Source organism: Lycium barbarum, chromosome 3, assembly GCF_019175385.1.
Source record: "Lycium barbarum isolate Lr01 chromosome 3, ASM1917538v2, whole genome shotgun sequence".
In the NCBI taxonomy this organism is placed as follows: Eukaryota; Viridiplantae; Streptophyta; class Magnoliopsida; order Solanales; family Solanaceae; genus Lycium; species Lycium barbarum.
The window spans coordinates 42,133,408-42,277,586 of NC_083339.1; positions in this window are offsets into that span (position 1 = coordinate 42,133,408).

A 144,179-nucleotide genomic window follows, 5' to 3' on the forward strand; every position below is an offset into this window, starting at 1 on the left:
TAGGACGGATAAGTTCTTAAATTTGAAGCAAGGGAGTATGAGTGCCCGGGAATATAGTCTTCAATTTAACTCATTGTCCAGATATGCCCCGACTATGGTAGTCGATATGGGAGATATGGTGCACAAGTTTGTGAGTGGCTTGGGGCCGCATTTGTTCAAGGATTGTTTGACGGCTTCGTTACAAGAAGGGATGGATATTTCCCGAATACAAGCCCATGCCCAGAATTTAGAAGGACAACGACATCCGCAAAGGGGAGATCGCAACATAGATAGAAGGCAGAGCAAGACAGCCAGATCTATGGGGGCAGGTAGCGATTATATAGGGGGATCGAGGCAGACTTATTCCAGACATTCAGGCCAGTCGGTGACTAGCGCGCCTCCACGATTTGCATATAGGAGATTTGATTTCTCCTTTCCTTCAGGACAGGGTCAGAGTTCGAGAGCTTCGGGTTCTCAGTTTGTGAGTGATTATAGTCAGAAGAGACCACCAGTTCCACGATGTAGCCAGTGTAGAAAATTACACTCGGGGCCATGTCACTAGGGCACGGATTCTTGCTATGTTTGTGGACAGACTGGACATTTAATGCGAGATTGCCCCTCGAGGTATGGTAGAGGTGGGGTTCAGCCCACAGGATCAGCAGTTGGTTCCTTTTTCAGTGCGCCCGGTAGGGCAGACTTCGCAGATGTCAGCAGGTCGACGTAGAGGCAGAGGGGGAGCATCTACTTCAGGTGCCACTCAGCCCCGTGTGTATGCTTTAACCGGACGACAGGATCTTGAGTCCTCCCCAGATGTGGTTACAGGTACATTATCTGTGTTTTCCCATAATGTGTATGCATTGATAGATCCGGGTTCTACCTTCTCTTATATTACTCCGTATGTTGCTGGTTGTATTGAGGTGAAACCCGAGCCAATTAATCCTTTTGAGGTATCTACTCCGGTTGGTGATCCCGTGATAGCTAGACGAATGTATAAAAATTGTGTACTTGTGTTATGCAATCGCCAGACCAAAGCTGATTTAATTGAGCTAGAAATGCTAGATTTTGATGTGATTATGGGTATGGATTGGTTGGCTTCATGCTATGCTAATGTTGACTATCGGATGAAAATAGTTCGATTTCAATTTCCGGGAGAGCCCGTGCTTGAATGGAAGGGTAATACAGCATCTCCGAAAGGCAGGTTTATTTCCTACCTTAAGGCGAGAAAGATGATAGCTAAATGCTATATTTATCATCTAGTCGGAGTACATGACACCGAAGCAACGTCGCCAACTTTCCAATCTGTTCCGGTAGTGAATGAATTTCCGGATGTATTTCCAGATGAACTTCCAGGCCTTCCTCCAGAAAGAGAAGTTGACTTCGCTATTGATGTGTTTCTGGACACCAAGCCTATTTCCATTCCGGCTTATCGAATGGCTCCGGCAGAATTGAAAGAGCTAAAGGCACAGTTGAAATATTTTCTTGAGAAGGGGTTTATTAGACCCAGTTCATCACCGTCGGGAGCACCAGTCTTGTTCGTGAGAAAGAAAGATGGTTCCCTACGAATGTGCATCGATTATAGGCAGTTGAACAAGGTGACGATAAAGAACAACTATCCTCTCCCAAGGATTGATGATTTGTTTGATCAACTACAGGGTGCCAAGTGGTTTTCTAAAATAGACTTGACGTTGGGTTATCATCAAGTGAGAGTTAGAGAAGAAGATATTCCCAAAACAGCTTTCAGAACAAGATATGGCCATTATGAATTCCGGGTGATGTCGTTCGGGTTGACTAACGCTCCGGCAGTGTTCATGAATTTGATGAATAATGTATTCAGGCCACTCTTGGATTTATTCGTGATAGTATTCATTGATGATATTCTGGTATACTCTCGCACAAAATCAGAGCATGCAGATCATTTACATATCTTTCTTGGGATTCTTCGAGCCCGAGAATTATATGCAAAATTTTCAAATTGCAAGTTTTGGCTGAATTCTGTAACATTTCTGGGCCATGTTATTTCAGATGATGGTATTCGAGTTGATACTCAGAAAATTGAAGCTGTGAAGACTTGGCCAAGGCCTACGACGGCTATAGAAGTTCGTAGTTTTCTGGGATTGGCAGGGTACTATAGAAGATTCGTAGAAGGGTTTTCGTCTATTTCGGCCCCATTGACAAAGCTAACCCAGAAGTCAGCTAAATTTCAATGGAATGATGCTTGTGAACGTTGCTTCCAAGAGTTGAAGGACAGATTAACCTCAGCTTCAGTCTTTACACTTCCAGAAGGGCCAAATGGCTATGTTGTGTACTGTGATGCTTTCAGCATCAGGTTAGGATGTGTGTTAATGCAGCATGGTAGATTCATTGCTTATGCTTCGAGACAGCTGCGAAAATATGAAAAGAACTATCCAACTCATGACCTCGAATTAGCTGCAGTTATTCATGCATTGAAGATGTGGAGACATTACTTGTATGGAGTGCATGTCGATATCTATACAGATCACAAGTGTCATGACCCAGCTAGGGGCCATGACGGGTACCCGGGGCTAGCCACCGAGCACCACTCGTGCTGCTACTTATCTTGCTCATTTAATGGTCTGTTATCAGCTATATACTCAAATTGTAAATACATTTGCCTCTCGGCCATCAAAATAATATATACATATAATAGCATCTTTTGAGACCATCTAACCCACACTGCGCATCTACGAGCCTCTATTGGAGTACTAAACATAAGGACGGGACAAGACCCCGCCATGCCCAAAAATACATATACATGAATATACACAGAAGAATCGTCATAAGCACCTCCGAACAAAGGAGTGCTTTCGATCGGCTGACAGCTACTGTTGGTCTGGGTCGAGCTCTCCTCCCTATCTACCTGTGGGCATGAACATAGCGTCCAAGGAAAACGGACGTCAGTACGAACATTGTAGTAAGTATGAGAGGCATAAACAAAGAAATAGAACAATGACATAATGGAAATATCAATATGGAACATCTATATCTGACGGTCATGCATAAAGAATTAAGTCATGCTGTCTTACTCATACTCATCATCATATCATGTATGCACAATGTATAAGCTACCCATCCATATCGGATCGGTGTGATAACCATATCATTAGCCTGCGTCTAGGCCTCCCGCGTCTGGGGTATCATCTCATGCCGCCCACTAGTGGTGTCTGCCCATGCCATTTGGCCATGGTGTATCGTATAGTTGCCCGCCTTAGCAGTGACTGCCCGGCCAACTAGGCGCGGTGTTATATCATCATCATACATACTCATCATAATAGGCTTATCGTAACATACTTATCATAATACATGCTTAGGGTTTATAACCAACTTTACTCTATCGGGGTGACGTAAGGTCGTGATCCCCCGATTTCATTATGGAGCAATTATCAACATCCTGCCTCACCTTGAAGGAACTAACATATAAGGTGAGTGTGAGCAATAAATAACATCATGCCATTTTAAGATCATCATATCATATCTCTTATCTTATATTACCATTCATGGATATAGGTTTTTAGATTTCCGGAATATAGGGACTCATGAGGATAAGGAAAATTATGCTATGAGATTCATGCCATTAGAAAGAAGGGACTAGCCTCACATACCTTTGACGTTTAACTAAGCTATCGTTCGCTTGCTCTCCTTCGATATCGCGTTTCTACCTTCAAAAGAGAATTCGCCTTTACGTTAGTTAATCGACTATAAGAACGCGTTACTAATTCTAGGGAACATTTGGGCAGTACTTCCTTTGGTTATACTACTTTTCCCATATTCTATATTAACTCCCAAACGCTCACAACAACGTTCACAATATTGTATTCAACAATCATCATTATCTACATTTACCACATTCCACCATTTTTCTCCAATTTCTCCACATTTATGGGTTTTAGCTCATCATCACATTTTCTCATACATCACACCTATTTCATGGTATACACGTCATTTATAACATATTTATACTCCCAACTCATCAACATTCATAATGCAATCCAACTATCATTCAACTATGGCACTATTAACATTTTATGACTCATTTTACTACACTCTTCTATAATCCAAGTGTTTCAATGTATTAATGCTTCAATAATCATGAGAAGGTCATCAAACTTACCTTGGGTGGTGTTGGAACAAGCCTTGAGCAACAACAATCTTTTATGCCAAAAACCTTATTTCACTTCCTTTGCAATTTCTTGGTGTAGATGAACTTTGATGAGCTTCACACCCTTGGTTCCATGGATTTCCTGTAGTTGACCACTAATTTCCCTTAAATTCTTGAGGATGAAATGTTTGGAATGTTCTAAAGTTCTCGAGTTGTGTAGATGAGAAATGAATTGAAAATGAATGAAAAGGGTCCCTTATATTAATCACAGAAATCTAATTTTTATGAACAGTAGTCGGGATGCACAGTGGTCGTAAACCCAGTTTACGGGCCGTATTCTAGTTTACGGTCCTTCCTTCACGACCGTATTTAAGCATATCAGAAACAGAAAGGTTTGCTGGAGTCATGGTGGTTTACGGTCACAGTTTACGGGCCGTATTTCACTTTACGATCTGTATTCTGAGTCGTATTTAACCATTTCGTCATTTGGCAGAAAGTTGAAGTTTTTGGAATGTTGAAGGATGATGGCAGTTTACGGTCTGTAAACTACTTTACGGGCCGTATTCTATTTGACGACCAACTGGGTCGAAGTGCAGATCTGTAACTTTCTCATTTCCAAAATTCATAAATAGTCATTCCCTATTTAGTAAAACATCACACACTCATACATTTCGTTGGTCTACTCGTTGTACGTTCACGGAGAAATTTCCGAGGTGTAACAACAAGAGTCTGCAGTACATCTTCAAACAGAAGGAGTTAAATCTGCGGCAGAGGCGGTGGTTAGAGTTATTGAAATATTACGATGTGAATATTTTATACCACCCCGGAAAAGAAAATGTAGTAGCCGATGCGCTTAGCCGCCGATCAATGGGCAGTTTATGTGAAGTTCCTCCGGAAAAGAAAGAATTAGTTCATGAGCTCCACCAATTAGCAAATCTTGGAGTACGTGTAATTGATTTGGGTAGTGTAGGGATTAGAATTAATGATCCCACAGTTTCGTCCCTAAATGTAGAAGTGAAGGAGCATCAGTATGAAGATGCTCACTTGTGCCATTACAGAGACATATCTCATGAAAAAGAGAAGTCCCCATTTGATGTTTCGATGGATGGAATTCTTAGATACTGAGGCAGGCTATATGTTCCGAATGTTGCAGAACTACGTCGTAGAATTCTAGAAGAAGCCTATTATTCTCGGTATTCTATTCACCCAGGTGCAACAAAGATGTATCACGATCTCAAGTTGATATATTGGTGGGATGGCATGAAGAGAAACATAACAGAATTTGTAGCCCAATGTCCAAATTGCCAACAAGTAAAGATCGAGCATCAAAAGCCAGGAGGGCTATTGCAAGCAATGGAAATCCCTACTTGGAAATGGCAAGTGATCAATATGGATTTTATTGTGGGGTTACCTCGTTCCCGAGACAAGTATGATTCTATATGGGTGATCGTGGACAGACTCACGAAAGCAACTCATTTTCTTCCAGTCAAAACAACATACTCGGCTGAAGACTATTGTCACGACCCAACCCCGTAGGCCGTGACTAGTACCCGATCTGGGCACCCAAACACATCTATCCAATGCTATCTCAAAGGTTATCGAACGCATTCAAGTATAAAGCAGAAGCCGTCAAGGCTATATTTCAAATTTGGATAATTTCCAGAAAATTTTTGGCAGAGTTTCCTTTGTTTTACAGACTATCCAAAATAACCCTGCGCACAGAAAATACCAATAAAGGCCACACCGACCAACAAAGCAACATATAAACATATGCGGACCGGCCGCCGCGGCGAATGGGATCGCCCCAAACACAACCTATACACACATCTGTACAGAAAGACCCTAACCCACAAATATGTCCACAGACCTCTAAACAGACATACAGAATCATATGACGGGACAGGGCCCCGCCATACCCAGAATTACCATACGTACAGAATGTACAGATGTCAGAAGATATATACCAAAATTACACGCTCCGGATCAAAGGAGCTCTCCAAAATAGCAGAATCTGAGCCCTAGACTGGCGGCGTGTCTCCAGGTGCGTCCGTACCTGCGGGCATGTAACGCAGCCCCCGAAGAACCGGGGGTCAGTACGAAATATGTACTAAGCATGTAAAGCGGAAACATAACAAACATAATCATGGTCTGAATCAGAAGCACAGAAGTATAGCAAACGGAATCGTAATCCAACGAACAGACAGAGATATACCGGACAGAGTCGTAGTTCAGACAGACAGACGGAAGGATACCAGACAGAATCATAATAGGGCACAAGAACGTGGTCGCCACTCCTGCCTTTGGCGCCACAACATATCATATTTCAGAAGATTTCATATCTTCGAACATCTCCGTCACATAACACATCATATCATAACCACGGTAACCCCGAGGACAGATCACACGCCGGGAAACCGGACATATCATACTTCGTAACATATACACGGTAACCGGGAACGACATGTACCACAGTACCCCGGAACCGAACACATCATACTTCGGAATTCATACATGGGACCCGGCCCCCGACAAGGGACTCGGCGGCCCATCCGCACGATATCAACCAGCCCGGGATCCGGTGAAAGGAATCATAGCACATGCACGAACTGATTAATGAGAGACCACATACATACAGATCATTATACAGACCCAATCAAATTGAGGAAGGCCATATGGCGAGTCAAATCAGAGTATTCGGATAGTGTTCATAATACGCGCCTCTATCCTACTTGGGAAGGCACGACAGATTATCACCGAAATCAGATTTCCAGATACCAAAACCATTTCGTAGGATTTATATAAAAATAGTCATATCATGATCAGGATAATAGTCCAGATGTTACTTTTGAAAAACGGACAGGAATAAGGCAATTTAGGTCATACAAGAGGTATCGGGGTTCCGTGGCCCACCTCGGACCAACCCGAGGCGACATACGTAAATTACTGATAATAGACCTTATGAGGTCATCCATACTCATTTGGACGTACTCTGACTCCGTTTAGGAAGGTTTCGTACAAAAGTTCACTTTAAATGCATTTTATAAGGAAATGGTTTCAATCGTACTGAAAGAATTGGAGCGGATTTCCATCTCGAATTCCGAGGAACAGAGTCGTATCTAAGGCTCGCGGCCAAGCCTATTATGTTCAGAACATGCCTAAGAATGAAGGGGTAAGCTTTACATACCTCGATTGTGCCTTACGCTCGCTTGGCTTCGATTCCAATCTCGTCCAGAATCTACAAATGGTCATGTTTGCCAAATGTCAAATTCAAGCTTTTCAATAATCCAAACTTATTACATACTTGCCTACCGAAATTTCGGCAGCATTTCCCCTATACATATAACATCCCCGAGACTTAGCTCGGCTTAATATATCAACACAGCAACCCAACAACAACATCAATAACAACAACAAGTATCACAAAACACATAGTATGGCCTACTAGCCATCTTTCCGACATAACATAACATCCTTCATTCCGACCTTGCATTTCCAAACCAATCTTACCATTTTCATATTCATTACTTATCAAGGTCATTACAACATACTTCGGGGGCATATCATACCATTTTCACAAAATATTCATAAGGTATACACAATATACAAGCTTACTACCAAAGTCATGTTTCACCCACAACTTCCAATCTTTAGCATATATGTTCATGATATATTTCTATCTTTCGACTTCATCAATGATAATCATAATTTGCATCTTCCTACGTTCATTTACACATTTACATACACCACAATAAAGTTACATAATTTCCAACAACATCTTAACAACGATTCTTCGATAACAACAAAACCCATTATTCTTCCATTCCCTTCACAATAACACAATTAACATACTAAATAAAATTTAATTCACTTTCCATAATCCACATCACACCACACGGCCACACACTATGTTTTCCAACTTCCACAATTTCATTCAACTTTCATTTCTAATGCAAATTCCACCATAACCACAACTAGATTACCATATAAAATTCAATTCATATTATTTATATTTCAACACATACTCACGGCCAACATGCACATACCCTTAATACACAAAATTTTCATGCTTTTTAATCATTTCCACACACTACAACATGCATACAACTCCCACAACATAACAAAGGCATAAAATTCCTACCTTTCCTCCATGTTCTTCACTTGCCACTAGGGTTGTCCTCTTGCCAAGATAATTATACCAAGTTGTAGAGAATCTTGCACTTAGTAATAATCCCACAAGAAAGGAATTTTGAACCAAAGGATTTGGCTCCAAGATTTTTCTTTTCTTTTTCTCTTTCTCTTTCTCTCTAGCCGTGACCTTCTTTCCTTTTTTGTTCTTGCTTTTACTTTGTTTTTTCTTGAATGTTCTTAGGATATGGATGAATATATCATCACATGGAAATTAATCCCATGGGCTTGGGCTAAGTGTACATGGCCAGTTGGTCCTTCCCTTGTTGGGCCTTATTCCTCTTTTTGTTTTTAGTCCAATTTGGTTAGAATTCTTGTTTTTTAATTCCCGAAACTAATTTCCAAAATTCCAATTTTTTTCCCCTTGGCCTCCTTCCATATTTCACACCAATAATTTCATAGTCAACACATTCATACTAAGCAAGGTCCAAATTTGGCCTCATTCCATACGAATCAAAATTATTTCGCATTTTCCGAATATGCAAAAATGTCGGATGTAACAACTATGGAAGGTTGTATCTCAAAGAAATTGTGCGACTCCATGGTATTCCACTATCCATTATCACAGATAGAGGACCGCAGTTTACAGCCAAGTTCCGGAAGTCTTTTCAAGAAGGTCTAGGTACCCAAGTGAAGCTTAGCACGGCATTTCATCTGCAGACTGATGGATAAGCCGAGCGTACTATTCAGACCTTGGAAGATATGCTACAAGCATATGTTCTTGACTTTGGTGGTAGCTGGGATAATCATTTACCTCTGATTGAGTTCGCATATAACAATAACTACCATTCCAGTATCCAAATGGCTCCATATGAAGCTTTATATGGGAGGAAGTGTAGGTCCTCAATTGGATGGTTTGAAATAGGAGAAGTGCAGCTAATAGGCCCTGAATTGATTCAGCAAGTAGTAGAAAAAGTCAAGGTGATCTGAGATCGATTGTTGACAGCCCAAAGTCGCCAAAAATCTTATGCGGACAATCGCCAGCGAGACTTGGAATTTCAAGCTAATTATTGGGTATTTTTGATGGTGTCGCCAATGAAAGGGGTGATGAGATTTGGCAAGAAAGGGAAATTAAGTCCACGATACATTGGACCTTATAAAATTATCCGTAAGGTGGGTCATGTAGCCTACAAATTGGACTTACCTTCAAAGCTTGAATCAGTCCACCCAGTTTTTCATGTCTCAATGCTTCGCAAGTGTGTTGGAGATCCCACGAAAATTGTTCCAATAGATGATTTTCAAGTGACAGAAAAGCTAACCTATGAAGAAGTGCCCATTGCTATATTAGACAGACAAGTACGGAGACGTCGAAATAAGGAGGTAACTTCAGTCAAAGTATTATGGCGAAACAACAACCACGAAGAAATGACTTGGGAAGCGGAAGAGAAAATGAAATCCACGTACCCGCACCTATTCCAACCCCCAGAAGAGATTCAAGATGAAACACTAACAATATGAGGTACGTATTATTTCTTATCATGCTTTTGGTCGTATGTAGCAAATTTACATTTCTATTTGTGTTGTGGCCCTGTGAGGCACTATTATTGGGGGTTGTTGTGAAAGGCTGGTAGTGCCATATTACATGGGAAACTCTGGCGAAATTTTCGTAGGATTCCCGAGTGTTTAACATTCGAGGACGAATGTTCCAAAAGGGGGAAGAGTGTTACACCTTGGAAATTTCATGTCGTCGCATAGTGAATGAACCAACGCGAGCTTAAGGATAAAAGGAAGTTCTTAAGACTGTAAGACAAATGTTTAGTGGTCTTAGAATATGGACGTTAAGATCTTGGAGCTATATGAATTGATGGAATAAGGATTGATAAGAATAAGTGGAGTATGAGTGAGGTTTAGGAGAGGTTTCGTAAACTATTGCGTTAAGAATTATTTGGTTAGGTATTGAGGATGAGTTATAGGGATGTTTAGATCATTAATGAAGTATTAAACAAGTGTTAAGAGGGTTGTATAAGGATTGGAGATCAAATGAAACGACGAGAACAACTTCGGAAAAAGCTGTGAGTTCCACGACCATGTTGCACGGACCGTATACTGGTCCGTAGAATACCCAGCAGAGGTGATGGTCTCCTGGTCGTGAATCACGACTGATTGTACGAGCCGTACAATATTCCATGGACCGTGCAAGTGTCCGTGGAAATCTCGACGGGCTGAGTAAGTTCAATTATATATATGTGATCCCACTTTATTTATTTCATTTCACACACACTTCTTCATCTCTCAAGACCCCTAGAAGGTTCCACAAACTTCATATACAATAAATCAAAGGAAATCCATGATTAACTACACCAAATCCATGAAATCCAGTGTATGAAATCTAACAAAAGTTCATCTACACCAAGGAAACTCATGGGAAGTGAGCTAGGGTTTTTGTGCAAGAAGAGAAGTTCCACTCAAGGGTTTTTCATCCATCATTTAAGGTGAGTTTTATGACCATTCCATGTTGTTTAAGGTATTGGAAGTCTAAGACACTTGAATTGTAGAAAGATATAAAAGAATGGGTCAAGAATGAGTGAATAGTGTCATTGTTGAATAATAGTTTGGATTGAATTATGAATATTGGTATGTTGTTGTAAATATGTTATGAGTGACATTTATAGCATGGAATAAGTATTATATGTGAGAGAACACAAGATGGAATGACGACCATGATTATGGAGAAATTGGAGTGAAATGGCGAAATGCGAATAATGTAGATGGATGATGATTGTTGTCTATTATATTGTGAATGTTGTTATAAATGTTTGGGAGTTGATATAGAATATGGCAAAAGTTGTATAAACAAATGAAATTCTTCCCAATCTTCTTTAGCTTTAGTAAGTACGTCTAAGTAATCGATTAGATAATGTTCATACGACTTCTCTTGAAGGTAGAAACGTGGGCGTTGAAGGAGAACAAGCACACGATAGATTATCTAAACGTGAAAGGTATGTAAGACCAATCCTTTCTTTCTAAGGCATGAATCTTTCAATTTTTTCATGATCTTCCTATACGATGGAGACTATGAGTCCATGGATATACAAGCTACATACGCATATGATTAAGAAAGGGAATACGATACGAGCATGATAATGATGATGGTGAATATAAGTATGAGGAATCCTAGTGTATTATAAGATATCCATGAAGCTAATAATTCTAAGCATGTTTTCATCGATGCTTCTCTTTGCGTACACTCACCTTAAATCGTTAGTTCCTTCAAGGTGAGATATGATGTTGATGATCGGGGGCTCACGACCTTATGTCACCCCGACATAGCCACAGTTGCCTTTAAATCCTAATGTATGTCTTTAATGTTAAATGTATAATGATGCTAAGTCATGATATGTCTATGAAATGATCAATAATGTTAAGTTATGAATAATTATATAACAATATGATTACACCGCGCCTAGATGGCCGGACATGTCACCACTAATGCGGGCTGCTTATGATTACACCGCGCCTAGATTGCCAGACATGTCACCGCTAATGCGGGTTGCTTATGATTACACCGTGCCTAGAGGGACGGACATGACACCCCTAGTGGGCGGCATATAATGGTTACTCGGACGCGGGTTAACAATGATGATGATGATACATGTTCCATGATTATATAAATATACGATATATGTATGAAATGTACTCATCTATAGAACTCGTGCAGGTTATATCCTTCTCCTATGGTTTATGATTCTTCTACTATGCTTATTTCGTTCATGTCTTACATACTCAATACAATGTTCGTACTGACGTCCGTTTCCTTTGGACGCTGTGTTCATGCTCACAGGTAGACAGGGAGGTGAGCTTGATCCAGACTCGTAGGAGCTGTCAGCTAATTTGAGAGCACTCCATTGTTCCGGAGGTGCTACTTGGTTTATTTTTTTATATATATATATATATATGTATGTATATGTATTTTGGGCACGAAGGGGTATTGTCCCGTCCATATGTCTAGTAGTCTAATAGAGGCTCGTAGATACGCATGTGTGGGCAGTATGGTCTCACGATGCTATGGTTGTACATATTATTATTTTGATAGCCGAAGGGCTTATGTATATAAAATAAATTATGTTTTCAAATGAAAAATGGTTGTCTTATGATTATGAGTATATGAATGGTAAAGAAGTGTAGAATGACCATGACGAGTAAGGAAACGAGTGGTGCTCAGTGGTTAGCCCCGGGTACCCGTCACGGTCCCTAGTCGGGTCGTGACATCTATAATAGTCGAATTAATATTTGCGGTACTTTATCTTTCAACTAGTTTAACACCGAAATTTCTCGCTTGATTCCTCTTTCCTTTAATTGGACTTCTCATGCTCGGCTAGCTAACGGAGATATATCCGTATCAAGAATATCTTGAATCTCTTCTTTAATGGTTCCTTTCCTTCAATTTACTCTTAAAGTTCCTCATCCTTAGTTCGGCTAATAAATTAGGGGTAAATTCAGAAGTTTGCCAAAAAATACCTAAGGTTCCTTATGTCACGACCCGACTAGGGGCCATGACGGGTACCCGGGGCTAACCACCGAGCACCGCTCATACCATTACCCATCGTACTTATCAAGCGTTCATTCTTTAATCTTATACTCAAATTATAGGAAAACCATTTTTCACTTAGAAAGATAATTACCTTTATATACATAAGCTCTTCGGCTATCAAAATAATGTACATACAATAAGGACATTGTGAGACCATACTACCCACACATACGCATCTACGAGCCTCTACTAGAGTACTAGACATATGGACGGGACAGGACCCCCTCATGCCCAAAACATATATATACACAAAAGAATAAATCAATAGCACCTCCGGAATAATGGGGTGCTCTCAAAGTCTGGTAGTAGCTCCTACGAGTCTGGATCGCCTCCCTGCCTACCTGTGGGCATGAACATAGCATCCAAAGAAAACAAACGTCAGTACAAACATTGTACTAAGTATGTAAGGCATCAACAATAATAATACATCAATAAAATAAGGAAGCATCAAATGAGGAGCAACCTGTAACTGACTGTCAATTATAAAAGAAATAATGCATGCTGGCTTACTCCATAATAATAATCATATCATGTATGCATATATGTATAAGCTGCCCGACCATATAGGTACGGTGTGATAATCGTTAGCCCGCGTCCAGGCCTCCCGCGTCTGGGGTAACCATCTCATGCCGCCCACTAGTGGTGCATGCCCACGCCATCTAGACATGGTGTATACGTTTCCCGCCTTAGCGGTTTCTGCCCGACCATATAGGCGCGATGTAATATAATCATGTACTCGACATAATGCATGCACAGAACTCAAAGACAGCTATACTTTATCGGGGTGCCATAAGGTCGTGAACCCCCGATTCCATTATGGAGCATTCATAAGCATTCTGTCTCACCTTGAAAGAATTAGCATATTAGGTGAGTGTATACAATAAAAAACATCAATGGATCGTAGTTAACATCATTAGTTTTGTAGAAACATCATATCGTGAACTCTAGAATCTTTGGACTTAAGCTCATCATCATCATGTTCATAATATCTCTTATCTTTAACTCATATGGCAATTCATGAACATAGACTCTTAGTTTTCCAGAATGTAGGAAATTCATGGAGAAGGAGGGAAGATCATGTCATAAAATTCATGCCTTAGAAAGAAGGGACTAGCCTCACATACCTTTTCCTTTAGCTATTCTACTGCTCGATTGTTATCCTTCAATGCTCACATCTTTACCTTAAAGGGAGTTCGTATTAACATTAGCTAAATGATTATAAGAACGTGCTTACTAAAGCTAGAGAAAATTGGGCAGCATTTCCTTGTTTTAGATTTAAGAACCTATCCGCTCTAGCTCGGCGGACCTCGGGTGGCAAATAGTGGCGGATGAAGGCATCTACAAATTCTCGCCAAACGGGAGGAGGCACATTCTCTTTTCTTGATGATATCCAATTATTGTACTATAATACCGCCACATCTCGGAGTCTATACAATGCCAACTCCACAGATTCAGTTTCGAAGGCATGAATAATCTTCAATGTTCTCAATATTTCATCAATAAAACTTTGCGGGTCTTCATTCGGCTTTGACCCGAAAAACTCCGGAGGATTCAAACTCATGAAATCACGGGCTCTGGTACTAGCTGCCCGATCACTTGGACCAGCATTCTGCCGCTGTGCCTGGGCGGCAACTAGCTGCGTCAATAGATGAATAGCCTTGGTCACTTGTTGACCCGAAGTAGCCGGTGGAGGAACTGGAGGCACATGAGCTGGAGCTGAAGCCCCTTCTTGTTCTTCTATAATAGGCGGAGTGGGAGAAGTATTAGATGGAGCCTCATTATGTGATTCGCCCTCTTCTACATTCATTGGCGGCTGTCTTTCTACCCGCCTTTTCATCGTAGTCTTGCCCTTCTGGGCGGCTGTAGCTTTTCCCTTTGGCGGCATTTCTAAAATAATAGCACACTATTAAGGAGGAAATAATCTTATAACACAGCTCTATTGCACGGTCTCTTAAGATGAAAGATGGTCATTTTTCCTAAATGTCGTGTAGCCTCCTGTTTATTAGTGTGGCGCGCAACACACCCATAACTAAGACTCTACTGGACACGGCTCGTAGACACACCCTAGGACAGAACTGCTGAGATACCACTTTTGTGACGACCCAACCGGAGGGCCGTGACGGGAGTGCTAACCCACTCGGGCACCTCTTATCCTACTTTCACGTTTACATCTAGGTGAGCCACATAGCTAAATCATACTTTCCATCCATCATTCATACTAATTTCATTCGGCAATAATACATTCATATCATCATCAATAACAATGCCTATATAGATGTACATATGTCGACGAGGCTAACAAAATGATATCCAAAATATAGGCCGACAAGGCCAAATACATCTAACCATATACACATGTCTACGAGCCTCTAAGGAGAGTATGTCATATCATATAGGCGGAGCATAGCGGGGTCCTGTCCCTCCTATATGATATGACAAACTATCCTTTGAGGCTCGTAGATATGTGTATATGGTTAGATGTGTTTGGCCTTGTCGGCCTATATTTTGGATATCATTTTGTTAGCCTCGTCGGCTTATGTACATCTATATGGGCATTATTATTGATGATGATATATATGTATTATTGACCAATGAAATTAGTATGAATAATAGATGGAAAGTATGATTTAGCTATGTGGCTCACCTAGATGTAAACGTGAAAGTATGATAAGAGGTGCCTGGGTGGGTTAGCATTGGGTGCCCGTCGCGGCCCTCCGGTTGGGTCGTGACACCTTATCATGCAGTGACATCAAATTGTTTCATTCTTTCCTTTGTCTGTAGCCTTCATTTATCCCTTTCCAATAAGAGCCATTATTTTTTGTTGCTTGTTCCATGAGGTTCCATTGTCACTAGCTAGTCCTAATCGATAACCTTTGATCATTTCCTTAGGGTCCTCTCTTTTGCTTTTGGACATCCGCCCGATTCTTATCTAATAAGTCTCTCCACTAGTCAGACGCACTTATTGGTTGTTTCGGCTTATCGGTCAAGTGGATCTCTCAATTCCTCTATTTATATCCTTGGACCCTTTTCTTGCGATCTTATCTCCAACTACTTCCATGACTTCCCCTTCTGTTGACTTAGCCCAACCTGTTTCATAGCTCTTTATTCCTATGCTAGTGGACAACTTTCTTATTCAGCTGTGGCACTTTTCCTTGCTTGCTTCTCTGGTGCTATTTTAGATTTTTCCTCTCAGTACTAATTGACCTTACATATATATCATATCATCTCCTTTTTAATTCTTTGGTCGGATTCCTTAATTCCTTACAATGCCATCATAGCTCCACCTATGGTAGCGCCCAAATGATTTACAATAGCATTTTCTTGCTAATGTCTTATTATTCTCATTGATTATCTTACTTCAGATTGCTTACCCCACATGTCCAAAATACCATAGCCAAGAGATTTATATTCAAATGGGACTTAAATCAATCCATACAACTGTTATAGCCCATGTTTTGAACGCTTGGAAATTTCAAAGCCGTCGTGGAAAGTTAGGGGCGAGATCATTTTCAAAAATTATTTTAACATACGAGTTGTTGAAAATATTATTTATGGTTATTACTAGTATGGAAAGATTGAGAGAGGTTAAGGGCGAAAGGAGAAATTCGCAAAATGATCAATGGAAATAATGTGGGAACTTAGGGGCAAAATGGTAATTTCACAAGGCATTAAAAAAAAAACGCCATATTGGCCGAAAATAGAAGGGGAAAATATGCATGTGGACAAGCTTGCATGGCAAGAATAACTAAGTCATCTTTTTAAATTTTCAAGAAAAGTCTAGAAAAAGAAAGGTGAAAAAGGAAAAGAAAAATCTAGAGAGGGGCATGTGCCCCTCACATGCCACTATAACTATATATATATATATATATATATATATATATATATATATATATATATATATATATATATATATATATATGTATGTATAAGTCTTGAAAGAACAAGACAATTCATCATTTTAAGGTCTAGAAAATTCAAGAGAGAGGGATAGAGAAGGGAGAAGAAGGGCACGGCCATAGGGGTTGGCCGAACCAGCCCCATGAGTTGATCATGGAAAAAAAATCTTTCTTCATGCTTCCATACTAATTGGAAGGTCCTCGTCGACGTGGAGTAGTTGTTGAAACAAAAAGATCGTTCGTTGTTGCCATATGTACTTCTAGCCGAGAAGAGGAAGTGGAGAAGATGAATGGAAAGGTATGGTTCAATCCTCTCTTGCATGTTTTATAGATGTGTTGGATGTATTATGGTACATGAAAATGGATGAAAACCATGAAAGGGTGTGTGTTGTAGTTGAGCCGTGTGTATGGGCTGTTTTGAGTAGAAAGAATGAACAAATTTTACTTAGTCTTATGATTGTTATTGTTATGGATGATTCATGCACGTTGTAGTATGTGGAATTGGAAGAAATTCATGAAATATGGACTTGTTGGTGTTGGCCGTGTACATATAGTGTTGGCCGTAGGTCCCCTTTTGTGTAGTTGGGAATGAATAAATCGTCGTTACTATTTTGGGTAGTCGTCGTTGTGAGTTCTATGATGGAAAATGAAGTTTTAATAATCCAGGTTAAGATTATAATTGTGTGGGCTGATTTGGAGGCTAATATGACTGTAATGTAGTCTTGATGTGGTTTATTGAATTTATGAAATGATGTTGTAAATGTATGTATTGTGGCATAATGTGTGAATTTGGAAGGAAAGAATGTGTTTAGTGTTGTTCTCGGGTTTGGAGGCAATTTCGGGTGACATGGAACCTTGCTTGGGTTGTTTGAATATTTTGTGATTTGCCCGAAGCGTTCTTGAATCTTGTTTAAATAGTTTGGATTAGTACTTGAATGCATGAAGACGGATGTTGGTTTGATTGCATGCGGTTGATTTGAATGAAAGTGGAATATCGTCGAATTGTATAGAAAAGAGTCACTAATACAGGGGAGGTGCTGCCGAAATTCCGGAAGGATACAAGTGAATGTGTTTGAAAGGTTAAGGCGGGTTTATGATAATGAAACTAACGAATGGATGGATTCTCCTGCATGTAGATAAACAAATTGGATGCATAAGCGTAGCTGGAGGTCGCGGCACAGGTATGTAAGGCTTACCCTCCCTTTCTTTTGGCATGTCCTAGTTGTAATAGGCTATGATACGAGCCTCGAGGGAAACTCTATTCCTAGAAATCCGAGCTTGATTTGGACCCATATTCATTCAGTGAAATTGAACTAAGAACCTTATGCTTTGATGGAAACATAGTTTGAACGTCCGTAACTTCTACAAATGAAACCGGATTGCCCTGAAACCTTCATGGATGACTCTATAAGGCTAAATGTTCATAGTTTATATACGCCACCTCGACTTAATCCGAGGTGGGCCCATAATTCCCGAACCCCATTTGTATTGCTCTATTGGACTCATTTCCGCATAGTAATTAAGAGAAACTTGAGCTATTGTTCTGGATTTGTTATGAACTCTATGTACTCTCTGATATAAGTATCTGGAAATTCTGATATGAGTATTCCTATATAGGCATTTGGATACAAGTATTTTCGATATGGATATTGTGACAAAATTATTTTGACGTAAGTACTCCGATACAAGAAATTTGACGTAAACATTTTGATAGAAGTATTCGGATATAAGTATTTTGGATATGAGAATCCTGACATACGTATTCTGTTATAACTACTCTGATATAAGTATTTTGATATAAGTATTCTGACCTAAGCATTCTGACATAAGTATTCTGATATGAGTACCCCGACATAAGTATTTTAATATAAGCATTCTGATATGGGTAACCTGCTATGATTATTCTGATGGCACGTTCGATCATTCTATCGAGTCTCGATTTATGTGCATTTAGTTGCTCACTACTCTGCTCGTGCATGTGCTATGATCCCTTTCACCGGATCTCGGGCCGGTATATATATCGTGCGGATGGTTCACCGAGTCCTCTGTTAAGGGCCGGGCTCCATATATGAATTCCGGAGTATGATGTGTCCGGTTCCGGGGTACTGTGTTATATGTCCGTCCCCGGTTACCGAGGATATATTATGAAGTATGATGTGTCCGGGCTCGGGGTGCCGTGTTATCTGTCCGCCCCCGGGTACCGTGGTTATGTTATGATGTGTGACGGAGATCGGAGCAAATTTTCTGAAATATGATGTGTTGTGGCGCCAAAGGTAGGAGTGGCGACCACGTTCCTACGTTATCGTGCGCATCCCTTGGCATTGTTCACCGGTTCCTCGGCGTGTTATCTGTCCCCAAGGTTATCATGTATATGATAGGATGTGACCGGTCCCTCGGCGTGATATTTGTCCCCGAGGTTACCGTATGTATGATATGGTATTTGTCCCGGCGTGGTACATGTCCCCGGGGTTACCGCGTATGTGATATGATATCCGATTCCGATATGCATGACTTGTGTTGGAGAGTAAGCATTCTGACCTTCCGTATATTCTGTATCCCATTTGCTATATGACATCATTTGAGTAATTTGTACGTTCTGTAATCCGTCTGGCATACGAGATTGTTATAGCCCGTACTTCATACGTACAAATGATTTGGAGAAGCCGTGGAGTGTTGAGGGCAAGATCGTTTCCAAAAATATTTTAGTGCGCAACTGGGTTATGAAAGTTAATTAGGAATAACGTTGATATGGAATATTGAGGAAGACTAAGGGCGAAGAGGAAAATTCACAAAATGGCCCATGGTATTATCATGGAAGTCTAAGGGTAAAATGGTAATTTCACGAGTATTCAAGAAAATGGAAGAATTCTCTAGGAAATATAGAAAGGAGCATGTGGCCATTTCATTAAGTGAAGGGGGCAAAGTGTAAATATGGATGGACTAAAGTGTAAAAAAAAAAAGGGAAGACACTTGGTCTTCTTTGACCAAGTGAGAAAAGTCAAGAAAAGAAAAGAAAAATCAAGAAAAAAGAAGAAAATTCTAGAGAGGGACCTAAGTGCAAATATAAAGGTGGTGGAGGATATATATATATGAGAGTTTATCTTCTAATTGAAGACAAAATGAAGAACAAAACAAAAAATGTGGAGAGTGGAGAAAAAAAAGAGAGGGTTCGGCCATGGCTAGGGGGTTTTGACCCCTTGAAATCTTGTTCCAAAAATTAGTTTATTCAAGTATTCCTACTAATTTGAAGGCTCTCTTTAACATGGAAGAGTTGTTGGAGCAAGAAACCCCCTCTTTGTTGCAAGTTCATGATCATAATTAAAGGAGACGTTGAAGGAAAAAGGTAAGAATCCAATCTTCTTCTATGTATTATGGATGGTTATGCATGTTGTGATGTACAGGAATGAATGAAAAGTATGAAAATGTTATGTGTTGTGTTGGCCGAATGATGTGTTGTTATGTATAAAAGATGAAATGATTTTATTTACTAGTTTGATGGTTGTGTTGTGAATTCCATAATGAAAAATGGATGAGGAACATGAGATCATGCATGTTGAAGTGTGGCTATATGTGTGGTGTGGTGGCCGAATGGCATAGTGTTGTGTAGAGATGGTGAGTTAATTTTTATTTAGTAATTTAATTGTTGTGTTATGGATTTCATGATGAAAACTGAGAATTTAAGGGGTTAAAAATGAAGTTGTGCTTGTTTGTGGATTATGGAAGGAGTTAGTGTGACTTTGGTGTAGTCCCTTATAATTGCATGAATAATATTGTTAATGTGTGGTGGTTATATTTCATGAATATGGAAGACAGGAAATGTCGTTGGATTATGTAAAAAGAGCTACTAATATTGGAATGTATGTTGAATGGAATGTTAATGTTGTTGATAAGAATTGTTGGTATTGTTGATAGTTTGGCCGGGTTGAATTCCCGGGATTGTTGTTGATTAGAATTGGCCAAGTTGAACTTGGTGGGATGGAGTATTTACAGGGGAAATGCTGCCGAAATTTCGGTAGACAAATGTCATCTTAAGATTCAACTTCGAAATGCTCTAATTAAATTTTGGTAAACATGACCAATTTGTAGATTTTGGCGGATTTGGAACGTGAATTTGGAGTCGCATAAGAAGAAGAAAAGATATGTAAGGCTTACCCTTCTTTCTTTGGCATGTCTTAGATGTAATAGGATTGGATACGGGCCTCGGGGACGATCCTATCCCTAGAAATCCAAAACTGAGTTTGGCCCTTTTTCATTCAGTAAGATTGAATTCAAAATGTTATCACCTAAACAGCTAGAAATTGCACCAATGAGATCCGACTACCCTAAAACCCTCACAAGTGACGTCATGAAGTGTAATGTACGTAAATTTGGTACGCCGCCTCATTTGACCCGAGGTGGGCCCATTGTCCCCAGATTTTCCTTATTGTTCCGTCTGATCTATTTTGAAGCAGAATCCAAAGAAAACTCTTGATCCTTATTCCGTTCACCGAATGACAAGTACTGTAACTATGCTAACGAGGATACTCCTATGATGACAATGATAATGATGATGTTGAGAAAGAGAATATGACTATGATAAGTACGACAAGAATGATTCCATGACTAAGAGTCTTAAGCTAAGAATCTAATGTGAATGTGAAAGTGTTATACTAGTTCTTGGACCTCAATTCTATTCCTTAGCTATGACACTAGTTTCTAAAAGACTTCAAAACATATGAATTGGCGGTTATAATGTCCATGATTTCATTCAACGCTCTCTCTTAAGGCTATTTTCCGTTGGTAGTCTCGCCTTAAAATACTCGTTCCTTCAAGGTGAGACAAAGTGACCATGATTATTCCATAATGTAATCGGAGGTCGCCGACCTTACGTCACTCCGATGGACACATGACTTTCTTTGGGCTCTCATGCATGCCAATTGTATGACATATGTATGTGAATGTGAATATGTATATGTATCTGTATATGGGGAAAGGGGAAGGGCCACTGTTATACCACCACCTGATTCAGCTGGATTTCGTCCCGGACGCGGGATATGGGAGAGCCGGATACGACGTCTGTATATGTGATATATATATAATATGTTGGGACACTGTTGGGGAGGGGTGTCGGAGAGCCGATGCACTCGGCGTCTGTGAATGTAAATAAAGGACACCGTTTTCTGAAATGTTTTGTTTTCTGTATATGTAAATAAGAAGTACCGTTTTCTAGAAAGAAACTAAGCATGCATGGCATCCGCCTGAAAGGCATTCACATGTACAAGTTACATCTATCCCAGATAAGCTCCATGTGTTTGTTCCGTTATTATTCATACTGTATATGCCTTTATTATGTTACTATTCATGCCTTACATACTCAGTACATTACTCGTACTGACCCCTCTTCTTCGGGGGCTGCGTTCATGCCGCGCAGGTACACCAGATGAGCCACAGCTATCATAGAAGATGTTCCAGCGGGGTTGGCAGGCTCCACTTGTTCTGGAGTGCTGCCGAGTCAGAGTATCTGAGCCATGATGTTTGTTTGATGTTAGAGACTTTGCAGACAGAGTCGTAGGTATTGGGTTGTCAGTCTGTAAGCGGCTCCAGCAGCCGATATGTTATTATGTTTCATGTCACGAGTCTTATATGATGTCAGATTTTACTTATGAAAAAAATGTATGGGAGAGCTTACTATGTATTTCTTTCTTAATCGATTCAAGAGTTTCTATATGTAACAAGAGTCAGCGGGTTCGCTCGGCTCCAGAGATGGGGTCGGGTGCCCATCACACCCTAGTAAAGTCGGGGTGTGACAAAGTGGTATCAGAGCGAGGTCTGTCCGTGGGTTGTCTGCAAAGTCGTGTCCAGTAGAGTCTTGTTTATGGTGTGAAGCCGGCCACATTTATAAACAGGAGGCTACAGGGCATTTAGGGGTTGTTGACCTTCTTTCTGTCTTAGATCGTGCGATAGAGCCAAGTCATAAGGAATAGGATTTCCCTATATGAGCTATATGTATGACGAAAGAAAACGAGCAAGGCTGCGGAAGCTTATAAAGGTAAGTCCCGACATAATTGTTCTGTTACCTGAACTGGAAGTATTGGATGGCGGGGATGTGCCATATAGTCGTACGTTCTGTGAGGCCTTGATGACATTGGCCGCATACAGGTTTTGAATAATAGGAACAGTAAAGAAGGTTCTGCCAGAACGGGTACGCCCCACAGGAAGAAGTATGGGAAAGAAATACTGTGAATAGGTAATAAGTGAAATGCGTTGGTTCGGAAAGGTTATGGATTTGGGCGTGGCAACAAAGGTAAGATCGCTACCATCGGGAATCTGGGAGCCCAAGACAGGAGGTAGTCATACACACAGGCGGAAGGTGAACATCGGGAGCCAAAAGGGTAAAACGGTAATTACAAAAGAAGGGACGTGTTACGAAAATGTTTTGGGAACTGTAAGACTTTGACTTGCTCCAGAGCATGCAATAAAGGTCATGTGAGGAAGCTGACACGAAAATATCGACAGTAAGGCACCGAATTTCAGTGAAGCTTTTGGGTTAAGCTTGCTCAGGTGGGAGCAATTCCATGATGGGTGACCCCCTGGGAAGTTTATAAGGAATTTTACATATTCTGACATAAAAGACAAATGGAAAACTAGAATAGCCTAAGTGAAACTACGGTATATGAGATGACGGGAGACCATAAGAAGACGCATAGGACAAGATAGATTAGTCGGTGAAGGGACAAATGGTGTATCACAGCTCGAGAATTTGGATAGGCTTGAATAACGTTTGGAATCATTTTGTGGGATAGTTGATGATAATTATGTATATGTATATGAATATGTATGATGGCTTATTTGTGATGGTATCAGCGAGCACGTGTGCCCCAATAACCTATGCTACGGTAAAGGCGGCCTCAATTGAGTAAAGGATACCGAGACCTGGGCGGTAGTGAGAAAACAAATGGTGTAAATGTTATAAGATAAGACGCTATTTTCACTATAGGTCAAGGACAAAAGGTCTTAACAGTTCGGTATTTGAAAAAAAGAAGTGAGTGAGTAAATGAGGAGTAAGGAAATCAAGATATCGGATAAAGGTAAGAGACAAGAAAACCTCGGTGGATGGAACCCCTGAGAGGAAATTTCCGGCGAGGTACGAGATTATCAGATAAAGGTTTAAATACAGGCATGGGGCGAGAATAAAGTACGATAATATGGAACAAAGGAGGAGTGTGTAAGATTCGAGGATTAGTTTCCATAAGCAGAGATGAAAGGGAATGAAGAGGAGTGAGCTAATGGAAAATAAGGAGACCAAAGGGCACGGAAGGGTCAACGATAAGAAATCGCAGTAAGAGAAAAGTAAGCAAAGGTAGTGAGGGAAACCCCGAGAGAAGCTATTGACAAGACACGAGACTACTTGGGTTAAAATCCAAAAAGATAGGTGTGAGGAGGGGTAGAGTGTGGCAATATAGATCAAAAGGGAAAAATGTGAAGTCTGAGGACTGATCCCAATAAGTAGGGCCAAAGGAATAGTTCACGAGCTTTAGAACTCATGTGAAGAAATAACAAGAGAAGGAAGATACTCGAAGGCGGTCAGTATATAAGGAGCCCCCTAAAGGGGGGGGGGGGGGGGGGGGGGGGAGACCGTATTATATTAGACCCAAAAAGGAATTGCAACACAATCAAGTGTCAGAAAAGGAAATCTACTAGCTGGAATCAGAGTTCAAAATAGGTCGGCGTGTCGCAAGAATACTTAGGAGAAGAGTAGAAACGAAATAACTATGAGTATACTAAAAGATAGACATGAGGATAAAGAAATAGCCTCCAGCTACATTAAATCATCAAGTAAGGATTGCGTGCTAAGACATGGCTACCGTTAAGGTGCGGTGACGAGACAATAATAGAAAAGAAAGGACCCGGAAGGAACAAGGATAATGAGGTGACACAGTAAATTAGCAAAACCTATAACATGGAGCAATGACTCATGAAAGGTCAAGGAGTTCGATTATGAGGAAAATAAGGTAAAGGATAAGGAACGAGCATGATGAAGAGAGCAGCTATAAACGAAACCCATGACATGGAATGAGGACTCATGTAAAGATCCTGAAGTTTGATAGTAAGGAAAATAGGATAACTGATATAGAATGGACATGGAGAAAAAAGGGCAACTATAAAGGAACCCCCTCCCGAAATGCTACAAGACCCCACAAGGTCAGTTGAACATTCGAGGACGAATGTTCTAAAGGGGGGGGGGGGGGGAGGATGTTATAGCCCGTACTTCATACGTACAAATGATTTGGAGAAGCCGTGGAGTGTTGAGGGCAAGATCGTTTCCAAAACTATTTTAGTGCGCAACTGGGTTATGAAAGTTAATTAGGAATAACGTTGATATGGAATATTGAGGAAGACTAAGGGCGAAGAGGAAAATTCACAAAATGGCCCATGGTATTATCATGGAAGTCTAAGGGTAAAATGGTAATTTCACGAGTATTCAAGAAAATGGAAGAATTCTCTAGGAAATATAGAAAGGAGCATGTGGCCATTTCATTAAGTGAAGGGGGCAAAGTGTAAATATGGATGGACTAAAGTGTAAAAAAAAAAGGGAAGACACTTGGTCTTCTTTGACCAAGTGAGAAAAGTCAAGAAAAGAAAAGAAAAATCAAGAAAAAAGAAGAAAATTCTAGAGAGGGACCTAAGTGCAAATATAAAGGTGGTGGAGGATATATATATATGAGAGTTTATCTTCTAATTGAAGACAAAATGAAGAACAAAACAAAAAATGTGGAGAGTGGAGAAAAAAAAAAGAGGGTTCGGCCATGGCTAGGGGGTTTTGACCCCTTGAAATCTTGTTCCAAAAATTAGTTTATTCAAGTATTCCTACTAATTTGAAGGCTCTCTTTAACATGGAAGAGTTGTTGGAGCAAGAAACCCCCTCTTTGTTGCAAGTTCATGATCATAATTAAAGGAGAAGTTGAAGGAAAAAGGTAAGAATCCAATCTTCTTCTATGTATTATGGATGGTTATGCATGTTGTGATGTACAGGAATGAATGAAAAGTATGAAAATGTTATGTGTTGTGTTGGCCGAATGATGTGTTGTTATGTATAAAAGATGAAATGATTTTATTTACTAGTTTGATGGTTGTGTTGTGAATTCCATAATGAAAAATGGATGAGGAACATGAGATCATGCATGTTGAAGTGTGGCTATATGTGTGGTATGGTGGCCGAATGGCATAGTGTTGTGTAGAGATGGTGAGTTAATTTTTATTTAGTAATTTAATTGTTGTGTTATGGATTTCATGATGAAAACTGAGAATTTAAGGGGTTAAAAATGAAGTTGTGCTTGTTTGTGGATTATGGAAGGAGTTAGTGTGACTTTGGTGTAGTCCCTTATAATTGCATGAATAATATTGTTAATGTGTGGTGGTTATATTTCATGAATATGGAAGACAGGAAATGTCGTTGGATTATGTAAAAAGAGCTACTAATGTTGGAATGTATGTTGAATGGAATGTTAATGTTGTTGATAAGAATTGTTGGTACTGTTGATAGTTTGGCCGGGTTGAATTCCCGGGATTGTTGTTGATTAGAATTAGCCAAGTTGAACTTGGTGGGATGGAGTATTTACAGGGGAAATGCTGCCGAAATTTCGGTAGACAAATGTCATCTTAAGATTCAACTTCGAAATGCTCTAATTAAGTTTTGGTAAACATGACCAATTTGTAGATTTTGGCGGATTTGGAACGTGAATTTGGAGTCGCATAAGAAGAAGAAAAGATATGTAAGGCTTACCCTTCTTTCTTTGGCATGTCTTAGATGTAATAGGATTGGATACGGGCCTCGGGGACGATCCTATCCCTAGAAATCCAAAACTGAGTTTGGCCCTTTTTCATTCAGTAAGATTGAATTCAAAATGTTATCACCTAAACAGCTAGAAATTGCACCAATGAGATCCGACTACCCTAAAACCCTCACAAGTGATGTCATGAAGTGTAATGTACGTAAATTTGGTACGCCGCCTCATTTGACCCGAGGTGGGCCCATTGTCCCCAGATTTTCCTTATTGTTCCGTCTGATCTATTTTGAAGCAGAATCCATAGAAAACTCTTGATCCTTATTCCGTTCACCGAATGACAAGTACTGTAACTATGCTAACGAGGATACTCCTATGATGACAATGATAATGATGATGTTGAGAAAGAGAATATGACTATGATAAGTACGACAAGAATGATTCCATGACTAAGAGTCTTAAGCTAAGAATCTAATGTGAATGTGAAAGTGTTATACTAGTTCTTGGACCTCAATTCTATTCCTTAGCTATGACACTAGTTTCTAAAAGACTTCAAAACATATGAATTGGCGGTTATAATGTCGATGATTTCATTCTACGCTCTCTCTTAAGGCTATTTTCCGTTGGTAGTCTCGCCTTAAAATACTCGTTCCTTCAAGGTGAGACAAAGTGACCATGATTATTCCATAATGTAATCGGAGGTCGCCGACCTTACGTCACTCCGATGGACACATGACTTTCTTTGGGCTCTCATGCATGCCAATTGTATGACATATGTATGTGAATGTGAATGTGAATATGTATATGTATCTGTATATGGGGAAAGGGGAAGGGCCACTGTTATACCACCACCTGATTCAGCTGGATTTCGTCCCGGACGCGGGATATGGGAGAGCCGGATACGGCGTCTGTATATGTGATATATATATAATATGTTGGGACACTGTTGGGGAGGGGGGTCGGAGAGCCGATGCACTCGGCGTCTGTGAATGTAAATAAAGGACACCGTTTTCTGAAATGTTTTGTTTTCTGTATATGTAAATAAGAAGTACCGTTTTCTAGAAAGAAACTAAGCATGCATGGCATCCGCCTGAAAGGCATTCACATGTACAAGTTACATCTATCCCAGATAAGCTCCATGTGTTTGTTCCGTTATTATTCATACTGTATATGCCTTTATTATGTTACTATTCATGCCTTACATACTCAGTACATTACTCGTACTGACCCCTCTTCTTCGGGGGCTGCGTTCATGCCGCGCAGGTACACCAGATGAGCCACAGCTATCATAGAAGATGTTCCAGCGGGGTTGGCAGGCTCCACTTGTTCTAGAGTGCTGCCGAGTCAGAGTATCTGAGCCATGATGTTTGTTTGATGTTAGAGACTTTGCAGACAGAGTCGTAGGTATTGGGTTGTCAGTCTGTAAGCGGCTCCAGCAGCCGATATGTTATTATGTTTCATGTCACGAGTCTTATATGATGTCAGATTTTACTTATGAAAAAAATGTATGGGAGAGCTTACTATGTATTTCTTTCTTAATCGATTCAAGAGTTTCTATATGTAACAAGAGTCAGCGGGTTCGCTCGGCTCCAGAGATGGGGTCGGGTGCCCATCACACCCTAGTAAAGTCGGGGTGTGACAGAGATGAGTAAGTATGATTCGTGTCTGGAAAAGAAAAAAAAATAATAAGTGTTTGGTATTCTGGATAGGCTATTTGTATGTTGTTCTATCTGTCTCAGTCATGGTTTCGTTTTCTGTACTCATGCCTTACATACTCAGTACATATTCCGTACTGACCTCCTCTTCTTCGGGGGCTGCGTTTCATGCCACGCAGGTACCCACAGATGGATAGACGAGATTAGCTGAAGATGATCTAGTGGATTGGCGGGCTCCATTTCCTCCAGGAGTGCTGCCGAGTCAGAGTATGTATGCTGTGATGTCTGATCAGTATTAGAGACTTTCCAGACAGCGTCGTGGGTAATGGTTGTCAGTCTGTAAGCGGCTCCATCAGCCGATATGTTATTTTGTGTTATGTAGTAAACTTCATATGATTACAAATTTTGTTTAATCTTGAACGGTAAGAGGAAAATTTTGACAGCTTAATATGTATATTACTTGTATTTGATTTTCTGGATCCCAAGGAATTAGGTGTGTAATCAAAGCCTGCGGGTTCGCTCGGCTCCGTATGTGGGGTCGGGTGCCCATCACACCCTAATCAGTTAGGGTGTGACAAAGTGGTATCAGAGCAGGTCTGTCCTAGGGGTTGTCTGCAAAGTCGTGTCCGGTAGAGTCCTGTTTATGGTGTGTAGCGCGCCACATTTATAAACAGGAGGCTACGGGGCATTTAGGGATTGTTGACCTTCTTTCTATCTCAGATCGTGCCATAGAGCCAAGTCATAGGGGGTAAGATTCCTTATATGCAAAGTCTCACATACGATGGAGGAAGACGGGTAAGTACTGGTGTATTTGATCTGTTCCCAAGAATTGGCAGCCCCGGATGGCCGGAATGTGGTGTAGCTGTATGTTCTATAAGGTGTTATTGATATTTGCAGTGTACAGGAGGATGGCATAAGAAAAATAAGGTTAGATGGAGGATTCAGAAAGTTGACAATTAGTTTTGCTGCAGGTTACTACGTAAAAGCGGTGAGTAAGAAGTTCGAACGGACTGATATCAGGGCATCTATAAAATAATGGCAACGAAGGTGTATCTATCAGCAGGGGTCTGGGAACCCAGAATGAAAGGTAGTTACATAAGAAAGTGAAAGGTGAGCACTGAGGGCTGAAAAGGGGTAAAATGGAAATTGTGAAAGAAAAGATGTGTCACGAGGGTGTTCCGGGATCTGTAAGACCTCGATTAGTCCCGAATCATGTAGCAAAGGTCATGCGATAAAGTGGACCCGAAAATACCAGCATTACGGCATCGGATTCCACTAAAGATTCAAGGTTAAGCGTGCTCAGGTAGGAGCAATTTCAGGATGGGTGACCCCCTGGGAAGTAATTGGGAAAATTTTGCAAAATTAAAATTTAAGGGAACAAATGGAAAACTAGGGTAACCTGAGTGAGACTATGGTGTATGGGGTGGTTGGAGACCATAAGAAGGCGCATAAAACGAGGTAGACTAGCTCGGTGAAGAGGCAAAAGAGTATGTCACAGCTCGGGAACTAGGATAGGCTTGAATAAAGTTTGGAAGTATTTTGTGGGTTAGTTGATAATAATTATATATATAGATGTGGGTGCACACGTTATCCCATATGTGATGGTATCAGTAGACACGTGTGTCCTAACAACCTATGCTATGGTAAAGGAGGCCTCAATCGAGTAAAGGACACCGAAACCTGAATAGTAGAGAGAAAACAAATGATGTAAATGTTATAAGGTAAGACGCTACTTCCACTATAGATTAAGGATGAGAAGGCCTTAATAGTACGGTATCTGAAAAAGAAGTAAGTGAGTAAATAAGGAGTAAGAAAATCAAGATAGCGGAAAAAGGGGAGAGACAAGGAAACCTTGGTGGATGGAATCCCGAGAGGGAATTCCCGGCGAGGTACGAGGTTATTGGATGAAGGCTTAAATACAGACATGGGGCGAGGATAGAGTACGATAATATGGAACAAAAGAGGAGTGTGTGTGAGATTCGAGGATTAATTTCAATAAGCAGGGATGAAAGGGAATGAAAAGGTGAGCAAAACGACGACTTAAGTTAAAAGGGTTCGATATGTTAGAGTTAGAGAGAGATGAGGGATGAAAAATAATTAAAGGTAAGGGCACTCGAAGATCGTGACGTACAAGGAACCCCTAAAGGGGGGGGGGGGAGGCCATATTAGGCTCACAAGGAATAATGATGAACGAAATGAGCACCAACACATGAAGTCAAAAACAAGTATATCTGTATCGAAGGATATGAGAGAAGGGACTAAAGAAGAGTTGTAGTAAGAATCTAAGAGTGTGACTTTTGTTAAGATATGGTCACAAAACAGTAACAGAAAGGAGATGACCTGATAAAGACAAGGATAATATGTCGGCCCAGCAGATTAGAAAACCCATGACACAGGATAAGGACCCATATGAGGACGAAAAGGCTCGACTATGTGGAATGGGCATGGAGAAACAGGAAACTATGAAAGAAACCCCCTCCCGAAGTGCTACGAGTCCCCATAAGGTCAGTTGAACATTCGAGGACGAATGTTCTAAAGGGGGGGAGGATGTTATAGCCCGTGTTTTGAACGCTTGGAAATTTCAAAGCCGTCGTGGAAAGTTAGGGGCGAGATCATTTTCAAAATTATTTTAACATACGAGTTGTTGAAAATATTATTTATGGTTATTACTAGTATGGAAAGATTGAGAGAGGTTAAGGGCGAAAGGAGAAATTTGCAAAATGATCAATGGAAATAATGTGGGAACTTAGGGCAAAATGGTAATTTCACAAGGCATTCAAAAGAAAAGCCATATTGGCCGAAAATAGAAGGGGAAAATATGCATGTGGACAAGCTTGCATGGCAAGAATAATTAAGTCATCTTTTAAAATTTTCAAGAAAAGTCTAGAAAAAGAAAGGTGAAAAAGGAAAAGAAAAATCTAGAGAGGGGCATGTGCCCCTCACATGCCACTATAACTATATATATATATATATATATATATATATATATATATATATATATATATATATATATATATATATATATGTATGTATAAGTCTTGAAAGAACAAGACAATTCATCATTTTAAGGTCTAGAAAATTCAAGAGAGGGGGAGAGAAAAGGGAGAAGAAGGGCACGGCCATAGGGGCTGGCCGAGCCAGCCCTATGAGTTGATCATGGAAAAAAACAATCTTTCTTCATGCTTCCATACTAATTGGAAGGTCCTCGTCGACGTGGAGTAGTTGTTGAAACAAAAAGATCGTTCGTTGTTGCCATATGTACTTCTAGCCGAGAAGAGGAAGTGGAGAAGATGAATGGAAAGGTATGGTTCAATCCTCTCTTGCATGTTTTATAGATGTGTTGGATGTATTATGGTACATGAAAATGGATGAAAACCATGAAAGGGTGTGTGTTGTAGTTGAGCCGTGTGTATGGGCTGTTTTGAGTAGAAAGAATGAACAAATTTTACTTAGTCTTATGATTGTTATTGTTATGGATGATTCATGCACGTTGTAGTATGTGGAATTGGAAGAAATTCATGAAATATGGACTTGTTGGTGTTGGCCGTGTACATGTAGTGTTGGCCGTATGGTCCCCTTTTGTGTAGTTGGGAATGAATAAATCGTCGTTACTATTTTGGGTAGTCGTCGTTGTGAGTTCTATGATGGAAAATGAAGTTTTAATAATCCAAGTTAAGATTATAATTTTGTGGGCCGATTTGGAGGCTAATATGACTGTAATGTAGTCTTGATGTGGTTTCTTGAATTTATGAAATGAAGTTGTAAATGTATGTATTGTGACATAATGTGTGAATTTGGAAGGAAAGAATGTGTTTAGTGTTGTTCTCGGGTTTGGAGGCAATTTCGGGTGAGATGGAACCTTGCTTGGGTTGTTTGAATATTTTGTGATTTGTCCGAAGCGTTCTTGAATCTTGTTTAAATAGTTTGGATTAGTACTTGAATGCATGAAGACGGATGTTGGTTTGATTGCATGCGGTTGATTTGAATGAAAGTGGAATATCGTCGAATTGTATAGAAAAGAGTCACTAATGTTAGAATGTGTTTTGAACCTCTTATTGATGTTGTAGCTTGGTTGTTGGTTGGGTTGTCGTTGAATTGGGCCGAGCCATATTCTCGGGGTTGGTATATTTACAGGGGAGGTGCTGCCGAAATTCCGGCAGGATACAAGTGAATGTGTTTGAAAGGTTAAGGCAGGTTTATGATAATGAAACTAACGAATGGATGGATTCTCCTGCATGTAGACAAACAAATTGGATGCATAAGCGTAGCTGGAGGTCGCGACACAGGTATGTAAGGCTTACCCTCCCTTTCTTTTGGCATGTCCTAGTTGTAATAGGCTATGATACGAGCCTCGAGGGAAACTCTATTCCTAGAAATCCGAGCTTGATTTGGACCCATATTCATTCAGTGAAATTGAACTAAGAACCTTATGCTTTGATGGAAACATAGTTTGAACGTCCGTAACTTCTACAAATGAAACCGGATTGCCCTGAAACCTTCATGCATGACTCTATAAGGCTAAATGTTCATAGTTTATATACGCCACCTCGACTTAATCCGAGGTGGGCCCATAATTCCCGAACCCCATTTGTATTGCTCTATTGGACTCATTTCCGCATAGTAATTAAGAGAAACTTGAGCTATTGTTCTGGATTTGTTATGAACTGTATGTACTCTCTGATATAAGTATCTGGAAATTCTGATATGAGTATTCCTATATAGGCATTTGGATACAAGTATTTTCGATATGGATATTTTGACAAAAGTATTTTGACGTAAGTACTCCGATACAAGATATTTGACGTAAACATTTTGATAGAAGTATTCGGATATAAGTATTTTGGATATGAGAATCCTGACATACGTATTCTGTTATAACTACTCTGATATAAGTATTTTGATATAAGTATTCTGACCTAAGCATTCTGACATAAGTATTCTGATATGAGTACCCCGACATAAGTATTTTAATATAAGCATTCTGATATGGGTAACCTGCTATGATTATTCTGATGGCACATTCGATCATTCTATCGAGTCTCGATTTATGTGCATTTAGTTGCTCACTACTCTGCTCGTGCATGTGCTATGATCCCTTTCACCGGATCCCGGGCCGGTATATATATCGTGCGGATGGTTCGCCGAGTCCTCTGTTAAGGGCCGGGCTCCATATATGAATTCCGGAGTATGATGTGTCCGGTTTCGGGGTACTGTGTTATATGTCCATCCCCGGTTACCGAGGATATATTATGAAGTATGATGTGTCCGGGCTCGGGGTGTCGTGTTATCTGTCCGCCCCCAGGTACGGTGGTTATGTTATGATGTGTGACGGAGATCAGAGCAAATTTTCTGAAATATGATGTGTTGTGGCGCCAAAGGTAGGAGTGGCGACCACGTTCCTACGTTATCGTGCGCATCCCTTGGCATTGTTCACCGGTTCCTCGGCGTGTTATCTGTCCCCAAGGTTATCATGTATATGATAGGATGTGACCGGTCCCTCGGCGTGATATTTGTCCCCGAGGTTACCGTATGTATGATATGGTATTTGTCCTGGCGTGGTACATGTCCCCGGGGTTACCGCGTATGTGATATGATATCCGATTCCGATATGCATGACTTGTGTTGGAGAGTAAGCATTCTGACCTTCCGTATATTCTATATCCCATTTGCTATATGACATCATTTGAGTAATTTGTACGTTCTGTAATCCGTCTGGCATACGAGATGAGTAAGTATGATTCGTGTCTGGAAAAGAAAAAAAAATAATAAGTGTTTGGTATTCTGGATAGGCTATTTGTATGTTGTTCTATCTGTCTCAGTCATGGTTTCGTTTTCTGTACTCATGCCTTACATACTCAGTACATATTCCGTACTGACCCCCTCTTCTTCGGGGGCTGCGTTTCATGCCGCGCAGGTACCCACAGATGGATAGACGAGATTAGCTGAAGATGATCTAGTGGATTGGCGGGCTCCATTTCCTCCAGGAGTGCTGCCGAGTCAGAGTATGTATGTTGTGATGTCTGATCAGTATTAGAGACTTTGCAGACAGCGTCGTGGGTAATAGTTGTCAGTCTGTAAGCGGCTCCATCAGCCGATATGTTATTTTGTGGTATGTAGTAAACTTCATATGATTACAGATTTTGTTTAATCTTGAACGGTAAGAGGAAAATTTTGACAGCTTAATATGTATATTACTTGTATTTGATTTTCTGGATCCCAAGGAACTAGGTGTGTATTCAGAGTATGCGGGTTCGCTCGGCTCCGTATGTGGGGTCGGGTGCCCATCACACCCTAATAAGTTTGGGTGTGACCCTCAGCGCAACCTCTTCTAACAAGATTGTACTTACATCATACTAATGATCATACCTCAAGCTAATTTACTACTCAAAATAGCTTCAAAGTCATGTTTGAATTTCTCATCCAATTTCCTCTCCTCAATTCTTAATATAATTACAAAATAACTGATAAGCATGAAACTAAGATAAAATCTTACTTAACCGGTGATTCATGATTTCACGTCATGGTTCTACGACATATACTCTCATAATTGACATACCTAGCGACTTGTGACCTCACAATTTGGTATAACCGGTGATTCATGATTTCACGTCTTACGAGGTATTTACTAGTCTCAGGCAGTGCTACTGTCGTACTATTAATAGGCATGCTGCTTTCCTTTCTTTTGACAATCATTGAAATTCCTATAATTATTCCTCCTCTAAAACTCTCATCTCTTCCAGCTTCTATATAGTATACTCCTAATTCAATCACTTGTTTGCGTCGTCTTCGGCCCCTTGGGTGTTAGACCATCATTCTATATTTAACATCCCATTAGTTCCCCTTTTTCTTGCGAGTACATACTTTCAGCGAATCCACAACAAATCTTGGTTATGACTATTCATCATCTGCATTTACCTAGTCAATTGCACATATTTGTAACGAATCATATATTCTCATAGACGTACTGGCCCTGGATGGCCTAATCATTCATCAAAAGGGTCTTCATCGTTTCTTTACTGTTCTCCCAAAATCTCCTTTGTCATGCTACCGAGTGCAATCTTTATTCTCAAAATCTGCCCTAGTTGATAGTATTCCTCTTTTTCGCTAATAAGCACTCGGTCTTTAGACAAGCCTCCTTGCAAATTTATTGTTATAGCCCGCATTTTGTACGTTCGGATATTTTGAGATCGTCATGACAAGTTAAGGCAGGACCATTTTTTTTAAAAACATTTTTAGGTACAAGTTGTTAGGAATATTATTTATGAACATTGGTAGTATGGAAATATTTGGAAAGGCCATGAGTTAAAAGAGAAATTTGCAAAATGACCAATGGAAATAATGTGGAAGGCTAGGGGCAAAATGGTAATATTGAGAAAAGTGGAGGGGCAAAATGGTAATTTTACACAAGGTTCATGAAAGTTCCAAAAGAGGCCATATTGGCCATGTGACAAAAAAAAAAAAAGAAAGATGACCAAAATAAGTCATCTTTTCCTAGAAATTTAAGAAATTTCTAGAGAGAGGGCATGTGCCCCTCACATGACTTGGAAGATACATATATATATATATATATATATATATATATATATATATATATATATATATATAAGTGAGAAGTCTTCATTTTAGTTAAAGAGAGTTGGAGAAGGAGAAAACAAAAGAAAGAAGAGCAAGAAAAGCATAGGCCATTTGGCCATGCTCCATGATTTTTGTCCCCATGAAATCTTGCTCCAAAAATTATTTTCTTCATGTATTCCTACTAATTTAAGGGCCCTCTACAACGTGGTGTAGTTATTTCGGAAGATGAGAGACTTGTTTCATCAATTTAGCAACCTTAGCCAAGAGGGAAGTTGAAGGAAAAAGGTGAGAATTCAACCTTCCTTTCTATGTTATGGATGCTTGTGAATGTTGTGGTGTGTAGAAATGAATGAAAATCATGAAGATAATGTGTGTGGGGTGTGTGGCCGTGTGGTATGTTGTGGCCGTGTGCATGTGTGGTTGTAAGAACCATGATTCAATTATTTTATTTAGTGTTTTGGTTGTTGTTGTTGTAAATTCTATGTTGCTAATAAGAGTTTAATGATTCAAGTTGAAATTGTAAGTATTGGGGAGTCGTTTTAGAAGTTGAGGTGAATTGTATATAGTGTTCTTGTGATTACGGAAGATAATGTTGTTAGTGTGAATTGTTGGTGTAATTCATGAAGTTGAAAGAAAGAAATGTGTTGTCTTTGTTCTTGTTGAGTTTGGAAGATTTTAGGTAGTATGTTGGTTTGGCCGTTGGAAATGTTGTGCGGGTTGTTGGAGTGTTCTTGAATATTGTTAAATGGTTTCGGATTCGTATTTGAATATGTGAACAATCATGAATTGAGTATAAAGGAAACGTTATTAAATTATGTAACGTAGCTATTAAGGTTGTAATGTATTTTGAATAAATTGTGGAAGTCGGAAGATATGATTGTTGGTGTTGTTGTTGGTAATGTTGTCAATACTTTGGCCGAGTTCCATTCTCGGGTTTATTGTTGTGTTTTTGGCCGAGTTGAAATCTCGGGGATGGTATATTTACAGGGGAGATGCTGCCGAAAATTCGGCAGAATATAAGTGGATTTACTTGAGAAATCAAGACAAGTGTTGATTCAAGATTAAATCCCTAAAGGCTTATAATCATGTTTGGTATTTGTGACCAATTGTAGATTTTGAAGAATTTGAAACTTGAATTTGGAGAAGCTTAAGAAGCGGAAAAGGTATGTAAGGCTTCACTTTTCCTTCTTTTGGCATGTCTTAGACATATTAGGTTTGGATACGAGCCTCGAGGACGATTCTATTCCTAGAAATCCGAGTTTGAATTTGACCCTTTTTAATTCAATAGAATTGAACTAAGTTCTACGTGCCTTGTTGAAACAATTGCATAAGCATCCATAACTTACCCAAGTGGAACCGAATGACACTAAGACATTCATAAATGACTTCATAAGGCTAAGTGTTCATAATTTATGTACACCACCTCAACTTGATCCGAGGTGGGCTCACAATCCCCGAGACTTATTTGTATTGCCCTATTTGACTCATTGCCATACAATAAGTAAGGGAAACTTTTGGCTATTGTTCCGAGTTTGTTGTGATTCGTATGTATTCTCTGAAATAAGCATCTAGGAACTCTGATTTAAGTATTCTGATTTGACTATCCTGATATGAACATTCTGATATGAGTATTTCGATATGAGCATTTGAATGTAAGTATTCTGATATGAATAATTTGAAATAAGTATTTTGAAATAAGTGCTCTGAAATGAATATTCGGATATGGGTATGTAATCTGATATAAATAATCTGTTATGAGTAAGCTACTTCGGACATTCCGATAGGAGTATTCTCTGTACACTTTGATGTCTTGATTTTTGGATAATAGCATGTTCGATTATTCCATTGAGTCTTGATTTATGTGCATTTAGTTTCTCACTACTCTGCTCGTGCATATGTCATGACCTCCTTCGCCGAGTCCCGGGCCGGTATGTATCGTGCGGATGGTTCGCCGGTTTCCCCGTTTGAGAGCCGGGTGCCATATATGTATTCCGAAGTTAGATGTGTTCGGCTCCGGGGTACTGTGGTATATGTCCGTCCCCGGTTACCGTGTATACGAAGTATGATGTGTCCGGTTCCAGAGTACTGTGGTATATGTCCGTCTCCGGTTACCGTGTGACTGGTTCCCGGGTTCTCATGGTATCTGTCCGGTTCCCGGGATAACGTGTACATGTTATGATGCATGATGGAGATGTTCGGAGATATGAAATCATCTCGAGTATGATGTGTTATGGCGCCAGAGACGGGAGTGGCGACCATATTCGTGTGCCCTTTGCATGACTTTGATATGCATCATTTGGACTGAAAATTAAGTATTCTGATATTCTGGGTAAGCTACTTACCTTCTGTATTTTTCCTGATATATGATTCTGGCACACATGATTTGTGTTCTGAAAGTAAGCATTTATGATGTCTCGGATAAGGTACTTTCCTTCTGTGCTTCTGATTCTGATTATGGTTCTGTCTGTTATACTTCTGTGCTCCTGACTCCGATTATGATTCTGTCTATTGTACTTCTTGACTTACATACTCAGTACATATTCTGTACTGACCCCCTTTCTTCGGGGGTTGCGGTTCATGCCGCGCAGGTACTCCCAGATGAGTTGAAGACATTATAGAAGACGCTCCAGCGAAGATGGCAAGCTCCATTTGCTCCTGGAGAACTGTCGAGTCAGAGTATATGTGTTAAAGGTTCTGTTAATGTTAGAGACTTTGCAGACAGAGTCGTGGGTATGGTATGTCGATTTAGTAAGCGGCTCCATCAGCCGATGTGTCGTTTTGTATTATGCTATAAAGTCTGTATGATTACAGATTTGTTTGACTTGAAAGCTACAAAATATATATATGTTTCAGTAAGTTTTACTATGTACTACATTCTATTTGATTAAAAGTCCGTAAAGATTATGTACGAAATGAAAGTCTGTGGGTTCGCTCGGCTCCGGATATGGGGTCGGGTGCCCATCACACCCTAACGGGATTAGGGTGTGACAAAGTGGTATCAGAGCAGGTCTGTCCTAGGGGTTGTCTGCAAAGTCGTGTCTGGTAGAGTCCTGTTTATGGTGTGAAGCGCGCCACATCTATAAACAGGAGGCTACGGGGCATCTAGGGATTGTTGACCTTCTTTCTGTCATAGATCGTGCGATAGAGCCAAGTCATAGGACAAATGAAATTCCATATACAAGCCTTAGATACGATGGAAGTAGGTAAGTATGGATGTATTTGTTCTGTCACCTGAAATTTGCAGTTCCGGATGGCTAGAATGTGGTAAATAGCCATACGATCTGTAAGGCATTGTTGATATTTGTTGTGTACAGATTTTGAAAGGAAATAATGGCATAAGAAGAACCAGGTCTGTTGAAGGATTCAGAGAAAGTTGACAAGCAGTTTGCTGTAAATTATTATGTATGAATGGTGAGTGGAAATCCAAACAGACTGGTAACCGTGTATGTATAAGTAATGGCAACGAAGTTACATTTGTTACCATTGGGACCCTGGGAATCCAGGACGAAAGATAACTATACATAAAAGTGAAAGGTGACTATTGAAGATCAAGAAGGGTAAAATGGTAATTGTAAAAGAAAGGATGTGTTACGAGAGTGTCTCGGAATCTGTAAGACCTCGACTAGCCCCAAATCATGTAATAAGGGCCATATGAGAAAGCGGACGCGATTATATCAGCATTAAGGCACCAAATTTCACCGAAGTTTTGAGGTTAAGCGTGCTAAGGTGGGAGGATGGGTGACCCCCCTGGGAAGTATGCAAGAATTCTATATATACCGATATAAGAGACGAATGGAAAGCTAGAATAGCCTGAGTGAAATTAGAACATACGGGATGGTTGGAGACCATAAAAGGCCACATAGCACGCGATAGGTTAGACTAGAGAAGAGACAGAAGGTATGTCACAGCTCTAGAATAAGGATAGGCTTGAATAGCGTCTGGAAGTATTTTATGGATTAGTTGGTAATAATTATATGTATATATGTATATGAATATGTATGACATCTCATCTGTGAGGGTATCGGTGGACACGTGTGTCCCGACAACCTGCGCTACAATAAAGAAGGACTGTTGGCATATAAGGAGCTCCTAAAAGGGGGGGAGACCATATTATACTAGGCCAAAAAGGGATCACCATACTTTCAAGTATCAGGAAAATAAACCTATGACATGAAATGATGATTCATGAAAAGGCCAAGGAGTTTGATTATAGAAAATGGAGGGAAAGGCAAAGAACGGGCTCGAAGAAAAGAACAATTACAAAAGGAACCCCCCTCCGAACGGTTATAACACCCCGTGGGGTTAGTTGAACATTCGAGGATGAATGTTCTAAAGGGGGAGAGGATGTTATAGCCCGCATTTTGTACGTTCGGATATTTCGAGATCGTCGTGACAAGTTAAGGCAAGACCATTTTTTTTAATTTTTTTTTAGGTACAAGTTGTTAGGAATATTATTTATGAACATTGGTAGTATGGAAATATTTGGAAAGGCCATGGGTTAAAAGAGAAATTTGCAAAATGACCAATGGAAATAATGTGGAAGGCTAGGGGAAAAATGGTAATATTGAGAAAAGTCGAGGGGCAAAACGGTAATTTTACACAAGGTTCATGAAAGTTCCAAAAGAGGCCATATTAGCTATGTGACAAAAAAAAAAAAAAAGAGAAGAAAGATGACCAAAATAAGTCATCTTTTCCTAGAAATTTAAGAAATTTCTAGAGAGAGGGCATGTGCCCCTCACATGACTTGGAAGATACATATATATATATATATATATATAAGTGAGAAGTCTTCATTTTAGTTAAATAGAGTTGGAGAAGGAGAAAACAAAAGAAAGAAGAGCAAGAAAAGCATAGGCCACTCGGCCATGCTCCATGATTTTTGTCCCCATGAAATCTTGCTCCAAAAATTATTTTCTTCATGTATTCCTACTAATTTAAGGGCCCTCTACAACGTGGTGTAGTTATTTCGGAAGATGAGACGCTTGTTTCATCAATTTAGCAACCTTAGCCAAGAGGGAAGTTGAAGGAAAAAGGCAAGAATTCAACCTTCCTTTCTATGTTATGGATGCTTGTGAATGTTGTGGTGTGTAGAAATGAATGAAAATCATGAAGTTAATGTGTGTGGGGTGTGTGGCCGTGTGGTTTGTTGTGGCCGTGTGCATGTGTGGTTGTAAGAACCATGATTCAATTAGTTTATTTAGTGTTTTGGTTGTTGTTGTTGTAAATTCTATGTTGCTAATAAGAGTTTAATGATTCAAGTTGAAATTGTAAGTATTGGGGAGTCGTTTTAGATGTTGAGGTGAATTGTATATAGTGTTCTTGTGATTACGGAAGATAATGTTGTTAGTGTGAATTGTTGGTGTAATTCATGAAGTTGAAAGAAAGAAATGTGTTGTCTTTGTTCTTGTTGAGTTTGGAAGATTTTAGGTAGTATGTTGGTTTGGCCGTTGGAAATGTTGTGCGGGTTGTTGGAGTGTTCTTGAATATTGTTAAATGGTTTCGGATTCGTATTTGAATATGTGAACAATCATGAATTGAGTATAAAGGAAATGTTATTAAATTATGTAACATAGCTATTACGGTTGTAATGTATTTTGAATAAATTGTGGAAGTCGGAAGATATGATTGTTGGTGTTGTTGTTGGTAATGTTGTCAATACTTTGGCCGAGTTCCATTCTCGGGTTTATTGTTGTGTTTTTGGCCGGGTTGAAATCTTGGGGATGGTATATTTACAGGGGAGATGCTGCCGAAATTTTGGCAGAATATAAGTGGATTTACTTGATAAATCAAGACAAGTGTTGATTCAAGATTAAATCCCTAAAGGCTTATAATCATGTTTGGTATTTGTGACCAATTGTAGATTTTGAAGAATATGGAACTTGAATTTGGAGAAGCTTAAGAAGCGGAAAAGGTATGTAAGGCTTCACTTTTCCTTCTTTTGGCATGTCTTAGACATATTAGGTTTGGATACGAGCCTCGGGGACGATTCTATTCCTAGAAATCCGAGTTTGAATTTGACCCTTTTTAATTCAATAGAATTGAACTAAGTTCTACGTGCCTTGTTGAAACAATTGCATAAGCATCCATAACATGCCCAAGTGGAACCGAATGACACTAAGACATTCATAAATGACTTCATATGGCTAAGTGTTCATAATTTATGAACACTACCTCAACTTGATCCGAGGTGGGCCCACAATCCCCGAGACTTATTTGTATTGCCCTATTTGACTCATTTCCGTACAATAAGTAAGGGAAACTTTTGGCTATTGTTCCGAGTTTGTTGTGATTCGTATGTATTCTCTGAAATAAGCATCTAGGAACTCCGATATAAGTATTCTGATTTGACTATCCTGATATGAACATTCTGATATGAGTATTTCGATACGAGCATTTGAATGTAAGTATTCTGATATGAATAATTTGAAATAAGTATTTTGAAATAAGTGCTCTGAAATGAATATTCGGATATGGGTATGTAATCTGATATAAATAATCTGTTATGACTAAGCTGCTTCGGACATTCCGATAGGAGTATTCTCTGTACACTTTGATGTCTTGATTTATGGATAATAGCATGTTCGATTATTCCATTGAGTCTTGATTTATGTGCATTTAGTTTCTCACTACTCTGCTCGTGCATATGTCATGACCTCCTTCGCCAAGTCCCGGGCCGGTATGTATCGTGCGGATGGTTCGCCGGTTTCCCCGTTTGAGAGCCGGGTGCCATATATGTATTCCGAAGTTAGATATGTTCGGCTCCGGGGTACTGTGGTTTATGTCCGTCCCCGATTACCGTGTATACAGAGTATGATGTGTCCGGTTCCGGAGTACTGTGGTATATGTCCGTCTCCGGTTACCGTGTGACTGGTTCCCGGGTTCTCGTGGTATCTGTCCGGTTCCCGGGATACCGTGTACATGTTATGATGCATGATGGAGATGTTCGGATATATGAAATCATCTGGAGTATGATGTGTTATGGCGCCAGAGACAGGAGTGGCGACCATATTCGTGTGCCCTTTGCATGACTTTGATATGCATCATTTGTGACTGAAAAGTAAGTATTCTGATATTCTGGGTAAGATACTTACCTTCTGTATTTTTCCTGATATATGATTCTGGCACACATGATTTGTGTTCTGAAAGTAAGCATTTATGATGTCTCGGATAAGGTATTTTCCTTCTGTGCTTCTGATTCTGATTATGGTTCTGTCTGTTATACTTCTGTGCTCCTGACTCCGATTATGATTCTATCTATTGTACTTCTTGCCTTACATACTCAGTACATATTCCGTACTGACCCCCTTTCTTCGGGGGCTGCGTTTCATGCCGCGCTAGTACTCCCAGATGAGTTGAAAACATTATAGAAGACGCTCCAGCGAAGATGGCAAGCTCCATTTGCTCCTGGAGAACTGCCGAGTCAGAGTATATGTGTTAAAGGTTCTGTTAATGTTAGAGACTTTGCAGACAGAGTCGTGGGTATGGTATGTCAGTTTAGTAAGCGGCTCCATCAGCTGATGTGTCGTTTTGTATTATGCTATAAAGTCCGTATGATTACAGATTTGTTTGACTTGAAAGCTACAAAATATATATATATATATGTTTCAGTAAGTTTTACTATGTACTACATTCTATTTGATTAAAAGTCCGGAAAGATTATGTACGAAATGAAAGTCTGTGGGTTCGCTCGGCTCCGGATATGGGGTCGGGTGCCCATCACACCCTAGCGGGATTAGGGTGTGACATTTATCTCATTAAGGAAGAGCACATTATATATCAACTCGCGACTTCAAACTCATTCATCTACCCTTATACAACTATTCCTTTCAAAGCATCTTTCACATTCTTTATTAGCTATTCAGCCTTGTATTAGTAACTCAGTAATCTTTTGACAAGAGAACTTTTGAAAGAGAATTTGTCTGTACCTTAGTTCTACCTTTGTCTTATATTTGTGTATCCTTATACTCGTACCTCCATATAACATCCTTGCAACTATATTTTATATGTTGGAAGGCCCTTGTCGATATCTGGCTCTTTCAGTAACGTACATCGTTCTATTACCTCGGCTACCCCTTTGTACTCATAAATCATTAGCATATTTATACTCTAGGGTCGTATTTAAACATATACTTGTCGCTTCCACTTCTTACTTTGAGAAAAGATTACAACTCCAATCTAATCATACTGACACCTCACTAATGAAACACTTTGAAAGGTTCAATCGACTCAAGTTTCGCCTTGATCTGACCAACAATATAAGGATTAACAGGTAGTAATGTAAAAATCGGATCAATCAATACATACACATCGTGCGGAAATATTGACAATTTACCTGCAACCGCATCGGGTGAAGATTCGGGACCCCGTAGCCCAACTAGTGCATAGGTATGGTGGTGAGGATCGCTCGACCTGGACACTTCTCTTTGATATCAACCTTGGTCTGCTGATGTCTGAGAGCTCTGCCGTGAAAGGCGTACGAGTGGTGGAAAATCGGCTATTAGTCTTGTGGGCGGGGCCCTGCCTTTACGACGCATGCATGGACAGTCACGCCTAATATGGCCTGGTCGAACACAGGCATGGCAAACATCTAACCCTAATCGGCACGGTCCAGAATGCAGTTTACCACACTGGGTACATCGCAGTATAAGTGGCCTCGTCTGACTGGCACCAATCCTAATCTTAGAACTGGAAATTCTGGAACTCTGAACTGGCCCAGAGTAGCTGGGTTTATCAAACCTGGGTCCAGGAGACTATGAAGGCGCACTAGTTGTTGAACGAGCTGAGTGCCTAAAGAAAGGCTGCCTCGGGCCACCTCTGAAGTCACTGTCAATCCTTGAAGACCTGAACCTCGTCCTCTGACCCCTATTACCGTGGTTCGCACCTTGTCCCTGATCTTGAGCTGCTACTAACTGGGTCAGAAAAAGGATAACGTGTTGCATCTCCTGGCCCATGGCACCTGGTGGAGGAAATGGAGGTGCTGGAGCCGGAGTTGATGCCCCTTCATGTTCCTCTAAAATAGGTGAAGTATGAGAGGTCCGACGTGGAGCCTCATTGGGGAACTCACCTTTCTCTACGTCTGCCAGCGGTCCCTGTGTCACGACCCGACTAGGGGCCATTGTCACGACCCAACCCCGTAGGCCGTGACTAGGGCCCAATCTGGGCACCCAAACACATCTATCAAATGCTATCTCAAAATTTTATCAAACGCATTCAAGTATATAACAGAAGCCATCAAGGCTATATTTCAAATTTAGACAATTTCCAGAAAAATTTCGGCAGAGTTTCCTTTGTTTTTCGCACTATCCAAAATAACCCTGTACACAACAGATACCAAAAAGGCCACACAGGGCCAACAGAACAACATATTCATGTGCGAGCCGACAAGGCTGCCATAAACATATACAAAATGCATGCCGACAAGGCTGCCATAACGAAGGAGATCACATGGACACAACTGTACAGAAGTAGGCACACACACCCACAAATAAGTCTACAGACCTCTAAGCAGACCAAACGAATCATATGGCGGAACAGGGCCCCGCTGTACCCATAAACGAATATATACAACATAGCGAACAAAAGTGTATACCAAAAGACGTGCTCTGAAGGGAAGGGAGCACTCCAACAGCCAAAGGGGTATCCTACACTGGGGGATCACCGAACTGTGCGTCTGTACCTGCGGGCATGAAACGCAGCCCCCGAAGAAAGGGGGTCAGTACGAAATATGTACTGAGTATGCAAAGCAAAATGTACAGAAAGCAAATCTGAGACATAACGAAATGGGAGTATCAAACATAAGTGCAAATTCAATCTTATCAAATTATTTAGTTTCAAATATGTAAGTCATGCATAGGGTACAAAAGAATATGGTCGCCCGCCTGTCGATAGCGCCATAACACAGCATAACACCAGAAAGATTTCAAATCTCCGTATCCCCGTCACATATCACATCACAATACGCCATGCACAGCATAACACCAAATATAGATGGAACCCGACCCTCTTTTGCGAGTAGCTCGGTGAACCATACACACAGCATAACTACGGAGTATATCAAAATGCGCACGATAATATAACCGGCCCGGGAACCGGCGAAAGATATAACAGAACGCACGAGTAGAGTTGTGAGCAGTCATATGCATAAAATCATTATCATAAATTCAAACATAAGTAAAATGATCATATTTGAAAATCGAAATAATAATCTTAACGAATTCTTTCAAAAGTTTCCAAATTTCATAAAGGAGAGTCGCGGGACCCAGGGGTGGGTATTTGCCCGGGTCGGGACCGCCTATGGAAAACATACATATCATATGTCATATAGACTTCTACAAAAATATTGGAGTAACCCGAGCATACTTGTGCAAGATATAGCATTCGAAAAATTACGAACTTCTTTTAAAGTGAATCCCTTTTTATGCAAAATTCGAAAAACGATTATTTCCAAAAACACAAGGGTTCATATTTCATCACATCATACATAAGAGTGCCAAAGAACATTTACGGATCATAACATGCTCGGATTTTGGATTTGAAAGTTTCCTTAAGGCTCTAATTTAGCCTATAAAAACTTAGACATGCCAAAAGAAAGGAAGTTGCCTTACATACCTCGAACGCACTCAAGATAGCCAATCTTAAGTAAATATCGAATCTACGCCTCGGGCTCCCCAAGGTCTACAAATACGCCAACGAATACCAACATTAGATAAGGGCATTTAGCCATTCATTCCAGCTAATTATTAAATTCTACAGAAAATTCGGCAGCACTTCCCCTGCAATTAGGCCCTCCCGAGAATTTATCTCGCTCAAAATCAACAACAACAACCACAATAACCATCCTAGTAACATCGATAACCAATTTGAAAGGCAAAACAACATTTATAGCTTTCTTTTACAACTTCCCACAACTTTCCAATTATTTGTTTCGACGGCTTATATTCAAGCCACACTATCGCTCATACATTCGGTTATTAACCCGAACCCATACTAACAACCTTCAAGAGCATCCTAAACAATCCACATAATATTTCCAACGACCCGAACATTTTTTTTTCCACTGTTTGGTCGAAACAGTCCCCCCCTTTTTTTTTCTTCTCATTTTTCAAGTCATATTTTGTCTCAACAATCCACAATATCGCGTTCTTATTCTCATATAATATACCAATTACATTAACGCACGATAGCCTCAAAACAGCCCGCGAAATCTCCCATCACTCATAAGTCATTAAATGTTCATTTCAAGACTAGAATTCATGACGACGACAACCAACCTACTAAGCGGTAGTAATGCGGTCTTCGACACCATTATAAAACTCACATTCGTCCACAACACACATATATACATATGTTAAGGATTCCTATATATACGAATTTCGTCCAATGCACAAAGTTCTCCATTCTACAACAATTTAACATGATACAAGAATAAATTTATCAATCCAATACCACACAACACACCCCCCACTTACACGGCCAACATGCCAAACACACAACCCAACTTCAACATTCTATATTTCTATCCATTTTAGCATACTACAATAGGCATACAAGATTCACAATACATAAACAAGATGAAATCTTACCTTTGTTCTTCACTTCCTCCAATAGTTAGGGTTTGCAATTGGGCACAACTAGTGGTTGGATGACCCAAACAACTCTTCCACGCTACTTAGGGACTTCAATATAGTGGGTTTGTATCAAGGAAATATTTTTAGAAGAGCTAGAAATTGATTTGGTTTTTCTCTTGTGGTGGCCAAAACAGTGGGGTGGAGAGAGCTCCCAATTTGTCTTGTTTTATGCTAAGTGTTGAATTGAGAATGAGGAGAGAAGACTTAGTTTTTCATCCTCTATGTGTTCACAAAATGTCCACATTGCCCTTGGCCCACACAATGTGTTGGACCAATTAAATTTGGCCACACAATGTGTGGGACCCCTTTAAATTTACATGGCCACATGGCCCTTTTTGCACAAGATTTTTAATCCCAATTTTTATGAATTGTGGTCCCAATTTTTCCTAGGTGTTCAATGCCGACAATTTCATATATAACTTATGTCTCAAAAAAAAATCAAAAGGTCAAAAATCCCGACTTCAAATCCCGGAATAGTCTTGGCCTTAAATTATCATAATTAATCCGAGTTGTCCCGATGTATAAAAATACGGGACGTAACATCCTCCCCCCCTTAAGAACATTCGTCCTCGAATGTTGGATTAGTTCTACGGATCTTACTACAAATTCGGGGAAAGATTCTTTTATAGCCATCACATACAAATCATTCATAAATCAACATAATCAAACATAGAAATCAGATTACCTGACGGTACTGGAAATAGGTGAGGATACGTTTTCTTCATCTGCTCCTCAGCCTCCCAAGTCATTTCTTCTCGGTTATTATTCCGCCACAGCACCTTAACAGAAGCCACATCCTTATTCCGCAACCTTCTTACCTGACGATCCAATATGGTTATAGGTTGCTCTTCGTAAGATAGCTCCTCCGTGACCTGTATATCTTCTGAAGGAAAGATTCTGGAAGGGTCACCAATACACTTACGAAGCATAGAAACATGAAATACTGGGTGAACCGCTCCCAAGTCAGCTGGCAAATCCAATTCGTAGGCCACCTTGCCTATTTTATAAATAATCAAATAAGGCCCAATATATCTCGGACTGAGCTTTCCTTTCTTACCAAATCGCATAACACCTTTCATCGGTGACACTTTCAGGAACACCCAATCGCCAATCTGAAACTCTAACGGTCGACGTCATTTGTCAGCATAAGATTTCTGTCGACTCTAGGCCGCTAATAATCGCTCTCGAATCAATTTGACTTTATCGACTGCCTGCTGGACCACATCCGGACCAATTAACTGAATCTCGCCCACATCAAACCAACCGATCGGAGATCTGCATTTCCTGCCGTACAAAGCCTCATATGGTGCCATCTGAATACTGGAGTGGTAGCTGTTATTATAAGCGAATTCAACAAGCGGCAAATGGTCGTCCCAGCTATCTCTGAAATCGATAACACAGGCACGCAACATATCTTCCAATGTCTGAATAGTGCGCTCTGCCTGACCATCGGACTGGGGATGAAATGCTGTACTCAGACTCACCTGGGTCCCCAATCCCTCCTGGAATGATCTCCAGAACTTAGCTGTAAACTGGGCACCTCTATCAGAAATAACAGACACAGGAACTCTGTGCAGTCTCACAATCTCCTTAATATATAGCCTGGCATAATCTTCAGCTGAGTATGTAGTCCGGACTGGAAGAAAGTGAGCTGATTTTGTCAGCCGATCAACGATAACCCAAATGGAGTCGTACCTCCGTGGAGTGCGAGGTAAACCTGTAATAAAGTCCATATTAATGATCTCCCACTTCCACGTCGGTATCTCCATCTCCTGCAATAGCCCACCGGGCTTCTGGTGCTCAATCTTAACCTGCTGGCAATTTGGACACTGAGCAACGAACTCTGCTATATCTCTTTTCATACTGTCCCACCAATAGAGGCATCTGAGATCATGGTACATCTTCGTCGACCCTGGGTGAACAGAATATCGAGCACTATGTGCTTCACCCATAATTTGCCGTCGCAGCCCTGCAACGTCAGGTACACATACTCTGCCTTCATATAATAATACCCCTTCAGGCGAAATTTCAAACTGAGTCTTTTCTTTATTAAGGGCCACATCTCTGTACTGTGCCAAAACAGGATCTTAGAGCTGACGCTGCTTAACCTCTTTCATAAGGGATGATTCAGCCACCTCTCGAACAGAAACTCCAGCATCTCCAGAATCTGCCAAACGGACTCCAAGGCTGGCTAACTGATGAATATTATGAACCATTTCTTTCTTATCAGACTGCACACCAATCAAACTGCCCATGGACTTGCGGCTAAGCGCATCTGCTACAACGTTAGCTTTCCCTGGATGGTAGAGAATATCAACATCATAATCCTTCAGCAACTCTAACCACCGCCTCTGTCGCAAATTCAATTCTTTCTGTTTGAAAATATATTGGAGGCTCTTATGGTCCGTATAAATATCAACGTGGACCCCATATAAGTAATGTCGCCAAATCTTCAAAGCATGAATAACCGCGGCTAACTCCAAATCATGTGTGGGATAATTCTTCTCGTGCGATCTGAGCTGCTGGGAAGCATAGGCTATGACTCGACCGTGCTGCATCAACACACAACCCAAACCCGTACCAGAGGCATCACAATAAACCACATACCTGTCTGGTCCTTCTGGAAGAGCCAAAACTGGATCTGTAATTAATTTTTGCTTCAACATCTGAAAGCCGCGCTCACAGGCATCAGTCCACTGAAATTTCGCTGCCTTCTGAGTTAACTTTGTCAGCGGTGCCGCAATAAAAGAAAAACCCTCTACAAACCTTCTGTAATAACCAGCCAACCCCAGAAAACTGCGTACCTCTGTAGGTGTAGTAGGCCTGGGCCAATTCTGTACAGCTTCAATTTTCTGCGTATCAACCTGGATACCATCTGCTCCGACTCTATGCCCCAAAAATGCCACAGAAGTTAACCAGAATTCACATTTCGAAACTTTAGCATATAATTGCTGCTGCCGAAGAGTGCCAAGCACTGTTCTCAGATGATCAGAATGCTCCTCTGCTGATCGTGAATAAACCAATATATCATCGATAAACACAATCACGAACATATCAAGGAAAGGTCGAAATACCCGATTCATCAAATCCATGAATACCGATGGAGCATTAGTCAGCCCGAAAGACATAACTCTGAATTCATAATGCCCGTACCGGGTCCTGAAAGCAGTCTTCGGAATATCAGACTCTCGTACCCGTACCCGGTGATAACCCGAACGCAGATCTATCTTCGAGAAATATTTGGCACCCTGCAACTGATCAAATAAATCATCAATCCAGGGGAGGGGATATCTATTCTTGATAGTCACCTTATTTAATTGCATGTAGTCAATACACATCCGCAGTGACCCGTCCTTCTTTTTCACAAATAACACCGGCGCTCCCCAAGGTGATGTACTGGGTCTGATGAAACCTTTTTCTAATAAATCTTTCAACTGTTCCTTCAATTCTTTTAATTCTGCCGGAGCCATTCTGTACGGAGGAATAGATATGGGTTGCGTATCTGGCAACAAATCAATAGCAAAGTCTATCTCCCGCTCAGGCGGGAGACCCGGAAGCTCATCTGGAAATACATCTGAAAATTCATTGACAACCGGAACTGACTGCAAAGTAGGTGCCTCGGCTGTAGTATCGTGTACACGGACTAGGTGATAAATATAACCCTTATGAATCATCTTCTTAGCCTTGAGGTATGAAATAAACTTACCCCTCGGCGACGCTGTACTCCCGGACCACTCTATAACTGGTTCCCCCGGGAACTGGAAACGAACTACCTTCTGCTGGCAGTCAACATTAGCATAACAGGACGCTAACCAGTCCATGCCCATAATAACATGAAACTCTAGCATATCTAACTCTATCAAATCAGCTTTAGTACAACGATCAGATATGATAACAGAACAATCCCGATAAACCTGTCTGGCTATAACAGAATCCCCTACAGGTGTAGCTACCTCAAAAGGTTCTATCGGCTCAGATTCTATCCCAATCTCATTAGCAACAAGTGGAGCAATATATGATAAAGTCGAACCAGGATCAATTAATGCATACACAGATCGAGAGAAAACCAGTAAAGTACCTGTAACAACCTTTGGCGAAGCCTCCTGATCCTGGCGGCTAGCCAATGCATATATTCGGTTTGAAGGACCGCTAGAACCTGAAGCACTGCTGCGACCTCGACCGCAACCTGCCTGTACCGGCATACCTCGCCCCGCAGGGCGCACAGCTGAGGGAGTAGAAGATGAACCTGCGCCTGATCCCGTCAGCTGAACTGTACTGCCAGAACCACTCGCCATCGGACAATCGCGCATAATATGGCCCTGACGACCGCAAGAAAAACAGGCCCCAGTAGCTCAATAGCACTCCCCTGGGTGCGATTTACCGCAATAAGAACAACGAGGCCTGGGTGGTCTGGACTGGCTGGGACCTCTGGCTGTCTGTGAACCTGAAGCTCTAGAACTCTGACCAGCCCCAGATGGTTCTGCACTATCAAATCGCCTGCCGGCTGACTGCGTACCCCGGCCTGACGGAGGAAAATATCTGCCTGGCTGCTGCTGCTGAGGCTGTCCGCCTCGAGAATCTCCAGAATAACCTGCGGATCTGGCCCTCTTGGGCGGCCTCCTGTCCCGATCTCTGCTGGAATAATCAGCTCTATGTCGGTCCTCCATACCCAGGTCATAAGCCTGTAGTCGGGCAATATCCATGTCTGTCTGCAATGCCACTGCCATACAGCCATCAATCAAATAGCGGTCTAACCCCATCACGTATCTGTGCATCCGATCGGCCATATCTGCTACTATGGCAGGTGCATACCGGGCCAAAGAATCAAACTCCATATTATACTCACGGACGCTCCGACCCCTCTGCTGCAGATGCAAAAATCGGTCAACCCGCGCCCGCCGTAACTCTGGGGGCAAAAAGTGGTGAGTGAAAGCAGTCACGAACTCGTCCCAAGTAGATGGGGGAGCACCCTCACCCCTAGATGGCTCCCAGGACTCATACCAGTGAGCAGCAACATCCCGTAGTCTATGCGAAGCCAACTCAACAGACTCAGTCTCTGAAGCCCTGACCAAATCTAGTGAGCGCCGCATCCCCCGAATAAAGTCATGGGGGTCCTCGTCGGGCTTAGACCCGTAAAACTCTGGAGGGCCACATAATAGAAACTCTCGAACCCTCAGGCTGTCATGCCTGTTGTCATCATCATCATCTCTCCGCCCGCGTCTGCGAGCCTGTGCCGCTACCAGAGTGGTCAATAACTGCACAGCCTCTCTCAGTGTCCTGTCCTCCGCCCCTGGCTGAGGAGCTAGAGGCGCGGGAGCTGGAGCCTCTGGAGTTAATGGTGAAGCTGCTCCAGACTCCTCTGACGATGAAGACGTAGCAGAGTCTGCTGGCCGGGACGCAATATCACGCATCATCTGAGCGAGGGTTCGAGTACCCCTCTGAGCCCGGCTGGTCTCTCCTACCACGCCCTTTTTCTTCTGGGCGGCCATCACCTTTTTCGGAGGCATCACTGAAAGAAAACAACAACAGATCAGAACAGAATCATCCTAATAGCACAGCTCTATCGCACGATCTAAGATTCAAAGAAAGGAAACATCCTAAATGTCCTGTAGCTTCCTGTTTATAGATGTGGTGCACAACACACCGATAAACAAGACTCTACTAGACACGGTCTGTAGACATTCCGAGGACAAACCGCTCTGATACCACTTCTGTCACGACCCAACCCCGGGCCCAATCTGGGCACCCAAACACATCTATCAAATGCTATCTCAAAATTTTATCAAACGCATTCAAGTATATAACAGAAGCCATCAAGGCTATATTTCAAATTTAGACAATTTCCAGAAACATTTCGGCAGAGTTTCCTTTTTTTTTGGGACTATCCAAAATAACCCTGTACACAGCAAATACCACAAAGGCCACACAGGGCCAACAGAACAACATATTCATGTGCGAGCCGACAAGGCTGCCATAAACATATACAAAATGCATGCCGACAAGGCTGCCATAACGAAGGAGATCATATGGACACAACTGTACAGAAGTAGGCACACACACCCACAAATAAGTCTACAGACCTCTAAGCAGACCAAACGAATCATATGGCGGAACAGGGCCCCGCCGTACCCATGAACGAATATATACAACATAGCGAACAAAAGTGTATACCAAAGGACGTGCTCTGAAGGGAGGGGAGCACTCCAACAGCCAAAGGGGTATCCTACACTGGGGGATCACCGAACTGTGCGTCTGTACCTGCGGGCATGAAACGCAGCCCCCGAAGAAAGGGGGTCAGTACGAAATATGTACTGAGTATGCAAAGCAGAATGTACAGAAAACAAATCTGAGACATAATGATATGGGAGTATCAAACATAAGTGCAAATTCAATCTTATCAAATTATTTAGTTTCAAATATGTAAGTCATGCATAGGGTATAGAAGAATATGGTCGCCCGCCTGTTGATAGCGCCATAACACAACATAACACCAGAAAGATTTCAAATCTCCGTATCCCCGTCACATATCACATCACAACATAACGCCATGCACAGCATAACACCAAATATAGATGGAACCCGACCCTCTTTTGCGAGTAGCTCGGTGAACCATACACACAGCATAACTCCGGAGTATATCAAAATGCGCACGATAATATAACCGGCCCGGGAACCGGCGAAAGATATAACAGTACGCACGAGTAGAGTTGTGAGCAGTCATATGCATAAAATCATTATCATAAATTCAAACATAAGTAAAATGATCATATTTGAAAATCGAAATAATAATCTTAACGAATTCTTTCAAAAGTTTCCAAATTTTATGAAGGAGAGTCGCGGGACCCACGGGAGGGTATTTGCCCGGGTCGGGCCCGCCTATGGAAAACATACATATCATATGTCATATAGACCTCTACAAAAATATTGGAGTAACCCGAGCATATTTGTGCAAGATATAGCATTCCAAAAATTACGAACTTCTTTTAAAGTGAATCCCTTTTTATGCAAAATTCGAAAAGCGATTATTTCCAAAAACACAAGGGTTCATATTTCATCACATCATACATAAGAGTGCCAAAGAACATATACGGATCATAACATGCTCGGATTTTGGATTTGAAAGTTTCCTTAAGGCTCTAATTTAGCCTATAAAAACTAAGACATGCCAAAAGAAAGGAAGTTGCCTTACATACCTCGAACGCACTCAAGATAGCCAATCTTAAGTAAATATCGAATCTACGCCTCGGGCTCCCCAAGGTCTACAAATACGCCAACGAATACCAACATTAGATAAGGGCATTTAGCCATTCATTCCAGCTAATTATTAAATTCTACAGAAAATTCGGCAGCACTTCCCCTGCAATTAGGCCCTCCCGAGAATTTATCTCGCTCAAAATCAACAACAACAACCACAATAACCATCCTAGTAACATCGATAACCAATTCGAAAGGCAAAACAACATTTATAGCTTTCTTTTACATCTTCCCACAACTTTCCAATTATTTGTTTCGACGGCTTATATTCAAGCCACACGATCGCTCATACATTCAATTATTAACCCGAACCCATACTAACAACCTTCAAGAGCATCCTAAACAATCCACATAATATTTCCAACGACCCGAACATTTTTTTTCCACTGTTTGGCCGAAACAGTCCCCCTTTTTTTTTCTTCTCATTTTTCAAGTCATATTTCGTCTCAACAATCTACAATATCACGTTCTTATTCTCATATAATATACCAATTACGTTAACGCACGATAGCCTCAAAACAGCCCGCGAAATCTCCCATCACTCATAAGTCATTAAATGTTCATTTCAAGACTAGAATTCATGACGACGACAACCAACCTACTAAGCGGTAGTAATGCGGTCTTCGACACCATTATAAAACTCACATTCGTCCACAACACACATATATACATATGTTAAGGATTCCTATATATACGAATTTCGTCCAATGCACAAAGTTCTCCATTCTGCAACAATTTAACATGATACAAGAATAAATTTATCAATCCAATACCACACAACACACCCCCCACTTACACGGCCAACATGCCAAACACACAACCCAACTTCAACATTCTATATTTCTATCCATTTTAGCATACTACAATAGGCATACAAGATTCACAATACATAAACAAGATGAAATCTTACCTTTGTTCTTCACTTCCTCCAATAGTTAGGGTTTGAAATTGGGCACAACTAGTGGTTGGATGACCCAAACTACTCTTCCACGCTACTTAGGGACTTCAATATAGTGGGTTTGTATCAAGGAAATATTTTTAGAAGAGCTAGAAATTGATTTGTATTTTCTCTTGTGGTGGCCGAAACAGTGGGGTGGAGAGAGCTCCCAATTTGTCTTGTTTTATGCTAAGTGTTGAATTGAGAATGAGGAGAGAAGACTTAGTTTTTCATCCTTTATGTGTTCACAAAATGTCCACATTGCCCTTGGCCCACACAATGTGTTGGACCAATTAAATTTGGCCACACAATGTGTGGGACCCCTTTAAATTTACATGGCCACATGGCCCTTTTTGCACAAGATTTTTAATCCCAATTTTTATGAATTGTGGTCCCAATTTTTCCTAGGTGTTCAATGCCGACAATTTCATATATAACTTATGTCTCAAAAAAAAATCAAAAGGTCAAAAATCCCGACTTCAAATCCCGGAATAGTCTTGGCCTTAAATTATCATAATTAATCCGAGTTGTCCCGATGTATAAAAATACGAGACGTAACAGCCATGACGGGTACCCGGAGCTAACTACCGAGCACCACTCATCCTGCTACCCATCATACTTATCCTGCATTCATTTATTATTCTTAACACAATTAACCATGAGGAAAAATCATATTCCCTTTCAAAATATATCTTCTTTTATATACATGAGACCATACTACCCACACATACGTATCTCCGAGCCTCTACTAGAGTACTAGACATAAGGACGGGACAGGACCCCATCGTGCCCAAGACATATGTACACAAAATAATAAATCAAATAGCACCTCCGGAACAATGGAGTGCTCTCTTAAATCTGCTGATCAGCTCTTATGAATCTGGGTCACCTCCCTGTCTACCTATGGGCATGAACACATCGTCTAAAGAAAAGACGTCAGTACGAACATTGTACTGAGTATGTAAGACATGAATGAAATCGACATAGTAAGGAAATCATGAAACATGAAATGAAGATATAATCTACTTAACCTTTAAGAGTAAAATGCGTTTTATACATATCACATATATCAACATAGCACATGTACCATCGTCATTAACCCGCATCCGGGTAACCATCATACGCCGCCCACTAATGGTGTCATGCCCGGCCCTCTAGGCTGGATGTAATCGTAAGCAGCCCTCCTTAACGGTGTCATGCCCGGCCCTATAGGCTCGGTGGAATCATAAGCAGACCTCCTTAGCGGTGTCATGACCGGCCCTATAGGCTCGGTGGGATCGTATCATCTTATCATCATCATACATTTGTCATAAAACATGCATTTGGACTCAAGATAAACTATAACTATATCGGGGTGACGTAAGGTTGAGAACCCCAGATTACATTATGGAGTGATCATAATCATCATACCTCACCTTGAAGGAACTAACATTATAAGGTGGGTCCAACACAATGAATCAACATCAAGGGATCGTAGTTAGGGTCATTAGCTTTGTAGAAGCATCATATCATGGGCTTTAGAACTCTTTAGACTTAAAGTCATCATCATCATTATCGTACTCGTAACATATCTCTTTTCTTTATATTATGTGAAGCTCCTTATAATCATAGACTCATCATTTCCGATATGTAGGAAAGTCATGGAAAGATAGGAGGATTCATCCCATAGGAGTCATGCTTGAGAAAGAAGGGACTAGCCTTACATGCCTTTTCGTTTAGCTACTGTATCACTTAAACGTTCTCCTCCAATATTCACGTTTCTACCTTCAAAAGAGTTCATACAAACATTACATAATCGATAGCTTAAGCACGCTTGACTAAAGCTAGAGAAAATTGGGCAACATCTCTTGTGTTTATACAACATTCTCTATATTATTTGTCAACTCACAAACGTCACTAATAACATTCATAATTTCATAAGTAACAATCTTCATTCACCTGCATTATCCAAATTTCCCAATTTCATTTTAAATCATCCATAACCATGGTCATAGTACACTATTACATTCATTCCTATATAATGCTTATCTCATGTACTTAATGTCATTATAACATTATTTATAATCACAACATGTCAAGAATCATGATTCATTCTAAGCTACTACTAAAAAATGCCGCTACTCTCATATTCATGACCCATCTTCCACCTCCTTTCACAATCCAAGTCTTTCAACCCCTCAATACCCTAAACAACATAAAATGATCATAAAACTTACCTTTCATAGTGTGGGAATGAGCATTGGGTGGAAACACTTCACTTGAGCAAAACCCTAGTCCTACTTCATGAACACTAGTGAGTTTCTTGCACTTGATTCTCTTGGTTTGATGAAGTTGATCATTAGTTTCTCTTGAATTCTTGTAGGAGAAGTGTGGAGAGGGTTATAGAGAATTCTTTAGGTGTGGAGTGAAAAATGAAATGAAATAAATGAGGTTGGGGTCCTTTATATTAACTGAAAAAAATCTGTCTCAACTCGGTTATACGGACACACATACGATCCGTATAATTTATATGGGCCGTATCTGTGACCATATGTTTGTTCCAGTGAAGGCCCCGACTCTGGGAAGCTTATACAGTCCAACATACGGCCAGTATCTTTTATACGGTCCGTATAGTGGACCGTACAATCCACAGTTTTCCGAAACTTGTTCTCGTCGACTCGTTTGATCTCCAATCATTATGGAACCTTCTTAACACTTGTTTAACACTTCATTAGCATTCTAAGAAATGTTATAACTCTTCTTCTAAGACATCATTAAGTCATTATTACCTTGGTACCTCGTAAATCCTTTCCGATACACAACGTATACCTCGCCTTCCTTGACAAACTTTCTTCTCTTACCTAGAATGTGTTTGAAATCTAAATTAGAACCATTAAATACTACTTCTTACCTATAGAAACATCATATACTTTGTGCCTTTCGTTAGTCTATTCACTGTGCAAAAACATGAAATTTTTTGAGGTGTTTCTTCCCCCCTTTAAAACATTCGTCCTCGAATGTTAAGTTCTCAGGAATTCTACAAATTTTTTGACAGAGTTGCCCTTGTAATAGGGCACTACCATCCTATCACAACAGCCCATAATAACAATGTCTCACAGGGCTACAACATAATAGCAATAAAGTTTGGCCACACACGACCCGAAAGCATGAAAAGAAAGCATACATACCTCATAATCTTAGTGTTTCATCTTGAATCTCTTCCGGGGGTTGAAATAGGTGTGGGTTCTTGGACTTCATATTTTCTTCCACTTCCCAAGTCATTTTTTCTCGATTGTTGTTTCTCTATTAAACCTTGACTGAGGCTACCTCTTTATTTCTAAGTCTCTGTACTTGCCTATCTAGTATGGCAATCGGTACCTCTTCATAAGTAAACTTTTCCGTTACTTGAATATCATCTACTGGCACGATCCTAGTAGGATCTCTAACACACTTACGGAGCATTGAGATATGAAAAATCGTATAGACTGACTCTAGTTCTAAGGGTAAGTCCAATTCATAAGCTACTTGACCCACCTTGCGGACAATCTTATAAGGTCCAATGTATCGAGGACTTAACTTTCCCTTCTTACCAAATTTCATCACGCCTTTCATTGGTGATACCTTTAAGAACACCCAGTCATCAACTTGAAATTCTAAGTCTCGCTGACGGCTGTCCGCATAAGATTTCTGGCGAATTTGGGCTGTCAACAACCGATCTCGGATGATCTTGACCTTTTCTACTACCTGTTGAATCAACTCAGGGCCTATTAGCTGTACCTCTCCTACTTCAAACCACCTAATTGGGATCTACACTTTCTTCCATACAGAGCTTCATACGGAGCCATTTGAATATTGGCGTGATAACTGTTATTGTATGCAAACTCAATAAGGGGCAAGTGGTCGTCCCAGCTACCACTGAAATCTAGCACATATGCCCGTAACATATCTTCTAGGGTTTGGATAGTATGTTCGGGTTGCCCATCAGTTTGCGGATGGAATGCTGCGCTAAGCTTTACCTGAGTACCTAAACCTTCTTAGAAAGATTTCCAGAACTTGGCTGTAAATTGTGCCCCTCGATCTGTGATAATAGATAGCGGGACATCATGAAGTCGCACAATCTCCTTAAGGTATAACCTTGCATAATCATCTGCTGAGTATGTAGTTTTGACTGGAAGAAAATGAGCTGATTTCGTGAGTCTGTCCACGATCACCCATATGGAGTCATACTTACTTCGGGAATGAGGTAAACCCACAATAAAATTCATGTTGATCACTTCCCACTTCCAAGTAGGGATTTGCATTGCTTGCAATAATCCTCATGGCTTTTGATGCGCGATTTTCACTTGTTGACAGTTTGGACATTGAGCTACAAATTCTGCTATGTCCTTTTTCATTCCATCCCACCAATACATTAGCTTAAGATCATGATACATTTTTCTTGCTTCTGGGCGAATAGAATACCGAGAATAATGAGCTTCTTCCATAATTCGACGACGTAGTTCTGCAACATTCAGAACACATAGCCTGTTTCAGTATCTAAGAACTCCATCTATAGAGATTTCGAATGAAGACTTCTCTTTCTCATGAAATGTATCTATATAGTGGCTCAACTGAGGATCTTCATATTGACGCTCTTTTACCTCCATATCCAAGAATGAAACAGTTGGATTATTAATATCAATTCCTGCACTACCTGAATCAATTAGACGGACTCCGAGGCTGGCTAGCTGGTGTATCTCACGGGCTAATTCTTTCTTCTCTGGAGGAACCTCACATAGGCTGCCCATTGATTTGCGGCTAAGTGCATCAGCCACTACATTCGCTTTCCCGGGGTGATACAAAATACTCACGTCATAGTTTTTCAACAATTCCAACCACCGCCTCTGCCGTAGATTTAACTCCTTCTATTTGAAAATGTATTGGAGACTCTTGTGATATGTCTAGATATCAACATGTACGCCATACAAATAATGTCTCCACATCTTTAGTGCATCAATAACCGCAGCCAATTCAAGATCAGGAGTTGGGTAGTTCTTTTTATGTTTCCGCAACTGCCTTGAAGCATAGGCAATGACCCTACCATGCTGCATCAATACACAACCTAACCCAACACCGGAGGCATCACAATATACAACATAACTATCTGGCCCTTCTGGAAGTGTCAAGACTGGAGCTGAAGTTAACCTATCTTTCAATTCCTGAAAACTGCGCTCGCAAGCATCATTCCACTGAAATTTAGCTAACTTCTGGGTTAGCTTTGTCAATGGTGCTGAAATGGAGGAAACTCCTTCCATAAACCTTCTGTAGTAACCTGTCAACCCCAGAAAACTACGGACTTCTGTATGCGTTGTAGGCCTCGGCGAAGTCTTCACAACTTCAATTTTCTGAGTGTCATCCTGAATGCCATCAGCTGAAATAATATGGTCCAGAAAAGTCACCGAATTTAGCCAAAACTCGCATTTTGAAAACTTAGCATACAATTCGCGAGTCCGAAGAACCCCAAGGACAATACGTAAATGGTCTGAAAGCTCTGATTCTGTCCGAGAGTATACCAAAATATCATCAATACATTATTCATCAAATTCATAAACACCGCCGGAGCATTAGTCAACCCAAATGACATTACCCGAAATTCATAGTGGCCATATCTCGTTCTGAAAGCTGTCTTGGGAATATCTTCTTCTCTAACTGTCACCTGATGATACCCCGATCTCAAATAAATTTTTGAAAACCATTTGGCACCCTGTAGTTGGTCAAACAAATCATCAATCCTTGGAAGAGGATATTTATTCTTGATCGTCACCTTATTCAACTGCCTGTAATCAATGCACATCCGTAGGGAACCATCTTTCTTTCTCACAAACAAGACGGGTGCTCCCCATGGCGATGAACTGGGCCTAATGAATCCTTTTCCAAGTAAATCTTTCAGTTGTGCCTTTAGCTCTTTTAATTCTGTAGGAGCCATTCGGTAAGGAGGAATAGAGATTGGGTTAGTATCCGGTAACACATCAATGGCAAAATCAATTTCTCTTTCCGGAGTAAGGCCTAGAAGTTCATTTGGAAATACATCCGAAAATTCATTTACTACCGGAATGAATTGGAAAGTCGGTGGCTTTGCTTCGCTATCATGAACTCAAACTAGGTGATAAATATATCCTTTAGCTATCATCTTCCTTGCCTTAAGGTAGGAAATAAACCTACCTCTGGGAGACGCTGTATTACCTTTCCATTCAAGCACGGGTTCTCTCGGAAATTGGAATCGAACCACTTTCATTCGGCAATCGTCATTGGCATAACATGAGGCCAACCAATCCATACCCATAATCACATCAAAATCTAACATTTCCAGCTCAACTAGATCAACTCTAGTCTGACGATCACATACCACAATTATACAATTCTTGTATACTTGTCTAGCTACTACGGGATCACCAACCGGAGTAGATACCTCAAAAGGTTTAATTGGCTCGGGTTTCACCCCAATATGACCAGCAATATATGGAGTGATATAAGATAATATAAAACCCGAATGAATCAACGCATAAACATCATGAGAGAGTATAGTCAATATACCTGTAACCACATCCGGGGAGGACTCAAGATCCCGGCGTCCGGCTAGAGCATATATACGAGGCTGAATGCCACCTTAACTAGATGCCCCCCTCTGCCTGTACCTCGCCCTGCTGAAATCTAGAGAGTCTGCCCTATCGGGCGTACAGAGGAAGAACCAGCCGCTGATCCTGTGGGCTGAACCCCACCTCTACCGTACCTCGAGGGACAATCACACATCACGTGCCAGTCTGTCCACAAACATAAAAAGCATCTGAACCTTGGTGACACAACCCTGAATGTAACTTTCTGCACTGACTACATCGTGGGACCGGTGGTCTCCTCTGGCTATAATCACCCCCAAACTGGGAACCTGAGACCCTCAAACTCTGACCCTATCCCGAATGAATGGAGCGGTCAAATCTCCTGCCTGCAAATCGAGGAGGTGCACTAGTTGCCAACTGGCCTGAATATCTAGAATAGGACTTCCTCGACCCCCCTCTATATTAACTATCGGCACCTAGAGATCTGGCCCTCTTACTCTGCTCTCTATCGGTATCGCGCTCACCTCTTTACGGATGCTGCTGCTCTTCTAAGCTCTAGGCATGGGCCTAAATATGGGAAATATCCACCCCCTTTTGCAATGAAGCGGTCAAGCAATATTTAAATAAATGTGGCCCTAAACAACTCACAAATCTATGCACTCGGTCTCCCATATCGGCCATCATAGTCGGAGCATATCTAGCCAACGAATTAAAGTGAAGGCTATACTCCCGGGCACTCATACTTCCTTGTTTTAAATTTAAGAACCTATCCGCTTTAGCTCGTCAGACCTCGGGTGGCAAATAGTGGCGAATGAAGGCATCTACAAATTCTTGCCAAACTGGAGGAGGTGCATTCTCTTTTCTTGAAGATATCCAATTATTATACCAAAGAACTGCCACATCCCGGAGTCTATAAAATGAAAACTCCACAGATTTAGTCTCGGAGGCTTGGATAATTTTCAGTGTCCTCAACATTTCATCAATAAATCCTTGCGGGTCTTCATTCGGCTTTGACTCGAAAAATTCTGGAGGGTTTAAACTCATAAAATCACGGGCTCTAGTACTAACTGCCCTGTCACTTGGACCCGAACTTTGCCGCTATGCCTGGGCGGCAACTAACTGTGTCAATAAATGAATAACGTCTATCATTTGTTGACCCGAAGCAGCCGGAGGAGGAACGGTAAGCATCGGGGCTGGAGCTGAAGCCCCTTCTTGTTCTTGTAGAACAGGCGGAGTGGAAGAGGTATTAGATGGAGCCTCATTATGTGATTCACCTCCTTCTACATTAGTTGGCAGCTCCCTTTCTATCCGCCTTTCTGTCGTAGCCTTTCCCTTCTGGGCGGCGATAGCTTTTCTCTTTACCGGCATTTCTGAAATCATAATCACACAATTAGGGAGGAGTAAATCTTATAACATGGCTCTATCGCACGATCTAATAAGAAGAAGAATGGTCATTTTTCCTAAATGCCCTATAGCCTCTTGTTTATGAATGTGGCGCGCAACACACCATAAACAAGACTCTACTAGACACGGCTTGTAGACACACCCTAGGACGGAACTGCTCTGATACCACTTTTGTCACGACCCGACTAGGGGCCATGACGGGTGCCCGGAGCTAACTACCGAGCACCACTCATCCTGCTACCCATCATACTTATCCTGCATTGATTTATTATTCTTAACACGGTTAACCATGAGGAGAAATCATATTCCCTTCCAAAAAATATCTACCTTTATATACATGAGCCCTTCGGCTATCAAAATAATATATGTATACTTATGCATTGAGGAAAATCATGAGACCATACTACCCGCACATACGTATCTACGAGCCTCTACTAGAGCACTAGACATAAGTGCTACACCTCGGAAAATTCTCCGTTGATGCACAGTGAATAGACTAGCGAAGGACACGAAGTATACAATATTTCAATAAGTAAGAAATAGCATTCGATGACCCTAATTGAGATTTCAAAGACATTCAAGGTAAGAGAAGAAAGTTTTCTAAGAGAAGGCAAGGCATACGTTAGGCGTTGGATAAGATTTACGAGTACCGAATTAATGATGACTTAAGGATGTCTTAAAGAATAATTTTAACTCTCCTTAGGTTGATGATGAAGTGTGAAGAAGGTTCCATGAGGATTGAAGATCAAAACGACGGAGATTATTTCAGGAAAAATTGGGTTATACGACCGACTTGTATGGTCCGTATAACATTATACGATCCTTATAAGGGTCCGTATAACACCCAGCAGAGATGGTGTTTTCCTGATGGTGAACCACGACCACTTATACGGGCCGTACAATGTTATACGGACCGTATAAGTATCCGTGGAAGTCCCGACGGGCTGAGTTAAGTTCAAGTACTTAAATGTGATCCCACTTCACTTATTTCATTTTACACACTTCTCCATATCTCTCAAGGTTTCTAGAGAGTTCCACACACTTCTTACATAAGCATTTAAGAGATATTAATGATAAAATTCATCAGACCAAGAGAATCAACTGTAAAAAACTCATTAAAGCTCATCCAAGACAAGAAATCCAAGTAGAGGTGGAACTTGGGTTTTGCTCAAGTGAAGTGTTTCCACTCAAGGTCCATTACCACACCATCTAAGGTAAGTTTTATGGTATTTCCATGTGGTTTAAAGTATTGTGGAGTTGGAAGACTTGGATTGTAGAAGGCGATACAAAATGGGTCTTAAATGTGAGAATAGTGACAATTTTGAGTAGTAGCTTGGATTGAGTCATGAATCTTGATATGTTGTGATTATGATTATGTTATAAATGACATTAAGAACATGGGATAAACATTTTATATGAGTGAACGTGTTACACCTCGGAAAATTTTCCGTTCATGCAAAGTGAATAGATTGACGAAGGGCACGACGTATACGATGTTTTGATGAGTAATAAATAACATCTGATTATTCTAAATGAGATTTCAAATACATGTGAGGTGGGAGATGGAAGATGTTAAGGAAGGCAAAGCATATGTTGTGTTTCGGAAAGATTTACGAGTATCGAATTAATGGTGGCTTAATGAAGTTTTGGAGAAGAGTTATAATGTCCCTTAGATTGTTAATGAAGTATTAAACAAGTGTTAAGAAGGTTGTGTAAGGATTGGCGATCAAACGAAACGACGAGGACAACTTCGAAAAAACTGTGAGTTACATGACCACATTATACGGACTGTGGAACTTTATACGGGCCGTATAATGGTCCGTATAACCCAACAACAACAATGTTTTACATGGTGGTGAACCACGGATACTTATACGGACCGTATAAGTGGTCCGTATAATGCCCGACAGACTGCTTAATTTGCAAGTATAAATACATGTTCCCACTTTTATTTTCTCATTCTTTCAACTTCTTCATCTCTCTCAAGAATTCTAGAGGATTCTAAATATTTCATCAACACAAATTCAAGACAAATCAAAGGTTCATATCATAAATCCAAGGGAATCAAGTGCAAGAAACTCAATAGGGTTCATCCAAGACAAGAAATCTCGTTGGAAGTGGAACTAGGGTTTTGCTCAAAAGAAGAATTTCCACCCAAGGCGTATTCCTACACCATCTAAGGTAAGGTTAATGGTTTTCTACATTGTATAAGGTATTGAGAAGTTGAAACACTTGGATTGTAGAGGGATATAGAAAATGGGTCTTGAATGTGAGATTAGTGATGTTGGTAAGTAGTAGCTTCGGTTGAGTAATGATTCTTGATATATTGTGATTATGATTATGCTATTAATGATATTAAGGACATAGGATAAGCATTATATGTGAGAAAATGTAGTAGTGTACCATGACCATGATTATGGAGGAATTGAAGTGAAGTTGTGAAATGTGGATAATGTAAATGAATGAAGATTGTTGGTTATAATGTTGAGAATGTTATTATAGATGTTTGGGAGTTGATAAGTGACATGGGGAAAGTCGTATAAATAAAGGAAATGCCGCCCAATTTTCTCTAGCTTTAGTAAGCACATTCATATAATCGATTAGCTAAAGTTATTGCGAATTCTTTTGAAGGTAGAATCGTGAGCATTGAAGGAGAACAATCAAGCGATGGAATTGTTAAACGAAAGAGGCATGTAAGGCTAGTCCTTTCTTTCTAAGGCATGACTCTTATGGTATGAATCCTCCTATCTTTCCATAATTTTCCTACATATCGGGAATTATGAATCTACGAGTATAAAGAGCTTCATACGAGATAAAGAAAAGAGATATGTTACGAGCATGACAATACCGATGATGAATCTAAGTCTATAAATCCTAAAGCTCATGATACGATATTCCTAAGAAGCTAATGATCCTTATATGATTCCTATGATATTATTTCCCTACCTTTCTACGACTTTCTTACATTTCGGGAACTATGAGTCAACATTGATAAAGAGCTTCCTACGAGATAAAGATGAGGAATATGTCATGAATATGATAAAAATGATGATAAGTTTAAGCATAGAGATTCTAAAGCAAGAAATGATGTCTATGAAGTCAATGACCCTATTTACGATCCCTTGATGTTGTTCATGGTGTACACTCACCTTAAAATGTTAGTTCCTTCAAGGTGAGATATGATGAATATGATTACTCCATAATGGAATCGGGGGCTCTCGACCTTATGTCACCCCGACATTGTTATAGATTGTCTATAAGCTCTAATGCATGTCCTATGACCAATGTTCCAAAAGGTTACGAGTCTATGTTCATAGGGGGTTCCATATGAGATAAAGGTAAGAGATATTCCATAGATACGAGGATGGTAATGATGAGCCTAAGTTAGAGATTATATAGTCTATCAAGCGATATTTTTACGAAGATCATGCTATGAATATGATACGATTTTCATGGATTGTTTTTAAATTCAAACGTATGCTCTATGAAAAGTTATGATAAGCTTATGAGATATATGTGATGATAATGATGACGATGTTGATAGTGATGATGATAATGATGACGATGATAATAGTGATGATGCTAAAGACACTTATGGGCTTTTATGTATATGTGCCTATGTATGGCTGTTATGAAACCTCGAGCTTATATGGCCGGGTAGAATATATATATATATATATATATATATATATATATATATATATATATATATATACGATGATGTGCGCGCACCACTGCAGTTGGGTACGGATACAACTGAGCTTGGTAGGGCCGGGTACCGATATCACTGATCCTTGGTAGGGCCAGGCACGGACAACACTGAGCCTTGGTAGGGCCAGGCACATATAACACCAAGCATTATTATAGCTGGGTACGTGAAACACCGAACCTATATAGTCGGGCACGATATTACTATGTATTTAAATGTATGAGAAGCCCGAAAGACATATCTGTGATATTGTCGAGCCACTACGTGGCCGAATAAGGATAATGTTTAATGTGTATGTGCAAATACGGTACTATGATATACATATGGTATGATGACGTATACGCTATGATGATACATGTATTATGTTTGTATATGAGATAGGCATGAAAGGTATCCACCCTTAAAAGTAACACAGGTTATATCTTCATTTTGTGCCCTATGATTTCTCTAAGATGTTCATTTCATGCCTTACATACTCAGTACAATATTCGTACTGACGTCCGTTTTCTTTGGACGTTGAGTTCATGGCCACAGGTAGACAGGGAGGCGACCCAGATTTATAGAGGCCGATAAGCAGACTTTTGAGAGCACTCCGTTATTTCAGAGGTGCCACTGATTTACTGTTGGTGTACATATATGTTTTGGGCACGACGGGGTCCTGTCCCGTCCATATATCTAGTACTCTAGTAGAGGCTCGTAGATACGTATGTGTGGGTAGTATGGTCTCACGATTTTTCACGTGTATATATATGTGTGTATTATTTTGATAGCCGAAGGGCTTATGTAAATAAAGGTAATTATGTATCAAATGAAAATGATTTTTCTATGAATAGAAGTATGAGATTAATGAATGTAAGCTTAATGAGTATGATGAGTAGTAGAATGAGTGGTGCTCGGTGATTAGCCCCAAGTACCCGTCCTGGCCCTTAGTCTGGTCGTGACAGAAGTGGTATCAGAGCAGTTCAGTCCTACGAAGTGTCTACGAGCCGTGTCTAGTAACGTCCTGTTTATGGTGTGTTGCGCGCCACATCTATAAACAGGAGGCTATAGGGCATTTAGGATAGTTACTCTTCTTTCCTCCATAAGATCGTGCGATAGAGCTAAGCCATAGGAAATGAGATTCCTTGTACTAACCCCTGATTGCAGCAGAAGGACGGTATTGACCGAAGAAGGTGATTGATGATTTCGAAGTTACATAGGTAAGTCACTTCACTGAGACTACGTTATCAGGGTACGTATTCATATGTTAATGGATTGGTTTTCATAGAGGTAACTTAGTGTTCATATGATAGAGGAAATGATTAAATGTGTCTATTGATGATAAGTTAAGTTATAAGTTCTGAACTAAGCAAATAGAATGAATCAAAACAAAGGTAAGCGACGGTATGAAAGATGTGTGTCGAGTAAGGTAAGAGTATTGAGATATGATTGAAATGTAAAGCTGAAGGATGAAAGAGAAAGTAAATAAGAAGGGATAACAGGGCAGATCGCTAAAGGATCATCTACATCTCAAAGAGTGATATATGATGTAAGTTTCGACATCGTTGTACTTTTACTTGAAAGTGGGAGCCCTGTGTGGCTGAGACTTGTCGTATATGTATATTGGCCCTGTGAGGCATTGCTGGTATTTGCTGCGTGTAGGTTTTGGGATTGTAAGAAATACAGAGAAATCTCTGCCGAAATTTTCCTAGAATCTAAAGGAGATAAGATATAAGCTTGTAATATGTCCTAACGGGAAAAGATGTTGTGCAACAAAGTAATGACAGGATGAGATTAAGTTAGGAGTATCATTGACAACTACAAGAGATGAGTTAAATACTATTGAATTGATAGTAACAGTAGTTATAAGATCGATGTTGATATGGTAAAGAGAAATGCTAGAGTGAATTAAGGAGACTGGTAGTACTAAAGCATGACATAGAAGAGAAAGGGTAACTCTAATAGAGTGCGATACTGGAATATTGATTGGATGGATAATCACGAGTAAGATATGATAAGTTCACTAGAAAAATAAAGCGATAACATGACTCAGGCAGGGGTACGAAACACGAAGGGGTATAATGAATGTGAATCCATTGGTAAAACAATTTATATGGTAAGTGTAATAGGGCTGATTAGAAAGAGTAACAGGTTGAGTATGCTTACTTCGCAAGGTTTATTCTACTTTACGAGCAAGCTTGCGAACGAGGTAAAGAAGTGGCACTCTATAGCGTTGATTATGATCAAGATATAATGAGAGCGTGGCAAGAATTGTAATACAAAGTATAGCGAGGAAACGACTAAAGATGTGACATGCTCTATATGAATAAAAATAAATGCAGGTGTGAAACCAACAAGCGAGCCATGGGGCAGTAGATGAGAAAGCTTATAAGACCTTGTTAGGGGAAATTCCAGCATAGGGGTTCCTCAACGACAGAAATGATAGCAAGCAAAAAGGGGGAAGTCAACTTGAAAAAGAAATCGGAGAAAAGTGATATGGAAAAGTAGTAGTAGTTTGTGATTGGTATAGTCAAGAGTATGAGTGATATCTTTAGCTGGATGCAAAAGACCAAGACTACAGAAAGATGAATAACGAAATAGGATGATTATTAGAAAAAGGATTAACACAATAAGGATGAGAGGGGACGATCAGAATGGACAGAATAAGTTTTGATGCGAAGAATGGATCGTACAAAGGTAGTATATTCTAAAGGACAATGCGGTACTGAGTTAAGAATAGGGTTCCTCGTGTGAAGAATAAAGGATTGATTATAAAACGGGAGGAAATAAGATAAATTGAGGAGGAAGGAATGTAAAGGAATAAGAATGGGAATAGAAAGAGAAGGAAATGCGCCGCAAGTACGTGCGCTTAAGAAGTAGTTGTGCTATGATTAGAGGAAGATGCATCTCCTCCGAATATCCTATACCAAGTTAGAACGAGTAAAGTATATGAAGTAATGAGCTGAAAAGAAAAAGATGATCATGAGTTATGAGTTTACCGTAAGATGATAAAGCGATGGAGTAAAGCTATCATCAACGACAAATACAATATGATTATGATGGGTTTTTGAATCAATGTTGAGTGCAACACAAGGGTAAAAGAGTATGAGGCATAAGGAGTATTAGTCGTGCATGAGACTTAGGCCCTGGAAACAAAGATGACATTACAAGTGACATTTTGCGCACCGAAGGAGAGAGCAAGCGACATTACATGGATGGTATGGATAACTAGGCATACTGCTATTGTGAGCATCCCTATGGGACAGAAGTTGTTAATTGGAGTGGACTAAGACATTGACTCATAACTATCAGATGAGCTAAGTAAAATACATCCTTGTTCGGATTGCTATATCGGTTGTATTACTTGATTACAAAACTGCAAGATGAGTATGTTAATACTTCATACATGAATTATCGTAGCTATAGATTATGGAAACGGCATGAATAAGATGTAGTATAGTAAGGGATATGTGAATTCAAGATTTGAAAGTGAGGCAACGGATTTGAGAATGGTACAGGTAAAACCCTTAAAGTGGGGAAACAAGTAAAGGGAATACCAGTGTTGAGATTGAAACGATGGACCCTAAGATGTGACATATATAGACTCTAAAACAAAGAGTGAGAGTTATGTAGAAATGAGTCTAATAACGAGCAAATAAACGAACACAAATTGAACAAGCATCTGAGACTGTACGGGAAATCAGTCATGAAGACCTTGAACCACGTGACATTGAGAGCAAATAACCCAAGGGGTATTGTAAAGGATGGCGATGGTATGTCACACCCTAACCTTATTAGGGTGTGATGGGCACTCGACCCCACATACAGAGCCAAGCGAACCCGCAGACCCTGATTACACACCTAATGTTTTTTTTTTGAATTCTGAAAGTCAATTACAAATAAAATACATGTTGAGCTTTCAAAATTTTCTGCTTACTATTTCCATAATTTAACAAATCTGTAATTATATGAAATTTACTACATAACACAAAATGACATATCGGCTGATGGAGCCGTTTACAGACTGACTATCATTACCCACGACGCTGTCTGCAAAGTCTCTAATACAGATCAGACATCACAGCATACATACTCTGATTCGGCAGCACTCCTGGAGGAAATGGAGCCTGCCAATCCACTGGATCATCTTCAGCTAATCTCGTCTATCCACTTGTGGGTACCTGCGCGGCATGAAACGCAGCCCCCGAAGAAGAGGGGGTCAGTACGGAATATGTACTGAGTATGTAAGGCATGAGTACAGAAAACGAAACCATGACTGAGACAGATAGAACAACATACAAATAGCCTATCCAGAATACCAAACACTTATTCTTATTATTATTATTATTATTATTATTATTATTATTTCTTTTCCAGACACGAATCATACTTACTCATCTCGTATGCCAGACGGATTACAGAACGTACAAATTACTCAAATGATGTCATATAGCAAACGGGATACAGAATATACGGAAGGTCAGAATGCTTACTCTCCAACACAAGTCATGCATATCGGAATCGGATATCATATCACATACGCGGTAACCCCGGGGACATATACCATGCCGGGACGAATACCATATCATACATACGGTAACCTCGGGGACAAATATCACGCCGAGGGACCGGTTACATCCTATCATATACATGATAACCTTGGGGACAGATAACACGCCGAGGAACCGGTGAACAATACCAAGGGATGCGCACGATAACGTAAGAACGTGGTCGCCACTCCTACCCTTGGCGCCACAACACATCATATTTCAGAAAATTTGCTCCGATCTCCGTCACACATAATAACATAACCACGGTACCCGGGGGCGGACAGATAACACGGCACCCCGAGCCCGGACACATCATACTTCATAATATATCCTCGGTAACCGGGGACGGACATATAACACAGTACCCCGGAACCGGACACATCATACTTCAGAATTCATATATGGAACCCGGCCCTTAACAGAGGACTCGGCGAACCATCCGCACGATATATATATATCGGCCCGGGATCCGGTGAAAGGGATCATAGCACATGCACGAGTAGAGTAGTGAGCAACTAAATGCACATAAATCGAGACTCGATAGAATGATCGAACGTGCCATCAGAATAATCATAGCAGGTTACCCATATCAGAATGCTTATATTAAAATACTTATGTCGGGGTACTCATATCAGAATACTTATGTCAGAATGCATAGGTCGGAATACTTATATCAAAATACTTATATCAAAGTAGTTATAACAGAATACGTATGTCATGATTCTCATATCCAAAATACTTATATCCAAATACTTCTATCACAATGTTTAAGTCAAATTTTTTGTATCGGAGTACTTACGTCAACATACTTTTGTCAAAATATCCATATCGAAAATACTTGTATCCAATGCCTATATAGGAATACTCATATCAGAATTTCCAGATACTTATATCGGAGAGTACATACAGTTCATAACAAATCCAGAACAATAGCCCAAGTTTCTCTTAATTACTATGCGGAAATGAGTCCAATAGAGCAATACAAATGGGGTTCGGGAATTATGGGCCCACCTCGGATTAAGTCGAGGTGGCGTATATAAACTATGAACATTTAGCCTTATAGAGTCATTCATGAAGGTTTCAGGGCAATCCGGTTTCATTTGTAGAAGTTACGGACGTTCAAACTATGTTTCCATCAAAGCATAAGGTTCTTAGTTCAATTTCACTGAATGAATAGGGGTCCAAATCAAGCTCGGATTTCTAGGAATAGAGTTTCCCTCGAGGCTCGTATCATAGCCTATTACAACTACGACATGCCAAAAGAAAGGAAGGGTAAGCCTTACATACCTGTGCTGCGACCAACTAGTTACGCTTGTGCATCCAACTTGTTTGTCTACATGCAAGAAAGTTCATCCCTTCATTAGATCCATTATCATATACTTGTTTTAACCTTTCAAACACATTCACTTATATTCTGCCGGAATTTCGGCAGCACCTCCCCTGTAAATATACCAACCCCGAGAATATGGCTCGGCTCCAAATCAACAACAACAACAATAGCAACAATACCAACAACCATAACAATAGTCGTTAGGAGTCAATTGAACGTATTTTAACATTGATGACTCCTACACAATTCAACAACATAACCTCATATTCAATTCAACTACGTACATTCAAACCAACATCAACGTTTATACATTTAATTACTAATCCGAAACCATTCAGAACAATATTCAAAACCCTTTAAACAATTCACACAATATTTCAAACAGCCCAACCAACACTCCAACTTACCCAAATTCATCCCCCGAACCCGAGAACAACACCAAACACATCTTTTCCTTCCAAATTCACACATTATGTCACAATACATACATTTACAACTTCATTTCATAAATTCAAGAAACCATATCAAGACTACATTTCCTTCCAATTCGGCCCATACGATTATGATCTCAACTCGGATTATTAAAACTTCATTTTCCATCATGAAACTCACAACGACGACAACCAAAATACTACATCACATTAGTCCACCATGCCTACACTAAATCAGCCCATTTTCGGCCATCCCCATAACACACACATTCCATGATTTTCATCCATTTTCTATACATTACAACACCATATAATTACGCTACATACACTTAATTCATTATTCCAACACATTGCACACAACACACGGCCAAACAATACTTCACACGGCTCAACTTGAACATGCAATATTTCATGAATTTCTATTTTTTCCTACACACTACAACACATTACAACAACAACCAATACATCATATAATTTTAATCCATTCTTCCATACATAACACTTCATACATACGGCCTCAACTCCAACTTGTTTTCTATCATGAATTTCTTCCATTTTAGCATACTACAACACATGTAAACCCTTCATAACACATAAAACAAGATTAAAACTCACCTTTCTTCTTCAACTTCTCAACTTGCCTCGAATGCGGAAACGACGAAACGGATGACTTATCTCCCGAAATAATTATACCACGTCGTAGAGGACCCTTGCATTAGTGGGTATACCATGAGAAAATAATTTTTAGAACAAGATTTGTCATGGCCAATTTTTCCATGTTGTGGCCGAAACCTCTCCTTCTTTTTTTCTTTTTTTTTTTTTTTTTGTTCTTGTTCTTGTTTTGTCTTGGATTGGAAGATAACACACATATATATATATATATATATATATATATATATATATATATATATATATATGTATATTTTCCAAGCATGTGAGGGGCACATGCCCCTCTCTAGAAAGCTCTCCATTTTTCTTGATTTTTCTTTCTTTTTTTCTTGCTTTGTTTTATTTGGTCAAAGAAGACCAAATATTTTTCTTAGTACACTTTAGCCCCCAAAGCAATGTGGGCATATACTTATGCCACTCAACCATCATGGAAATTTCATGAACTTTCGAGACTTTGCAAAATTCCCATTTTTCCCTTATCCTTTCCGCAATATTTCCATAAGCCATTTTACGAATTTCCTTTTTCGCCCTTGGTCTTCCTCAATATTTCCATACTAACATTATTCATAAATAATATTTTCAACAACTCGTATATTAAAATAATTTTTGAAACGTAGTCTTGTTCTTGACTTCTCCCCATTACCTTGAATTTTCCGGACGTACGAAATACGGGCTATAACATCCTCCCCCCCTTTGGAACATTCGTCCTCGAATGTTCAACTGACCTTATGGGGCCTCGTGGCATTTCGGGAGGGGGTTTCTTTTTATAGTTACCGGTTCTCTCCATGCCCATTCCATATAGTCGAGCCTTTTCGTCCTCATATGGGTCCTTATTCTGTGTCATGGGTTTTCTAATCTGCTGGGCCGACATATTATCCTTGTCTTTCTCAGGTCACCTCTTTCTAGCTCTATGCATAACGTATCGAAACTTCTCAGCTCAAGTTTTCCCCCCTTTTACTTCCTACTTATATCATTGTTTTGTCCACCTTTTCATACTCTTCCGCCCACAACTCGTCCTTTTACTTGCTTGGTCCACCTACCCGTGATTCTTCCTTAATTGCGCTTTTGTGCTATAATTGTACATCCATATTTCTCCAGCGTCCCGCCATTCTTGTCCTCAGCATAGAATCCTTACTCTCCTTATCCTTACTTATAAATCATCATAACTACATACTTGTTCTCCTATGAATCTCTCATCTTAACATTGTTGCAGACCTAAGCATTCCTTTATCCTCACTTATCCATATTGGTTCCCGAACCTCCTTCCGATATTCCGACCTCTCTGTTTCCTCTCTACTCACTCCCCTCTTTCTTCACACACCATTATACTGGAACTTCCAACCTCGCATTGTGGTAACATAATAACATCTTGCCTCGCCACACTTGTACCATTTACTCTTGCCGTCCCTCGAACTTCGATACCCTTACGCGATCAATGTCTAACCATCGCTCCGGTTGCTAGGGTACACATGCCATCGATGTCATCATATATGGAATATCCCATACATTCACATATACTTATATATTTCTACTACCAACTAACCCACAAAATATCTCTGAACGCTATTCAAGCCTATCTTGATTCCCGAGCTGTGACATACTCTTTTGCCTCTTCACCGAGCTAGTCTACCTCGTTTTATGCGCCTTCTTATGGTCTCCAACCACCCCCATACACCATAGTCTCACTCAGGTTACCCTAGTTTTCCATTTGTTCCCTTAAATTTTAATTTTTGCAAAATTTTCCTAATTACTTCCCAGGGGGGTCACCCATCCTGAAATTGCTCCCACTTGAGCACGCTTAACCTCGAATCTTTAGTGGAATCCGATGCCTTAATGCTGATATTTTCGGATCCACTTTCTCGCATGACCTTTACTACATGATTCGGGACTAATCGAGGTCTTACAGATCCCGGGACACCCTCGTAGTACGTCTTTTCTTCCATAATTACCATTTTACCCCTTTCGACCCTCGGTGCTCACCTTCCACTTTCTTACATAACTATCTCTCATTCTGTGTTCCCAGACTCCTGCTGATAACAGATACACCTTCGTTGTCAATGTTTTATGGATGCCCCGATATCAGTCCGTTCGAACTTCTTACTCATCGCTTTTACATAGTAACCTGCAGCAAAACTAATTGTCAACTTTCTGAATCCTCCATCTAACCTTGTTTTTCTTATACCACCCTCCTGTACACTGCAAATATCAATAACGCCTTATAGAACATACAGCTACACCACATTCCGGCCATCCGGGGCTGCCAATTCTTGGGAATAGATCAAATACACCAGTACTTACCCGTCTTCCTCCATCGTATGTGAGACTTTGCATATAAGGAATCTTACCCCCTATGACTTGGCTCTATGGCACGATCTGAGACAGAAAGAAGGTCAACAATCCCTAGATGCCCCGTAGCCTCTTGTTTATAGATGTGGCGCGCTACACACCATAAACAGGACTCTACCGGACACGACTTTGAAGACAACCCCTAGGACAGACCTGCTCTGATACCACTTTGTCACACCCTAACCTTATTAGGGTGTGATGGGCACTCGACCCCACATACAGAGCCGAGCGAACCCGCAGACCCTGATTACACACCTAATGTTTTTTTTTTTGAATTCTGAAAGTCAATTACAAATAAAATACATGTTGAGCTTTCAAAATTTTCTGCTTACTATTTCCAGAATTTAACAAATCTGTAATTATATGAAATTTACTACATAACACAAAATGACATATCGGCTGATGGAGCCGCTTACAGACTGACTATCATTACCCACGACGCTATCTGCAAAGTCTCTAATACTGATCAGACATCACAGCATACATACTCTGATTCGGCAGCACTCCTGGAGGAAATGGAGCCCGCCAATCCACTGGATCATCTTCAGCTAATCTTGTCTATCCACTTGTGGGTACCTGCGCGGCATGAAACGCAGCCCCCGAAGAAGAGGGGGTCAGTACGGAATATGTACTGAGTATGTAAGGCATGAGTACAGAAAACGAAACCATGACTGAGATAGATAGAACAACATACAAATAGCCTATCCAGAATACCAAACACTTATTTGTCACGACCCAACCCCGTAGGCCGTGACTAGTGCCCGATCTGGGCACTCAAACATATTCTAGTATATAGCAGAAGCCGACAAGGCTTTATTTCCAATTTAAATAATTTCCAGAAATATTTCGGCAGAGTTTTCTTTGTTTTACGGACTATCCCACATACCCTGCACGCAGAAAATACCAACAAAGGCCACACAGGGCCAACAGAGCAACATTTAAATATATGCGGACCGGCCGCCGCGGCGAAAGGGGATCGCCCAAACACAACATAAGCACACAACTGTACAGAAAGATCCTAACCCAAAACCATGTCTACAGACCTCTAAATGAACCAACAGAATCATATGGCGGGACAGGGCCCCGCCGTACCCATGAACGAGAATATACATATGTAGAAGTGACAGACTATACCAAAAGATGGCTCTGAATAAGAGAGCACTCCAAATGGCAGAATAAGATCCTAAGCGGACGGATCAGCAAACCTGTCATCGGTACCTGCGCGGCATGAAAACGCAGCCCCCGAAGAAAGGGGGTTAGTACGAAATATGTACTGAATATGTAAAGCCTGAAGTACGGAGACAAAATCATAACTGGTGCAGGACATACAGAAAATAAACAGAAAATCCAAAGTATCAGATACATAATTTCAAAACATGCAGAGTGTGTACAGAAACATATGTCATATCAAGTCCGGCCCCTGCCAGGGTCTCGGTAGACAGAACGTGGCCACCCTCCCGACGCTGGTGCCACAACACAGAAGAATCAGAATGGGGCATAACCCCGTCACATAATATATCATATCGGATGGCCATAGCAAATCATATCAGAACAAGCGTACATGGCACAGCATACTCCACAAACCCATGTACGCGTATACCTGCCCCCTCACATCGAGGCACGGCGAACAATGCAAAAGGATCACGCTTGACAACATATCCTGGCCCGGGCTTAGTGTGGGAAACATTGGGGCATCCACGAATGGAGTAGTGAGAAACTAAATGCAGTTAAAATATCATAAATATTTTCAGAGACTCGATGAGGCATATCAATGACAAACCAATTTAATGAAGTCAGACGGGATTGTAATAAGTGGGTTTCAGATGTCATGATGGATTACAGAAGCATAACCTTTCTGAAGTCGTTCCAAGTGGCAAAACGATTCATAAGACTGAAGGAAATATTTAAAATAGTTTTTGTTTAGTACTTAAAAGAGAAGTCAGAACAATCCTTTCAAAACCGTTCAAAAACAGGCCTTAAGTACAACAAGGGTAAAACCGGGAATAGTGAGCCCACCTCGGAACAAACAAGGCGGTGGGCTCCAATTACGCGTTTTCAGCTTATGGGGTCACCTACGAAGGTTCTACGAACATTCTATAACTTTTCATAAAGTTTGGGGAAAGTTTGCAGAATTTTCAAGAAAGCATACAAAAAGGGTTCAATTCTATTGAACGAAAATGTAACAATTTCAGACGCGGATTCCGATGAGCAGAATATCCTTCGAGGCGTAAATCCGATCCTAGTACTTCTAGGACATGCCAAAAGAAGACTCGGGATAGCTTTACATACCTTTTGAGCTTTTTAAGCCTATCCAAGCTCACTTCCCGTTTCGTCGAAAATCTGCAAATGGTCACATTTACCAATTATGAGTTATGGATGCCACAAATTCAACTTAATGCATACTTGCCTACCGAAATTGCGGCAGCACTTCCCCTATACATATAGCACCCCCGAGAATTCAACTCGACTCAAAAACCATCAACAACAACCCAAACAACAACATCAACATCAACAACAAACATTAGAGACACAATATCCTTCAACTAGCCATCATTCTAACAAAGTGACATAACCTTCACCCCAACCTAAATCTTTAAACTAATATCAATGATTTCACATTCATTATCAATCAAGATCATCACAATATAGTTTTAGAAATATCTCATATCGTTTCCTCAAATTATACACACGATATACATAATATACAACTTTCCGCCAAAGTCATAATTCACTCGAAACTTCTAATCTTTAACAAACATATTCATGATATGGTTCTAGCTTCCAACTTCATCAATACTCATCATAATTTGCAACTTAACAACTTCATTTTCATGATGTCGTAAAATCATTCTAAAACGACATAAACTTCTACATTCCATTTCATAACAAACTTATATCGTTTTACTTTCATATACCTTGCAAACATCACAACAACACTACTAACTTGTTAAACAAAAATTGATTCATTCTCTTTCTACCAAAGACACCCCACAGCTACATCACTATTTTCCAACTTCTATCAAATTCATTCAACTTTCATTTCCAATATACATTTCATCCCAACCACAACTAGAATATGATATAAATTCAACACCTTATAATTATACACATACATATATACACGGCCACATGCCTATATACTTATCCACTTGGTAAGCTTCCATTTTTCCGTACAATCAACTCATTCCCACATACTACAACACAAACAAAACTTCATAACACAATAAAAAGGAATGAATCCTTACCTTTTTCTCTAGTCTTCTTCACTTGGATATATGATCAAATTGATGAAACAAGGGCTCCTTCCTCCAAGACAACTACACCAAGTTGAGAAAGGACCTTGAATTAGTAGGAATTCAACAAGAGAAAAAATTTTGGGGAAAGATTTTTGGTGGTTAATTCTCTATGGCCAACCCGAAACCCCTCTTTTTTTTGCTCTTTCTTTGCTTTGTTCTTTCTTGATGCTTCTAAGAGATGAAGATTATATGTACACTATGGTCCCTTAGTTAATTTATCACATGGAATTTAATTAAGGGCCATGGGTTTGGGCCATAGTTGGTCGGCCACCCCATCTCTCTTTGGGCCTCATTTCAATTCTCATTTTGAGCCCAATTGGCTTGTATATCATATTTTGCCCTTAGCCCTATTCCACACTTCCACAAAATATTCGTTCATAAACAACTCATGTGTTACATAAAATCAATTATGACTTTATTTCATACAAGTCAAGATTATTTCCACTTTTCCAAAGGTGTGAAGACACGGGATATAACATTATTATTATTATTATTATTATTATTATTATTATTATTATTATTATTATTATTTCTTTTCCAGACACGAATCATACTTACTCATCTCGTATGCCAGACGGATTACAGAACGTACAAATTACTCAAATGATGTCATATAGCAAACGGGATACAGAATATACGGAAGGTCAGAATGCTTACTCTCCAACACAAGTCATGCATATCGGAATCGGATATCATATCACATACGCGGTAACCCCGGGGACATATACCACGCCGGGACGAATACCATATCATACATACGGTAACCTCGGGGACAAATATCACGCCGAGGGACCGGTTACATCCTATCATATACATGATAACCTTGGGGACAGATAACACGCCGAGGAACCGGTGAACAATACCAAGGGATGCGCACGATAACGTAGGAACGTGGTCGCCACTCCTACCCTTGGCGCCACAACACATCATATTTCAGAAAATTTGCTCCGATCTCCGTCACACATCATAACATAACCACGGTACCCGGGGCCGGACAGATAACACGGCACCCCGAGCCCGGACACATCATACTTCATAATATATCCTCGGTAACCGGGGACGGACATATAACACAGTACCCCGGAACCGGACACATCATACTTCGGAATTCATATATGGAACCCGACCCTTAACAGAGGACTCGGCGAACCATCCGCACGATATATATATATCGGCCCGGGATCCGGTGAAAGGGATCATAGCACATGCACGAGCAGAGTAGTGAGCAACTAAATGCACATAAATCGAGACTCGATAGAATGATCGAACGTGCCATCAGAATAATCATAGCAGGTTACCCATATCAGAATGCTTATATTAAAATACTTATGTCGGGGTACTCATATCAGAATACTTATGTCAGAATGCATAGGTCGGAATACTTATATCAGAGTAGTTATAACAGAATACGTATGTCAGGATTCTCATATCCAAAATACTTATATCCAAATACTTCTATCAAAATGTTTACGTCAAATTTCTTGTATCGGAGTACTTACGTCAACATACTTTTGTCAAAATATCCATATCGAAAATACTTGTATCCAATGCCTATAAGGAATACTCATATCAGAATTTCCAGATACTTATATCAGAGAGTACATACAGTTCATAACAAATCCAGAACAATAGCCCAAGTTTCTCTTAATTACTATGCGGAAATGAGTCCAATAGAGCAATACAAATGGGGTTCGGGAATTATGGGCCCACCTCGGATTAAGTCGAGGTGGCGTATATAAACTATGAACATTTAGCCTTATAGAGTCATTCATGAAGGTTTCAGGGCAATCCGGTTTCATTTGTAGAAGTTACGGACGTTCAAACTATGTTTCCATCAAAGCATAAGGTTCTTAGTTCAATTTCACTGAATGAATAGGGGTTCAAATCAAGCTCGGATTTCTAGGAATAGAGTTTCCCTCGAGGCTCGTATCATAGCCTATTACAACTACGACATGCCAAAAGAAAGGAAGGGTAAGCCTTACATACCTGTGCTGCGACCAACTAGTTACGCTTGTGCATCCAACTTGTTTGTCTACATGCAAGAAAGTTCATCCCTTCATTAGTTCCATTATCATATACTTGTTTTAACCTTTCAAACACATTAACTTATATTCTGCCGGAATTTCGGCAGCACCTCCCCTGTAAATATACCAACCCCGAGAATATGGCTCGGCTCCAAATCAACAACAACAACAATAGCAACAATACCAACAACCATAACAATAGTCGTTAGGAGTCAATTGAACGTATTTTAACATTGATGACTCCTACACAATTCAACAACATAACCTCATATTCAATTCAACTACGTACATTCAAACCAACATCAACGTTTATACATTTAATTACTAATCCGAAACCGTTCAGAACAATATTCAAAACCCTTTAAACAATTCACACAATATTTCAAACAGCCCAACCAACACTCCAACTTACCCAAATTCATCCCCCAAACCCGAGAACAACACCAAACACATCTTTTCCTTCCAAATTCACACATTATGTCACAATACATACATTTACAACTTCATTTCATAAATTCAAGAAACCATATCAAGACTACATTTCCTTCCAATTCGGCCCATACGATTATGATCTCAACTCGGATTATTAAAACTTCATTTTCCATCATGAAACTCACAACGACGACAACCAAAATACTACATCACATTAGTCCACCATGCCTACACTAAATCAGCCCATTTTCGGCCATCCCCATAACACACACATTCCATGATTTTCATCCATTTTCTATACATTACAACACCATATAATTACGCTACATACACTTAATTCATTATTCCAACACATTGCAGACAACACACGGCCAAACAATACTTCACACGGCTCAACTTGAACATGCAATATTTCATGAATTTCTATTTTTTCCTACACACTACAACACATTACAACAACAACCAATACGTCATATAATTTTAATCCATTCTTCCATACATAACACTTCATACATACGGCCTCAACTCCAACTTGTTTTCTATCATGAATTTCTTCCATTTTAGCATACTACAACACATGTAAACCCTTCATAACACATAAAACAAGATTAAAACTCACCTTTCTTCTTCAACTTCTCAACTTGCCTCGAATGCGGAAACGACGAAACGGATGACTTATCTCCCGAAATAATTATACCACGTCGTAGAGGACCCTTGCATTAGTGGGTATACCATGAGAAAATAATTTTTAGAACAAGATTTCTCATGGCCAATTTTTCCATGTTGTGGCCGAAACCTCTCCTTCTTTTTTTCTTTTTTTTTTTTTTTGTTCTTGTTCTTGTTTTGTCTTGGATTGGAAGATAACACATATATATATATATATATATATATATATATATATATATATATATATATATATATATATATATATATATATATGTATATTTTCCAAGCATGTGAGGGGCACATGCCCCTCTCTAGAAAGCTCTCCATTTTTCTTGATTTTTCTTTCTTTTTTTCTTGCTTTGTTTTATTTGGTCAAAGAAGACCAAATATTTTTCTTAGTACACTTTAGCCCCCAAAGCAATGTGGGCATATACTTATGCCACTCAACCATCATGGAAATTTCATGAACTTTCGAGACTTTGCAAAATTCCCATTTTTCCCTTATCCTTTCCGCAATATTTCCATAAGCCATTTTACGAATTTCCTTTTTCGCCCTTGGTCTTCCTCAATATTTCCATACTAACATTATTCATAAATAATATTTTCAACAACTCGTATATTAAAATAATTTTTGAAACGTAGTCTTGTTCTTGACTTCTCCCCATTACCTTGAATTTTCCGGACGTACGAAATACGGGCTATAACATCCTCCCCCCCTTTGGAACATTCGTCCTCGAATGTTCAACTGACCTTATGGGGCCTCGTGGCATTTCGGGAGGGGGTTTCTTTTTATAGTTACCGGTTCTCTCCATGCCCATTCCATATAGTCGAGCCTTTTCGTCCTCATATGGGTCCTTATTCTGTGTCATGGGTTTTCTAATCTGCTGGGCCGACATATTATCCTTGTCTTTCTCAGGTCACCTCTTTCTAGCTCTATGCATAACGTATCGAAACTTCTCAGCTCAAGTTTTCCCCCCTTTTACTTCCTACTTATATCATTGTTTTGTCCACCTTTTCATACTCTTCCGCCCACAACTCGTCCTTTTACTTGCTTGGTCCACCTACCCGTGATTCTTCCTTAATTGCGCTTTTGTGCTATAATTGTACATCCATATTTCTCCAGCGTCCCGCCATTCTTGTCCTCAGCATAGAATCCTTACTCTCCTTATCCTTACTTATAAATCATCATAACTACATACTTGTTCTCCTATGAATCTCTCATCTTAACATTGTTGCAGACCTAAGCATTCCTTTATCCTCACTTATCCATATTGGTTCCCGAACCTCCTTCCGATATTCCGACCTCTCTGTTTCCTCTCTACTCACTCCCCTCTTTCTTCACACACCATTATACTGGAACTTCCAACCTCGCATTGTGGTAACATAATAACATCTTGCCTCGCCACACTTGTACCATTTACTCTTGCCGTCCCTCGAACTTCGATACCCTTACGCGATCAATGTCTAACCATCGCTCCGGTTGCTAGGGTACACATGCCATCGATGTCATCATATATGGAATATCCCATACATTCACATATACTTATATATTTCTACTACCAACTAACCCACAAAATATCTCTGAACGCTATTCAAGCCTATCTTGATTCCCGAGCTGTGACATACTCTTTTGCCTCTTCACCGAGCTAGTCTACCTCGTTTTATGCGCCTTCTTATGGTCTCCAACCACCCCCATACACCATAGTCTCACTCAGGTTACCCTAGTTTTCCATTTGTTCCCTTAAATTTTAATTTTTGCAAAATTTTCCTAATTACTTCCCAGGGGGGTCACCCATCCTGAAATTGCTCCCACTTGAGCACGCTTAACCTCGAATCTTTAGTGGAATCCGATGCCTTAATGCTGATATTTTCGGATCCACTTTCTCGCATGACCTTTACTACATGATTCGGGACTAATCGAGGTCTTACAGATCCCGGGACACCCTCGTAGTACGTCTTTTCTTCCATAATTACCATTTTACCCCTTTCGACCCTCGGTGCTCACCTTCCACTTTCTTACATAACTATCTCTCATTCTGTGTTCCCAGACTCCTGCTGATAACAGATACACCTTCGTTGTCAATGTTTTATGGATGCCCCGATATCAGTCCGTTCGAACTTCTTACTCATCGCTTTTACATAGTAACCTGCAGCAAAACTAATTGTCAACTTTCTGAATCCTCCATCTAACCTTGTTTTTCTTATACCACCCTCCTGTACACTGCAAATATCAATAACGCCTTATAGAACATACAGCTACACCACATTCCGGCCATCCGGGGCTGCCAATTCTTGGGAATAGATCAAATACACCAGTACTTACCCGTCTTCCTCCATCGTATGTGAGACTTTGCATATAAGGAATCTTACCCCCTATGACTTGGCTCTATGGCACGATCTGAGACAGAAAGAAGGTCAACAATCCCTAGATGCCCCGTAGCCTCTTGTTTATAGATGTGGCGCGCTACACACCATAAACAGGACTCTACCGGACACGACTTTGAAGACAACCCCTAGGACAGACCTGCTCTGATACCACTTTGTCACACCCTAACCTTATTAGGGTGTGATGGGCACTCGACCCCACATACAGAGCCGAGCGAACCCGCAGACCCTGATTACACACCTAATGTTTTTTTTTTTGAATTCTGAAAGTCAATTACAAATAAAATACATGTTGAGCTTTCAAAATTTTCTGCTTACTATTTCCAGAATTTAACAAATCTGTAATTATATGAAATTTACTACATAACACAAAATGACATATCGGCTGATGGAGCCGCTTACAGACTGACTATCATTACCCACGACGCTATCTGCAAAGTCTCTAATACTGATCAGACATCACAGCATACATACTCTGATTCGGCAGCACTCCTGGAGGAAATGGAGCCCGCCAATCCACTGGATCATCTTCAGCTAATCTTGTCTATCCACTTGTGGGTACCTGCGCGGCATGAAACGCAGCCCCCGAAGAAGAAGGGGTCAGTACGGAATATGTACTGAGTATGTAAGGCATGAGTACAGAAAACGAAACCATGACTGAGATAGATAGAACAACATACAAATAGCCTATCCAGAATACCAAACACTTATTTGTCACGACCCAACCCCGTAGGCCGTGACTAGTGCCCGATCTGGGCACTCAAACATATTCTAGTATATAGCAGAAGCCGACAAGGCTTTATTTCCAATTTAAATAATTTCCAGAAATATTTCGGCAGAGTTTTCTTTGTTTTACGGACTATCCCACATACCCTGCACGCAGAAAATACCAACAAAGGCCACACAGGGCCAACAGAGCAACATTTAAATATATGCGGACCGGCCGCCGCGGCGAAAGGGGATCGCCCAAACACAACATAAGCACACAACTGTACAGAAAGATCCTAACCCAAAACCATGTCTACAGACCTCTAAATGAACCAACAGAATCATATGGCGGGACAGGGCCCCGCCGTACCCATGAACGAGAATATACATATGTAGAAGTGACAGACTATACCAAAAGATGGCTCTGAATAAGAGAGCACTCCAAATGGCAGAATAAGATCCTAAGCGGACGGATCAGCAAACCTGTCGTCGGTACCTGCGCGGCATGAAAACGCAGCCCCCGAAGAAAGGGGGTTAGTACGAAATATGTACTGAATATGTAAAGCCTGAAGTACGGAGACAAAATCATAACTGGTGCAGGACATACAGAAAATAAACAGAAAATCCAAAGTATCAGATACATAATTTCAAAACATGCAGAGTGTGTACAGAAACATATGTCATATCAAGTCCGGCCCCTGCCAGGGTCTCGGTAGACAGAACGTGGCCACCCTCCCGACGCTGGTGCCACAACACAGAAGAATCAGAATGGGGCATAACCCCGTCACATAATATATCATATCGGATGGCCATAGCAAATCATATCAGAACAAGCGTACATGGCACAGCATACTCCACAAACCCATGTACGCGTATACCTGCCCCCTCACATCGAGGCACGGCGAACAATGCAAAAGGATCACGCTTGACAACATATCCTGGCCCGGGCTTAGTGTGGGAAACATTGGGGCATCCACGAATGGAGTAGTGAGAAACTAAATGCAGTTAAAATATCATAAATATTTTCAGAGACTCGATGAGGCATATCAATGACAAACCAATTTAATGAAGTCAGACGGGATTGTAATAAGTGGGTTTCAGATGTCATGATGGATTACAGAAGCATAACCTTTCTGAAGTCGTTCCAAGTGGCAAAACGATTCATAAGACTGAAGGAAATATTTAAAATAGTTTTTGTTTAGTACTTAAAAGAGAAGTCAGAACAATCCTTTCAAAACCGTTCAAAAACAGGCCTTAAGTACAACAAGGGTAAAACCGGGAATAGTGAGCCCACCTCGGAACAAACAAGGCGGTGGGCTCCAATTACGCGTTTTCAGCTTATGGGGTCACCTACGAAGGTTCTACGAACATTCTATAACTTTTCATAAAGTTTGGGGAAAGTTTGCAGAATTTTCAAGAAAGCATACAAAAAGGGTTCAATTCTATTGAACGAAAATGTAACAATTTCAGACGCGGATTCCGATGAGCAGAATATCCTTCGAGGCGTAAATCCGATCCTAGTACTTCTAGGACATGCCAAAAGAAGACTCGGGATAGCTTTACATACCTTTTGAGCTTTTTAAGCCTATCCAAGCTCACTTCCCGTTTCGTCGAAAATCTGCAAATGGTCACATTTACCAATTATGAGTTATGGATGCCACAAATTCAACTTAATGCATACTTGCCTACCGAAATTGCGGCAGCACTTCCCCTATACATATAGCACCCCCGAGAATTCAACTCGACTCAAAAACCATCAACAACAACCCAAACAACAACATCAACATCAACAACAAACATTAGAGACACAATATCCTTCAACTAGCCATCATTCTAACAAAGTGACATAACCTTCACCCCAACCTAAATCTTTAAACTAATATCAATGATTTCACATTCATTATCAATCAAGATCATCACAATATAGTTTTAGAAATATCTCATATCGTTTCCTCAAATTATACACACGATATACATAATATACAACTTTCCGCCAAAGTCATAATTCACTCGAAACTTCTAATCTTTAACAAACATATTCATGATATGGTTCTAGCTTCCAACTTCATCAATACTCATCATAATTTGCAACTTAACAACTTCATTTTCATGATGTCGTAAAATCATTCTAAAACGACATAAACTTCTACATTCCATTTCATAACAAACTTATATCGTTTTACTTTCATATACCTTGCAAACATCACAACAACACTACTAACTTGTTAAACAAAAATTGATTCATTCTCTTTCTACCAAAGACACCCCACAGCTACATCACTATTTTCCAACTTCTATCAAATTCATTCAACTTTCATTTCCAATATACATTTCATCCCAACCACAACTAGAATATGATATAAATTCAACACCTTATAATTATACACATACATATATACACGGCCACATGCCTATATACTTATCCACTTGGTAAGCTTCCATTTTTCCGTACAATCAACTCATTCCCACATACTACAACACAAACAAAACTTCATAACACAATAAAAAGGAATGAATCCTTACCTTTTTCTCTAGTCTTCTTCACTTGGATATATGATCAAATTGATGAAACAAGGGCTCCTTCCTCCAAGACAACTACACCAAGTTGAGAAAGGACCTTGAATTAGTAGGAATTCAACAAGAGAAAAAATTTTGGGGAAAGATTTTTGGTGGTTAATTCTCTATGGCCAACCCGAAACCCCTCTTTTTTTTGCTCTTTCTTTGCTTTGTTCTTTCTTGATGCTTCTAAGAGATGAAGATTATATGTACACTATGGTCCCTTAGTTAATTTATCACATGGAATTTAATTAAGGGCCATGGGTTTGGGCCATAGTTGGTCGGCCACCCCATCTCTCTTTGGGCCTCATTTCAATTCTCATTTTGAGCCCAATTGGCTTGTATATCATATTTTGCCCTTAGCCCTATTCCACACTTCCACAAAATATTCGTTCATAAACAACTCATGTGTTACATAAAATCAATTATGACTTTATTTCATACAAGTCAAGATTATTTCCACTGTTCCAAAGGTGTGAAGACACGGGATATAACATTATTATTATTATTATTATTATTATTATTATTATTATTATTATTATTATTATTATTTCTTTTCCAGACACGAATCATACTTACTCATCTCGTATGCCAGACGGATTACAGAACGTACAAATTACTCAAATGATGTCATATAGCAAACGGGATACAGAATATACGGAAGGTCAGAATGCTTACTCTCCAACACAAGTCATGCATATCGGAATCGGATATCATATCACATACGCGGTAACCCCGGGGACATATACCACGCCGGGACGAATACCATATCATACATACGGTAACCTCGGGGACAAATATCACGCCGAGGGACCGGTTACATCCTATCATATACATGATAACCTTGGGGACAGATAACACGCCGAGGAACCGGTGAACAATACCAAGGGATGCGCACGATAACGTAGGAACGTGGTCGCCACTCCTACCCTTGGCGCCACAACACATCATATTTCAGAAAATTTGCTCCGATCTCCGTCACACATCATAACATAACCACGGTACCCGGGGCCGGACAGATAACACGGCACCCCGAGCCCGGACACATCATACTTCATAATATATCCTCGGTAACCGGGGACGGACATATAACACAGTACCCCGGAACCGGACACATCATACTTCGGAATTCATATATGGAACCCGACCCTTAACAGAGGACTCGGCGAACCATCCGCACGATATATATATATCGGCCCGGGATCCGGTGAAAGGGATCATAGCACATGCACGAGCAGAGTAGTGAGCAACTAAATGCACATAAATCGAGACTCGATAGAATGATCGAACGTGCCATCAGAATAATCATAGCAGGTTACCCATATCAGAATGCTTATATTAAAATACTTATGTCGGGGTACTCATATCAGAATACTTATGTCAGAATGCATAGGTCGGAATACTTATATCAGAGTAGTTATAACAGAATACGTATGTCAGGATTCTCATATCCAAAATACTTATATCCAAATACTTCTATCAAAATGTTTACGTCAAATTTCTTGTATCGGAGTACTTACGTCAACATACTTTTGTCAAAATATCCATATCGAAAATACTTGTATCCAATGCCTATAAGGAATACTCATATCAGAATTTCCAGATACTTATATCAGAGAGTACATACAGTTCATAACAAATCCAGAACAATAGCCCAAGTTTCTCTTAATTACTATGCGGAAATGAGTCCAATAGAGCAATACAAATGGGGTTCGGGAATTATGGGCCCACCTCGGATTAAGTCGAGGTGGCGTATATAAACTATGAACATTTAGCCTTATAGAGTCATTCATGAAGGTTTCAGGGCAATCCGGTTTCATTTGTAGAAGTTACGGACGTTCAAACTATGTTTCCATCAAAGCATAAGGTTCTTAGTTCAATTTCACTGAATGAATAGGGGTCCAAATCAAGCTCGGATTTCTAGGAATAGAGTTTCCCTCGAGGCTCGTATCATAGCCTATTACAACTACGACATGCCAAAAGAAAGGAAGGGTAAGCCTTACATACCTGTGCTGCGACCAACTAGTTACGCTTGTGCATCCAACTTGTTTGTCTACATGCAAGAAAGTTCATCCCTTCATTAGTTCCATTATCATATACTTGTTTTAACCTTTCAAACACATTCACTTATATTCTGCCGGAATTTCGGCAGCACCTCCCCTGTAAATATACCAACCCCGAGAATATGGCTCGGCTCCAAATCAACAACAACAACAATAGCAACAATACCAACAACCATAACAATAGTCGTTAGGAGTCAATTGAACGTATTTTAACATTGATGACTCCTACACAATTCAACAACATAACCTCATATTCAATTCAACTACGTACATTCAAACCAACATCAACGTTTATACATTTAATTACTAATCCGAAACCGTTCAGAACAATATTCAAAACCCTTTAAACAATTCACACAATATTTCAAACAGCCCAACCAACACTCCAACTTACCCAAATTCATCCCCCAAACCCGAGAACAACACCAAACACATCTTTTCCTTCCAAATTCACACATTATGTCACAATACATACATTTACAACTTCATTTCATAAATTCAAGAAACCATATCAAGACTACATTTCCTTCCAATTCGGCCCATACGATTATGATCTCAACTCGGATTATTAAAACTTCATTTTCCATCATGAAACTCACAACGACGACAACCAAAATACTACATCACATTAGTCCACCATGCCTACACTAAATCAGCCCATTTTCGGCCATCCCCATAACACACACATTCCATGATTTTCATCCATTTTCTATACATTACAACACCATATAATTACGCTACATACACTTAATTCATTATTCCAACACATTGCAGACAACACACGGCCAAACAATACTTCACACGGCTCAACTTGAACATGCAATATTTCATGAATTTCTATTTTTTTCTACACACTACAACACATTACAACAACAACCAATACATCATATAATTTTAATCCATTCTTCCATACATAACACTTCATACATACGGCCTCAACTCCAACTTGTTTTCTATCATGAATTTCTTCCATTTTAGCATACTACAACACATGTAAACCCTTCATAACACATAAAACAAGATTAAAACTCACCTTTCTTCTTCAACTTCTCAACTTGCCTCGAATGCGGAAACGACGAAACGGATGACTTATCTCCCGAAATAATTATACCACGTCGTAGAGGACCCTTGCATTAGTGGGTATACCATGAGAAAATAATTTTTAGAACAAGATTTCTCATGGCCAATTTTTCCATGTTGTGGCCGAAACCTCTCCTTCTTTTTTTCTTTTTTTCTTTTTTTGTTCTTGTTCTTGTTTTGTCTTGGATTGGAAGATAACACATATATATATATATATATATATATATATATATATATATATATATATATATATATATATATATATATATATATATGTATATTTTCCAAGCATGTGAGGGGCACATGCCCCTCTCTAGAAAGCTCTCCATTTTTCTTGATTTTTCTTTCTTTTTTTCTTGCTTTGTTTTATTTGGTCAAAGAAGACCAAATATTTTTCTTAGTACACTTTAGCCCCCAAAGCAATGTGGGCATATACTTATGCCACTCAACCATCATGGAAATTTCATGAACTTTCGAGACTTTGCAAAATTCCCATTTTTCCCTTATCCTTTCCGCAATATTTCCATAAGCCATTTTACGAATTTCCTTTTTCGCCCTTGGTCTTCCTCAATATTTCCATACTAACATTATTCATAAATAATATTTTCAACAACTCGTATATTAAAATAATTTTTGAAACGTAGTCTTGTTCTTGACTTCTCCCCATTACCTTGAATTTTCCGGACGTACGAAATACGGGCTATAACATCCTCCCCCCCTTTGGAACATTCGTCCTCGAATGTTCAACTGACCTTATGGGGCCTCGTGGCATTTCGGGAGGGGGTTTCTTTTTATAGTTACCGGTTCTCTCCATGCCCATTCCATATAGTCGAGCCTTTTCGTCCTCATATGGGTCCTTATTCTGTGTCATGGGTTTTCTAATCTGCTGGGCCGACATATTATCCTTGTCTTTCTCAGGTCACCTCTTTCTAGCTCTATGCATAACGTATCGAAACTTCTCAGCTCAAGTTTTCCCCCCTTTTACTTCCTACTTATATCATTGTTTTGTCCACCTTTTCATACTCTTCCGCCCACAACTCGTCCTTTTACTTGCTTGGTCCACCTACCCGTGATTCTTCCTTAATTGCGCTTTTGTGCTATAATTGTACATCCATATTTCTCCAGCGTCCCGCCATTCTTGTCCTCAGCATAGAATCCTTACTCTCCTTATCCTTACTTATAAATCATCATAACTACATACTTGTTCTCCTATGAATCTCTCATCTTAACATTGTTGCAGACCTAAGCATTCCTTTATCCTCACTTATCCATATTGGTTCCCGAACCTCCTTCCGATATTCCGACCTCTCTGTTTCCTCTCTACTCACTCCCCTCTTTCTTCACACACCATTATACTGGAACTTCCAACCTCGCATTGTGGTAACATAATAACATCTTGCCTCGCCACACTTGTACCATTTACTCTTGCCGTCCCTCGAACTTCGATACCCTTACGCGATCAATGTCTAACCATCGCTCCGGTTGCTAGGGTACACATGCCATCGATGTCATCATATATGGAATATCCCATACATTCACATATACTTATATATTTCTACTACCAACTAACCCACAAAATATCTCTGAACGCTATTCAAGCCTATCTTGATTCCCGAGCTGTGACATACTCTTTTGCCTCTTCACCGAGCTAGTCTACCTCGTTTTATGCGCCTTCTTATGGTCTCCAACCACCCCCATACACCATAGTCTCACTCAGGTTACCCTAGTTTTCCATTTGTTCCCTTAAATTTTAATTTTTGCAAAATTTTCCTAATTACTTCCCAGGGGGGTCACCCATCCTGAAATTGCTCCCACTTGAGCACGCTTAACCTCGAATCTTTAGTGGAATCCGATGCCTTAATGCTGATATTTTCGGATCCACTTTCTCGCATGACCTTTACTACATGATTCGGGACTAATCGAGGTCTTACAGATCCCGGGACACCCTCGTAGTACGTCTTTTCTTCCATAATTACCATTTTACCCCTTTCGACCCTCGGTGCTCACCTTCCACTTTCTTACATAACTATCTCTCATTCTGTGTTCCCAGACTCCTGCTGATAACAGATACACCTTCGTTGTCAATGTTTTATGGATGCCCCGATATCAGTCCGTTCGAACTTCTTACTCATCGCTTTTACATAGTAACCTGCAGCAAAACTAATTGTCAACTTTCTGAATCCTCCATCTAACCTTGTTTTTCTTATACCACCCTCCTGTACACTGCAAATATCAATAACGCCTTATAGAACATACAGCTACACCACATTCCGGCCATCCGGGGCTGCCAATTCTTGGGAATAGATCAAATACACCAGTACTTACCCGTCTTCCTCCATCGTATGTGAGACTTTGCATATAAGGAATCTTACCCCCTATGACTTGGCTCTATGGCACGATCTGAGACAGAAAGAAGGTCAACAATCCCTAGATGCCCCGTAGCCTCTTGTTTATAGATGTGGCGCGCTACACACCATAAACAGGACTCTACCGGACACGACTTTGAAGACAACCCCTAGGACAGACCTGCTCTGATACCACTTTGTCACACCCTAACCTTATTAGGGTGTGATGGGCACTCGACCCCACATACAGAGCCGAGCGAACCCGCGGACCCTGATTACACACCTAATGTTTTTTTTTTTGAATTCTGAAAGTCAATTACAAATAAAATACATGTTGAGCTTTCAAAATTTTCTGCTTACTATTTCCAGAATTTAACAAATCTGTAATTATATGAAATTTACTACATAACACAAAATGACATATCGGCTGATGGAGCCGCTTACAGACTGACTATCATTACCCATGACGCTATCTGCAAAGTCTCTAATACTGATCAGACATCACAGCATACATACTCTGATTCGGCAGCACTCCTGGAGGAAATGGAGCCCGCCAATCCACTGGATCATCTTCAGCTAATCTTGTCTATCCACTTGTGGGTACCTGCGCGGCATGAAACGCAGCCCCCGAAGAAGAGGGGGTCAGTACGGAATATGTACTGAGTATGTAAGGCATGAGTACAGAAAACGAAACCATGACTGAGATAGATAGAACAACATACAAATAGCCTATCCAGAATACCAAACACTTATTTGTCACGACCCAACCCCGTAGGCCGTGACTAGTGCCCGATCTGGGCACTCAAACATATTCTAGTATATAGCAGAAGCCGACAAGGCTTTATTTCCAATTTAAATAATTTCCAGAAATATTTCGGCAGAGTTTTCTTTGTTTTACGGACTATCCCACATACCCTGCACGCAGAAAATACCAACAAAGGCCACACAGGGCCAACAGAGCAACATTTAAATATATGCGGACCGGCCGCCGCGGCGAAAGGGGATCGCCCAAACACAACATAAGCACACAACTGTACAGAAAGATCCTAACCCAAAACCATGTCTACAGACCTCTAAATGAACCAACAGAATCATATGGCGGGACAGGGCCCCGCCGTACCCATGAACGAGAATATACATATGTAGAAGTGACAGACTATACCAAAAGATGGCTCTGAATAAGAGAGCACTCCAAATGGCAGAATAAGATCCTAAGCGGACGGATCAGCAAACCTGTCGTCGGTACCTGCGCGGCATGAAAACGCAGCCCCCGAAGAAAGGGGGTTAGTACGAAATATGTACTGAATATGTAAAGCCTGAAGTACGGAGACAAAATCATAACTGGTGCAGGACATACAGAAAATAAACAGAAAATCCAAAGTATCAGATACATAATTTCAAAACATGCAGAGTGTGTACAGAAACATATGTTATATCAAGTCCGGCCCCTGCCAGGGTCTCGGTAGACAGAACGTGGCCACCCTCCCGACGCTGGTGCCACAACACAGAAGAATCAGAATGGGGCATAACCCCGTCACATAATATATCATATCGGATGGCCATAGCAAATCATATCAGAACAAGCGTACATGGCACAGCATACTCCACAAACCCATGTACGCGTATACCTGCCCCCTCACATCGAGGCACGGCGAACAATGCAAAAGGATCACGCTTGACAACATATCCTGGCCCGGGCTTAGTGTGGGAAACATTGGGGCATCCACGAATGGAGTAGTGAGAAACTAAATGCAGTTAAAATATCATAAATATTTTCAGAGACTCGATGAGGCATATCAATGACAAACCAATTTAATGAAGTCAGACGGGATTGTAATAAGTGGGTTTCAGATGTCATGATGGATTACAGAAGCATAACCTTTCTGAAGTCGTTCCAAGTGGCAAAACGATTCATAAGACTGAAGGAAATATTTAAAATAGTTTTTGTTTAGTACTTAAAAGAGAAGTCAGAACAATCCTTTCAAAACCGTTCAAAAACAGGCCTTAAGTACAACAAGGGTAAAACCGGGAATAGTGAGCCCACCTCGGAACAAACAAGGCGGTGGGCTCCAATTACGCGTTTTCAGCTTATGGGGTCACCTACGAAGGTTCTACGAACATTCTATAACTTTTCATAAAGTTTGGGGAAAGTTTGCAGAATTTTCAAGAAAGCATACAAAAAGGGTTCAATTCTATTGAACGAAAATGTAACAATTTCAGACGCGGATTCCGATGAGCAGAATATCCTTCGAGGCGTAAATCCGATCCTAGTACTTCTAGGACATGCCAAAAGAAGACTCGGGATAGCTTTACATACCTTTTGAGCTTTTTAAGCCTATCCAAGCTCACTTCCCGTTTCGTCGAAAATCTGCAAATGGTCACATTTACCAATTATGAGTTATGGATGCCACAAATTCAACTTAATGCATACTTGCCTACCGAAATTGCGGCAGCACTTCCCCTATACATATAGCACCCCCGAGAATTCAACTCGACTCAAAAACCATCAACAACAACCCAAACAACAACATCAACATCAACAACAAACATTAGAGACACAATATCCTTCAACTAGCCATCATTCTAACAAAGTGACATAACCTTCACCCCAACCTAAATCTTTAAACTAATATCAATGATTTCACATTCATTATCAATCAAGATCATCACAATATAGTTTTAGAAATATCTCATATCGTTTCCTCAAATTATACACACGATATACATAATATACAACTTTCCGCCAAAGTCATAATTCACTCGAAACTTCTAATCTTTAACAAACATATTCATGATATGGTTCTAGCTTCCAACTTCATCAATACTCATCATAATTTGCAACTTAACAACTTCATTTTCATGATGTCGTAAAATCATTCTAAAACGACATAAACTTCTACATTCCATTTCATAACAAACTTATATCGTTTTACTTTCATATACCTTGCAAACATCACAACAACACTACTAACTTGTTAAACAAAAATTGATTCATTCTCTTTCTACCAAAGACACCCCACAGCTACATCACTATTTTCCAACTTCTATCAAATTCATTCAACTTTCATTTCCAATATACATTTCATCCCAACCATAACTAGAATATGATATAAATTCAACACCTTATAATTATACACATACATATATACACGGCCACATGCCTATATACTTATCCACTTGGTAAGCTTCCATTTTTCCGTACAATCAACTCATTCCCACATACTACAACACAAACAAAACTTCATAACACAATAAAAAGGAATGAATCCTTACCTTTTTCTCTAGTCTTCTTCACTTGGATATATGATCAAATTGATGAAACAAGGGCTCCTTCCTCCAAGACAACTACACCAAGTTGAGAAAGGACCTTGAATTAGTAGGAATTCAACAAGAGAAAAAATTTTGGGGAAAGATTTTTGGTGGTTAATTCTCTATGGCCAACCCGAAACCCCTCTTTTTTTTGCTCTTTCTTTGCTTTGTTCTTTCTTGATGCTTCTAAGAGATGAAGATTATATGTACACTATGGTCCCTTAGTTAATTTATCACATGGAATTTAATTAAGGGCCATGGGTTTGGGCCATAGTTGGCCGGCCACCCCATCTCTCTTTGGGCCTCATTTCAATTCTCATTTTGAGCCCAATTGGCTTGTATATCATATTTTGCCCTTAGCCCTATTCCACACTTCCACAAAATATTCGTTCATAAACAACTCATGTGTTACATAAAATCAATTATGACTTTATTTCATACAAGTCAAGATTATTTCCACTTTTCCAAAGGTGTGAAGACACGGGATATAACATTATTATTATTATTATTATTATTTTTTCTTTTCCAGACACGAATCATACTTACTCATCTCGTATGCCAGACGGATTACAGAACGTACAAATTACTCAAATGATGTCATATAGCAAACGGGATACAGAATATACGGAAGGTCAGAATGCTTACTCTCCAACACAAGTCATGCATATCGGAATCGGATATCATATCACATACGCGGTAACCCCGGGGACATATACCACGCCGGGACGAATACCATATCATACATACGGTAACCTCGGGGACAAATATCACGCCGAGGGACCGGTTACATCCTATCATATACATGATAACCTTGGGGACAGATAACACGCCGAGGAACCGGTGAACAATACCAAGGGATGCGCACGATAACGTAGGAACGTGGTCGCCACTCCTACCCTTGGCGCCACAACACATCATATTTCAGAAAATTTGCTCCGATCTCCGTCACACATCATAACATAACCACGGTACCCGGGGCCGGACAGATAACACGGCACCCCGAGCCCGGACACATCATACTTCATAATATATCCTCGGTAACCGGGGACGGACATATAACACAGTACCCCGGAACCGGACACATCATACTTCGGAATTCATATATGGAACCCGACCCTTAACAGAGGACTCGGCGAACCATCCGCACGATATATATATATCGGCCCGGGATCCGGTGAAAGGGATCATAGCACATGCACGAGCAGAGTAGTGAGCAACTAAATGCACATAAATCGAGACTCGATAGAATGATCGAACGTGCCATCAGAATAATCATAGCAGGTTACCCATATCAGAATGCTTATATTAAAATACTTATGTCGGGGTACTCATATCAGAATACTTATGTCAGAATGCATAGGTCGGAATACTTATATCAGAGTAGTTATAACAGAATACGTATGTCAGGATTCTCATATCCAAATACTTCTATCAAAATGTTTACGTCAAATTTCTTGTATCGGAGTACTTACGTCAACATACTTTTGTCAAAATATCCATATCGAAAATACTTGTATCCAATGCCTATAAGGAATACTCATATCAGAATTTCCAGATACTTATATCAGAGAGTACATACAGTTCATAACAAATCCAGAACAATAGCCCAAGTTTCTCTTAATTACTATGCGGAAATGAGTCCAATAGAGCAATACAAATGGGGTTCGGGAATTATGGGCCCACCTCGGATTAAGTCGAGGTGGCGTATATAAACTATGAACATTTAGCCTTATAGAGTCATTCATGAAGGTTTCAGGGCAATCCGGTTTCATTTGTTGAAGTTACGGACGTTCAAACTATGTTTCCATCAAAGCATAAGGTTCTTAGTTCAATTTCACTGAATGAATAGGGGTCCAAATCAAGCTCGGATTTCTAGGAATAGAGTTTCCCTCGAGGCTCGTATCATAGCCTATTACAACTAGGACATGCCAAAAGAAAGGAAGGGTAAGCCTTACATACCTGTGCTGCGACCAACTAGTTACGCTTGTGCATCCAACTTGTTTGTCTACATGCAAGAAAGTTCATCCCTTCATTAGTTCCATTATCATATACTTGTTTTAACCTTTCAAACACATTCACTTATATTCTGCCGGAATTTCGGCAGCACCTCCCCTGTAAATATACCAACCCCGAGAATATGGCTCGGCTCCAAATCAACAACAACGACAATAGCAACAATACCAACAACCATAACAATAGTCGTTAGGAGTCAATTGAACGTATTTTAACATTGATGACTCCTACACAATTCAACAACATAACCTCATATTCAATTCAACTACGTACATTCAAACCAACATCAACGTTTATACATTTAATTACTAATCCGAAACCGTTCAGAACAATATTCAAAACCCTTTAAACAATTCACACAATATTTCAAACAGCCCAACCAACACTCCAACTTACCCAAATTCATCCCCCAAACCCGAGAACAACACCAAACACATCTTTTCCTTCCAAATTCACACATTATGTCACAATACATACATTTACAACTTCATTTCATAAATTCAAGAAACCATATCAAGACTACATTTCCTTCCAATTCGGCCCATACGATTATGATCTCAACTCGGATTATTAAAACTTCATTTTCCATCATGAAACTCACAACGACGACAACCAAAATACTACATCACATTAGTCCACCATGCCTACACTAAATCAGCCCATTTTCGGCCATCCCCATAACACACACATTCCATGATTTTCATCCATTTTCTATACATTACAACACCATATAATTACGCTACATACACTTAATTCATTATTCCAACACATTGCAGACAACACACGGCCAAACAATACTTCACACGGCTCAACTTGAACATGCAATATTTCATGAATTTCTATTTTTTTCTACACACTACAACACATTACAACAACAACCAATACATCATATAATTTTAATCCATTCTTCCATACATAACACTTCATACATACGGCCTCAACTCCAACTTGTTTTCTATCATGAATTTCTTCCATTTTAGCATACTACAACACATGTAAACCCTTCATAACACATAAAACAAGATTAAAACTCACCTTTCTTCTTCAACTTCTCAACTTGCCTCGAATGCGGAAACGACGAAACGGATGACTTATCTCCCGAAATAATTATACCACGTCGTAGAGGACCCTTGCATTAGTGGGTATACCATGAGAAAATAATTTTTAGAACAAGATTTCTCATGGCCAATTTTTCCATGTTGTGGCCGAAACCTCTCCTTCTTTTTTTCTTTTTTTTTTTTTTTTTTTTTTTTTTTTGTTCTTGTTCTTGTTTTGTCTTGGATTGGAAGATAACACATATATATATATATATATATATATATATATATATATATATATATATATATATATATATATATGTATATTTTCCAAGCATGTGAGGGGCACATGCCCCTCTCTAGAAAGCTCTCCATTTTTCTTGATTTTTCTTTCTTTTTTTCTTGCTTTGTTTTATTTGGTCAAAGAAGACCAAATATTTTTCTTAGTACACTTTAGCCCCCAAAGCAATGTGGGCATATACTTATGCCACTCAACCATCATGGAAATTTCATGAACTTTCGAGACTTTGCAAAATTCCCATTTTTCCCTTATCCTTTCCGCAATATTTCCATAAGCCATTTTACGAATTTCCTTTTTCGCCCTTGGTCTTCCTCAATATTTCCATACTAACATTATTCATAAATAATATTTTCAACAACTCGTATATTAAAATAATTTTTGAAACGTAGTCTTGTTCTTGACTTCTCCCCATTACCTTGAATTTTCCGGACGTACGAAATACGGGCTATAACATCCTCCCCCCCTTTGGAACATTCGTCCTCGAATGTTCAACTGACCTTATGGGGCCTCGTGGCATTTCGGGAGGGGGTTTCTTTTTATAGTTACCGGTTCTCTCCATGCCCATTCCATATAGTCGAGCCTTTTCGTCCTCATATGGGTCCTTATTCTGTGTCATGGGTTTTCTAATCTGCTGGGCCGACATATTATCCTTGTCTTTCTCAGGTCACCTCTTTCTAGCTCTATGCATAACGTATCGAAACTTCTCAGCTCAAGTTTTCCCCCCTTTTACTTCCTACTTATATCATTGTTTTGTCCACCTTTTCATACTCTTCCGCCCACAACTCGTCCTTTTACTTGCTTGGTCCACCTACCCGTGATTCTTCCTTAATTGCGCTTTTGTGCTATAATTGTACATCCATATTTCTCCAGCGTCCCGCCATTCTTGTCCTCAGCATAGAATCCTTACTCTCCTTATCCTTACTTATAAATCATCATAACTACATACTTGTTCTCCTATGAATCTCTCATCTTAACATTGTTGCAGACCTAAGCATTCCTTTATCCTCACTTATCCATATTGGTTCCCGAACCTCCTTCCGATATTCCGACCTCTCTGTTTCCTCTCTACTCACTCCCCTCTTTCTTCACACACCATTATACTGGAACTTCCAACCTCGCATTGTGGTAACATAATAACATCTTGCCTCGCCACACTTGTACCATTTACTCTTGCCGTCCCTCGAACTTCGATACCCTTACGCGATCAATGTCTAACCATCGCTCCGGTTGCTAGGGTACACATGCCATCGATGTCATCATATATGGAATATCCCATACATTCACATATACTTATATATTTCTACTACCAACTAACCCACAAAATATCTCTGAACGCTATTCAAGCCTATCTTGATTCCCGAGCTGTGACATACTCTTTTGCCTCTTCACCGAGCTAGTCTACCTCGTTTTATGCGCCTTCTTATGGTCTCCAACCACCCCCATACACCATAGTCTCACTCAGGTTACCCTAGTTTTCCATTTGTTCCCTTAAATTTTAATTTTTGCAAAATTTTCCTAATTACTTCCCAGGGGGGTCACCCATCCTGAAATTGCTCCCACTTGAGCACGCTTAACCTCGAATCTTTAGTGGAATCCGATGCCTTAATGCTGATATTTTCGGATCCACTTTCTCGCATGACCTTTACTACATGATTCGGGACTAATCGAGGTCTTACAGATCCCGGGACACCCTCGTAGTACGTCTTTTCTTCCATAATTACCATTTTACCCCTTTCGACCCTCGGTGCTCACCTTCCACTTTCTTACATAACTATCTCTCATTCTGTGTTCCCAGACTCCTGCTGATAACAGATACACCTTCGTTGTCAATGTTTTATGGATGCCCCGATATCAGTCCGTTCGAACTTCTTACTCATCGCTTTTACATAGTAACCTGCAGCAAAACTAATTGTCAACTTTCTGAATCCTCCATCTAACCTTGTTTTTCTTATACCACCCTCCTGTACACTGCAAATATCAATAACGCCTTATAGAACATACAGCTACACCACATTCCGGCCATCCGGGGCTGCCAATTCTTGGGAATAGATCAAATACACCAGTACTTACCCGTCTTCCTCCATCGTATGTGAGACTTTGCATATAAGGAATCTTACCCCCTATGACTTGGCTCTATGGCACGATCTGAGACAGAAAGAAGGTCAACAATCCCTAGATGCCCCGTAGCCTCTTGTTTATAGATGTGGCGCGCTACACACCATAAACAGGACTCTACCGGACACGACTTTGAAGACAACCCCTAGGACAGACCTGCTCTGATACCACTTTGTCACACCCTAACCTTATTAGGGTGTGATGGGCACTCGACCCCACATACAGAGCCGAGCGAACCCGCAGACCCTGATTACACACCTAATGTTTTTTTTTTTGAATTCTGAAAGTCAATTACAAATAAAATACATGTTGAGCTTTCAAAATTTTCTGCTTACTATTTCCAGAATTTAACAAATCTGTAATTATATGAAATTTACTACATAACACAAAATGACATATCGGCTGATGGAGCCGCTTACAGACTGACTATCATTACCCACGACGCTATCTGCAAAGTCTCTAATACTGATCAGACATCACAGCATACATACTCTGATTCGGCAGCACTCCTGGAGGAAATGGAGCCCGCCAATCCACTGGATCATCTTCAGCTAATCTTGTCTATCCACTTGTGGGTACCTGCGCGGCATGAAACGCAGCCCCCGAAGAAGAGGGGGTCAGTACGGAATATGTACTGAGTATGTAAGGCATGAGTACAGAAAACGAAACCATGACTGAGATAGATAGAACAACATACAAATAGCCTATCCAGAATACCAAACACTTATTTGTCACGACCCAACCCCGTAGGCCGTGACTAGTGCCCGATCTGGGCACTCAAACATATTCTAGTATATAGCAGAAGCCGACAAGGCTTTATTTCCAATTTAAATAATTTCCAGAAATATTTCGGCAGAGTTTTCTTTGTTTTACGGACTATCCCACATACCCTGCACGCAGAAAATACCAACAAAGGCCACACAGGGCCAACAGAGCAACATTTAAATATATGCGGACCGGCCGCCGCGGCGAAAGGGGATCGCCCAAACACAACATAAGCACACAACTGTACAGAAAGATCCTAACCCAAAACCATGTCTACAGACCTCTAAATGAACCAACAGAATCATATGGCGGGACAGGGCCCCGCCGTACCCATGAACGAGAATATACATATGTAGAAGTGACAGACTATACCAAAAGATGGCTCTGAATAAGAGAGCACTCCAAATGGCAGAATAAGATCCTAAGCGGACGGATCAGCAAACCTGTCGTCGGTACCTGCGCGGCATGAAAACGCAGCCCCCGAAGAAAGGGGGTTAGTACGAAATATGTACTGAATATGTAAAGCCTGAAGTACGGAGACAAAATCATAACTGGTGCAGGACATACAGAAAATAAACAGAAAATCCAAAGTATCAGATACATAATTTCAAAACATGCAGAGTGTGTACAGAAACATATGTTATATCAAGTCCGGCCCCTGCCAGGGTCTCGGTAGACAGAACGTGGCCACCCTCCCGACGCTGGTGCCACAACACAGAAGAATCAGAATGGGGCATAACCCCGTCACATAATATATCATATCGGATGGCCATAGCAAATCATATCAGAACAAGCGTACATGGCACAGCATACTCCACAAACCCATGTACGCGTATACCTGCCCCCTCACATCGAGGCACGGCGAACAATGCAAAAGGATCACGCTTGACAACATATCCTGGCCCGGGCTTAGTGTGGGAAACATTGGGGCATCCACGAATGGAGTAGTGAGAAACTAAATGCAGTTAAAATATCATAAATATTTTCAGAGACTCGATGAGGCATATCAATGACAAACCAATTTAATGAAGTCAGACGGGATTGTAATAAGTGGGTTTCAGATGTCATGATGGATTACAGAAGCATAACCTTTCTGAAGTCGTTCCAAGTGGCAAAACGATTCATAAGACTGAAGGAAATATTTAAAATAGTTTTTGTTTAGTACTTAAAAGAGAAGTCAGAACAATCCTTTCAAAACCGTTCAAAAACAGGCCTTAAGTACAACAAGGGTAAAACCGGGAATAGTGAGCCCACCTCGGAACAAACAAGGCGGTGGGCTCCAATTACGCGTTTTCAGCTTATGGGGTCACCTACGAAGGTTCTACGAACATTCTATAACTTTTCATAAAGTTTGGGGAAAGTTTGCAGAATTTTCAAGAAAGCATACAAAAAGGGTTCAATTCTATTGAACGAAAATGTAACAATTTCAGACGCGGATTCCGATGAGCAGAATATCCTTCGAGGCGTAAATCCGATCCTAGTACTTCTAGGACATGCCAAAAGAAGACTCGGGATAGCTTTACATACCTTTTGAGCTTTTTAAGCCTATCCAAGCTCACTTCCCGTTTCGTCGAAAATCTGCAAATGGTCACATTTACCAATTATGAGTTATGGATGCCACAAATTCAACTTAATGCATACTTGCCTACCGAAATTGCGGCAGCACTTCCCCTATACATATAGCACCCCCGAGAATTCAACTCGACTCAAAAACCATCAACAACAACCCAAACAACAACATCAACATCAACAACAAACATTAGAGACACAATATCCTTCAACTAGCCATCATTCTAACAAAGTGACATAACCTTCACCCCAACCTAAATCTTTAAACTAATATCAATGATTTCACATTCATTATCAATCAAGATCATCACAATATAGTTTTAGAAATATCTCATATCGTTTCCTCAAATTATACACACGATATACATAATATACAACTTTCCGCCAAAGTCATAATTCACTCGAAACTTCTAATCTTTAACAAACATATTCATGATATGGTTCTAGCTTCCAACTTCATCAATACTCATCATAATTTGCAACTTAACAACTTCATTTTCATGATGTCGTAAAATCATTCTAAAACGACATAAACTTCTACATTCCATTTCATAACAAACTTATATCGTTTTACTTTCATATACCTTGCAAACATCACAACAACACTACTAACTTGTTAAACAAAAATTGATTCATTCTCTTTCTACCAAAGACACCCCACAGCTACATCACTATTTTCCAACTTCTATCAAATTCATTCAACTTTCATTTCCAATATACATTTCATCCCAACCATAACTAGAATATGATATAAATTCAACACCTTATAATTATACACATACATATATACACGGCCACATGCCTATATACTTATCCACTTGGTAAGCTTCCATTTTTCCGTACAATCAACTCATTCCCACATACTACAACACAAACAAAACTTCATAACACAATAAAAAGGAATGAATCCTTACCTTTTTCTCTAGTCTTCTTCACTTGGATATATGATCAAATTGATGAAACAAGGGCTCCTTCCTCCAAGACAACTACACCAAGTTGAGAAAGGACCTTGAATTAGTAGGAATTCAACAAGAGAAAAAATTTTGGGGAAAGATTTTTGGTGGTTAATTCTCTATGGCCAACCCGAAACCCCTCTTTTTTTTGCTCTTTCTTTGCTTTGTTCTTTCTTGATGCTTCTAAGAGATGAAGATTATATGTACACTATGGTCCCTTAGTTAATTTATCACATGGAATTTAATTAAGGGCCATGGGTTTGGGCCATAGTTGGCCGGCCACCCCATCTCTCTTTGGGCCTCATTTCAATTCTCATTTTGAGCCCAATTGGCTTGTATATCATATTTTGCCCTTAGCCCTATTCCACACTTCCACAAAATATTCGTTCATAAACAACTCATGTGTTACATAAAATCAATTATGACTTTATTTCATACAAGTCAAGATTATTTCCACTTTTCCAAAGGTGTGAAGACACGGGATATAACATTATTATTATTATTATTATTATTTTTTCTTTTCCAGACACGAATCATACTTACTCATCTCGTATGCCAGACGGATTACAGAACGTACAAATTACTCAAATGATGTCATATAGCAAACGGGATACAGAATATACGGAAGGTCAGAATGCTTACTCTCCAACACAAGTCATGCATATCGGAATCGGATATCATATCACATACGCGGTAACCCCGGGGACATATACCACGCCGGGACGAATACCATATCATACATACGGTAACCTCGGGGACAAATATCACGCCGAGGGACCGGTTACATCCTATCATATACATGATAACCTTGGGGACAGATAACACGCCGAGGAACCGGTGAACAATACCAAGGGATGCGCACGATAACGTAGGAACGTGGTCGCCACTCCTACCCTTGGCGCCACAACACATCATATTTCAGAAAATTTGCTCCGATCTCCGTCACACATCATAACATAACCACGGTACCCGGGGCCGGACAGATAACACGGCACCCCGAGCCCGGACACATCATACTTCATAATATATCCTCGGTAACCGGGGACGGACATATAACACAGTACCCCGGAACCGGACACATCATACTTCGGAATTCATATATGGAACCCGACCCTTAACAGAGGACTCGGCGAACCATCCGCACGATATATATATATCGGCCCGGGATCCGGTGAAAGGGATCATAGCACATGCACGAGCAGAGTAGTGAGCAACTAAATGCACATAAATCGAGACTCGATAGAATGATCGAACGTGCCATCAGAATAATCATAGCAGGTTACCCATATCAGAATGCTTATATTAAAATACTTATGTCGGGGTACTCATATCAGAATACTTATGTCAGAATGCATAGGTCGGAATACTTATATCAGAGTAGTTATAACAGAATACGTATGTCAGGATTCTCATATCCAAATACTTCTATCAAAATGTTTACGTCAAATTTCTTGTATCGGAGTACTTACGTCAACATACTTTTGTCAAAATATCCATATCGAAAATACTTGTATCCAATGCCTATAAGGAATACTCATATCAGAATTTCCAGATACTTATATCAGAGAGTACATACAGTTCATAACAAATCCAGAACAATAGCCCAAGTTTCTCTTAATTACTATGCGGAAATGAGTCCAATAGAGCAATACAAATGGGGTTCGGGAATTATGGGCCCACCTCGGATTAAGTCGAGGTGGCGTATATAAACTATGAACATTTAGCCTTATAGAGTCATTCATGAAGGTTTCAGGGCAATCCGGTTTCATTTGTTGAAGTTACGGACGTTCAAACTATGTTTCCATCAAAGCATAAGGTTCTTAGTTCAATTTCACTGAATGAATAGGGGTCCAAATCAAGCTCGGATTTCTAGGAATAGAGTTTCCCTCGAGGCTCGTATCATAGCCTATTACAACTAGGACATGCCAAAAGAAAGGAAGGGTAAGCCTTACATACCTGTGCTGCGACCAACTAGTTACGCTTGTGCATCCAACTTGTTTGTCTACATGCAAGAAAGTTCATCCCTTCATTAGTTCCATTATCATATACTTGTTTTAACCTTTCAAACACATTCACTTATATTCTGCCGGAATTTCGGCAGCACCTCCCCTGTAAATATACCAACCCCGAGAATATGGCTCGGCTCCAAATCAACAACAACGACAATAGCAACAATACCAACAACCATAACAATAGTCGTTAGGAGTCAATTGAACGTATTTTAACATTGATGACTCCTACACAATTCAACAACATAACCTCATATTCAATTCAACTACGTACATTCAAACCAACATCAACGTTTATACATTTAATTACTAATCCGAAACCGTTCAGAACAATATTCAAAACCCTTTAAACAATTCACACAATATTTCAAACAGCCCAACCAACACTCCAACTTACCCAAATTCATCCCCCAAACCCGAGAACAACACCAAACACATCTTTTCCTTCCAAATTCACACATTATGTCACAATACATACATTTACAACTTCATTTCATAAATTCAAGAAACCATATCAAGACTACATTTCCTTCCAATTCGGCCCATACGATTATGATCTCAACTCGGATTATTAAAACTTCATTTTCCATCATGAAACTCACAACGACGACAACCAAAATACTACATCACATTAGTCCACCATGCCTACACTAAATCAGCCCATTTTCGGCCATCCCCATAACACACACATTCCATGATTTTCATCCATTTTCTATACATTACAACACCACATAATTACGCTACATACACTTAATTCATTATTCCAACACATTGCACACAACACACGGCCAAACAATTCTCATTTTGAGCCCAATTGGCTTGTATATCATATTTTGCCCTTAGCCCTATTCCACACTTCCACAAAATATTCGTTCATAAACAACTCATGTGTTACATAAAATCAATTATGACTTTATTTCATACAAGTCAAGATTATTTCCACTTTTCCAAAGGTGTGAAGACACGGGATATAACATTATTATTATTATTATTATTATTATTATTATTATTATTATTATTATTATTATTATTTCTTTTCCAGACACGAATCATACTTACTCATCTCGTATGCCAGACGGATTACAGAACGTACAAATTACTCAAATGATGTCATATAGCAAACGGGATACAGAATATACGGAAGGTCAGAATGCTTACTCTCCAACACAAGTCATGCATATCGGAATCGGATATCATATCACATACGCGGTAACCCCGGGGACATATACCACGCCGGGACGAATACCATATCATACATACGGTAACCTCGGGGACAAATATCACGCCGAGGGACCGGTTACATCCTATCATATACATGATAACCTTGGGGACAGATAACACGCCGAGGAACCGGTGAACAATACCAAGGGATGCGCACGATAACGTAGGAACGTGGTCGCCACTCCTACCCTTGGCGCCACAACACATCATATTTCAGAAAATTTGCTCCGATCTCCGTCACACATCATAACATAACCACGGTACCCGGGGCCGGACAGATAACACGGCACCCCGAGCCCGGACACATCATACTTCATAATATATCCTCGGTAACCGGGGACGGACATATAACACAGTACCCCGGAACCGGACACATCATACTTCGGAATTCATATATGGAACCCGACCCTTAACAGAGGACTCGGCGAACCATCCGCACGATATATATATATCGGCCCGGGATCCGGTGAAAGGGATCATAGCACATGCACGAGCAGAGTAGTGAGCAACTAAATGCACATAAATCGAGACTCGATAGAATGATCGAACGTGCCATCAGAATAATCATAGCAGGTTACCCATATCAGAATGCTTATATTAAAATACTTATGTCGGGGTACTCATATCAGAATACTTATGTCAGAATGCATAGGTCGGAATACTTATATCAGAGTAGTTATAACAGAATACGTATGTCAGGATTCTCATATCCAAATACTTCTATCAAAATGTTTACGTCAAATTTCTTGTATCGGAGTACTTACGTCAACATACTTTTGTCAAAATATCCATATCGAAAATACTTGTATCCAATGCCTATAAGGAATACTCATATCAGAATTTCCAGATACTTATATCAGAGAGTACATACAGTTCATAACAAATCCAGAACAATAGCCCAAGTTTCTCTTAATTACTATGCGGAAATGAGTCCAATAGAGCAATACAAATGGGGTTCGGGAATTATGGGCCCACCTCGGATTAAGTCGAGGTGGCGTATATAAACTATGAACATTTAGCCTTATAGAGTCATTCATGAAGGTTTCAGGGCAATCCGGTTTCATTTGTAGAAGTTACGGACGTTCAAACTATGTTTCCATCAAAGCATAAGGTTCTTAGTTCAATTTCACTGAATGAATAGGGGTCCAAATCAAGCTCGGATTTCTAGGAATAGAGTTTCCCTCGAGGCTCGTATCATAGCCTATTACAACTAGGACATGCCAAAAGAAAGGAAGGGTAAGCCTAACATACCTGTGCTGCGACCAACTAGTTACGCTTGTGCATCCAACTTGTTTGTCTACATGCAAGAAAGTTCATCCCTTCATTAGTTCCATTATCATATACTTGTTTTAACCTTTCAAACACATTCACTTATATTCTGCCGGAATTTCGGCAGCACCTCCCCTGTAAATATACCAACCCCGAGAATATGGCTCGGCTCCAAATCAACAACAACAACAATAGCAACAATACCAACAACCATAACAATAGTCGTTAGGAGTCAATTGAACGTATTTTAACATTGATGACTCCTACACAATTCAACAACATAACCTCATATTCAATTCAACTACTTACATTCAAACCAACATCAACGTTTATACATTCAATTACTAATCCGAAACCGTTCAGAACAATATTCAAAACCCTTTAAACAATTCACACAATATTTCAAACAGCCCAACCAACACTCCAACTTACCGGAATTCATCCCCCAAACCCGAGAACAACACCAAACACATCTTTTCCTTCCAAATTCACACATTATGTCACAATACATACATTTACAACTTCATTTCATAAATTCAAGAAACCATATCAAGACTACATTTCCTTCCAATTCGGCCCATACGATTATGATCTCAACTCGGATTATTAAAACTTCATTTTCCATCATGAAACTCACAACGACGACAACCAAAATACTACATCACATTAGTCCACCATGCCTACACTAAATCAGCCCATTTTCGGCCATCACCATAACACACACATTCCATGATTTTCATCCATTTTCTATACATTACAACACCACATAATTACGCTACATACACTTAATTCATTATTCCAACACATTGCACACAACACACGGCCAAACAATACTTCACACGGCTCAACTTGAACATGCAATATTTCATGAATTTCCATTTTTATCTACACAGTACAACACATTACAACAACAACCAATACATCATATAATTTTAATCCATTCTTCCATACATAACACTTCATACATACGGCCTCAACTCCAACTTGTTTTCTATCATGAATTTCTTCCATTTTAGCATACTACAACACATGTAAACCCTTCATAACACATAAAACAAGATTAAAACTCACCTTTCTTCTTCAACTTCTCAACTTGCCTCGAATGCGGAAACGACGAAACGGATGACTTATCTCCCGAAATAATTATACCACGTCGTAGAGGACCCTTGAATTAGTGGGTATACCTTGAGAAAATAATTTTTAGAACAAGATTTCTCATGGCCAATTTTTCCATGTTGTGGACGAAACCTGTCCTTTTTTTTTTTTTTTTTTTTTTTTTTGTTCTTGTTCTTGTTTTGTCTTGGATTGGAAGATAACACACACACACATATATATATATATATATATATTCCAAGCATGTGAGGGGCACATGCCCCTCTCTAGAAAGCTCTCCATTTTTCTTGATTTTTCTTTCTTTTTTTCTTGCTTTGTTTTATTTGGTCAAAGAAGACCAAATGTTTTTCGTAGTACACTTTAGCCCCCAAAGCAATGTGGGCATATACTTATGCCACTCAACCATCATGGAAATTTCATGAACTTTCGAGACTTTGCAAAATTCCCATTTTGCCCTTATCCTTTCCGCAATATTTCCATAAGCCATTTTACGAATTTCCTTTTTCTCCCTTGGTCTTCCTCAATATTTCAATACTAACAATATTCATAAATAATATTTTCAACAACTCGTATATTAAAATAATTTTTGAAACGCAGTCTTGTTCTTGACTTCTCCCCATTACCTTGAATTTTCCGGACGTACGAAATACGGGCTATAACATGTTATACCAGAATAAGAGGCAAAGGCACTAAAGGTGAAGTCGTTAGTAATGATATTGCGATTTATAAGTGACAATTAAGAAAGGGACCGAAGGTTTTCTATAGTAGAACCTAAGATATGATAATCGAGGGAAAAATAAAGGAAGGAAGAGAGCATGATGAGATAAGTTACTCTAGATAGAAAAAAGAGTTTAGGTATATGTAATCACCGAGCCTAGCCATGGTCGGGCACGCAAAACACCGAACCTTCGTGGTCGGGCATGCTATGTAAATGATATGTATATGAATATGACTATGGATACGATATGTAAATGAGTACGATTATGAATACGGATATGGATATCCACATATGTATATGTATAGATGTGTATGTACAGGAATCACGCAAGAACGATTACGTAATTTGCAAGTATTTATGCGTCGCTAATGAAACCAAGTGGGTACTTAAAAAGAGGAGAAAGAGGTAAACAAGAATAGTGTGGTCATGATACATCGGGCCAGTTAAACGAAAATATATGGTGAATTGAGTTGAAATGTTGAGTTCGGATTCTCGTTAAGGATAAATAGGATAATTACTTGGACTATGATAAAAGTACATACTATATGCTTCCTACGGTAGCCCTGGGGGTGCGACAGCTTACGAATGCAATAAGATCATTGAATGATGAGGGGCACGACATGATAGAAGAGTCCTAGTTAGAATTGATTCACTATAAGATCATCATAACCAGTATACTTGTACAGGGTCGATTCAACATTCGAGGACGAATGTTCCCAAGGGGGGAAGAATGTTACACCTTAGAAAATTTTCCGTTCATGCACAGTGAATAGACTGACGAAGGGCACGACGTATACGATGTTTTGATGAGTAATAAATAACATCTGATGATTCTAAATGAGATTTCAAAGACATGTGAGATGGGAGACGGAAGATGTTAAGGAAGGCAAAGCATATGTTAGGTTTCTGTTATATCCCGCATTTTTGTGCATTCGGATAATTCAAGACAAATTGCGGGAGGTTACGTGCAAGCATACACTTCAACCTTGATTAGTACACAAGATTTTTGTAAGAATTATGGACGCAAAAATATGGGGGAAGACGAATGGCAAATTTGGAAATTGGAAAAATAACTTTGTTCATGAATTGTAGAAAAAAAAAAGAAAAAAGATAAAGAAATGGGTGGACTTGAGTTTGAGCCAAGTTGGCCATCCAAATTGGTGTGGGCTTAAGCCCACATAAAAGGTTAATGAACAATATTAAAAGAAGACCAAGTCTTCTAATTGTCCACATAACATTCTAGACATTTCAAGACTTGGAAAAAAAAAAAAAAAAGCTCTTGGCCATTTTCGGCCAAGCTCAAGACCAAGGAAAACAATCCCTTCAAAAATCATTTTCTACCAATTTAATGGTCCTTAGCAAGTTGGAGTGCTCATTGGAACAAGAAAAATTCATATTCTTGCAAGTTGGAAGTTTCAGCCAAGTGAAGAAATTGGAGGAAGCTAAGAATTGCATTCTTTTTGTGGAAAACTTATATTGTTATGATGATTAGAATTTAGTGAAAATTTTAGAAGTGTTGTGTGTGGTGTGCAAGCCGTGTGTGTGTGTGTGTGTGTTGAGGCCGTGGGGTGCTATATGGTGAAGGGGAGATGAGTCGATTTTATTTGGTATGTTAGTTGTGTTGTTGTGACCTTGTGATGCAAATGGAAGAGTTCTAGTTCAAGTAGCATGAAAAATTTGTTGTTGAGTTGTTGTCGGAAAGTATGTGATTCTATTATAAATTATGTAATTGAGGAAATGAGGTTGTTAAGGTGCATTTGTGACGATTGTTGATGAAATTAGAAGATGGAAACATGTTATGAATTAGTATGTTAAAGATTAGAAGTTTTGGATGAATTATGCCTTTGGTGGAAAGTTTGTATATTTTGTATATCTTGTGAATATATTGTAGAAATGATATGAAATGCTTCCGAATCACATTGTAATGATCTTGAATGGTAATGAATATGAGCATGTTGGTATTGACTTGAAAATGTGAAGTGGGAATGGAAGCTATTGCATTATGTTGGAAAGAAAACTAGTTGTGGCTTATTGTGATTTGTAGTGATTGTTGTTGTTGTTGTTGGGTTGTTGTTGAATTATTTTGGCCGAGTTGAATTCTCGGGGTGTCGTATTTATAGGGGAGGTGCTGCCGAAATTTCGGTAGACAAGTATTAATTCAGGATTGGGTGCCAAAAGCCTTATAGTAACATTTGGTAAATGTGACCATTTATAGGTTTCGGACGAAACGGGAGTTGAGGTTTGGCCAGGGTAAAAGGCAATAAAGGTATGTAAAGCTCACCCTTTCCTTCTCTTGGCATTTCCTAGATGTATTAGGTTTGAAGTGGACCTCGGGGACTAGTCTACTCTTCGGAATCCGCGTCTAAATTTGCCCCTTTTCCATTCAGTGGAATTGAACTAATTATGTTGCAAATGGTTAGGAAAGTTGTTTAAATACCTAGAACTTGTGTAAATAAAATCTGATTACCTTAAAACCCTCATAAGAGACTCCATAAAGTTTATTACACATACTTTATGTCCGCCACCTCGTTTGACCCGAGGTGGGCCCACTACTCCCGGATTTTTCTGATTTGTTCCGTTTGACTTTTTCTGAAGTAGAATTCAAAGGAAACTCTTGGCTACTCTCCTAACTACCATATGACGTTTGTTTGAATTATTTCGTTGACTTCCACAATGCATTTTGAAACATGAAAACGATTTCAGAAAGCTTATTTTGATATAAACCATCGTGACATCCGAAAGGCATACGCTATGATTACCGTTCAATCTCTTTTATATGATTTTCCATCTGAGTTATGCTATCGAGATTCTGTAAATGTTATATTTTGATATGTTCAAACAATCCCAAAAGCTTTAATTCGATATAATCCCCCGCGACATCCGAAAGGTACGTGCTATGACTATCGTCTGATTTCTTTCTTAAATGACTTGTCATTTGGATTATTCTGTCGAGTCTTTGTAAATATTTTATGATGCAAAAGTTTCTCACTACTCCACTCATGGATGCCTCAATGCTTCCTTCACTGAGCCCGGGCCAGGATTTGTTATCGAGCGTATTCCACTGCATTGTTCGCCGTGCCTCGATGTGAGGGGGCAGGTATGACATGTACATGGGTCCGGAGTATGATGTCCCATGTACACCTATGTTCTGATATGATATGATATGGTATGATATGATGTGGCCATTTGATATGTTATGATATGTTACGGAGCTATTCCCTACTCTGAAGTATGACGTGCTGTGGCACCAGTGACGGGGTGGCTCCACGTTCTGTTCACCGAGTCCCGTATTGGGGCCGTATTTGGCATATGTTTCTGCATGCATTATTTACGTTTTGTAAGTATACATTTTGATATCCTGGACATTGCACTCATTTCCTGTATTTTCTGTTTCGGTTATGATTTCGTCTACTGTACTTCATGCTTTACAAACTCAGTACATATTCCGTACTGACCCCCTTTCTTCGGGGGCTGCGTTTTCATGCCGCGCAGGTACAGACGACAGGTTTGCTGATCCGCCCGCTTAGGACTTTGTTCTGCTATTTTGGAGCGCTCTTTTATCCGGAGCCTATATTTTGGTATAGTATTCTGCTATTGTATATATGTACGCTATTCAGGGGTACGACGTGGCCCTGTCCCGTCTTATGTTTCTGTTATTACTGTTCGTAGAGGTCTGTAGACACATATGTGGGTTGTGTATATGTTCTGGGAAATACGTATTCTGTGATGGCCTTATCGGCTGTTGTGCGCTACATCTGCTTATGTACGATAGCTTGTGACTCCGTTTGGCTTTATATATTTATGTATCTAATTTATATGTTGGTTTGGGGTTACTGGGTACGTAAGGTGTCCTGCTCGGACACGAGTCGCGGCCTACGGGGTTGGGTCATGACAGAAGTGGTATCAGAGCGGTTTGTCCTCGGAATGTCTACAGGCCGTGTCTAGTAGAGTCTTGTTTATCGGTGTGTTGTGCACCACATCAATAAACAGGAAGCTACATGACATTTAGGATGTTACCCTTTCTTTGAATCTTAGATCGTGCGATAGAGCTGTATGGTTAGGATGTTTCTCTTCCTACGAATTGCTGTATCTACAGCGAGGCTCCAACGAGCAACAGTGTCAGCATTTGGGAAATTGTTTCTGATCCTCTTTTTGCAGGTGACTGTAGATTGACAAAGAATGAAAAGGACAGCTCCTGACGATGGGGATAGGGGTGCTAAGAAGGCCCCCAAGATATCACCAGGACCGAGTAAGCAGAGCCCCAGCTACTCGATTGAAACAGACCCTTCAGAGGATCTAGAGACAATTCCTCCAGAGTTTCTGATCCCCAGAGCAGAGGATCTGAGAGAAGATAGTTATGATACTGACCCTTCGGAGGATCCGGCGACGATACCTCCAGAGTTTCTTACCCCCAGGGAGGAGGATAGCCACGATACAGATCCACTACAGCATTCCTCTGGGACGCCGGAGGAGGAGGTTTCCGGGGACATGCCAGCAGCTCCTGTGGTGGAGCACTATGTTAGACAGGCCTCCCCGGAGAGTGTTACGCCCTACTCCAGTCCTTTGTCCTGGCCATCAGTGAACCAAGAGTTGCCGGGCTACCTATACTCCTCCGATTCGGATGCAGGTAATAGCGGGAGCCAGACGATGATGATGGACACATTTCCCACGGCAGCTCCCCAAGTCAGGCCCGAGATTGATCATTTATAAGTATATGAGTTTCCTAGAATTTCCTATGTGTGTATGATTTCGGTAGAATATTATTCAGTGACAGCAACAGAACAATTTTAAAAGGATTAAAGACCCAGTGGTTAAAAGCAAGGGCGACTGAGATGTCCCCGCCACCAGTGTGAATCTAGAAACCCCAGATGAAAGTGAATATTGAAGATTCAGAAGAGCAATATGGTAATTGTATGGTTTAAACCGGAGTGGGGCCCGTTATGGGAACTTTTCGAAAATTTACTAAGACCCCGATCTGCCCTAAATCACGTGACAAAGGTCGTGTGGGGCAGTCGACGCAATTATGTTAGCATTAACGCATCAAAACGCATGAAAGTTCCGAGGTTAAGCGTGCTAGGGCCAGAGAAATTCCGGGATGGGTGACCCCCTGGGAAGTGAACAAGAATTTTCACAAGTATAGGAATAAGGGACGAATGGAAAATTTGGGGGTAACCAAAACGGAATTAGAATATGTGGAGTGGCTAGAAACACTTAAAGAAGCTGCGTAGGCTGAGACGGACTAGATCTGTGAAAGAGAAGAAAGCGCAACACAGGTCGGGAATTAGGGTAAATTTGAATAGTGGTTAAAGATGTTTGTAAGCGAAGTAGTAGTAAATGTGTGTATACATACGTACGACCTTCCATTGGAGACTGTATAGATCGAAAGATAGGGTATAGACATTATGAGGTAAACAATCACTGAGTTCATTACAAGTTAAGGCGGGAAAATTCCAGCATGACGGTATTTGGGAAAGAAAGTGAGCGGGTAAGTGAACGAAAGGCAAGGAGATCCAAAGTGTCGGAAGGAGTGAAAAGTGAGTAATAAGATCAGGCAAAGCATCTAAGGAACCGACTATTGGCGTAGAAAAATTTGAAGGGCAAAAGAATTAGGGTGTGACAGTCTAGAACAAAAAAAAAAGTAATAAAGGAAAGATGATTTTGGAGCCCTCCCCGAAGTACTATATTACACCATGAGGCCGATTCAACATTCGAGGACGAATGTTCTAAAGGGGGGGAGGATGTTATATCCCGCATTTTTGTGCATTCGGATAATTCAAGACAAATTGCGGGAGGTTAAGTGCAAGCATACACTTCAACCTTGATTAGTACACAAGATGTTTGTAAGAATTATGGACGCAAAAATATGGGGGAAGACGAAGGGCAAATTTGGAAATTGGAAAAATAACTTTGTTCATGAATTGTAGAAAAAAAAAAGAAAAAAGATAAAGAAATGGGTGGACTTGAGTTTGAGCCAAGTTGGCCATCCAAATTGGTGTGGGCTTAAGCCCACATAAAAGGTTAATGAACAATATTAAAAGAAGACCAAGTCTTCTAATTGTCCACATAACATTCTAGACATTTCAAGACTTGGAAAAAAAAAAGAGAAAGCTCTAGGCCATTTTCGGCCAAGCTCAAGACCAAGGAAAACAATCCCTTCAAAAATCATTTTCTACCAATTTAATGGTCCTTAGCAAGTTGGAGTGCTCATTGGAACAAGAAAAATTCATATTCTTGCAAGTTGGAAGTTTTAGCCAAGTGAAGAAACTAGAGGAAGGTAAGAATTGCATTCTTTTTATGGAAAACTTATATTGTTACGATGATTAGAATTTAGTGAAAATTTTAGAAGTGTTGTGTGTGGTGTGCAAGCCGTGTGTGTGTGTGTGTGTGTGTGTTGAGGCCGTGGGGTGCTATATGGTGAAGGGGAGATGAGTCAATTTTATTTGGTATGTTAGTTGTGGTGTTGTGACCTTGTGATGCAAATGGAAGAGTTCTAGTTCAAGTAGCATGAAAAATTTGTTGTTGAGTTGTTGTCGGAAAGAATGTGATTCTATTATAAATTATGTAATTGAGGAAATGAGGTTGTTAAGGTGCAATTGTGACGATTGTTGATGAAATTAGAAGATGGAAACATGTTATGAATTAGTATGTTAAAGATTAGAAGTTTTGGATGAATTATGCCTTTGGTGGAAAGTTTGTATATTTTGTATATCTTGTGAATATATTGTAGAAATGATATGAAATGCTTCCGAATAATATTGTAATGATCTTGAATGGTAATGAATATGAGCATGTTGGTATTGACTTGAAAATGTGAAGTGGGAATGGAAGCTATTGCATTATGTTGGAAAGAAAACTAGTTGTGGCTTATTGTGATTTGTAGTGATTGTTGTTGTTGTTGTTGGGTTGTTGTTGAATTATTTTGGCCGAGTTGAATTCTCGGGGTGTCGTATTTATAGGGGAGGTGCTGCCGAAATTTCAGTAGACAAGTATTAATTCAGGATTGGGTGCCAAAAGCCTTATAGTAACATTTGGTAAATGTGACCATTTATAGGTTTCCGACGAAACGGGAGTTGAGGTTTGGCGAGCGTAAAAGGCAAGAAAAGTATGTAAAGCTCACCCTTTCCTTCTGTTGGCATTTCCTAGATGTATTAGGTTTGAAGTGGACCTCGGGGACTAGTCTACTCTTCGGAATCCGCGTCTAAATTTGCCCCTTTTCCATTCAGTGGAATTGAACTAATTATGTTGCAAATGGTTAGGAAAGTTGTTTAAATACCTAGAACTTGTGTAAATAAAATCCGATTACCTTAAAACCCTCATAAGAGACTCCATAAAGTTTATTACACATACTTTATGTCCGCCACCTCGTTTGACCCGAGGTGGGCCCACTACTCCCGGATTTTTCTGATTTGTTCCGTTTGACTTTTTCTGAAGTAGAATTCAAAGGAAACTCTTGGCTACTCTCCTAACTACCATATGACGTTTGTTTGAATTATTTCGTTGACTTCCATAATGCATTTTGAAACATGAAAACGATTTCAGAAAGCTTATTTTGATATAAACCATCGTGACATCCGAAAGGCATACACTATGATTACCGTTCAATCTCTTTTATATGATTTGCCATCTGAGTTATGCTATCGAGATTCTGTAAATGTTATATTTTGATATGTTCAAACAATCCCAAAAGCTTTAATTCGATATAATCCCTCGCGACATCCGAAAGGTACGTGCTATGACTATCGTCTGATTTCTTTCTTAAATGACCTGTCATTCGGATTATTCTGTCGAGTCTTTGTAAATATTTTATGATGCAAAAGTTTCTCACTACTCCACTCGTGGATGCCTCAATGCTTCCTTCACTGAGCCAGGGCCAGGATTTGTTATCAAGCGTATTCCACTGCATTGTTCGCCGTGCCTCGATGTGAGGGGGCAGGTATGACATGTACATGGGTCCGGAGTATGATGTGCCATGTACACCTATGTTCTGATATGATATGATATGGTATGATATGATGTGGCCATCTGATATGTTATGATATGTTACGGAGCTATTCCCTACTCTGAAGTATGACGTGTTGTGGCGCCAGTGACGGGGTGGCTCCACGTTCTATTCACCGAGTCCCGTATTGGGGCCGGATTTGGCATATGTTTCTGCATGTATTATTTACGTTTTGTAAGTATACATTTTGATATCCTGGACATTGCACTCATTTCCTGTATTTTCTGTTCCGGTTATGATTTCGTCTACTGTACTTCATGCTTTACAAACTCAGTACATATTCCGTACTGACCCCCTTTCTTCGGGGGCTGCGTTTTCATGCCGCGCAGGTACAGACGACAGGTTTGCTGATCCGCCCGCTTAGGACTTTGTTCTGCTATTTTGGAGCGCTCTTTTATCCGGAGCCTATATTTTGGTATAGTATTCTGCTATTGTATATATGTACGCTATTCAGGGGTACGACGGGGCCCTGTCCCGTCTTATGTTTCTGTTATTACTGTTCGTAGAGGTCTGTAGACACATATGTGGGTTGTGTATATGTTCTGGGAAATACGTATTCTGTGATGGCCTTATCGGCTGCTGTGCGCTACATCTGCTTATGTACGATAGCTTGTGACTCCGTTTGGCTTTATATATTTATGTATCTAATTTATATGTTGGTTTGGGGTTACTGGGTACGTAAGGTGTCCTGCTCGGACACGAGTCGCGGCCTACGGGGTTGGGTCGTGACAGTTTCGGAAAGATTTACGAGTATCGAATTAATGATGGCTTAATGAGTTTTGGAGAAGAGTTATAATGTCCCTTAGATTGTTAATGAAGTATTAAACAAGTGTTAAGAAGGTTGTGTAAGGATTGGAGATCAAACGAAACGACGAGCACAACTTCGGAGAAACTGTGAGTTACACGACCACATTATACGGACCGTGGAACTTTATACGGGCCGTATAATGGTCCATATAACCCAACAACAACAATGTTTTCCATGGTGGTGAACCACGGACACTTATAAAGACGGTATAAGTTGTCCGTATAATGCCCGACGGACTGCTTAATTTGCAAGTATAAATACATGTTCCCACTTTTATTTTCTCATTCTTTCCACTTCTTCAGCACTCTCAAGACTTCTAGAGGGTTCTAAATATTTCATCAACACAAATTAAAGACAAATCAAAGGTTCATAACATAAATCCAAGGGAATCAAGTGCAAGAAACTCAATAGGGTTCATCCAAGACAAGAAATCTCTTTGGAAGTGGAACTAGGGTTTTGCTCAAAAGAAGCATTTCCACCCAAGGCGTATTCCTACACCATCTAAGGTAAGGTTTATGGTATTTCTACGTTGTATAAGGTATTGAGAAGCTGAAACACTTGGATTGTAGAGGGATATAGAAAATGGGTCTTGAATGTGAGATTAGTGATGTTGGTGAGTAGTAGCTTCAGTTGAGTAATGATTCTTGATATATTGTGATTATGATTATGCTATTAATGATATTAAGGACATAGGATAAGCATTATATGTGAGAAAATGTAGTAGTGTAGCATGACCATGATTATGGAGGAATTGAAGTGAAGTTGTGAAATGTGGATAATGTAAATGAATGAAGATTGTTGGTTATAATGTTGAGAATGTTATTATAGATGTTTGGGAGTTGATAAATGACATGGGGAAAGTCGTATAAATAAAGGAAATGCCGCCCAATTTTCTCTAGCTTTAGTAAGCACATTCATATAATCGATTAGCTAATGTTAATGTGAATTCTTTTGAAGGTAGAAACGTGATCATTGAAGGAGAACAATCAAGCGATGGAATTGTTAAATGAAAGAGGTATGTAAGGCTAGTCCTTTCTTTCTAAGGCATGACTCTTATGGTATGAATCCTCCTATATTTCCATGATTTTCCTACATATCGGGAATTATGAATCTACCAGTATAAAGAGCTTCATACGAGATAAAGAAAAGAGATACGTTACGAGTATGACAATACCGATGATGAATCTAAGTCTATAAATCCTAAAGCTCATGATACGATATTTCTACGAAGCTAATGATCCTTATATGATTCCTATGATATTATTTCCCTACCTTTCTACGACTTTCTTACATTTCGGGAACTATGAGTCAACATTGATAAAGAGCTTCCTATGAGATAAAGATGAGGAATATGTCATGAATATGATAAAAATGATGATAAGTTTAAGCCTAGAGATTCTAAAGCAAGAAATGATGTCTATGAAGTCAATGACCCTATTTACGATCCCTTGATGTTGTTCATGGTGTATACTCACCTTAAAATGTTAGTTCCTTCAAGGTGAGATATGATGAATATGATTACTCCATAATGGAATCGGGGGCTCTCGACCTTATGTCACCCCAACATTGTTATAGATTGTCTATAAGCTCTAATGCATGTCCTATGACCAATGTTCCAAAAAGTTACTAGTCTATGTTCGTAGGGGGTTCCATATGAGATAAAGGTAAGAGATATGACATAAATATGAGGATGGTAATGATGAGCCTAAGTTAGAGATTATATAGTCTATCAAGCGATATTTTTACGAAGATCATGCTACGAATATGATACGATTTGCATGGATTGTTTTTAAATTCAAACGCATGCTCTATGAAAAGTTATGATAAGCTTATGAGATATATGTGATGATAATGATGATGATGTTGATAGTGATGATGATAATGATGACGATGATAATAGTGATGATGCTAAAGACACTTATGGGCTTTTATGTATATGTGCCTATGTATGGCTGTTATGAAACCTCGAGCTTATATGGCCGGGTAAGAATGATTACGTAATTTGCAAGTATTTATGCGTCGCCAATGAAACCAAGTGGGTACTAAAAAAGAGGAGAAAAAGGTAAACAAGAATAGTGTGGTCATGATACTTCGGGTCAGTTAATGAAAATATATGGTGAATTGAGTTGAAATGTTGAGTTCGGATTCTCGTTAAGGATAAATAGGATAATTACTTGGACCATGATCAAAGTACATGCTATACGCTTCCTACGGTAGCCCTGGGGGTGCGACAGCTTACGAATGCAATAAGATCATTGAATGATGAGGGGCATGACATGATAGACGAGTCCTAGTTAGAATTGATTCACTATAAGATCATCATAACCAGTATACTTGTACAGGGTCGATTCAACATTTGAGGACGAATGTTCCCTAGGGGGGAAGAATGTTACACCTCGGAAAATTTTTCGTTCATGCACAGTGAATAGACTGACGAAGGGCACGACGTATACGATGTTTTGATGAGTAAGAAATAAAATCTGATGATTCTAAATGAGATTTCAAAGACATGTGAGGTGGGAGACGGAAGATGTTAAGGAAAGCAAAGCATATGTTGTGTTTCGGAAAGATTTACGAGTATCGAATTAATGATGGCTTAATGAAGTTTTGGAGAAGAGTTATAATGTCCCTTAGATTGTTAATGAAGTATTAAACAAGTGTTAAGAAGGTTGTGTAAGGATTAGAGATCAAACGAAACGACGAGGACAACTTCGGAAAAACTGTGAGTTACACGACCACATTATACGGACCGTGGAACTTTATACGGGCCTTATAATAGTCTGCATAACCCAACAACAACAATTTTTTCCATGGTGGTGAACCACGGACACTTTTCCGGACCATATAAGTGGTCTGTATAATGCCCGACGGACTACTTAATTTGCAAGTATGAATACATGTTCCCACTTTTATTTTCTCATTCTTTCCACTTCTTCATCTCGCTCAAAACTTCTAGAGGGTTCTAAATATTTCATCAACACAAATTCAAGACAAATCAAAGGTTCATATCATAAATCCAAGGGAATCAAGTGCAAGAAACTCATTAGGGTTCATCCAAGACAAGAAATCTCTTTGGAAGTGGAACTAGGGTTTTGCTCAAAAGACATATTTCCACCCAAGGCGTATTCCTACACCATCTAAGGTAAGTTTTATGGTCTTTCTACGTTGTATAAGGTATTGAGAAGTTGAAACATTTGGATTGGAGAGTGATATAGAAAATGGGTCTTGAATGTGAGATTAGTGATGTTGGTGAGTAGTAGCTTGGGTTGAGTAATGATTATTGATATATTGTGATTATTATTATGCTATAAATGATATTAAGGACATAGGATAATCATTATATGTGAGAAACCGTAGTAGTGTACTATGACCATGATTATGGAGGAATTGAAGTGAAGTTGTGAAATGTGGATATTGTAAATGAATGAAGACTGTTGGTTATAATGTTGAGAATGTTATTATAGATGTTTGGGAGTTGATAGATGATATGGGGAAAGTCGTATAAATAGACGAAATGCCGCTCAATTTTCTCTAGCTTTAGTAAGCACATTCATATAATCGATTAGCTAATGTTAATGCGAATTCTTTTGAAGGTAGAAACGTGAGCATTGAAGGAGAACAATCAAGCGATGGAATTGTTAAACGAAAAAGGTATGTAAGGATAGTCCTTTCTTTCTAAGGTATGACTCTTATGGTAAGAATCCTCCTATCTTTCCATGATTTTCCTACATATCGGGAATTATGAATCTACGAGTATAAAGAGCTTCATACGACATAAAGCAAAGAGATACGTTACGAGCATGACAATACCGATGATGAATCTAAGTCTAGAAATCCTAATGCTCATGATACGATATTCCTACGAAGCTAATAATCCTTATATGATTCCTATGATACTATTTCCCTACCTTTCTATGACTTTCTTACATTTCGGGAACTATGAGTCAACATTGATAAAGAACTTCCTATGAGATAAAGATGAGGAATATGTCATGAATATGATAATAATGATGATAAGTTTAAGCCTAGAGATTCTAAAGCAAGAAATGATGTCTATGAAGTCAATGACCCTATTTACGGTCCCTTGATGTTGTTCATGGTGTACACTCACCTTAAAATGTTAGTTCCTTCAAGGTGAGATATGATGAATATGATTACTCCATAGTGGAATCGGGGGCTCTCGACCTTATGTCACCCCGACATTGTTATAGATTGTCTATAAGCTCTAATGTATGTCCTATGACCAATGTTCCGAAAAGTTACTAGTCTATGTTCATAGGGGGTTCCATTTGAGTTAAAGGTAAGAGATATGCCATAGATACGATGATGGTAATGATGAGCCTAAGTTAGAGATTATATAGTCTATCAAGCAATATTTTTACGAAGATCATGCTACGAATATGATACGATTTTCATGGATTGTTTTCAAATTCAAACGCATGCGCTATGAAAAGTTATGATAAGCTTATGAGATATATGTGATGATAATGATGACGATGTTGATAGTGATGATCATAATGATGACGATGATAATAGTGATGATGCTAAAGATACTTATGGGCTTTTATGTTTATGTGCCTATGTATGGCTATTATGAATCCTCGAGCTTATATGGCCGGGTAGAATATATTGTCACACCTCGACCTTACTAGGGTGTGATGGGCACCCGACCCTTTCTTTGGGCCGAGCGAACCCTCAGACTACTGCTGCACATAAAGTCACATCAAACGTTTTAAGTTAAATAAAATAAAATACATAGTGATTTTTTTTGAAATATTCTTTCTCAAGGTTTCAAAGCCGAACCAATCTATAATCACACAGAATTCAGAACATAACACAGACCGACATATCGGCTGACGAAGCCGCATACAGATTGACAACCAATACCCACGACACTGTCTGCAAAGTCTCTAACATAAGTCGAGAAGTCATAACATACAAACTCTGACTTGGCAGCACTCCAGGAGCAAATGGAGCTTGCCAACTCCGCTGGATCATCTTCTGTAATAACTTCAGCTCGTCTGGGAGTACCTGCGCGGCATGAAACGCAGCCCCCGAAGAACAGGGGGTCAGTACGAAAAAGGTACCGAGTATGTAAAGCGCAAATGTAACGAATATAACCATAATCCGAACCAGAAGTACATAAATATAGTGGACAGAATCGAACCCGAATCCGAAATAGAAATATAGAGTCTAGCTGGCAGAATCATCGTACGGATCAGGGGCACAGAATGTGACTGACATAATCATAATCAGAGCTAGAGGTATAGAAATGTAACAGACGGAATCATGGTCCGGATCAGACATAAAGAAGTGACGCAGACAAAATCATTTTCCGAATCCGATTTCCAGAAGTGTAACAGACAGAATCGTAACCCAATCCGACAGACAGAAGTGTAACAGACAGAATCATAATCCAATCGGACAGACAGAAGTGTAACAGACAGAATCATAATCCAATCGGACAGACAGAAGTGTAACAGACAGAATCATAAACCAATCGGACAGACAGAAGTGTAACGGACAGAATCATAATCCAAGCGGACAGACAGAAGTGTAACAGACAGAATCATAAACCAATCGGACAGACAGAAGTGTAAAGGCAGAATCATAAACCAATCGGACGGACAGAATCATGCATGCAGAGTCATACAGAGTCATATGCTTATACAGATGCAGATAGCATATACATACATACATATATCAGATCCCGGCCCTCTCATGAGGGACGCGGTAACAGAACCCGGCCCTCTTAGTACGGGACGCGGTGGACAGACAGATCAGATCATATGCCATCCTGGCCGCCATCCCCATACACACATCATAATATCATATACAGATGTAAACAGATCCCGGCCCGCACACCGAGGGACGCGGTGAACAATGCAGTGGAATGTGCACGATAACAGAACCTGGCCCGGGCGCAGTGAAGGAAGCATTGAGGCATCCACGAACAGATTAATGAGAAACCACATACACACAGATCATCATACAGACTCAATGGAACTGAAGTAGGCCAAACGGCGGGTCAAATCAAAGTATTCAGACAATATTCATAACATACGCATATATGTCGCTTCGGACGGCACGACAGATTTTACCAGAATAAGATCTCCAGAAACGTTCCAGATGTCAAAATCATTTTATAAGACTTATAAAAATAGTCATAACACTTGTCATATAATGAACAGAATAATAGCCCAGATGTTTCCTGTGAAGATCGGACAGAAACAAGGCAATTAAAGTTATACAAAAAGTATGGGAGCTTTGTGGGCCCACCTCGGACCAACTCGAGGTGGCGTACATAAATTATAGGTAATAGACCTTATGAGGTCGTCCTTGATCGTTTTTAGGCATTCCGACTCCATTTAGGAAGTTGCATACATATAGTTTACTTTATAAGCAAATTATAAGAAAACTAGTTCAATTGCATTGAATGAATAGTGCCCAAAATCAAACTCGATTTTCTACGAACAGAATAATCCCCGAGGCTCAAATTCAAGCCTAGTACACCTAGGACATGCCAAGAGAAGGAAAAGGACAGCTTTACATACCTTGGTTGCGCCTTACGCTCGCTCAAATTCGATTCCCGTTTCGGCCAATATCTGCAAATGGTCACTTTTACCAATTGTCATATTCAAGCCTTAAGAATACGATCTTAAGCACATACTTGCCTACCGAAATTTCGGCAGCATTTCCTTTATAAATTCAACATTCCCGAAAGTCTAATTTAGCCAAAACAATCTACAACCCAACAACAACATCAACAACAACAACAATCACAATATAACACAATATAACGAAACTAGCCTTCTTTCCGACATAACGCAATATCTTTCATTCCGACCTCACACTTCCAAACCAATCTCAATATTTTCATATTCACCATTAATCCTGATCATTACAACGCAATTTGGAAGCATTTCATATCCTTTCTACAAAATATTCACAAGGTATACCAAATATACAAACTTTCTACTAAAGTCATAATTCATCCAAGGTTTCCAATCTTTAACAAACATTTCCATAACATGTTTCTATCTTCCAACTTCATCAACAATCATTATCATTTACACCTTAACGACTTCCATTTCCATATTTACATAAATTATAATAAAGTTGCATACCTTCCTACAACAACTTAACAACAAATTTTCCATAACAACAAGAACCATTATTCTTCCATTCACTTCACAACAACACAATTATCATACTAAAGGAATTTAATTCATCTTCCACTATCAACACAATACCACACGGCCACACACCTATATTTTCAATTTCAACCAAATTCATTCCACTTTCATTTCCAATATAAATTTCACCATAACCATAACTAGGATACAACATAAAATTCAACTCATATTACTTATACATCAAGGCATCCACGGCTACACATACATACATATAAATACCATGCAATCTTCCATATTCTTATGAATTTTAACTCTTTCTACCTCCTACAACATAAACCAAACCTTCATAACACATAAAAAGGGATTAAATCTTACCCTTTCTCTTCAACTCCTTCACTTGCCCAAAGTGCGAAAATGATGAAACGGATGAACCATCTTCCGAAATAATTATACCACGTTGTAGAGGGTACTTGAATTGGTAGGAATACTACAAGAAAACAATTTTTGGAACAAGATTTAATTTACCCAAATTTCCATGGTCTTGGCCGAAATGGCCTTGCTTTTGTTCTTGCATCCTTGGCTTGTATTTCCTTTCTTGAAATGTCTTGAAGCTTCTATGACATAATCACCCTTTTATGTAATTAACACATGGAAAATTTCCATGGGCTTGGGCCTACTATGGCCGGCCAAGCTCCCTCCATTTGGGCCTTTTTCTATATTTTTTTTAGCCCAATTAATGTAGTCCGTATTTTGAAATTCCCGAAACTAATTTTCAAAATTCCAATTTTGTCCTTGGCCTTCTTCCGTATTTCCACACCAATATTTTTCATGAACAACACACACATGTGTGAATTCAATTCAGCATATGGCTTTATTCCTTACAAATCAAGATCATTTCGAATTTTCCCGAACATGCGAAAGTGCGGGATATAACATCCTCCCCCCCTTTAGAACATTCGTCCTCGAATGTTCAACTGACCTTAGGGGGGTCTCGTGCCACTTCGGGGTGGTTTCCTTCTATAGTTATCCTTTGCCGACTCTCCGATGTGGATTCTTTACAAATATGATTGAGTAATTCTTCACGTCACTGATTCATATACTTTCATAGCGTATTTCCTCATATTCCCCACAGTCACTAGGCCATGAACTATCTTATAGTAACCGACAAATCCTTTTCGCTCTTTCACAGACGCTATGTCCCTTCTTTCTTCCCTTCAAAACTTTTCAAACATTATAATTGATACCATTTCTGTCACGGCCCAACCCCGTGGGCCGCGACTGGTATCCTAACTGGATACCCGTACATACCTACCTAACAGAGTTGGCGTACCAGATGGGTAATTCATGCTAGGTGTACACGGATTCAAACCAATATAAATACAACGCACGAGAATGCACACATACATAAACATACTAATGCTTGCACATAAGCCGTTGAGGCTAACATAGCAGACGGAGTCACAAACTCGTACATGCTTACCTGAACAGTAGCAACCTGTAACCCACATACATGTCTACACCATCGTCCTTGTCAATATTCCTATACCCTTTTCACCTACTATTACCCTTCTCACTTATTTGGCTTACTTACTCATGATTCTTCTTAACCACGCTATCTATTTCCTTATATACCTTTCGGGAGTTTAAATCTCCCAGCATTGTCACAGAGTTTTATCATTCCATTTCTTACTTCATATTTCTTGTCGTGGTCACAATTCCTTTGGCCTCGCTTGCTTGAGTAAATTTTCAAACCTCACACACCTTTCCCTCGTTTCATATAACCACATTTTATCCCTTTTCACGTGTCCATACCTACAGTTTTCCCAAATAGTTCCGTGCTTTACCCGTCGTTCCTTTTCTGGAGGTTCTGCTCGGTCATGTTTCCTACCTTTCGCTTTCTTCCAATGTTTGACCTTTTTGCTTTTCCTTTACTTACTCTCTTTCCTTCCCAAATATCATTGTGCGGGAACTTTCCAGTCTTAACAAATAGAGAAAATAACAGCAGCCTACCTCATAACATTTGCACCATTTACCTTTGCTATTGTTACTTGGAGTCCGGCACCCTTATTCGGTTGGTGCCTTTCGCATTCTAGCACCGGTCGCGGGGACACACGTATTCATTAGTACAATCACAGATAAGGCATCATACACATTCATATGTGCATACATAATTATTTTCAGCTAGGCCACACATTACCTCCAAACATCGTTCAAGCCTATTCTAATTCCAAAGCTGTGGCGTCCTTTCTGTCTCTTCTCTAATCTAACCGATTGCGTGCTGTGTGGCCTTTTATGGTCTCCAGCCATCTCGTATATTCTAACTTCACTCAGGCTACTTTAACTTTCCATTCGTCTCTTATACCGGAATATATGTAAAATTCTTGCCTACTTCCCAGGGGGGTCACCCATCCTGAGATTGCTCCCACCTGAGCACGCTTAACCTCGAAACCTTGGTGCGTTTCGGTTCCTTAACGCTGATATAATCATGTCCACTTCCTTGTATGTCCTTTACTACATAATCTGGAGCAAGTTAAGGTTTTATAGATTCCGAGACATATTCGTAACACGTCCTTTCTTGTGCAATTACTATTTTACCCTTTTCGGTCTTCCGTACCACCTTTACAAATTCTTATCATTCAAAATCTGTACGTAGCAAATACCAACAGTACCTTACAGAGCATACGGCTATATGTCACATCCTAGCCGCCCAGAACTTTCGGTTTCAGGTAACAGAACGAATATTTCCAGACTTGCCCTTCTGACCTTCCCATATCGTTATTTGCCTCTTACCGTCGTAGGTAAGGCTTACAGATGGAATTTTATTCTCCTATGACTTGACTCTATCGCATGATTTGAGGCAGAAAGAAGGTCAACAATCCCTAAATGCCTCGTAGTCTCCTGTTTATAAATGTGGCGCGCTACACATCATAAACAGGACTCTACCGGACACGACTTTGCAGACAACCCCTAGGACAGACCTGCTCTGATACCACTCTGTCACACCCTAGTAAGGTCGGGGTGTGACATATATATATATATATGATGCGCGCGCACCACTGCAGTTGGGTACGGATACAACTGAGCCTTAGTAGGGCCGGGTACGAATATCACTGAGCCTTGGTAGGGCCAGACACGGACAACACTGAGCCTTGGTAGGGCCAGGCACGTGTAACACCAAGCATTATTATAGCTGGGTACGTAAGACACCGAACCTATATAGTCGGGCACGGTATTACTATGTATTTAAATGTATGAAATGCCCAAAAGACATGTATGTGATATTGTCGAGCCATTACGTGGACGAATACGGATAATGTTTAATGTGTATGCGCAGATACGGTACTATGATATACATATGGTATGATGACGTATACGTTATGATGATACATGTATTATGTTTGTATATGAGATAGGCATGAAAGGTATCCACCCTTAAAAGTTACGCAGGTTATATCTTCATCTTGTGCCTTATGATTTCTCTAATATGTTCATTTCATGCCTTACATACTCAGTACAATATTCGTACTGACGTCCGTTTTCTTTGGACGCTGTGTTCATGCCCACAGGTAGACAGGGAGGCGACCCAGATTTATAGAGGCCGATAAGCAGACCTTTTAGAGAACTCCATTATTCCGGAGGTGCCACTGATTTACTGTTGGTGTACATATATGTTTTGGGCATGACGGGGTCCTATCCCGTCCATATGTCTAGTACTCTAGTAGAGGTCGTAGATACGTATGTGTGGGTAGTATGGTCTCACAATTTCCCACGTGTATATATATATATATGTGTATTATTTTTGTCACGACCCAACGCCGTAGGCCGTGACTGGTGCCCGAACCTGGACACCCGTATACATATTCTTTAGCTATATGTTCATTTCACAACAAACTCAATATGGATCTTATAACGACCAAACCATGGTCTCGGAACTGTCACATAAATATACATACAAATGCAAGCCGACAAGGTTGCTACCACAACATGATAATATCTGTAAGCCGGCGAGGCTGCTACCTTGATAGAATAAGCATACTGATAACACACACAACTGATCACGTCTGAATACGACCCACACACATGTCCACAGAACTCTAAGAGTTCCAACAGTAAAATATGACGAGACAGGGCCCCGTCGTACCCTTAGTCAACATATGCATATATTTAGATAAAAAAGGATCTATACCAAAGTCTGGGCTCCGGAACAACGGAACTCTCCAAGATAGCAGAAGGGAAATCTTGAGCTGGCGGCTCACCAAAGCGAGTATCTGCACCTGTGGGCATGAAACGCAACCCCCCGAAGAAAGGGGGTCAGTACGGAATATGTACTGAGCATGTAAAGCATGAAACACAGTAAACAGGATCATATTTGAAATGAGGAGTACAAAACACGAGTACAATATCCAGAATACCAAGATGCTTGCTTTTGAAACATAAATCGGGCATGTCCGTATCATATATCATACTCAACCCATTTTGAGACGTAGTAACATAATTAGATAACCATCTTGTACGTATGTATATAGAACATGTCCCGGCCCTATAGTGAGGGACTCGGTAAATAAAATCATATCATCATCATGCACACACACACACACACACACACACACACATATATATATATATATATATATATATATATATATATATATATATATATATATATATATATATATATATATATATATATATATATATAACGTGTCCCGGCCCTCTAGTGAGGGGCTCGGTGGATAAAGTCATCATATGCCATCCTGGCTGCCATCACCGTATCATCATATCATCATATCATCATGTCATCATATCATCTTATACATATACATATAACGTGTCCCGGCCCTCTAGTGAGGGACTCGGTGAACAATGCAGTGAAGCTTTGCACGAAAACATACCCGGCCCGGGACTCGGTGAAAGATATATTGAGGTATGCACGAGCAGAGTAGTGAGAAACTATATGCAATTCAAAACGTTTTTAAGGACTCATTAGAATAGTCAACACGAACCACCGTTCGCAAATTCAATAATAGTCATATCATTTACCTTTCGGATGTCCCTGCGGATTATATCAAAATGTAACTTTGAAATCATATGTACATATCAAAATATATATATCAAATGTAAGTTATGAGAATCAAGATCATTTGCCATCCTAGTGGCTCTAGGAATAGGAATTCCTTTGGAATCATATATATATCGTATATTCATTTCACAACGATCATGCCAAAAAGAAAAAAGGGTTAGCTTCACATACCTTTAACGCTTATTCGCCACACAATATGTATACGCTGCCCAATAATATCTCAACCTATATTAAGACGCCAACAACTATGATTAAGCTACGGGGAGATTCAAAACGTAATCTAACGTTAGTAACTCCTTTCTAGATATTTAGACGACGTTTTCTCTTGTATCCACACCAACTACATATAACCAATCCAACATCAATAATTATATGTTCAATACCAATCCGGACAGCCCACAGAACATTCCAAACAACCCACATTCACAACATTTAATAACGATTCACATACGGCTACTACATTCGCAAGTTATTTCCAATAGTTCGTAGCCTTAACGTTTGCATGTAACAACTTTATAACAGCCCATCCAACAAACAACACAATGCATAATCTTAATTATCATTACTCTTCCAAGCTCAATAAGAATAACAACAACGTGTCAAAACAGCCCGTACCTTAAAACACTAAATAATAGTGTACATGCGATTATGACGCATCCAATTTATTCTTGTTAGTCTATAGTCATAATATTTTGTCGAAACGATTCTATAACAGCCCAACCATTATGACAACATGATGTATACTCTTAACTATAATTATTTTTTTGTAACTTAATGAAAACAACACGTCCAAAACAGTCCCTAACCAACAACACGTCCAAAACAGTCCCTAACCGACAACATAACAATGTTCGGAATTCTTGCAAACGTTTACGAACATACTAAGCAAACCACATATGATTCTTACACATTATTTCATGTCTTATTTTCATATAATTTCAGTAAGTTATGACCAGCAATCACATGACAACTACATCATCAATTCATACGCAACTAAGCTACGTTATTATCACTATAATCCTTACAACAACTCACAAACGACTTTAGTTCCAACTCCAACCATTAAACACCTTCATTTCCATCATAAAATTTGTCACACCCCGACCTTACTAGGGTTTGATGGGCACCCGACCCTTACTTAGGGCCGAGCGAACCCTCCGACTCTTGCTGCACATAAAGTTATGTCAAACTTTTAAATCAAATCAGATAAAATACATAGTAAATTTTTTTTTCTTTCTTTGAAAAATGTTCTTTCTCGAAGCTTCCAAGCAAACAAATCTATAGTTATACAAAATTCAATACATAACACAGACCGACATATCGGCTGACGGAGCCGCTTACAAACTGACATACTATACCCACGACGCTGTCTGCAAAGTCTCTAATACCATATAGAAACCATAACACATATACAATACCCTGACTTGGCAGTCCTCCAGGAGCAAATGGAGTTCGCCACCACTACTGAAATATCTTATATAGGGTCCTAATCTCGTCTGGGAATACCTGCGCGGCATGAAACGCAGCCCCCAAGGAACAGGGGTCAGTACGGAATATGTACTGAGTATGTAAGGCATAGAATACAGAAAGCAGAACTATAATCGAAACAAACAGTACCAAGAGTACGCATGTTATCCAGATTACCAAATTACTTGCTTCTCAGACACCGTTCATACAGACCAATACCGACCATACAGACCGACACAGACCATACCGACCAACACAGATCCTACAGACCGTACAAATCATACAAAGCATAACAAAATCATACAAAGCATACAGAATACCGACATACTTACTTTCCAGACACAGATCGCACATACCGATACCAGATGTCAGAAGGAGTGTGGCACGTACAGAACGCACAAATAAGGTCATACGTCAGACGGAGTACAGAACGTACTGAATACTCAGATGATGTCATATATCGGACGGTACACAGAACGTACAGATTACTCAGATGATGTCATATATCGGACGGAATACAGAACATACAGATTACTCAGATAATGTCATATATCGGACGGAATACAGAACATACAGATTACTCAGATAATGTCATATATCGGACGGAATACAGAACGTACAGATGATGTCGTATATCGGACGGAATGCAGAACATACAGAATACTCAGATGATGTCAGAACATACAAAATACTCTGAATCGTATGTCAGATATGCGTATAACAGAACCCGGCCCTGTGATAAGGGACGCGGTAAACAGAATCATCATATATCAAATTCATGTATCATATATGCATATATCAGAACCCGACCCTCCAGTGAGGGGTGCGGTAACAGAGCCCGGCGCGGTGAACAGACAGATCATATGCCATCATGGCCACCACCCCATATCATCATATCATCAAACCATATAACAGAGCCCGGCCCGCCTATGAGGGACGCGGTGAACAATGCAGAGGAATGCGCACAATAACAGAACCTGGCCCGGGACGCAGTGAATCATATCGTAGCGGACACACGAGGACATAACAGAACCTGGCCCGGGATGCAGTGAAGGATACATTGAGTCATGCACGAGCAGAGTCGTGAGAAACCACATGCATAGGAATCAAGACTCGACAGACCAGTATACTTACCGATACTTGGGGGTCGGAACAGGTTTCAGGTCAATCCGACATAGTATGAGAAAGTTACGTGCGTTCGAAGTACAGAACGCTTTATAAGCGTTTCAGAAGCCTTTTTCGGGGAATCAGAGTCATAGTCATATCAGGCACCTTCGGATGTCCTTACAAATCAGATCTGTCACACCCCGACTTTACTAGGGTGTAATGGGCACCCGACCCCATATCCGGAGCCGAGCGAACCCGCTGACTCTTGTTACATATATAAACTCCGGAATCAGTAAAGAAAGAAATACATAGTAAGCTCTCGAATATTTTCTTTTCCATAAGTAAACTCCGACATCATGTAAGACTCGTGACATGAAGCGTAATAACATATCGGCTGCTTACAGACTGACCACCCAGTACCCATGACTCTGTCTGCAAAGTCTCTAACGTAGAACAAAACATCATAGTATATACTTGGACTTGGCAATTCTCCGGGACAAAGGGAGTTCGCCATCTCCGCTGGAACATCTTCAGTAAAATCTTCTAATCATCTGGGAGTACCTGCGCGGCATGAACGCAGCCCCCAAAGAAGAGGGGTCAGTACGAGCAATGTACTGAGTATGTAAAGCATGGATAGTAACATAATAAAGGAATATGCAGAATGAATAATGACAGAATAGACATATGGAGCTTATCCTGGGACAGATGTAACCTGTACATACGATTGCCTTTCTGCAGATGTCATGCATGCTTAGTTTCTTTTTCAGAAAAACGGTGTTTCTTATTTACATATACAGAAAACAGAACATTTCAGAAAACGGTGTCCTTCATTTACATTCACAGACGCCGAGTACATCGGCTCTCCCAACCCCCTCCCCAACAGTGTCCCAACATATTATATATATATCACAAATACAGACGCCGTATCCGGCTCTCCCCTATCCCGCGTCCGGGCATCCCGCGTCCGGGACGAAATCTAGCTGAATCAGGTGGTGATATAGCAGTGGCCCTTCCCCTTCCCCATATACATATACATATACACATTCACATTCATATTCATATGTCATACAATTGGAATGCATGAGAGCCTAAAGAAAGTCATGTGTCCATCGGAGTGACGTAAGGTCGAAACCCTCCGATTACATTATGGAATAATTGGGTCACTTGTCTCACCCTGATGGAACGATAATTATAAGGCGAGACTATCAACGGAAAATAGCTTTAAGAGGAGACACAGAATAAGATCATTGGCATTATAACCGTCAATTCATATGCTTTGACGTCTTTTAGAAACTAGTATAACACTTTCATATTCACATTGGATTCTTAGCTCAAGACTCTTATTCGTGGAATCATTCTTGTCGTACTTATCATAGGCATATTCTCTTTTCTGACGTCATCGTTATCATTATCGTCATGGAAGTATTCTCGTTGGGATAGGTACAGTACTTGTCATTTGGTAATGGAATAAGGATCGAAAGTTTCTTTTGGATTCAGCTTCAACGTAAGTCAAGCGGAATAATAAGGTAAATCCGGGAAACAGTGGGCCCACCTCGGATCAAATGAGGCGGCGCGCCAAATTTACATATGTTACATGTCATGGCGTTACTTGTGAGGGTTTTAGGGTCATCGGGTCCTAATTATGCAAGTTCTAGAGGTTTAGGAAATTCTTCCAACATTTTGCACACTTTTTAATTCAATTCTACTGATTGAAAAAGGAGAAACTTTAGATGCGGATTCTGGAGGGTAGAAGGGTCCCCGAGGTTCTTAACCAACATATTACGTCTAAGACATGACATAGAAAGAAGGGTGAAGCCTTACATGCCTTTTCTGCTTCTTATGCGACTCCAAATTCACGTTCCAAATCCGCCAAAATCTACAAATTGGTCATGTTTACCAAAACTTGATTAGAGCCTTTAGAAGTTGATTCCTTGAAGTAACACTTTGTCTGCCGAAATTTCGGCAGCATTTCCTCTGTAAATGTACCAACCCCGAGAATATGGCTCGGCCCAATTCAACAACAACCCAACCAACAACCAAGCTACAACATCAATAAGAGGTTCAAAACATATTCTAATCATTAGTGACTCTTTTCTATACAATTCGACGATATTCCATTTTCATTCAAATCAACCGCATGCAATCAAACCAACATCCACCTTCATACATTCAAGTACTAATCCAAACCATTTAAATAAGATTCGAGAACGCTTCGGACAAACCACAAAACATTCGAACAATCCAACAATGTACCATGGAACCCGAAATCTCCCAACTTCCATAGGAACCATCACAACACATTTCTTCCTTCAAAATTCACAAACTACACCCACAAACCACATTTTAAAAACATTATTATCATAATTACAAGAAACTACATTTGATTCAAATTGGCTTCCAAAAACAGCCCGCAACAATTACGACACCATCTTGGCTCACTAAGCTCTCGTTTACATCACATAATCCACAACGCAACAACCCAAACATACTAAATAAAATTAGTCCATTCTTTGACATGCAAAACAGTCCATTTTCGGCCAACATCACAATACACCCATTCCATGATTTTTTTATTCATTTTCCATACATTACAACACCACATAATTATGCTAAATACACTTAATTCATTATTCCTACACATTGCACACAACACACGGCCAAACAACACTTCACACGGCTCAACTTGAACATGCAATATTTCTTGAATTTCCATTCTTTTCTACACATTACAACAACAACCAATACATCACATAATTTTAATTCATTCTTCCATACATAACACTTCATACATACGACCTCAACTCCAACTTGTTTTCTATCATGAATTTCTTCCATTTTAGTATACTACAACACATGTAAACCCTTCATAACATATAAAACAAGATTAAAACTCACCTTTCTTCTTCAACTTCTCCACTTGGTTAAGGTTCATGAATTGTCCATATAAGTGTCTTGCTTGCTCCAACAACTTCACCATCTTAAAGAGCATCTTCCAATTAGTAGTAAAGCTAGGAGAAAATAATTTTCCTTGGTCAATTTCCCATGGCTCAATTTCTAGAGCCATGGCCGAAACCCTTGCACTCTCTTCATTTTTTTTTCTTTTGTTCTTCTTCTTTTTGTCTTGAATTGGAAGACAAGCTCATATATATATATATATATATATATATATATATATATAAATACCCAAGCATGTGAGGGGCACATGCCCCTCTCTAGAATAATCTCCAATTTTCTTGAATTGTTTTACTTGGTCAAAGAAGACCAAATGTCTTCTCTCTCTCTTTTTTTTTTTACACTTTAGTCCTTCCATATTTACACTTTGCCCCCTTCACTTATGAATGGCCACATGCTCCTTTCTTTATTCCCTAGAGTTCTCTTCTCTTTTTACCCTTAACTTTTCTCAATATTTCCATAACACTAATATCCATAATTGATATTTATAACCAACTTATAAATTAAAATAATTTTTGAACGTAGCGTTTCCCTTAACTTGCCACGACTACCTTGGAATGTCCGAACGTACGAAATACGGGCTATAACAAGATCAAATAGAGATTTTGGAACAACACTTACGTATAAGAAAATTATGGACGTCTTGATACAGAAACCTCTTCGAACATTTCAGAGCAATCCGAGATCGTATACGGAAGTTAGGGACATTAAATCTTACAGAAGTTCTCGAACCAGAATAAACATATCAGAATACTAATTTCGGAATTCTCATATCAGGATATTCATATCGGAATACTTACATCAAGGATTGACATCAAAATACTTATATCAAAATATTTATATCAAAATACTTACATCAGAATACTTATATCAAAATGCGGATATCAGAATGCTTATATCAAATACTTATATCAAATTGCTTATATCAACGGATGAACCAGAATCATAAACTCAGATCAAGAAGTGATTTAGAATCATAACAAGTCTCAGAATCACAGAACAGAGTTACTCCAAGGCAGCATATCACATCATACCTTACTTGGCTCTAGGACATGCCAGAGAATGAAAAGGTAAGCATTACATATCTGTGCTACGACCAACTAGTTATGCTTGTGCATCCAACTTGTTTGTCTACATGCAAGAAAGTTCATCCCTTCATTAGTTCCATTATCATATACTTGCTTTAACCTTTCAAACACATTTACTTATATTCTGCCGGAATTTCGGCAGCATCTCCCCTGTAAATGTACCAACCCCGAGAATATGGCTCGGCTCAATTCAACAACAACTCAACCAGCAACCAAGCTATAGCATCAATAATCAATTCAAGAATACATTCTAACATTGATGACTCCTACACAATTCAACAACATAACCTCATATTCAATTCAACTACTTCCATTCAATACCAACATCAACGTTCATATATTCAATTACTAATCCAAACCCATTCAAAACAATATTCAAAACCCCTTAAACAATTCACACAATATTTCAAAAAATCCAACCAACACTCCAACTTACCCGAATTCATCCCCAAACCCGAGAACAACACTAAACACATTCTTTCCTTCCAAATCCACACATTATGTCACAATACATACATTTACAACTTCATTTCATAAATTCAAGAAACCACATCAAGACTACATTACAGTCATATTAGCCTCCAAATCAGCCCACACAATTATAATCTTAACTCGGATTATTAAAACATCATTTTCCATCATAGAACTCACAACGACGACAACCAAAATACTAACGACGATTTATTCATTCTCAACTACACAAAAGGGGGACCATACGGCCAACACCATGCCCACACACTACATGCACAATTCCATGAATTTCCATCCTTTTCCATGCATTATAATCATCAACACACTACATAAAATTGACATAATCTTTTCAAATAACACCACATACACGGCTACAACTTCCAACACGCAACCTTTCATGGTTTCCATCCATTTTCATATATCATAACACATCCAACACATCTATAAAGCATGCAAGAGAAGGTTGAACCATACCTTTCCACTCATCTTCTCCACCTCTCGGCTAGAATGGCATATGGCAACAACGAACGATTTTCTTGTTCCAACAACTACTCCACGTTAACGAGGGCCTTCCAAAGAGTAGAAAACTAGAAGAAAAATAATTTTCCATGATCAATTTTAAGGGGCAAGTTTCGGCCAGCCCCTTGGCCGAACTCCCTCTCTCTCTTTTTTTTTTTTTTTTTTTCTGTTTCTTGCTCTCTTCATTTGTGGTGATGAATAATTCACCACCCCTCCTACATATATATATATATATATATATATATATATATATATATATATATATATATATATATATAGCATGTGAGGGGCACATGTCTCGCCCCTCTCTAGATTTTTCTTTCCTTTTTCTTCTTCTTTTATGTTCTAGATTTTTCTTCAAATTTCAAAAGATGACTTAATTCTTTTTTTTTTTCGGCCATATGGCCTCTTTCATGAGATTTCTTGAACATTTGTGAAATGACCATTTTTCCCCTAGCCTTTCCACAAAATTACCATAATGCTATTTTGCCAGTTTCCCTTTTCGCCCTTGGTCTCCCTCAATATTTCCACACTAACAATATTCATAAATAATATTTTCAACAACTCGCATATTAAAATAACTTATTTTTTTTCGAAACATAGTCTTGTTCTTGACTTCTCCCCATTATCTTGGATATTCCGAACGTACGAAATACGGGCTATAACATCCTCCCCCCCTTTAGAACATTCGTCCTCGAATGTTCAACTAACTTTATGGGGCCTCGTGGCACTTCGGGAGGGGGTTTCTTTCATAGTTGCCCGTTTCTCCATGCCCATTCCACATGATCGAGTCTTTCCGCCCTCATATGGGTCCTTATTCTGTCTCATGGGTTTCCTAAGTGCTGGGCCAACTTGTCTTCCTTGGATCATCTCTTTTCTATTACTATTTTGTAACCATATCTCAACAAAAGCCATACCTTTAGATCTTTACCACAACTCCTCCTTAATCTTTCCTCTCGTATCTCTCGATACAGGCATACTTGTCTTTGACCTCATGTGTTAGTGCTCATTTCGCTCCTCATCCTTCCTTGTAAGCCCAATATGGCCTCCCCCCCCCCTTTCAGGGGCTCCTCATCCGCCAACGGTTCTTCTTTTCGACTACGTGCACAACATCGCAAAATTCCGTATCATGACTTTTCCTTTCATCTTCCGTCGATACCCTCGCATATGAGATATCATACATGTTCATATACATACACACATATAATTAGTATCAACTAACCCGCAAAATACTTTCAGACGCTATTCAAGCCTATCAAAATTCCAAAACTGCACTGCACTTTCTATTTTTTTTTTTTTAGTCTAACCTGTCGCGTGCCACATGGCTTTTTACATTCTCCAACCATTCCGTATACTCCAATTTCACTCAGGTTGTTCTAGTTTTCCATTTGTCTCTGATAGCTAAATCTTTTGAATTTCCTGCATACTTCCCAGGGGGTTACCCATCCTGAAATTGTTCCCACCCGAGCACGCTTAACCTCAAAACCTTGGTGGAATTTGGCGCCTTAACGCTGATATAATCACGTCCACTTCCTCGTATGTCCTCTACTACGTAATCTGGAGCAAGTCAAGGTTTTACAGATTCTGAGAAACATTCGTAACACGTCCTTTCTTGTGAAATTACTATTTTACCCTCTTCGGTCTTCCATACCACCTTTACAAATTCTTATCATTCGAAATCTGTACGCAGCAAATATCAACAATACCTTACAGAACATACGGCTATATATCACATCCTAGCCGCCCAGAACGTTCTGTTTCCGGTAACAGAACGAATATCTCCAGACTTGCCCTTGTGACCTTTCCATATCATTTCCCATCTTCTTCCATAGTATGTAAGGCTTGCATATAAGGGATCTCATGTCCTATGACTTGGCTTTATCGCACGATCTATGACAGAAAGAAGGTCAACAATCCCTAGATGCCCCGTAGCCTCCTGTTTATAAATGTGGCGCGCTTCACACCATAAACAGGACTCTACCGGACACGACTTTGCAGACAACCCTTAGACCGACCTGCTCTGATACCACTTTGTCACACCCCGACCTTACTAGGGTGTGATGGGCACCCGACCCTTACTTAGAGCCGAGCGAACCCTCCGACTCTTGCTGCACATAAAGTTACGTCAAACTTTTAAATCAAATCAGATAAAATACATAGTAAATTTTTTTTTTCTTTCTTTCAAAAATGTTCTTTCTCGAAGCTTCCATGCAAACAAATCTATAGTCATACAAAATTCAATATATAACACAGACCGACATATCGGCTGACGGAGCCGCTTACAGACTGACATACTATACCCACGACGCTGTCTGCAAAGTCTCTAATACCATACAGAAACCATAACACATATACCATACCCTGACTTGGCAGTCCTCCAGGAGCAAATGGAGTTCGCCACCACTGCTGAAATATCTTTTATAGGGTCCTTATCACGTCTGGGAGTACCTGCGCGGCATGAAACACAGCCCCAAGGAACAGGGGTCAGTACGGAATATGTACTGAGTATGTAAGGCATAGAATACAGAAAGCAGAACTATAATCGAAACAAACAGTACCAAGAGTATGCATGTTATCCAGATTACCAAATTACTTGCTTCTCAGATACCGTTCATACAGACCAATACCGACCATACAGACCGACACAGACCATACCGACAACCACAGATCCTACAGACCGTACAAATCATACAAAGCATAACAAAATCATACAGAGCATACAGAATGCCGACATACTTACTTTCCAGACACAGATCGCACATACCGATACCAGATGTCAGAAGGAGTGTGGCACGTACAGAACGCACAGATAAGGTCATACGTCAGATGGAGTACAGAACGTACTGAATACTCAGATTATATCATATATCGGACGGTACACAGAACGTACAGATTACTCAGATGATGTCATATATCGGACGGAATACAGAACGTACAGATTACTCAGATAATGTCATTTATCGGACGGAATACAGAACATACAGATTACTCAGATAATGTCATATATCGGACGGAAAACAGAACATACAAATTACTCATATGATGTCATATATCGGACGGAATAAAGAACGTACAGATGATGTCGTATATCGGAC